Here is a 115747-nt window from a genome sequence, read left to right as displayed (position 1 = left end):
GAGGGGGATGTTAGCAGATCCCAGGAGAAAATAGCAGCACCAAGGAGGCAGAAGGCCTCAGAGTGGGCAAAAGTGCAGTTGCCAATAAAGTCCTCCAGCTCCACCCACCCCAACCCCACCCCCCGCGGCTCCCAGGTACCTGGGGGGAAGGGGGAGGCAGGGATGGAGGAATCCTCAGATCCCACGGTGGGGATTCAGAGTGCCAGCGAAATGCCCCTCCCAGGCCCCTGGGGCCCTGGGGGGAACTTACCCCTAAGAGCGAGCTGGTGCAAATTCTCATTCCCCAGCCAGAATTCGGACTCCAGCTCCCAAAACCGGCTTTGTAAGAGGACCAAGAGCAGAATAAACCCATAGAACCATCCTATTGCTTTTGGAACACTTGGGGAGGCAGAGAAGGCCAGCACAGGAGACAGGGAGAAGCAGAGGGCAGGTCAGCAGAGAGAGAGGGCGCACTGTGAGGGGTGGGCAGACACCTGCCCCCTCTTTGAATTGGGGGCTTGTTGATAACGTGTGAGTCCGAGTGATCTTTGCCTGTAAATAGTGATGAACTCCACATTCCCTTACTAACTTCTGCTGACCGTCCCCCTCCTGCCGAAGCCTGACAAGTCCCAGGGTGACTGAAATGAGAGAAACATGGGGCCTGCCCTTGGAGGATGGTCAGTCCTGCTGGGAGTCAGATCAAAACAACCTGCTCTAATTTACTAGAAGAATCAAGATATTAGAGCAGAGAGGTCACCTCCAGAGTCCCAGGCTCAAGTCCTGGCCTTACCCTGACGTCCCCCATCTCCCACAGCAAGCCAAGCAGTCCCCAGGTCCTACAGAGTTTCTCTCCTCAATATCCTTCAGTCTAAGGGCCTCTCCTTCCCTGGTGACCCGGACCCCTGCCGTCCTCCTAACCTGTGTCCCTGCCTCCATCCTATCCCCCACCGCAGTACACCTTCCATGGTGCAGCCCAAGTCTTTTTCCTAAAACATATGTCTGACCGGGCCCCTCCTCTGTTTACAATGTTCCATGGCTCTCCATAGCCTCCCATGCTCCTCAGTCAGCCATTCTGTGCCCTCCATGAACTGGCCTCTGCAGAGGCCCTTAATCCATGCTTGACCTACACCAGTCCATCACCAACACCCCTGACTTCTTTTTTTTTTTTAAAGGAAGTTTTTTGTTTTTTTTTTTTTAAGATTTTATTTATCTATTCGACAGAGAGAGAGACAGCGAGGGAGGGAACACAAGCAGGGGGAGTGGGAGAGGGAGAAGCAGGCTCCCTGCGGAGCAGGGAACCCGATGTGGGGCTCGATCCCAGGACCCCGGGATCATGACCTGAGCCGAAGGCAGACACTCAACGACTGAGCCACCCAGGCGCCCCCACCCCTGACCTCTTATCTTTCCTCAACTCATTCCCACGATCTCCTCAAACCCTCTCGTCCTCTCCTGCTTCCCTGTGATTGTCTTTCCAGCTACCTGGAATGCCCTTCAGCCCCCATCTATCTAGAGAACTTCTACACAGCCTTCAAGGCCCTTTCAAATGGCATCTCCTCTGTGAAGCCTTCACAGACTTCTTCAGGCCCTTTGGGAGCTCAGTAAACGTTTGCCGGCGAGGGGCTGGGAGAGAGGCCTTGGCTCCAGTGGGCTCTGGCTCCCCCTAGGGGCCAAGAGGAAAAGTGTCCGCTGGGCCTGGCCTCGGAGCCCTTGAGCCTCCCTGACACTCACCAGCCAGCCGACTTCTGTGGTGTCCTTGTCACAACAAGCCAGGAGGCTCTGCCCTCGAGTAGGCATAGACAGTACCAGCCACTCAACGTGGCACGCCGGCTCAGCAGCTCCTGGCAGCTTCTAGGGCCTACAGAAGGGGAGATGGGCTGAGGGGAGTTGCCAAGGGGGGTTGCCAACCCTCACCCTGCAGGCAATGGAACAGGCCAAGGGTGGGACCCCCAGGAGCCCTCTCAGCTCCATCAGGCCCCTGAAGAGAGGCTCTACGGAGGGCTGGGCCATGTCTGGCGGCCGATCGACACCCCAGCACCACCTGATGCCAAGTTCCTGGCTCCTGTGAAGGCTGCCTCCTGGAACCACAGTAGGGGCACTGGATCTCCTGACCCAGGAAAAGACAGAGTGTTGGCTCTGAGGTCTGAGTACTTCCAAGGCCCACAAACCAGAGGGGAGGTGCCCAGGCCCCTCTCCTAATCCCCCCCACTTCTCCCAACCTTCCATCCCCCCACGGTGGATTGCTCAACAGCAGCCGAGCAGAGACACCCCTCTCTAGTCCTGGGGACAGAAGCAAAGAAAGCAGAGGATACCCATGGTCCCACACACTCAGCAGGCTCACCCTTGGGGCCCATCTTGCCAGGTGGTCCAGGTTGCCCTGAAATCCCAGAGGCCAAGGTGCCTTAAGTCTCACCCCGTGCCCAGAGCAATGAGGGACTCGAAGCCAGAAGTCAGATCCCAGCTGCACTCTTTACTGGCTCTGTGATCGTGAGCACCCAGCTTATCATCCCTGGGCCTGACTTTCCCACTTAGCAAAATGGGATAGAACCAGCTACCTCACAGAGTCAACCTTAACACACACTAGGTTCCTTGCCCCTTGGTCATGGCCTCTCAGCTTAGACAGTAATCACTGCATCCCCAGCCTACCCACTTCACTCCAGGTCCCTGACCGCTTCCTGGCATCCCTGACTTTGAGGACCTGTAGCTCCTTTCTCTTCACAACTTCCTGGGGCTCCAGGACAACTGGGCAGGAGGACAATTTTGTGGCTTCTGGTTCCCTGGGTTCTGCAGGAAGATGCAGGGCTGGGTGGCCACAGGGTGGGCATGGGGGAGTGGGCATATCTCCTCCAGACCCCTTTGTGGTTCTCTTTCCATCTCCCAGATTCCAGCTGTCAGGACCCTTACCTCCAGAGCTGCCAAGGGTCAAGGGTTGGCACCATTTGCATCTATTTGCATAAATTTACAGTGCAGAGCCCAGATGATCAAACTCCCACCCCGCTCCTTGAGGCTAATGCGCCTGGGTGGGAGAAGGACACCCAGGGAAGGAGTGAGGGTTGGTGGGGAGGGCAACCTAGACCCTGGGCAGCTGGGGTGGCCCTGGGTCCTCAGGCAGGCCAGCTTCCCAAGGAAGAGGAGCAAAAAGGTAGAATGAGGGCGCCTGGGTGGCTCAGTTGGTTAAGCGACTGCCTTCGGCTCAGGTCATGATCATGGAGTCCCGGGATAGGGTCCCGCATCAGGCTCCCTGCTCAGCAGGGAGTCTGCTTCTCCCTCTGACCCTCCCCCCTCTCATGCTCTCTCTATCTCATTCTCTCTCTCAAATAAATAAATAAAATCTTTAAAAAAAAAAAAGGTAGAATGGGGTCCATAGTAGCCCCATCTTGCTGGTGTCCTGAGGGAAGATGCCAGTTTATAAAGGGGCCAGGCTGATGGGAGAACATGAAGCCTGACTCCCGAGGGACATCGCACCCAGGCTAGAATCAGCAGAGGGTAGAGGCATTTCCTCCCTCAGCCCTGGAGGCTGGGATGGAGTCCGACTTCTGATCCTGGTCTCTGGGGCTCTGCAGCCATCTCTCCAGACCTCTGGATTCGCATAGGGCTTTCCGCCTTTGCCCCTCTGCTTGTTCTGTGCCTTCCGTGTGGGATGCTCTCCTCTCCATCTCTCCCTGCGAAGCCCCACCTGTGTGTGGAGGTCCAGGCCTCCCGCCACCTCCTGCAGGGATCCCTCCCTGGTCCTTGTCAAGTGTTATGACCACGGCTACCATCCGTTGGGCACCTGCCGCACTCCACTAGTCCTGCTGGGTGTGGTTTGTGTGTGGCCTCTGGTCCTACGCAGCCCGGCTCGTAGGCATTATTGGCCCTGGGCTATGGGACTGGCACAAAGCGGGCACTCAATAAACTTTGGTTCAATGAATGAATAAACAAGAAGAAACCGAGGCCCAGAGACAGAACATGGCTTGTTCACTCTCTGGCACCTCTATGCCCAGAGCCACAGAGATTTTGCCCAAACTCCCCACCAGGGAGACACACTCTCGGCAAAGTGACTTCATGCCCACTCTCAAGTCTGTCGGGGAGACCCTGACAGCACCTAGGAAATAGTTGCTAATATAGGCAGGCCATTGAGTCGGCGACTGTGCCCGGCAGGCCTCGAGGCTAGGAGGCCCGGGAGGAGGCAACAGCCACAGTCCAGATGTGAGAGTTGAGGTCTGAGCTGGGGAGAATCCTCAGGGGATAGCAAAGGAGAGGGAAGGCTCATTTGCTTGTTTGTGCACTCATCCATTCACTTGGCCATTTGTTCATCAAGCCTTCCCTGAAGGCCTTCTCTATCCAGGCCCAGTGCTCATGGGGGCCCGGAGGGAGGCGGTAGCAGGGGGTGTCGGGAAGGCAGAGGCCGAGTGTGCCAGACAGGATGGATGCGTGAGATGGACTCTCTGAGATCGTGAAATTTCAATTCCAGGGATCTCTCCTCCCCAAACTCTCCCACAGGTGTGCCAAGATCTACAGACAAGCTTAGTTATCATGTGCTTTTTTTTTTTTTAAAGATTTATTTATTTGAGAGAGAGAGAGAGCATGAGCGGGAGGGGCAGAGGGAGAGGGAGAGAGAATCTCAAGCAGAATGAGTGTGCAGCCAGAGGTGGGGCTTAATCTCACGACCCTGAGATCACGACCTCAGCCAAAAGCAAGAGTTCGATGTTTAACCGACTGCGCCACCTAGACGCCCACCATGTGTTACTTATAATAAATTTTTTTTAATGGGGCACCTGGCGGGCTCAGTTGGTGCAACTCATGTGACTCTTGATCTTGGCCTCGTGAGTTTGAGCCCCACGTTGGGCATAGAGATTACTTAATTTAAAAAAAATTATGTGCTGTTTATAATAATCAACAAGGAGATGCCTGGGTGCCTCAGTCAGTTAAGTGTGTGACTTCGGCTCAGGTCACGATCTCAGGGTCCTGGGATCCCCACTCAATGGGGAGTCTGCTTATCCCTCTCCCTATGCCTCTCCCCCAGCTTGTGCTAATAAAGTCTTTAAAAAAAAAATCAACATGGAAGTGACCCAACTGAACATTGATAGGATACAGGCAAATAAAATATCACCATCTGGACAAGTCATAGGGCAAATCTGAGCTCTAATGAAAGGGACAAAGTTGCGGAACAATATGTATAGCCCAATCCCAACTTTGTATTTTAAGAACACTGAATGTGTGTATGTATGTTGTAAATTTACAAAAAGAGTCTGAAACATATTGTTAAGCATAGTTATTTCTGGGGAGTGGGGCCCAGGGAAAGTGTTCCTCACTCTTCATATCCATTTCTTTATAGACCTTGTGTTCCCTACAGGCATTTACTACTTTGGAAAAAGCAAACATCTGATAAAGAAAGGTCCTTAACTGAGTGGAAAACCAGAAGGAGGTGGGGGCATTTCTTCCCAGCAGTGCCCAGCAGTGGGAGGTGTTCTCAGTCAGGGAAGACTTCTGGGCGGGGGCGGGGGCAGGGGGAAGAGGTGGGCATGGGAGGGCAGGGGCTTTCCGGGAGGGCCTGAGTGAGGAAGGCCAGAAGTGCAGAAATGGCTGTGAGTCCTAGGGGCATATCCCCTTGGCATTGGGGTGGAGACCTAACTTTAGGAGCCGAGAGAGCCTGGAGATGCCTCTACAGGAGGATTCTGAACTTCTGCTTATTCTGGAGTCAGAAAAACCTGGATTCAAATCCTAGCCCTGCCCCGTCCCACTGGGTGATCTTGAGCAAGTGTACTTACCTTTCTGAGTCTCCACAGACTGATCTGTAAAGGGCTGGGGGGCAGGGGGATGGGGAGCGTTAAACACGTATAACAAACGAAAATATTTTAAAAGGTGATGGGGCGGCTCCGTCGTTTAAGTGGTTAAGCAGTTAAGCATCTGCCTTCCGCTCAGGCCATGATCCTGGGATCCTGGGATGAGTCCTGCATCAGGCTCCCTGCTGGGGGCGGGGGGAGCCTGCTTCTCCCTCTCCCTCCCCTGCTGCTCCCTCTGCTTGTGCTCTCTCTCTCTGTCAAATAAATAAATAAAATCTTTAAAAAAAAAAAAGTGATAGTAGCAGTCCAAGGCTGAGTTCCCATTAAGGAAAGGACGATGGCTATACCCCACCCCCCACAGATCCACACACAGCCCAAGACACAGGACATGAAGCACAGTGCTGGAAAGAGTTCTTTTATTTGGGGGCAGTGCCAGGTCAGGTGGGTGGGAAGGGGCAGGCACAGACCCCGTGCCAGGCAGGGGGCCTGCAGGCATGATGGATAAGACAGGAGGTGGTCGAAGAATGCTCTCAGTGCAGGTACCAGGCCCAGGACAGGAAGCACGAGCCTGCTTGATAGCCCACAGGGGCCAGACATTGGTGGCCAAAGTTTTTCCCACCCCCAGTGCCTACAAGGGGGCCAAGAGGGCAGCCTCTTCATCCTCCTTCCCCTGCGGAATCCAGGCCTGAAGGGGGGTCAGATTCTGCAGAGGCCAGACAGAGAGGGCACTCAGGGCAGTGGCCCTGCCTAGCTGGGCTCAGGACCCCCACCCCCAGACAGCAGGCAGTGGCCGGAAGCACACACTTTGAGGGAGGCTGCAGCGACCCGCCCCACCGCACACACGGCACACGGGGGCCTCAGGGCAGCTCCCCTTCCTAGAGGAAAACCAGCCACAGAGCCACAAAACGAAGGCTTGCCTGGGCTATTACCTACTGGCTCTCCTCCCTGCTGGCAGCATGAGGGACAAAGACAGGTGGGCTCAGCTGGGCTCTCAGACACGGGCCCAGGCTGAGTCCTGGCCCCAGCCAACAGGGGGCAGAGAGAACCCCACGCGTTGAGGAGGGAGAAGTGTGGCTCACATGGGTGACATCAGAAGGAAGACATTGCCCTTAGGGCCGCCCCATTGAGAAGACAGTGCACTGGCGCTAAAAGGGACCCAAAGGGCAAGAGTCGGGTGGGGAAAGTGAGCTGGGACTCCACTGGCTGGCCAGGTACTCACAGTGTCTGGTAGGTGCTGTCCTTGGCCTTGAGGAAGCGTAAGACGAAGAAGGCCGCTGCCTGCAGGCTCAGCACCAGCACAACGCCCCCAATGAAGCTGGCCCCATCAAAGCCAGGGCTGTGGGCTTCGGGAACTGGGGGGCTCCCTGCAGGGTGCAGGTCATAGCGGGTTGCTGTGGACCAGGATCCCAACCCCACCCCAATAACCAGCAGAGGTTACCTGGAGGCTCCAGTCCTCACAATGAGAGCCTTGACCAGCAGGCTCAGAAGTTCAGCCCAGATCCTGTGGGCAGTGGGAAGCGCCCGGTGGGACAGGGGTGGGCCTGGCTAGGGGGGTGGCGGGGTGGTGGGGCTAGGCTCCAGCCCTGGCTCTGCTCCCGGTTGCTCTGTGGCTTGATGTCTTTCACATCCTCTCTGGGCTCAGGACTGCATGGTCCTGAGAGCGATGAGCTCCCTTCTAGCCTCCCTATCCCACACTGGCCCACTAGGGTGAGGATGGACCCAGAAGTTGGGCCTCTGACCCCTTCGGCTCAGAGCTTCTTTTGGCCTTGGGTCTCAGGGTTCAAAGCCCAGATGCAGATGATATCGTCCCTTTTCAGGACTCCTAAGTCCCGAGACCCTGAAGTCACCCGATGTCAGAGCCCTTAGAGAAGGAAGAAGTGGAGGCTCACACCCTATCAAGTGGATGAATGGAGACTAGGTGATGTGTGTCAGAGGGAGAAGCTGGGTTCTGAGGACCAGACCTGTCCAAAGTCACCTCACAGTTAAGACAGAGCCAGTCACACAGCGCTCCCTGACTCTTTCCACCCTCCCACCCCCCATCTCAGGGCCCATGGTTGCCAGGCTGTCCGGGTGACTCCCAGCTGTGCCACGTTAGCCATCAACCCCCACTAGGGTTTCTATTTCAGGCCCTAGGCCAGGTGCCAGGGCAGGGCAGGGCTGGTGGCAGAAGATCATTCTGGGGCAGTGGAGAGGAGCCCAGCTGGGAGCCAGGTCTACTTCTCGGAGGGTATAGCTTGTGTAAGCGGGTCTGAGAATATGAAAGGCAAAGGGTGGTCCCAGCTACAGCTCAGGGAGCCCCAGAGAAGGACACTGGGGGAAAAGGAGGAGAGGGAAGAAATGAGCTACCCAAGACTGATCTGGGGCTCAGCCAGAAGGAGCTGAGCCATCAGTAATTCAGCCTCTAAGATCAAGTTTCTGGCTTTAATTAACCAAAGCCTCTGCAGCCATCCCTACCAAGCCTGGTGACCTCCAGGCCCTGAGAGGCAGTGGGAATCAAGGGGCAGAGTTCTTGCTTCTGCTCTGCCAGGAGCCTGCCTTGGTAGTCGCTGAGTACACCTCATTGGTGACCTGAGCCATCCATACACACTTCAGCACCAAGGGCAGGTCCTGAGAGGGTCAGCCTGAGCTCCCAGAACTGGTGTTGGGGACAAGGGACAGGAACCATCATTTCCTGATCACTTTCTATGCATCAGACACTGAACTAGGCTCTATACACCTGCTCATAAAATCCTCACAGCAACCCATTTTACAGGTGTGGGAACAGTCTCAGCAGGAGAGGTCACAGGGCTGAGGTCACAGGCAGGTCAGTGCCTGAGCCCAGCTGTCTTTGCTGGCACCTCTAGTCCTCCCACCACTCGGATTCCCCCGGGTAGCACCTACCTGTTGTGACTGGTTTTGGTTCATAGGTGGGGTAGTGGTGGGCAGCTGGAAAGACAGGGAACCCATGCTAAATCAGCCCTCCCACTCCCTGACTCCCACCAAGACCCCAGCCCAGGCCACCAGCTGGACTTCTGACTCAGATCAGGTCCCCTGTTCCAGGTCCAGCTTCAAGCCTTAGTTCATACGGTTCCTTCCACCAGATGTGCCCTCTCTCCATCTCTACCTTTAAGGGTCATCTCTGATGACACCTCCTCCAGGAAGCCCTCCCCCCATTCCCTTCTGAACTTCTGATTCGGAAGTCCTCACTGTGTTTTAAATTAGACGAGCCAACTCCTTCATGCCCTCCACACATCTGTCCTGGATCCTTTGGCTGTGCCAATTTTTAACTGGGGAAACAGGCCAGAGAGGGCGAGGGACTGCTGCTCAGTGAGCTAAAGGCAGAACTGAAACTGGACCCAGGTGTTCATGAGCACTGTCTGCTCCCCGAGAGAGGCCGATTCCTTCCTGGAGGGCAGGCTCTGGCTGGGGACACCTCAGTCCCCTCTCTCCAACTTGGCTTAGGCCAGCAGGAGTCCCCTTACCTGGACACGACTCTGAGCGATTGTAGACAGAACAACCTTCCTTGACCACCTCAGCTTGGGCCACACAGTGTCCTGGTGGGAGAAGGTGTAGGGGAGAGATATGGGGAGAGGTGCCAAGGCCCTGGGGTTCAGAACTAGGGGCACTCGATTTGGGGAGGGCCCAACTCCGTACCTGGCTCCTCTGGCCGACACTGCTCCCACACGCAGCCAGAGAGGTTGTGTGCTTTGTGCCCCTCCACACAATGCTCACAGAGCTCGAGCTGTTTGCAGGCCCCTCGGACAGCTGGCCAGATGTTCATGCGGAGCAGGGCTCCCCGCCCAAAGCCTCGAGCTCCTTTACCTGGGCGTAGGAGCAACTCCTTGAAACTGAACTGCACCCCCAATTCCCCACTACTGTGGCTCTCACCCCTTTGCACACATACACTCACCTGGATCCCCTAAGGCCCAATACACACCTGGAGTTTCCACAAACGCATGGTTACACACACCCCCAACCTCCCCCACATTCACCCAGAGTCCCTTCCCTTTGCATACACCTGGGGTTCCCTGATAGATGAGGAGCTGACACCTCCAGACACACCTGGGGTCCCCTCCAAACACCTGAAGCCTCTAATCCCCCACACCTGGAGCCTATTACATACGGATGCTTCACACATGGCGAGAACCCCCTTCACCCACCGCCGGAGCCCTGAACTCTCTGGAAAGTCCCCTCCAGCCCCCCGCCCCCCAGCCCAGACCGCTCCAGAAGAGGCGGCTGGATGAAGGTAGGCTCTGCCTGCCCCTGCCCGGGCTGGGCCTCCAAACCAGATCCTGGTCCGCGTTACCGGCGACAGCGAGCTGGGCACACAGGAGAAGGCAGCAGCAGCCGCCGCAGAGCGCGACCCGTAAGGCGCGGGGTCCCGGCGCGGCCATGGGCGGGGCGAGGCCCGGGGGTCGGCGGAGAGCTGGTGTAGTGCGTCCCTCCCCGACTCGGCTCCGCTGGGATGTGGGGAGCGAGACCCAGGCAACCTGGGCGTGGCCAGGTGGGCGTGGCCATTCTGGGGCGGGGCCAGAGGCTCAGCCGGGGTGGGGCCCTCGTCGGGGGCGTGGCTAGTGGGCGCGGCGGGGCGGAGCTCGGTTCGGCGATCTGGGGCGGGGCTCGGACAAAAGGGGGCGGGATCCAGGTGTAGTAGCACACCTGGTCCTGGGAGCACCCACCAGCAGCTTCACGAAAACTCCGCTCGGTAGTTAGTATCCCTACTTCACAGGTGAGGAAATTAAGGCTCAGAAAAGGTGAGTGAGTAGGTGGAGGTCACAGTGGCAAAATCTGGATTCCAAGCGACGTCACTTTCCCGCAGGCCGGGCCTTGTCGAGTGAACCCAACTAGGCCCCACGCCCTTTGGACTGGCTTCAGCTGGCCTCTAGACTGCCCACCTCGCTTCACCCTTTCACCTTACTCTCTTCTGCCCCTCAGCCTCCCACCACACCCTCCGACCAAGTTATTGGTCTCATTATTAGTAGGACAATTGGGGCTTTCCCCAGCCTTCCCTTCGGCCTCAACTGCCCTGGTACCGGCTTCTTCTGGTTCTTTCCCCTCTGGAGCTTCTTCTCGGGTTCCTTAGCACCTCCTCTTTCTCCCCCCCCCCTTCACTTCCACTTTCTTTCCCCTTCTCTGTTGCCCCTCCTTTTCCTCCTTCCCCCTCTTCTTCCCTGGTGGCACGATTCCCTCCTGAGACCTATTCCACCTCTCCTGGGGTCATTTTAGCCATTCCTCTGCCATCGGTTCCGATCTGAAAGCCATCAGGTCTCATATCTCCATCTCCTGCTCAGTGCTCCCTCCCCAGCTGCCACCTATAACTAATAATGCATAGTTCATACTATTGACCACTTACTCTTAGCAGAATATACATTCCACTAAGAGCTTTTACTTGCAGCTTCTCATCTAATGTCCACGACTACCCTCTAGGCATGGCTTTTGTTATCCCCAGTTTGTGGGCTTCAGAAGTAAAATTGGGCACCTGGCAGGCTCAGTCAGAAGAGCATGTGGTTCTTTTTTTTTTTTTTTTTGAGAGAGAGAGAGAGAGCCCATGAGAAGGGAGAGGGTCAGAGGGAGAAGCAGACTCCCCGCCAAGCAGGGAGCCCGACGCGGGACTCGATCCAGGGACTCCAGGATCATGACCTGAGCCAAAGGCAGTCGCTTAACCAACTGAGCCACCCAGGCGCCCCAAGCATGTGGTTCTTGATCTTGGGGTCGTGGGTGTAGAAATTACTAAAATAAATAAATAAATAAATAAATAAACTTAAAAAAAAAAAAAAGAAGTAAAATCACCTGCCCAGGGGCACACAGCTACAATGAGGGGGGCCAAGATGTGAACCCAGGATCCAATGGGTCCATCTGCTTCCTGGGCACCTCCACCTGAGTGTGTCTCAGGCCCCTAAAACCGACCCATTTCTTTTCCCCACTCATGATACTTCCTTTTTGCTTCAAAACATGTATCAAATGTATAATTAATTACTCTTTTGTATCCTAGGCTGTAATTTCTATGAAGGCAGGAACCATGTTTATCTTCTTCTGTAGTTAACTCCCTCTACACTTAAGTGCTAAGTAGGTGCGTATTAAATAACCAGATTGTATCATGTTGTGACCGTGTACATTTGTCTATTCTTCTGGTCTGTGAGATCCTCAAGGACCCCCTACTTAATATCATATTAAGTGTTTATTTGTAGATTGTCCATCTTTCCCCATCAGAATGGATGCTTTGTGAAGAAGCCAAGGATTTTTGTTCATTGCCTTGTCCTCTGTGCCTAGAACCATGCCTGGAAAGTAGCACATGCTCAATAAATATTTATTGAACGTTGAAAATGCAGGGATGTGGGGGCGCCAGGCTGGTTCAGTCTGTAGAGCATGCAACTCTTGATCTTGGAGTTGTGAGTTTGAGCCCCATGTGTGGCATGGAGTTTACTTAAAAAAAAAAAAAGAATTAAAAAAGAAAAAAAGAAAGAAAAGAAAATGCAGGGATGTGGCCAGATCATCTCTCTGTCCGTAGCACCCACTCAAAGCCCAGGGAATTGTCAGTGAATACTGGCTGAATGAACAAATGGGTCTGTGCTAAGAATGTGTGTACTGACGATGCCCAGATTCTTGGGGCTTGGACAGGGGGCCTGTGTGGGTATTATCTGTGCCTCAGACACACACCCATCTTCCATGAGAGCCTAGGCCCGTGAGATTCCCCAGACTGAAGAGAGAATGGTAAAGGAAGAAGTCTTACCTGGAATGGCGTGCTCACAGCCACCCGGTGGCCACGTGGGGGAACTGCAGGTATTGTCAGCCCCGGTCAAACTTCACTCGCAGCCCCTTCTGGGGAGATGGTGATGTTTAGGATAGAATGGAAGGCACACTGGATTTGGTTACAGGTAGACCAGCTTCACATCCCAGCTCTGCCATTTACTGTGTGATTGGGGGCAAGTCTTTCAGCTTCTCTAGGCTTCACCTATGAAATGGGGATGCGGAGTTGTCGTAAGCCCTGGGATCTGGTCTGGCACCTGGTAGGTGGGAAGGACTGGACAGGGTATCAGTGGTGGGGAGGAAGCAAGGAGGTAGGGCAGAGGGCATGAGGAGGAGAGAAGAGGAAGGGACAGCCCTTTCTCTAGATAGCAGATCTTTGGGGAAGAGAGACCCACTTGGCAGTGAAGGCCTCCATTGTCCCATTGGCATAGGGCAGTTTTGAAGCATGGAGGGAGTGCCCATGGGAAAATCCATAGCTTCACTTGAGTCTCTTGGGTGTCTGGGGTTTCTCATGGCTGGAAATATTACTGCACTCTTTTTCTCCCTGGCTGCCTCCTGATCAGCTTCCATCTTGAATGACACTGTGGCTGTCTGGATCAGGAAGTTTTAGCCAACCAACTACTTCAGTGGAAACATGGTCACTGATGTTCTTCACCCTGAGAAGGCAATAGTACCTAAGGCAGAACTTTGGGGAAAACTAGCCATAATGGACAAGACCACACCAGATGTCATCTTTATATCCGGAGTCAGAACCCCATGTTGGTGGTGGCACGGCAGCTGGCTTGGGCATGATTTACAATTCCTTGGATTATGAAAGAAAAATGAACCCAAAGACAGCCTTGCAAGACATGGTCTGCATGAGAAGAAAAAGACCTCAAGAAAACAGCAAGTGGGACATGAGAACAGAATGAAGAAAGTCAGGGCACCGCACAGGCCAAGGCTGGTGCAGGCCAAAAGGAGTAAAGATTCTGCAGTCACTTTATCTATGGTGATTGTGCAGACTTTTCATGAGAGGATTAATAAACTATGAACATTTGTAGAAAGAAAGAAACTATTACTGCCACTCAGAATAGCAGAAGATAGTCTCTCATACAGCTCTTCCCTGCCAACCTCCCAGCCACCTTCACCCATCCCAGAGACCTGCGGGGCAGTTGTTGGGACCCAGCTCTGATGGGGAAGAGAGCGGACACCTGAGTTCTGGGGGGTTGCTGCCCCTGTATGCTCTCTCTTTGGTGCCCCCACCTTTCTCCACACTGCGCATATCACTACTCTCCTCTTTCTCTAGATGCTGCTTTTTACTTTAAGCATCCCGTCAACGAGTATTTGTTGAACACCTACCACAATGCCAGGTCTTGTATGTAGTAGTACAGAACAGAACAGTCTCTCCCCTCATGGAGCTTCTATTCTGGCAGGGCCGGCACGTAGTAAAAAAGAGAATACATGGGGGCGCCTGGGTGGCTCAGTTGGTTAAGCGACTGCCTTCGGCTCAGGTCATGATCCTGGAGTCCCGGGATCGAGTCCCGCATCGGGCTCCCTGCTCGGCGAGGAGCCTGCTTCTCCCTCTGACCCTCCCCCCTCTCATGTACTCTCTCTCTCTCTCATTCTTGCTCTCTCAAATAAATAAATCTTTAAAAAAAAAGAGAGAATACATGAATAAACATAATTTTAGGAATGCTAAGCTCTGAGAAATAATAAAGCAAGGAAAGGGGGGAGAGAGGGATGGAGGGGAGGGGGTAATCTAGGATGGAGGTCAGGGAAGCCTGCTTCAGAAGTGACTTGAAAGGGGCGCCTGGGTGGCTCAGTCGTTGAGCGTCTGCCTTCGGCTCAGGTCGTGATCTCAGAGTCCTGGGATCGAGCCCCGCATTGCATCAGGCTCCCTGCTTGGCGGGAAGCCTGCTTCTCCCTCTCCCACTCCCCCTGCTTGTGTTCCCTCTCTCGCTGTGTCTCTCTCTGTCAAATAAATAAATAAAATCTTAAAAAAAAAAAAAAGTGACTTGAAGGCAAAGGCCTGAATGAAGTGAAGGGGTTCTAGACGGAGGGAAGCCCAGGACCCTTTGCAAGGACACACTCATCTGCAGTCTGTGCCCTCAATGGCAGCCTTCCCTGGGGCTTTTCTCCTCTCTCTGTGCTCCCTCCCCAGAGTGCTATCTTCTACCCCTAGAAACTCAATGCCTACTTGCACACCTGTGCCTCCCAGGCGTCCTCCTCCCGCCAGATATACTACTGGTAGCCAGCAAGCCAATGCCGAGAATGTGCCAGGCCCTCCCACCAGTCCTGAGATACGAACATTATCCTTCTCCTACAGATGAGAAAGCAGGCACAAAGAGCCTAAGAAATTCACCCAAAGTCACACCGCGAGGGAATGGAGGAACTAGGATTTGACCACCTCCACCCTCAACTCACCACATCCAAGCTGAAATGCATCATCTTCCCCAGTCCCTAGCCTCTCCTCTTCCCTTGTACCCTGCCACTGGCCTGTCACCTCCTTCCCGCTGCACCACACTGACTGAGGGAACTACAGTGGTGCCATGGTGGGGGGAGAAGTCAGTGGGGCCTGGGATCTGAGCCCCTCTGGTTTCCTTAAGCCCTAACCTGATCCCTGCCCTCCACCCCCATCCCACAGGCCTGGATGATTCCATTGAAGATCAAAGCTAGAGACAGAGGAAGGAGAAGCAGCCAGTTCCTCTCCCCCTGGGCATATCTGTCACCCCTGGAAAAGTCAGCTGGGGTGGTGTATGTCCCTGGGACAAAGGACAGGCAGGGCTGGGGAAGACGGAGCTCCTTCTCCATACCCTACCCTGCCAGGATGCCTAAGATGGGGGTTGTGAGAGGGGCCTGCCCTGGGGACTGCGCTGCCAGGTTTTCTGCTTCCAAGTTCTTCCCGGCTCCCCCTCTCCTGCTGCTTCGGGGAAGTGCCCCCCCCCAACCCTGCTGCCTTTCCAGATCCTTGAATAAATAATTCAGGTTTTGAAATCTTTCCAGGCCCACCCCTCCCGTGCTGGGAGGGCGCTATCGGGCTAACATGAGTGACGTCACCCAGCTCCTTATCCCAGCCCCAGCATCACGAGGACCTGCCCTGGCAGCACCTCACCTGCCTGGTCACCGTCAGTCCAGACCCTCTACCCTCTCCCTCTCACCCTGGGGCTCATTCACCACAGTCCCCCGGTATCTTCATGCCAGGACCTTACAACCCTCTTCACTTTGTTTTGTCTGCTCAGTACCTCAGCACTTGTGACAGGGTCATTGTGACCTGAAGTCCTATCATCTGGACACTCCATCTTCCCTTTCCCTTGCCACCGCCTCTGCCACCCTGGGATCCCTGAGCCCCATCACGTCACAGTCACCCTGACACTGCCAAAGTTGCCCTGGGGGCTTCCCTTTCTATGGCAGCGTCCCATGGCCACCATCCCCCAAGATCCTGTCACCATGCTCATACTGTCACTGCCACCCACTTCCCTGCTCCCTCGTGCTGCTGTCACCATCACCTCCGGGCCCCATCATCTTGGCAGCCCCCGTCATCCTCACCGAGGACGCCCATTCAGCCTCATCACTCGGTCTCCGTCACCCGAATTCCGTCCGTCTCTGCCACCTGAGGGTCCCATCACCCCCACAGCCTTTCCGGGGCCCCTTTCTGCTTGCCCTTACACATTCCCCGAAACCTCCCTAAGACTTCTCCAAGGCTCTCCCACCGGCGCCCCCCGAAACCCCGGCCCGCAGAGGGCGCCGCGTCAAGGACAGCGCGGGCCGAGTGAGGAGGGGGCGGGGCCGCGGCCACGGTCGCTTTTTATGAATGGGGGAGCGGGCGGTGCGAGGCCTCATTACTATGCCTCGCGACGCGCGCTGCGCCCCGGCGCGACGCACCCATTGGCCGGCCGGGCCGCTGACGTCACCGAACCGGGGGCCGGGGGCGGGGCGGGGTGACTCACGCTGCTGCTCCCGCGGCCGCGGGGGCTTCTCGGGGTCCGCGCAAACCCTGCGCTGCCCGGACCCGAGCAGAGCCTCCCCGCGGCCCGGCCGCACCAGGTCCCGAGAGGTGAGTAGTGGGCCCCGCCGCAGGCACCAGGCATCCGGAAGGGCACGCAGGATGCTGGGGCGCGGGGCCGGCGGACAGGCTCCCAGCGGCCGGCAGAGGTCGGAGGTCGAGACCCGGAACCCAGAATCTGGGTTAGCAGGCGGGGACCCAGGGTCCGGGTGCTGACAGTCGTCAGCTGGGTGACCCCGCGTGGGGTGCTCTCTCCTCCAAGGCCCAAGGCCCTCTGAGATTGGTCCTCTGAGATTGGGCTGGCAGGAGTCATCTGAGGCAGGGACCCAGGTGTCCGAGCAGGAGGAGGTGGCTGACTTAGGGATCCAGACATATGGGCAGGATGCGGAGGCAGGCCCAAGAGCCAGGTGTCCAAGCAGAAGGAGGGGTCGGACTCAGAGATCCAGGCCTCCAGCAGAGGGTGTCTGTTCCAAAGACCCAGAGGTTCAGGCCGAAAGAGGCGTCTGGCGAGGACAGAAGTCTGGGCCCGTGTGTGCTGGGGTGGGGCAGAGTTCCTAGGTGGTGTTACCCTGGGAGTGCAGGGTGGGGGCTGGCGGGAGCTTCACGCGCATTCTCTGGGGGCGGAGCCTCGGGCTGGCAATACGGAGAATCGTGAAGGGTCTGGCAAGCCTCAGAAACTGAGCGTCATCCTCCCTGATGGGGAGGGAGCAGAGCTACCCTCAGTCTAGAGATGTGTTTCCCTTCCCCAGTCCTGGGCCTACCCGGCTTCTCATGGATCCTAGGGACCCCCCATCCACTTATGGTAGTCCTTCATCTGGTTCTCCGCAGGTCACACACGTGGGAGAAAGAGCCCTGTGGGACCCAGGGTGTTGGAAGGGAGAGTGGAGAGACCCAGGACAGCTATAGGAAAATAGGCCCCTGCTGGCGTGGGGGTGTGGGGGGCAGGGGGAGACAAAGGTATCCTGGAAGGAGCCCTTGGAGCATGATTGGGAGACAAGGCACTGGGACCCAGCCAGGTATCACAAGGAGACACTCAGAGTGTATCCTGAGGGGCACCTCCTCCCATCCAGACCCCTTCACCCAGCACCCAGCCCTGCCAGCTTCTCACAGGGCTTTTCTCCTACAGGTACCATGATGTGGGGTGCAGGCAGCCCCCTGGCTTGGCTCTCCGCTGGCTCAGGCAACGTGAATGTGAGCGGCGCGGGCTCAGCAGAAGGGCCTACAGGCCCAGCCGCACCACTGCCCTCACCCAGGGCCTGGGATGTGGTGCTGTGCATCTCAGGCACTCTGGTGAGCTGTGAGAACGCGCTGGTGGTGGCCATCATCGTGGGCACTCCCACCTTCCGTGCCCCCATGTTCCTGCTGGTGGGCAGTCTGGCTGTGGCCGACCTGCTGGCAGGCCTGGGCCTGGTCCTGCACTTTGCTGCTGTGTTCTGCATCGGCTCGGCGGAGATGAGCCTGGTACTGGTTGGCGTGCTGGCCACGGCCTTTACTGCCAGTGTGGGCGGCCTACTGGCCATCACCGTCGATCGCTACCTGTCTCTGTACAATGCCCTCACCTACTATTCAGAGACAACAGTGACTCGGACCTATGTGATGCTGGCCCTAGTGTGGGGGGGCGCACTGGGCCTGGGGCTGCTGCCTGTGCTGGCCTGGAACTGTCTGGATGCCCGGGCCACATGCGGCGTGGTATATCCACTCTCCAAGAACCATCTGGTGGTCCTGGCCATTGCCTTCTTCATGGTGTTTGGCGTCATGTTGCAGCTCTATGCCCAGATCTGCCGCATCGTCTGCCGCCATGCCCAGCAGATTGCCCTCCAGCGGCATCTGCTGCCCGCCTCCCACTACGTGGCCACCCGAAAGGGCATTGCCACCCTGGCTGTGGTGCTTGGCGCCTTTGCCGCCTGTTGGCTGCCCTTCACTGTCTACTGCCTGCTGGGGGATGCCCACTCCCCACCCTTCTACACCTATCTCACCCTGCTCCCTGCGACCTATAACTCCATGATCAACCCCATCATCTACGCCTTCCGCAACCAGGACGTGCAGAAGGTGCTGTGGGCCATTTGCTGTTGTTGCTCCTCTTCCAAGATCCCCTTCCGGTCCCGTTCCCCCAGTGATGTCTAGTCATACGCTGGTGACCTTTCAGCCCTGATCACTACAGAATTCCAGAATGTTAGGTCCTCCAGGGCTTTGTCCCAACCCACCCCCCCAGCTCCACACCCCCCAAGACCCAGCTGGTTCTGGAGTTCTAGGACATTGGATATTTCACAGGATTCTGTCCAGATCCCTACAGGGCCCAGCTGGCTCCACGGTTCTAGAATGTTCAGGTGGCTGAGGTTCCACTCAGAAATGTCCCAGAGCCCAGCTGGCTTGGAGTTCCAGAATACTGCTGGGTGATTTACAGTGCCATTCCAAGTCCCTAATCTCCCCCTCCCCCTCGACCTTAATCATGTCACTGTACTTTTGGGTTTCTGAGCTAAAGAGTCAGAGAGGTTAGTCACTCAGTTGCCTAGATAGGAGAAAGAAAGAAAAATGTATCTATATATATGTGCACATAGAAAAAGAGTATCTATTTATAATTTATTTATTTACTTATTTATTTATGGGCGGTAAGGGGAAGAGACCCACACCTTGAAATCCAGGCCATACCAGGGTACCCCCAGTCCCCACACCCCCATTGCTGACCTCAGTTCTTAGAGGGGGGAAAGGGAGAAAGAGAAACCACGTATTTTGTTATTATTTTTGCTTATTTTTTATCGAAGAGATCATAGAAACCAGAGCCTTCTCCCCGGGCCCGCCCCTCTCGGGTTTGCTGGGAGAACACACCAGCCTCTGGTTTTTTATTTTTTTAAGAAGCCATCACCTGAGCAACCGAGAATTCCTCTGCGCTGGGGGCCGGCTGCCCTCTGGTGGCCGTTTGGGGGAAACTGCAGCCCGGCCAGGCAGCCGGGACCAGACGCTGCTCCACCCCAACTCCACTCCAGCCTGGCATCCAGCGCCACAGCCAGGACCTGGCGGCCAGGCCCCACCCTGCGGTGCCCTAGAGGAGGCAGGGTGTGAGCCATCACCTGACCCCTCTGCCAACCGGGGCATGGCCTCCAGTGCGTCCCTATTCCGATCCCTGACCCATCGCTCAATAAAAAAAAAAACGATTTTGTGATAAGTATGTTTCTGTCTTAATGTGTGGAGGGGGTGGAGGGGGCCTGATGTGGGGGGAGCCTGGAATGGGAGGGAATTAGGTCAGGCCTGGGAGCCTGTGAGGGATCTGGGAAAGCTAGAGACCCAGGGTGGAGTGTGGCTGGCAGGCCAATCTAATGGGCCCCTCTGCTCAGACCCGGGCACTTCCAGGCAAGGACCCCAACTTTTTTTTTTAAGATTTTATTTATTTACTTGTCAGAGAGGGAGAGAGAGAGCACAACCAGGGTGAGCGGGATGCAGAGGGAGAAGCAGGCTCCCCGCTGAGCAATGGGCCCTGATGTGGGACTCGATCCCAGGACCCTGGGATCAGGACCCGAGCTGAAGGCAGACTCTTAACTGACTGAGCCACCCAGGCGTCCCAAGGACCCCACGTTATCCTGAGGACAGAAATCAGGGTGCTAAGACCCTTCTCAGGTTGAGAATGTCCACGTGCGCTTTTGTCTGGAGCTTTGGCACGAAGTATATGCTCGAAGCATTTCCACTTCCTTAATAACAGCCCCTTCTTTTTTTTTTTTTTTTTAAGATTTTATTTATTTATTTGAGAGAGAGAGCATGAGAGAGAGCACATGAGAGGGGGGAAGATCAGAGGGAGAAGCAGACTCCCCGCCGAGCAGGGAGCCCGATGCGGGACTCGATCCAGGGACTCCAAGATCATGACCTGAGCCGATGGCAGTCGCTTAACCAACTGAGCCACCCAGGCGCCCTAATTTTTTTTTTTAAAGATTTTATTTATTTATTTGAGAGCAAGCACATGAGAGGGGGGAAGGTCAGAGGAAGAAGCAGACTCCCTGCTGAGCAGGGAGCCCGATGCGGGACTCGATCCAGGGACTCCAGGATCATGACCTGAGCCAAAGGCAGTCACTTAACCAACTGAGCCACCCAGGTGCCCAATAACAGCCCCTTCTAACTGTGGGTGTTTGCTGTGTACTACAGGTACTACGCCAGGGGGGCTGCATGCGTGACCTCGTTTAGGCTGCACTAGCGTCCCATGGCACAGATAGTACCCTCTCCATTTTATAGCTGAGAAAACTGAGGCCGAGGGAGGGTTAGTGACTGGCCCAAGGGAACATCCATTTCCACAACCTGTGCTCTATTAGCCAATGGCCTCTCCTCTCCTTCCTTCCCAAGTCTGGGGCTTAGGACATTCTGGTCCCTGATTTGTGTTGGGGTTCATTCTCAGAGCCAGAGGCCACATTTGGGAGGAGGTTGGATGAAGTATCGTCATTCTGAAGCTGGAAGAGCTTCTTTTCTATCCAAAGGTGAGTGATGGTAAGTGTGTGCATCTGAGGATGTAAGTGTGCAGGTCCCTGAGTGTGGGTGTTCTGGAACCAGAAGGAGTATGTTCACCAGGCAAGGGCAGGAGCAGGTTTGGAAGTGTGGCTAAAGAGGAAGCCGTTTCTTGACTAGCAAAGCCTCCCAGCCTCCCAAGCCTCCCAGGAAGGCAAAGCCTGGAGATGGGACCCTTAGAATACCCTTCCATTGTACAGACAGGGAGACTGAGGCCTGAAGAAGAACAGTCACTTGCTCAAGCCCACACAGCTGTGCCAGGCTAGGACTCCAGTCTTTCTCCATTTCCCTGGCTAGAGCTCTTTCACCTAGTGTTCAAGGCTCCTCCCCAACACTGGCCACAGGACTCCAAGGGGAGTGGAGCTGCCAACCGCGGCTGGGTCAGAGCTGGTGGAAGGCAGACCTGGGCTGAGCTACACACAGCTCCAGTCCAAATACAAAGCAGGGTGTGGCCCACCAGGTCAGGTGGGGCCTTCTTTCCCCGCCTTCCTGGAAGGTCCCTGGAAAAAGACACCCACTCAGCAAGCACCTCCCCCATGCCAAGTTTTGGCCCAAATATTTCACACATCAGCATGGCCCTTTGGGTGGTATTATTGTTCTCCCCATCTTACAGAAGAGGAAGTTGAGGCTCTGAGAGGCCCTCATTCATTCACTGCCATCCTTGTGGATGTAAATTTCATAGGGGAGACAGTAATAAAGAGACAAGTTTAAGATTTGGCAATGTCAGAGAGTTCAGAGTCCTGGGAGAGAAATAAAGTAGGGAAGGGGCACAGGGAGTACATGTAAGCCTTAAATGAGGGCTCCCAAGAAAGGCCTTACTGAAGGTGACAACTGATCTGCCTAGAGTCACATAGTAAAGGGCTGAACTGGGATTTGAATTCAGATCCATTTGACTCCAAATCTGTTTCTATCCTGGGTAAGGGAGTGAGTTTCAAGAGCAACTCAGAAACAGCAAGCAAGGAAACCCCGGGCAGGGAGCCCTGTTCCCAGGCTAGGGAGAAGTTGGGGGTCTCCAAGCTACCCACAGATCTCTGGGAGGGGCGGTGTGAAGAAGGGCCTCCTTGCTGCCTCACCCATGTTCCCAAGGAGCACTAGGGGGAACCAGAAGGAGAGGGTCCAGGTGCCCACACTATTCTGGGCAGGCTTGGCCCTTTGCCTCCCCCTCCCAGCTTCTGGCTTCAGAGCTCAGCAGAGCCTAATGCTTTTTGTCTGGGAGGGCCTGTGGTAGGCCTCCATGCTGCGGGCCCTCCTCTTTTTGCCTGGGTATGGTAGTATGGTGGATCTGGGGCGTTTCTGGGAGCCCGTATCTAGGGTCTCTCTGCCTTCGGTCCTGGGCCCAACCTGAGGGAGATCTCAATCTGTTCCTCGGGTTGAAGCCTATGTGTGTGGTGGGGTTGGCTGGCTTCTCCTTCCTCCAGGGATTCCGTAGCTACAGCTCAGGTCCTCCCTGCACCCCTACCCTGTGCTTCCTCCAGGAAGCCTCCTTAGCTAAGTCTTCCCATGGCCATGAAGATGTGGTTCATACAACACAGCTTGCTATACTTCTCGAGTAAATATTATAGAGAAGTCTTGCCCTTAGGAGCCCCTGAAGGCAAGGCTGTGTGTCCCCCTCCAACTGAGGGTCCCCGAGAGAAGGAACATGCCTGCCCTCTCAAACTGAAGACTTCTATGTCTCTTTCCGCCTCAGATTCATCTGGTACTCAGCCCGGAGCTACTCGGCACTGCATGCCTGGTGCGTGTGTGTGTGTGTGTGTGTGTATTTTGGGGTGGGGAGTGTCCAAGCCCCTGACACTTTTCCAACCCCACACCTGATCCCACCAGCTACAGAGGCTTGGGAGGTGAGCTGGGCAGTGCCTCGGGGGAGGCAAGGGCAGGGGCCCAGAGCCCTGCCTTCCTGCCTGGGTAGGCTCTAGGGCCCATCCTTCTTTCCCTTCTTCCCAGGTCCTGTGTGGGGGAGGGGAGGAGCCCCGAGTGCTGAGCCCCCGCTGGGGCCATGACCGCCTCTCCCTGCAATAAGTGAGGAGACAGCAGCTATTAATATAAGATGAGTTCACGGGCTCACAGCTTCCGCAGGCTGGAAAACAGGCTCCCGGGGCTGGGGGCTGCGGCAAGTCTGGTCGTCTGTCAGATTCTCTCCTGGAGCCCGGAGCCCGCCAGCCCCACATTCCCCAGCTCTTGACACGCTGAGACCTGTATGCGTGCAGACCTATGGGTACACACACATGGGCACACGCAGGCCGTTCAGAGAACACGCACACAAGCACATACATCCAGACCCAGGTGTATCTGCACACTGGTACACACACAGATATCATTGCACCCTTGTTAACAGACCGCGTCAACTTTATGTGCACGTTTGCATGCGGAAGCACATTCGTCAGTGTGTGTACACACGCTTGCACACACAGACTTACCCTTGTATACGTGTGTGCACATGGGTCCAGACATGCTTGCATACCCAGACCCATTTGCACACCATCACACACCCACATGTATTCAGACACAAAACTGCACACGTATGTACGGAGGGTACCCGGTCAGGTACACACCTTTGCATATAGGACCACGTTCAAGGACAGGAATGCATGTGTATATGCCCCTTTGCACGCACAGTCACACAGGCTCCCCGCCGCTATCAGTGCTCAGCAGTCAGGAATTCACAGGCAGACCCTCGGTTTCCAGCCACCAGGCTGGCTCAGCCTCCCCTCCCGTCTCTCCCCTCCCCCACCCCCATGACAGGCAGCAAGGGCTCCTGCCAACCTCAGCGCCTGCCTTCGGTTTCCCGCCCCCCAGGGGTCCCCAGATCCCTGATTAACCCCCTCGCTAATTGGCCACCAGCCCCTTGACTTTGCTGCAGGCCTTCTCGGGAGCTGGGAGCGAGAGGCTGCAAATTGGCCAAGCAGGATGGGTCTGGGGAATAGAGGGCGGGGGCGGGGTGGGGGTGCTGTAAGCCCCGGGCCTGGCGGGAGCCAGCACTGCAGGCCCGATGCCAGGGCTTAGGGGAACACTGACATCACAGTCTCTGCTGAGGGCACCCCTATGATTCGTGTGTACACAGTCATGTGAAGCCTTCCCGGCACACACACTTACACACACTCACCAGTCAGGTGCATGGACATGATTCACTCCACTTTTTTACACAAATGCATGTGAACATCTGCACATACCCAAGTACATTCGTGAACAAACCCAGTACGTGCACAACATCTGACACGTACATATTTTACCTGCTAGATACACAGGAACCACTTATACGCATACATCCAAACACACCTCGTCTGAACACACGAATGCAGTCATAGGCGTACAGGCTTGCAAGCACGCACACTTACGTGTTACCCAGACCTCTGAATATGTGCCTCAGTGTACTTGTAGGCATATAGGAACATGCATCTACATGTGAGTGCGCACCCGTGGAGTCCAGGCACGCATGCACACGCCACTCACGTGTGTGGTAACTTGATGAACAAGCTACCAGTGGCCACCGAGCAGGGAGAACCCTCCTTAGCCCGCCTCCGGTTCTGCAGAGGAAGCGCAAGGTGTGCACAGGCTGCTGGTCAGGGTGGGGAGTGGTGGAACCCACCAGGGTGCAAGTGGCTGTTTCCCAGCCTCCTGGGACCTCCGCTGGGTTCCCCTCAGCCTTCAGGGCTCCAAGCAGAGGGGCAGAGCTTCTGGGGCGTCTGGCTGGCTCAGTCAGTGGAGCATGAGACTCTTGATCTCGGGGTTGTGAGTTCAAGCCCCATGTTGGGTATAGAGATTACTAAACAAAACAGAACAAAACAAAAACCTTAAAAAAAAAAAAAAAAAAGGACGGGCGGAGCTTCTGGCTTTAGTCTCTGTTGTTCCTGTCTCCTTGGCTCTGGGCCTGAGCCCACAGGGAGAGTTCTACTCTCTTGTAGGCAGCTTGGGGCCCACAAGAAGAGGATTTCTAAGTCCATGCCTGCTGCCAACTTGCTGTGTGACCTTGGGTAAGTTGCTGTGCCTCTCTGTGCCTCATTTCCTCAGCTGTGAAGTAGCACTAAAAAGCTTTGGTTGGTAATCCTCCCAGGACTGGCCTGAAGCATGCATGGGGTCGTGTTTATGGATGTGCTTTACTCAGGCACATTGCGTTTGGGAGAGGTGTTATTTCCCAAGACGGTGCGACTCCAGGGTGGAGGGGTCACGTACATCACGGTCAACTGAACTCTTCATTGAATGGGTGAGGCAGCTGAAGCCCAGAGAGGGAGCAGCAACGTGCGAGCTGGAAGACCTGACCTCTGACCTCTTGGCCAGGAAGTCTGCTTCTCTTTAAATATGTATACAGTGGGAGCAGGTGCGTGCACAGTTCCCGAGGTAAGGGCGGGGTGGCTGCCTGCTGAAGGGGGAGCGGGGCTATGCAGGACTCCCGCCACCACGGTACTGAGGATTCTACCGCCAGAGATTCCTTTGGGTGTGAGAGCCTTTTTTCTTTTTCTTTTTCTTTTTCTTTTTGTCCTCCAGCTTCAGACCTCCCTCTAGACACCCTCATCTCCTGGGGCAGAGGGACTAGGAGGAGCACCTGAAACTGCTCCCAGCCTCGTTACGAAGGGAGCTAGCGGACAACCACCCCCGAGGCGAACTCGCAGGAAATGGTGCCAGGTTGCCCTGGTCCCTGGGCGGCCAGGAGGGGGCAGTGAGGAGCTGGCGGCGGCAGCGCGGAGGCGGGGGGCCGGCGAGGACCGAGTGAGGCTCGCCTGCGATGATGTGTTCCTGTAACTGTGTGCCGGTCTGTGTCCTTGTTTGCACAAGGGCAGGGCTCCGTGTACGGAGTGTGCACGTGTCCCTGGGCCCGGGATCCCGTGTGTGCCCGCTCACGTGTTAGGTGTCGCCTTGTGTGTGTCTCCGGGTCTTTGTGGCTGGATGTGCGCGCCGTGCCCTGAGCACCGTGTGTCTGTGGGAAGCCCCAGCCCGCACGTGGGAAACCCACTTTGTTCCCGGGCAGCTCAGGGTGCGAGGTCCTTCCAACTTCAGGGTCCGGGACAGTCGGGCCCTCAGGCCGGCCCCCTTGATTTCAAAGCGGGGGCACAAATAACGGTGCCCCGTAGAAGTGGGCGCCGGGGGGGGGGGGTAGAGCAGGACGGGAAAGCGTAACACGCCCCCTCGGACACCGAACCCCGTGGTGCCGGACGGCAGAGAACCCGAACGCCGTTGAGGCTGCATGGCGGACAGAGCACGATGCCGGGCTTGGGAGAGACCGGGCTTTGAGGTGTGGCTCTGCCCCCGGCCAGCTGCACGGTCTGCGGCCACTCGACCTCCGAACTTGTTTTTCTCCCGTGCACAATGAGACCCTTCCCTCCTAGGGCCGAAATGGAGCGCGTGCAGTCCTGGGCAGGTAGTAGGCACTCAGCACATGCTCATTCCTCTCAGGATTAGCCCTGGGAGGTGAAGCGCGGGGTCACAGCTCCCAAGCGGAGGAGCCGGAATTTAAGCCGCGGCCGCCTGCTTCCCAGAACCACATTCCTCCCCTCCACTTCCCCAGCAAGGGCGGCTCCCGACACCACCATTTTGTCTTCTCCCAGGGCGGGCGTCTGGCTGCCTGTCAGTCACCGGCCTCGGGAAGCCAAGTGCTGACTAAACACAGGCCTGAGCCGGAGGGTGGAGCGAGGGGCTCCGGCGGGGCGAGCCGGCTCCCGCGCCCCCTCCCCTGCACCCCCACCTCCAGCGATGAGCTCAGCGCGCCTGGCGCAGCAGTTGCTGACAATTCAAAACTTCTGCCCCCTCTCCTGGGACGCCAGTGGGTGCCTCTCTCCCCCCGAACAGCAGGCGTGACCAGCGGAGTCACCAACCTTGCTCCCCGCCCCTCTCCCGGGGCCACCCCACTGCGTCCGCTGGGCCCGGAACTGGAACTGGGTGTCTGCCCATAAATTACCCCCAGGGACAGTCACCCGCAGCAGCTGTGCTCGGAACAACCGTTGCTTCCTGGGTAGGTCATTTTTTTGGGTCAGAATAGAAACCCAGCCCCTTCGGCTTCCCAGGCAGGAGAGGGGGTGTACAGCAGCCTGAACTTTTTATCGGATTCCACTGAAAATCATTCTATTTAAGGTAAGTTGCTTGGGTCTGAGAGGCAGACAAGATGCCAGCCAGATGTTGGGAGGCAACATCAGCATTCTGCCAGTGCTGCTCTTCCGCCTGATGGAGGGGCCACCAGCGTGTCTCCCCTGGTCCCCACATACACCCTTCGCCAGCTGAGGAGGGCCTGGGGACTTGGGCTTCTGAGTCCCCCAACTTGGGTCTCCTCCTAAACCCAAACGGTTTCCAGCCTTCACCTCCACCTCCCACGCAGGATGCACCATCCAGACCCCGAGGCCTCCTGCTCCTCGAGCCCGCCCCCACAAGCCCTCCCTCCAGAGCTCAGGCCACCACCTGTGGCTATTGATGTTGTCCCCTTCCACTTTGTTGCGTGCGCGCGCGCGCGCACCCCCCCCCCCCAGAGGTGGCTGAGTAGCTACAAAGATTTATCAAATTATTTAAAATGTTGGCATTTACATATTTGCATGTACTACATAAAATCGTTACATGGAATCCTCAGGTCGTGGGGTGCTGACGTGGTCCACGCACGAGCCTGGCAGGGAAACGAAGGAGACCAGGCTTGGAGTCACAGGGCTTTACAAAACTGGACGTCCTCCGAGGGGCCTCAGAGGAGCAGCGCGAAGAGGAAGGGGTCACATCGGGGGTTTGGTTTAACCCCACCCTCCCAGATCTCTAACGGAATCTCCTTTCCCCACCCTCAGGGGAGAAGGACCCACTTCCAGACTGTATCCCTACTACATAGATGCCCACTCCCTCAAATCGATGTGGCAAACACACCCAAGAATCCACTGGAATAGGTCCTTATAAATATATTTATATCAGAGAAAACAAGGCACTTTGGGAGCATTACAGCTGACTCTCCTACATGTACATCATTCTAGACAGAAAGTAAAAATTGGTTAGTTTCTCAAGTGACTTAACTGAGTCAAGTTAATACAATAACAGAATTGTTCCCTAGCCCTCACTGAGGCACAGAATGAGGCATATCTCCTAGTGACACCTGGTCCCAGGTCTGCTGGACCCCAGCAGAGCTCAAAGCCTGATGCCCCCAGGAGGCCTGACATCACTCCTGAGCAAAAGCCCCTCGCCCTGGGGCGCTGGCCCCCTCCCCAGGCCCCGAAGTCAGGTGAGGGGGGCTGCGGAGGGAGGCAGGCGAGAGCAAAGCTGGGACACGGTGGGAATGCTTAAGCAGGGTCACCAAAGCCACAGAGACCTCAATCTGTCCAAGCTGGCGCTGCAGAGCCGGAGGACCGGCGCCACGGGAAGAGATTTCACATTAGCCCTGACAACACCGCCTCGGCTCTGCGGTGACATTGGCCAGGGTCGTTTCTGAGGGCGCTTGAGCTTCCGCTGGAGGCGAGCTGGAGCTTGGGCCAGCTGCTCTGACCTCCAAGGGATGGCAGAGCCTGCGCCTCCCCCTGCGGCCGCTCCTTTGGAATGTAGTCCTCACAAGCAGGGTGAGGCCGCAAGTCACTTCTGACATGCCGACTGGAAGCTGGGTCCCTGGGCCACAGGAATGGGGGCAGGTCCCCTGGGCTGGGCAGACTGGGGAAGGGAGGTGGCTCCTTGGCTTCAGCGCTTAAGAGTCCTTATGAGCCACTGTCCCACACTCTCATCAACCTCGGCCCAGTTTAAATCACTAAACTTTGCATTCTACAATTACAGGATTCCAAAGACACACAATTACCTGCAAAGGGTCCTTTATCATCTTAAAGGGCTCTGGGTTTAAAGAAGTGGGGTTTTTGTTGTTGTGGTGGTTTTATGTGGGTTTTGTTTTGTTTTTTTGTTTTTGGTGCGCATACACATAAATAGAGCCCAGAGGGCCTCTGGGCTGACTGGGTCCCCAGCCCCCCGAGCCGAGGAGGCTTCTCCTCGGCTTCGCAAGGCCGGCTGCTACAAAGCGCAGAGCTTGGCTGCATGGATTTTAATGAGGGCGCCAGGCAGAGCGGTGCTGTTGCTCTCCGGGACTTGCAGATCATTACCGAACCAGCTGTAGGATGAGAACACAGCACATCGAAACCCTAGGAGGTCACTGAGCTAATGATCTAATCCTACCTTCCGCAGGCAGCGCCCCCCCCCCCTTCTGCCCCCAGCCCTTTCCAGGGCGGACTGTGTCCATTCCAGAAGCCAGGCCAACACCGCCCCCTTCAAGGTCAGAGCAGAATGATAGCGAGTGGTGCTCGCTCCCCCTTTTCCGGAAAGGAGGGGGATGGGGGTAATTTAGTCAAAACCATTAGGCCCAAACCCTGGCCTGGCCAGGCCCCAGGACTTCTATTTGGGAGAACCACTGCCCTCCACCTGCCTCTCCAGCCACTGCTGGGCTGCAGCCAGGGACACCTTCAACAGCCATTTTAGGGTTCTAAGGAAAGCACCTTCAGCTTCCAAAGTGCAAGGCGGGAAGCAAGGTGGGGTCACACACCGCTTGGTATGCTCAGCACTGGAGCATGGTGCCAGCCCTGTGCCACAGACACCCGATTGGGGAGGGGGAGGAGCGTAAATTCTGCAGCGGCCCCAGCAGGAGGGCATGCTGGCCCCTAGAGGCTCAGTCCCCATGCCAGAGTTCAAGGAAAGAAGGCAGAGGGGGAGCATCCAGCCAGGGCACAGCGGTAGTACCCATGATTACACACTCTCCTCAAGCCGGAGGGGTTTATGAGGGCTTTGGCAATTACTACAACCATTTGCTGTGCTGGGTAGAGACAGATCCTGTTTCTCTTTGTTTCAGGGCTCTGAAAGCCAGAGAAGCCAGGAGAAGCCGGTTTCAGCATAAGAGGCTACACAATAGTTAGGGCAGAAGAGAAGAAACCTCACTGTTGGCCAAAGCTGACCAGTTTTTTTCTGAATAATAGCACCTGTGTATTAGCTCTGGGAACAGGGGGAGTGAGGGAGGGAACATCACTGCACGCAGTGAGGAAGGAGCTGGAAACAAGACCCAGAGCTCCTCTGCCTTTCAGCCCTCCTCACGGCTGCCAGGCCCCCCTAGGCAGCTACCTGAGGCAGCCACCAGCCTGAGGGACTGAAGTTTCTACAGTTGGCAGAATCTATGCTTAAATTGGGGAAATAAAAGGGGGACGAGTTGCAGAGGAATTGAAAACAGCACCTGTAAAAGCTGCGTACCCCCTTCCTTCTCTCACTACCTCTGGTCCCCCAGAAGGGCAGCTCCCGAGGCCATGTGGTTCAATGGTGATAGTAAAGGGGGAGCAGAGAATTGTAAGACAGGCTATAAGGGTCTGAGCAGCACAGATAGGCCTGGCACTGGCTCTGAGCCCTCCTACTGGGACTCCCACCTATGGTGAGGTCTGGAGTAGCACAGAGCCAAGACTGTTCTGCCTCATCTCCAGCAAGTGCCCACTATTTGGTCCCAGAAGGCATAGGTGACTTGGAATCAGGAATTCTGGGCTCTAGAGTTGTCACCATCCAATGTGTGACCCGGAGCAAGTCATTTCCCATTTCTAGATTTCAGCATCATTAGGAGCATAAGATCCAAGGAGTTCCACCATTCTTCCAGTTCTGCAGTTCCAAGTCTCTAAGCTTGGCTCCTGACAGTCGGCAGAGGTCCAGATCCCTGCGTGTCAGGGCTAGTTTGGTCATGGCTATTAGAGGTCTGAACTGGGCTGTGGTGCCTAGAGCACCTGGTAGTGAGGGAGGGGCATTTAAAGGACACTTGAACACCTAGAGAGGGAGACTGGGAAGGAGGCAACAACTTCAGCCTTCAGAAAGGCACCATTTCTGGGCAGAGGGGGAGACACTCTTTAGGGCCTGATGGCTCCTAGAATAAAGGGCATCCAGACATAGAGATGGCTTAGCAAAAGGAAGCTCCCCCTGCTGACCAGGGCAGAAAAGTGTGGCAGTCTGGCTGCTAGGGCATGTGGCCTGCTCAGCCCTCTCAGTGCATGGGAAAGGGGCCGGCCGTGCCCCTGCAGGCTTTAGGACCAGAAGATGGCTGGCATTATTTGAAGGGTAAGGATTTTGGAAGGAGACCACAGTTGAAGATGGCTCCCAGGGGAAGGTACCAACTCCAATCTAAACCCAATCAAAGGGATCTGCTTGGGAGTTTTTCCTTCTCTTCAATATGCAACAGTCACTTGAAGGGAAGAGGGAACATCTCAGCTACTGAATCTCAGGAGCCCATGGGGCCTGTCCATGGGGAGATGGGAAAATATATGTTGATTTAGAGGAAGCACTTGGATATATCTTTGGTTGCTTCAGGGAAGACTTTGGCCCCTTGAAATTCTTTTTTCCTCCCTTTTCCCCCCATTAGACTGTTCAGATATGCATCAAAGAAGGCAGCAGGAGGGAAGAAAAAGGAGGTGGGCAGCAGGCAGGAAAGAGTTAATCCGACCAGTCGTCCTCATCAAACTCAGAGGAATCATCCTCGGAGTCGCTATACTCCACGGCAATCCGACGGGACAAGATGGTGGCTACGTCGTTGCCCACAACATCACGCTTCTCTTGTTCCTGCTGCTCCTCAACCCTGCGCAGCTGAAAACCTGATATGAGAGAGAGAAAGAGAGAGAGAAGGGTTTAGAAGGCGAGTCAATCTCAAAAGGTCTCAGGATCCACACAGGACCGAGGAAGGGGGAGTGGCCAGGGTGGACGGAGTCAGGGAAAGGCGGTGGGGGGGAAGAAGGATCCTCTGAGAAAGCAAAGAGGGAAAGGGGGAAGCAAGAAAAGAAGGAAGGATGAGGCTTTATCCAATTCTGGCCCTGGTGCTGTAGGCGTGTTGGAAAGGAAGCCTGTCATTCTTTCCTTTTCCACATATCAGGCTGGTGAGGATGGTACTTCTCACTGAGGCTCTAGGTGGGGAGGGGTCACCGAATCATACCCACTGGGCACTCAGTCTGCCCAGTTCATTGCTTATCGCTGAGCTCAGCTGCCCCAACTCATCTCCCCCAGACGATCCTTTAGTTCCAGAAGGCTCACAAACAGAAGAAACCACTCTAACCCATTGGGACCAGACCTGACCTCTGACAGAAAGAGAATAAATGCTCCAAAGGGTGAGGTGATGAGGGAGGGCAGGAAGGTGGGAAAGAAGGGAGGGAAGGGGACAAAGAGGGAAGGGGAATAGGAGAAAAAGGGGAGGATGGGATGAGAAAGGGGAAAGAGAAAAGGGAGGAAGGATATGAAAGGCACAAAAGTGGAGGACAGGACATGACTGAGTGTGGCCAGAGAAGTACCTTCTAGGGTAGTGATGCTTGGTTTTCTCTGGGGCACAAAATGAATGCAAACACAGGCAAAACATTTCTTGTCAAGGAGTTCAAAGACCCAAGGTAAGAATCCCTTACTTTACTTTTACTTACTTATTTAAAGTAATCTCCACACCCAAGGTGGGGCTCGAACTCACGACCCCAAGATCAAGAGTCGCCTGCTCTTCTGACAGCCATCCAAGGCCCCAAGAATCCTTTACTTTAAACTAAGGTGGAAAGAAATCTACAATTCCCTATTTTTAGAGCGAAGGCTTTCTTTAGGCTGATCTGAGGCCTGAGGTCCCACCCAATCTCTCCCCACCCAATGAAGGCTATCCCCTAGGAAGGGCACAGAACCCCTAGCCCACCCTCCAACCAGTCATCCAGCTGCAGAAAGACAAGGCCTCATGGTCCAGGACCCAGCACTGGGAATTACCTTGACGTATGGCTGAAAGTAAGTCGCTGCGGGCATCGCTCACAGGAGGCAAGGAGGACTTAGACTTGGTGACATCAGAAAGTGGTGGTGGTGCGACAGACGGGCTTTCTGTACCACTGAAAGGGAGAGGAGGGGGCCCCGGAGGAGGGGGAGGAGGGGGAGGGGGAGGCGCGCCGCCTCCTCCTGGTTGGGACAGGGGAGGTGGTGGCAGAGTTGGGTAGTCAGCTGCGGGTGGTGGGGGAGGAGGCGGAGGGGCAGCAAAATCGGGGTGAGGTGGGAAAGATGGGGGTGAAGGTGGTGGTGGGGTCCCTGGAGACCCAAATCCTCCAGGCGGTGGGGGGGGTGGAATGCCCATCAGTGGAGGCGGAGGCGGAGGGGCAGGTGGTGGGGCAAACCCGGGTTTGGAGCCTGGTGGAGAGCCCAGAGGAGGAGCTGGTGGTGGATGGCTTGGGCTGACCACGCTGGATCTTTTGGGTCCGGCTAAGCCAGGCCCTCTTTGGTTGCTGTCTGCTGGGCAGCTAAAAGGACAAAGAAGAGACCCACCATCACGCTCCGCATGCAAACATACACCTCTAATTAAGCTTATCTACGAGCTTAGGTTCATTTTGGTTGACTACTATGATTTCATTTTAGCTCAAACAGAAAAAACCTGAGAATGGTCAGAACAGACCAAAAATGCAATGGGCAGCCTCATAATGCAGTAAGCTTCTCATCAGCAAAGGAATGTAAGCAGAAATTGAGAAAAGCTATTGAAAGAAGTGTAGACTGGGATTCCTCTATCAGGTAAGGGTTGGCCAAGGTTATCTCCTAGGTCCCCCTCAAACCTTCCAGCTTTCCAAGGGAAGGCACCCTCCTGAACCCTCCTCTAGGAGGGACAGTCAGTTTAATCCTGGAACCAGGACCAAGAAGGCATGCAAGAAGAACTGGAATAGGGGCGCCTGGGTGGCTCAGATGGTTAAGCGTCTGCCTTCGGCTCAGGTCATGATTCCAGGGTCCTGGGATCGAGCCCCGCATCGGGCTCCTGGCTCAGCAGGGAGCCTGCTTCTCCTTCTCCCTCTGCCTCTCTCCCTGCTCATGCTCTCTCTCTCTCTGTATCTCTGTGTCTCAAATGAATAAATAAAATCTTTAAAAAAAAAAAAAAGAAGAACTGGAATAAAAATCCAAACATCACCCACCCACTGGGCTCTATTCCTCAGGCTATTATCATTCACCAGATCTTGTGAGGGCAGGACACCCAAGCCAAGCTGACCAAACCTGAGCAGGGCACAGATCTAGGTAAATGCACCTCCAGTGTTCATGTGAAAAATCCTGAGAAGGGATGAGGATCTGAGGGTCAGCAGAGATGGGAAATGAATGTGCCACCAGACTTCACCCGGGCTGAGAGACGACTCAGGCGTGCCTCTCCCGGGTCAGGTATGCTTGGCTGCAGCTGCAGGGTCTCAGGCCATGTGTGACGCTGAAGGATTTCTTTTTCCACCTTTGTACCTGCCCTCCACTAATAGTTATTCCTTAGAAAAAAGCGTCCATCCTGGAATTTTCCACAGACCTTCAAGCCTGAGCTGCATCTGACAGGACAACCAGCAGGAAGTGATCTGGGATGAGTGGTTTTAAGAGCCAAGAAGAACGGGGCTGGGTTAGGGGGAGGGGTTACAACACCACTTTAGGCATCCCTCTGAGGGGTCCTCAACATACCCAATCTCTGGTGAAACAGTATCCAAGGAGAAAAGTGTACCTTTCAAAGCTCTCATTTGTCAGGCATCAGAAAGGGAAAAGTAACTGAGCAAACACTGAATCGGAACATTCCTCAGACAGACCCCCTTTCAGCCATTACTTTCTAACTTCCCTTGTACACCTCTGCCCCATATCAGTACGGACAGAGTCTAAGTTTCACCTCCCTTTTCCTTTGTTCCATTCTTTCCAGCAGTGAAATGAACCAGAACAGGGTAGAAAGGTGAATGACTGCTAGGTTTCTAGATAACTGGGCAAGATGTCTGTTAAATATTTTAAGGACAGCAGATTACACCACTTCATTTCATGCTGAGTTAAAGCTAAGTAAAAACAACAAGAGATAAGTTGATGATCTCTAGCTGTTCCAGTATAGCTACTAGTTAGGAATACGGGCACTGCAGACAGAATGACCTCTTTCCAGTCAGGGCTCTGCCTCTGACTGGCTGTGTGGCCTTAGGTAAATTCACTGACCTCTTTGTGCCTCACCATTTACTCATCTGTAAAATGGGTACCTATCTCAGGAGGGCTGTTGTGAGGATGAAGCAACATATTACAGTGTTTGGCATAATGTCTGGCACCTTACAGACACTTAATAAAATGTTAATTATTTCTATTCTCGAGACAGACTTGCCTCAAGTTATTTTACTGGTCCTGCCCTGAATTGGGAACACTTACTTTGTTCTATTTTTTTTCCTTAAGATTTTATTTTTTTAGGTAATCTCTACACCCAACACGGAGCTCGAACTCACAACCCTGAGATCAAGAGTCGCACGCTCCACTGATTGAGCCAGCCAGGCGTCCTGAAGAACACTTATTTTGTTCTTGAGTATGTAACCACCCAGAGTGACAGGAGAAAGAGTACCATTTACCTGAATTCTGCTGGTGGGGGAGGCAAGCTATCCTCAGAGAAGGAAGGAGAAGGTGGAGAAGTGGAGTCTGACAGCGGTGGCGGTGGGTAGCTGTTTCCGTCCACATTTTCAACAGGGCCAATACTGCCGTTCTGGTACACCAAGGTGGGTGGGTACCTGAAGATGAACCCCATGCCAAAACTGTCATTTAAAAAGTGTGAGTGGTACTCTCATGGTTTTTTTTAGAAGACCCTACAAAAATGCATTTGATACAAAAGCTTTTAGGAAGAAAGAAGTAAGAATATTCCCCACATATTTTCTGCTATTCTGAAATTTTATTTTAGGACTAAATTCAGGATTAAAATTTAGGACTAAATTCTATTAAATATCTCCCAGATATTCCTGCTGGATTCAGAGGAATGGGATTCAACACAGATAATCTAAACCATGCTGTTCCTTTCCCAGGGCTGGTTGGACTTGTCAAATCCAGCAGTTCTTTCAAATTCTCTCCCAAATGTTAAGAGCAGCCTATACCCAAATTCCAAAGTCTATCTTGTGGCAAAGGGCAAAGCCAAGCCCCAAGGCTAGTGAGCTGCAAACACGTGACCGGCACACAGCCTGGTTTGGAGGTCAGCAAGCCTCTGGAGTACTCAAAGGCCAAGGAGGCATTTGATTGCAAAACCAAGCTGAGGACAAATACAAGTTGCTGTGTGGTAGCTAGACTCGGTCTCCCTGCCAGCTCTCTTAGCCAACACGACGAGCTGCCAACTTAAGGAGGGTGCTAGGGCCTGTGCCTCGTGAAAACCTGCCCCTCAGACCACTGGGCCTTGGGTGAACAACAAACCTCCAAATGACACAAACACACCAAACAGCAGCTAGCAAAATATGGTTGGTTCTGCTCCATCTCCCCCTTCTCTCCACCACTGCTGCGTTCTAAAGAACTCATCTCAGACAGACCCTGGAGAGAAGAGAGTTGGAGGGAACTAACGAATCAAATGATACTCTGATACAGAAAATCCCCAAGGCCTGGAGCCCTGTAGGCTTGGTACAACTCTTTATAGGTTCACCAACAAGCATACCCAGGCAGACCTGCCATGTAGCCGAAACCCAAACTTCTTGGACAACAGGAAAATGGGAGGCAAAGTCCTCATTTTCACCAGCCCCATTCCACACACAAACACAACAGAAACCAAACACATAATATCTGGCATTCTGAACGTGCAAGATTCTGGCCTCACAGTCATAGAACCTAGGACAAAGCCTGTCTGAACAGGATGGGGCCATGGAACAAAATGGCCCCTTTTACTGGGAGGTGAAGGTAATGAAGGTACCCTCAGGGCTGATTTCCCTGTAGAGAGAAAGGTTCATTTTTTCTCTCACCATCTTCATCACTCTTTAAAACAAATCTCTTAATGCAGGAAGAACAAGTGTCAGAAGTGTCAAGATTTTTAAAAGTCAAGATTTTCATGGTAGAGTTATTCCTAAAAGCAAGAACAACTCAACTCTTTCCTTTTATCATTCCTAGACACCCGGCATAGGCTGGCATGGTTCTCTGACAGCCAGGATGCAATGTATTTAGAGAAAAAAACCAGGGCAACACTCATGCCAAGCAGTGGTGGTGACTTGGCTTTGAATGTCACACAGGTCAGACACCAGGATAAGCATCAAACCAAGCTCAAAACCAATTTTTTTTTTCCTTTTAAACCTCCAGTGTGATTTGGTATTGGGAAATGGGTCAGACTGACATCTACTGTTTCCCCATGGAGATATATAGCCTCAATAGTGGCCGAGCGACCTTTCCCACACTGTCTCTGAGGTCTGCTTTCAGTCCCTTGGCCAGCCTCTCTCCCGAGACTGACAAAGCCTGACTGAAAAGTTACTTTGGTGATGTGCACAAATTCTCTGCCTGGCCCTCTCCACTCCTGTGAAATGCCCAGCTCTTAGGCACGACCTTCAAATCAATGCTCTGGAGGCAAAGAGCTCCCAAGACCACTTTTCTTCTCTTTCCAGTTTTTCCTTTGAGGCCCACAGACATACGAGTGTCTGGCAGAGCAAGGGCATCCGAAGCCATGGGCTTTCTTTTCTAGACTACTACAGTCACCTCATTCAAACTGCCGAGTCTCTTGATTTATTTAGCAAATTTTAATCACCAGATGGATGCACATTCAGGTAGCTGATTCATAGTTGTATTGATCTTAGCCACACAGCCAGACTTCAGGGGGGTGTGAAAGGTGTCACACCAGAGCTGTCAGACTATCGCCCCCAGGGCCCCAGGCCCTTCGAAGAATGCTACCAATAAAACGAAGGCATCACCTACCCAGAAGGCCCCAGCTTTTCTTTGGATTCCACAAATTCTTGTCCCATCTTCATCTTCTCCCATTCTTCCTTCCGTGTCTTGATTTTACGTGGATTTACATTCCCTCGATTTGGATTATCTTTCTTTTCTTTCTATAATGAAAAGAAACAGGAAAGCCTTTGTAAAACATTATTCCAAAGCCCTTCATTAAAATTCCATCCACCTTCAGGGATGCACACCCAAGAAATGATTTGCCTAGGCAACATACAGTAACTAGAGAATTTACAGAATTACTGGTTTTGGAATGACCTAGAGGTCATCTAGTCCAAACTACCTCCCAAGGTCAAACATATTCACTCAATCCAACCCTCAGACACCTCTATAGATGGGAAACTCACTACCTCTTGGGGTAACTCATTCATGTTTCTGAGCAGCTCTAATTGTTAGGAAGTTAGTAAAAAGCTATTTGTCACTCGCTCTGCCACGAAGGTCAGTCACTGTCTCTGGGACAAATATAAGGAGATAGATAACAAAACAAAATCAAACTACCAATAAGGAGTTCTCAGCCTGTGCAGCTGCACTCGCCCCTGGTGCTCTCTTGGGCCTCCCGGCAGCCATGCTAATGGGATTGTGAGGTTGCAACTGGTAGGTCATATGCTTACACACATCACTGGAGGTCTAAGGGGAGAGGTGCGGCTCCCAAAACTAGGCCTATGCCCTCATCCCACCCCACCCCATCAGTAGTGAAGGTGTTAAACTGTTCCTGTTTGTAAATCAAACACTGTAGAGCCCTGTGCTGCTGAGAAATGAGCTGCAAAACTGGCGGGGAAGGGACTAGCCTAGCTTGAGTGTCCAGCAGAGTCAGGTGCAAATTGCAAGAGAAATAAATGGTGAATAGAAAAGTCAATTTCTAAAACTCAGCCTGAATATACTCAATTGTTAATAGCGCTAGGGGGAACAAACACATTTTTGGTGTGATTTATACTTTCATCTTGCTTGTGCTTGGAGTGGACACATTTTTTAAAGAGTTTCACCTGGCATCCAAGCAAGCAGCCACTCGGAATGATTACTTCATATAAGACTGGCTTCCTTTTTATCCCCCCTCCACAATCGTGCCTACTGATGTGCAGAACAGAGGCCCCTTTCCCCTCACCCTATGCTTTCTCTTCTCTTTCATGATATCCTTGGTGTCCTGCAGCATCTTCTCCTTCCAAAGATCAAAGAAGTACGAAGGGTCTGTGTAGAATTTGAGTGCCTCTTTCCCATCGTCCCTGGGATAGAAATGAAGACAAGTAGCTGTCAGTAGACAGATGAGCTCCCAACCAAATCCAATATTCCAAATACCTACCAGTTAGCAGTTTTTACACTGAGGAATCAAGAAGTCATTCAAATTGACTGCATATTTCCTCTTCCCCACCAACATTCCAATGCCCCCTGAATGGTACCTCTTTACTTATCTGGCTTTTTAAGAAACTTAGCCTTACTTTCAATTCCTGGTAGAGGAATTTGCATGGTCAGGGCAAAATAGGCTAGAGCAGCAGGGATCCTGATTATTTCTAATGATCTGCATGGCTACAGACATCTCCCTGAGGATGTCCTGATATCCTGGCACATCAGAGGGGATTTCTGCCATTGGTTCCCCTTCTCCCACCAATTCCCCAGGACTCTCTAGGAAGCATTAGTGGCTTCCCACTCACCTGAAACCTGTACACCAATGTGGAGGTGCACATATGTACATTATGTATAGATATATACCCATGAAACCATATATGTGTGCAGCCGTTATTCCTTGGTAAAAACAGGTAACCACAGCAATCCACCTTCTTGCTCCCTTCTAGAATAGCTCCACATCCCCTACCCCACCCCCCAACCACAAGGGGGCCCCAGTGAGAACAGATGGACAGCTGTTTGATGACGAGATTTAATTACCATCTTTTAGTGGCTGTGACAGAAGTACCGAGACAGCTACTGAGTATCCATGTAAGGGTTACCTGCCAACCTTGATGACTGGATGGAACCCTGCACTTTGGCATGACTAAGTCTCTCTCTCTTTCTAGAAAGCATGTGCTCGGGGTGGACATTTATTTTAGCACTATTCTAAACTAAAAAGAATTAGAAAGGCAATTCTAGGGGCGCCTGGGTGGCTCAGTTGGTTAAGCGACTGCCTTCGGCTCAGGTCATGATCCTGGAGTCCCGGGATCGAGTCCCACATCGGGCTCCCTGCTCAGCAGGGAGTCTGCTTCTCCCTCTGACCTTCCTCCTTCTCATGCTCTCTGTCTCATTCTCTCTCTCTCAAATAAATAAATAAAATCTTTAAAAAAAAAGAAAGGCAATTCTACTCCCTGGCCTGTCACAACACACAGAAAGCATTTCCAAATCAAACACTAATGATTTTTATATTAAATCTTGTTCTGAGTTAGCTACACCACTGCTCATTTCTGTTAGGCCAAATCCAGATAATTGAGAGAAGAATGATAAAAAGGAAAATACCATTAACTGAAAAATAAACTTGTCTTAGTATCATTTGTTTACCCTATCCTACTACACAAGCCCTATGTCATACATCACACTCCCTTCAGTATCAGGTGTACACTCTCTCCGTGCCCTGAAACTTCTCTGCCCAAATCCACCTCGCTAAATGACGGAAGCTACAGAGTCAAATCTCTGTCCTGCTCTGCTAGCTAGTCCCTTTGAAAGCAAAGGTACAAACATAATTTTACACAGTAGTAACAAAGGACAGACGCTATGGGATAGATGCTATGTACTTTTATCTGTGTGAATAGCTACCATGCTCCTATTTCCCAGCTCCCTGGATCAGGTGGGTGTCCTTGAGTTTCACACACACATTCTACTTTGCAGTACACCCATGTCTTGCAGAAGATATCTGCCTCCAGCTATCTGTAATTACTTTTTACCTGTTCCAAAGATATTTATGGATACAAGCAAGATAAATATTCACTTTCTGCCCCTGCTCAGTGGTTTTTTGCAGGATGATCACACTACAGACCACTGAAGGGAGAGGGGCTTTAAGTGGTCTATAAGGCTACCTGCTTTCTCAAGTTTAGCTGCAGGAGTACAGGTCCTTGCAGAGGGGAATGTCAAAAGGATGTTCTAAACAAAGTGAACGACACTCATTTGGAAGAATGCCAATTATTCCTTAAGCTTTGGAAGGACCCTGAGGGCCCAGAGCAGCCAGTCCACAAAGCTAGCCCCACTAACACACCCAAACATCTGGTAATCTAGTGGTTTCCGAGTAAGTGGGAGCCTTGCTAGAATGTTGCCCCTGGGATGCATGCTCTAGGACTGCTTTGTAACAAAGTCCTTTTGGTTCTATAATAACTAAATTCCTTGGATGGAATCCAAAATGGACCTGGCTTATACCAAATTAAACTCTGCCGCATGCAGTGCTATAGCAAACTTCCAATATGTATTATATTTACTATGAATTTCAGAAACCAAACAATAATAAGTGACAAGTGTTTATATGGTAAACATTAGCTGCTGCTGCCACAAACAACTCTGGGGTAGGTAGTAAGCTTTTGGATACAATCCTCTGATGTAAACATCTTTCAATAAAAAGTCAATCTAGTGCTGTTAACCACAGGTCAACAAAGGGAGGAACTAGCCAGGTTACCTGTAAGGGGTAAGATTGTTGAGAGGTGGAGGAGTATCACAGGTGTTATATGTTTCCAAGACAGGTACTGGGAGAGAGTTTCTGTCAAAAAGCTTCTGGTCTTGAATAGTAGAGCTTCTGAAGGCCTTCCGGGTGTTGATTCCTTGCAGTGACACTGAGAGAAGATGGAAGGCAGGAGAAAATGGACGACAGGCTATCTGAGCAAACACTGAGTCACACCAGTCTGAGAGGCCTCAGCTGCTGCGTTTCTTGGCTGCGCCTGTCTGCAGCCAGGCTTTTTTTTTCTCCCCCTCTGGGGAAGCCCCACAAGGCTGTCAGCAGCCCAGCCATTTCACGACTGAACAAAATGAGGCAACACAAAGGTTTACTATGTGGCCAGATCTAGCAGGCCTCTCCTTCGGAGGAATGAATCTTCCAAGTACTTTTATGGTAACAAAACACGATTGGGGGAGGGGGGATTTGAGCAAGAATTGGGGGAATGGGAGAAAGGGAGCGTGTGGGGGTGTGCTAGAGCTAAAAAGGTTTCTTTACACCACCCAGGCTTGTGTCATTTCAAAGCAGAACTCCACAGGTCTCTGTGATTTTTTCCCCTCACTTTTTTATAAATCAGGAGAAAAAAATCCTAAGAAACTGCTCAGCAAAGCCTACAAATGCTGAGCTCAGCTTCCTTACCTTCTTCTTCCTTGGGATCCAGCTGAGTGACTTTAACTTGTAGGCGGTCGACCCTCTCAGCGAGGGAGCTTACCCGAGAGGCAAAGGTATTTGCCTGAGTAAAGAGCTCTCCAACAATGTCCTCTGCATATTTACCTGAAAGAACAAAGAAACCAAGTCACTAGAGCATAAAAATGACATAAATGGTTAGAAAAACTTGCTACTAAAGATCTTATTCTCCCCTCCCCAACACACACAACCACCCAACCCCTAAGATGGTTTGGGTTACATGCAGATGCTTGCTCTTGGAGATAGAAACGCACCCTCCATAGCCTGAGCACTCTGCATTTGTTCTCTAACTCACAGTCTTCTTGGCAAACTGAATAATCATGAACTCAATGCAGGCTGAATAACATCAAAAGGTATAATACAAAAAATTAATCCTGCAAGAGTAGACAATGTGTCTACACATCTGCCTATAGCCCTTAGCCCCTTGCTGCTCTATAAAAGCACCTTGTAAAATGGTTCCGGAAAACAGACTGGGAGTTACAAGGACCTTGTAGATGTCTACAATTAACATGAAAAATAAGAAATTGCATCCTCAATGGAACCTCCAAAGTACATTCAACAACCATGATGAGTTGTGGTATCTTCGAGGGGCCCTGAACTTATCAACAACTCATAGCAGAGACGTATAACTTCTAAGGGGTGAAAAGTTATCTTATGTTCTATAACCTACAACTTTGGAAGTCTTTGCTTTAGGTTATAATCCTTCAAATCTACATCTCAGGGAACAAGTGAAAAGCTGAAATTTTCAAGCCCTCCCTGAAAACCAACATACCAATGTTCTCTTTCCACAGTATCTTATTTTTTAGAAAAAGAAGAGAGTTCCGTACTTTCAACCCTGGTATGCAAGGAGAATTTGCAGCCAAAGAAACCTACCAGCAATGTGACACTACTCCATATTGTCATTCCAAGCCGCAAAGCACATTCTCGCGAGGAATGAAAAGCGGCACACATGAATAAATATACCATCTGAGTTTCTTACGTGCAAGGTGAAGGTAGGCATAAGTGACAGTGCCCAACCAAAAAAAACTACTGAGAACTATTTTAAGTAGGCTCTGATTTTTAGCTTCTAAACTGTATTTGTGCTTAGTCCACACTTGAGGGGAAAAATATCAGTCAAAAGGCCAAAACTGCACCTTCACGGTGAACTGCAGCTCACCTTCCCAGTGTAACCTGGAGAGTAAGGACAAGACCAATCAACAGCATATTCTGAATTGCTGGTAAACTTAGTCAATAAGGAGTTTCTAATCAGGAAGGAACAAGTCTTTGCATACTGAACAATCTTGTGATTTAAACAACCATGGGAAGCTCTTGGGTTCAAAGAACACAAACTGGCTAACGAAGCTGCATTTATCTGTTCAGCAGGCTGAGGATCCTATCTGATCCCTGTCCATAACTCAGCGAAGTGCCTATAAAAACCATACTGCATCACGTTCACCCAGGTAATGGAAACCTGTGATTGGAAAGCTAAAGCAGATAAACATGCAACATTAAGTGTGAAAAATAAACCAGGCTCAAAAATATCTGTTAACCAGGGCACCTGGCTGGTTCAGTTGGTAGAGCATGTGACTTCTGATCTTGGGGTCGTGAAGTTGAGCCCACACTGGGTGTAGGGATTACTAATAAATAAATAAATAAATAAATAAATAAATCTGTTAGCCGACTAGCTATTCTGGAGGAAAAGAAAAACCTGAATCAACCCACCTTTAAGGCACCAAGAGACTACCCAGGATTTCCTGCTCCTCTGTGAAGGGAGTAGTGGTAGTGCAAGTAGTGGCTGAATGTGACACAGTGATTTTCAAGACAAAATCTTACCCCCAACATATAAACATGCAAACACTGAGAATGCTATCTGAAGAGGGACTGAGGTGGTGGTAAGGTTTCCCCATCGTCACATCATCACATCATCACATCAGGCCCTGGGTCTACGGAGAACTACAAGATGATACATGGAAGAAGCACCAGACTTCAATCAGAAAAATCTGGAGTTAATCTCAGTTCTTTCTATTTATATCTGTATACTCTTCAGCAAGTCACAATGTCTCAGCCTCAATTTCCTCATCTGTAAAATGGGGTAACTGTATCAACCTTACCAAACTGTCATAGGTTTAAATGGGCTAAAAATGTTAGGTTGTTACAACGAAATTCTTCCTTATATTGCTCAGCCACATCAGATGACTTTCAAGACTGTGAGTATCTAAATATGCTGTTTTTGGGACGCCTGGGTGGCTCAGATGGTTAAGCGTCTGCCTTCGGCTCAGGTCATGATCCCATGGGATCGAGCCCCACATCGGGCTCTGTGCTCAGCAGGGAGCCTGCTTCTCCCTCTGCCTGCCTGTCTGCCTACTTGTGATCTCTCAAATAAATAAATAAAATCTTTAAATAAATAAATAAATATGCTGTTTTACACTTACAGGAAATTTAAGATATAATTCCAGTCAGTAATATGATAGTTCCTATTCTTCAAGTACTAAATATTACTCCAATCTCTGAAAACAGAAGTGTGATACTTATATAGGAGAAAACCAAAGTACCTTGTTCAGAGTTAAATTTCGTTCATTCAGATTACCAAGACAGACCCACTATCACATCAGGACATTCATAATAGTTATCAACCACATTTTGCAAGAGATTCCAAAAGCAGTCTTCAAGTTTTTTTCACCCCTTAGCAGAACTGTTCAAATGAAATCTTATGCAGAAGTGAACAGGTAAGGCTGTATTTTACAAATGTGACGCTGCTCTTGCTTGAAGTCTAAGTGAGAGTCTTGGAGGCCCCCAGTGGCATGGCCCCACTACACTCAGAAAACCCAATATCATTGCATGATTTCTTAATTACCCAAGTGAGGGTTCCATTCTACCGGGTGGTCGGGATACTGATTCAAAAGTGCAGGCTGGCTGGCTGTGCCTGTATTTCCTAAGATATGGCAACCTAATATGTGAAATGCCAATCTCTCTGCACTGAGGGAAAATAAAAATTCTGGATATGCTATTATGGGGCAATCCAAGACTGTAGAATTTTTAGTTTTGTGCTTTATCCATTCCATAATCAGATTTTGTCTACTAGACCAAGCACTTTTGGCTGTAGTACATGAGGCCAAGGTCATGAATGTGAAGCACATATGAGCCTATTCTTGCCCCACTGTCTGCAAAATGAAATTCTAGTCATCTTTCAAGGCCTGGTTCAAATCTAACCTCCTCTATGAAGCATTCCCTAACTCTCCCTATACTCCCATACCATGCACTGACTCCCCACAGAAAGTATTACTTCCTTCCTTGTGTTCTCTACGTACCAACAGCAGGCAATGGTGGAGAGATTATAGGCATGAATCATTCAAAAAACATTTACTGAGCTTCTACTGGGTGCCAGATACTACACAAGATAAACACTGGGGTTTAAGAACAAACAAGACATGATTTCTGCCTTCAGAGAACTTTTAATTTAGTCTAAGAGATACAGATAATTTTCAATATAATGTGGTAGGTAGTAATTACAGGAACGTAATAGGAGCTCACAGAAGCACCTAGTCCAGCCTGGAGTAGGAGGTCCTTACGCTAGGCCTTGAAGATCAGCTACAAGGATGGTGAGAGTTCTCCAGGCAGGAGGATCAACTGCAAGGGCATGACATGCAAGTATGAGAGACTATGGTCTATCTCAGAAGTACTACGAGTAGTTGATCATTCATTCTTTCTTCCTTCCTTTTTTCCCCTTTTTCCTCCTTTCTCATTAAAAAAAAAAAAAAAAGGCCTTTTATTTATTTATTTATTTATTTATTTATTTATTTATTTATTTATTTGACAGAGACGCAGTGAGAGAGGGAACACAAGCAGGGGGAGTAGGAGAGGGAGAAGCAGGCCTCCCGCTGAGCAGAGAGCCTGACGCAGGGCTCGATCCCCAGATCCTGGAACCATGACCTGAGCCAAAGGCAGATGTCCAACGACTGAGCCACCCAGGCGCCCCAAAAGAAATTCTTTTAAAAAGATTGTAAAATGGGGGCGCCTGGGTGGCTCAGTTGGTTAAGCAACTGCCTTCGGCTCAGGTCATGATCCTGGAGTCCCGGGATCAAGTCCCGCATCGGGCTCCCTGCTCGGCGGGGAGTCTGCTTCTCCCTCTGACCCTCCCCCCTCTCATGTGCTCTCTCTCTCAAATAAATAAATAAAATCTTTAAAATAAAAAAAAAAAAAGATTGTAAAATGGGAGATGGACTGCAAAAAATGAGACTGGAAAGGAAGGCAGGTCTTGAAAAGTCTTGAATGCCAGACCAAGAAACTTAACACAATCCCACAGTGAGGAACAGGGGAGATTTTTAATATTTATACTCTTATTTAACAACACTTTTTAGGGGAACCTGGGTGGCTCAGTCGTTGGGCATCTGCCTTGGGCTCAGGTCATGATCCCAGGGTCCTGGGATTGAGCCCCGCATCAGGCTCCCTGCTCAGAGGGAAGCCTGCTTCTCCTTCTCCCACTCCCCCTGCTTGTGTTCCCTCTCTCACTGTGTCTCTCTCTGTCAAATAAATTTAAAAAAATCTTTAAAAAACAACAACAAAAAACACTTTTTAGGGACGCCTGGGTGGCTCAGTCGTTAAGCGTCTGCCTCTGGCTCAGGTATGATCCCAGGGTCCTGGGATGGAGCCCCACATCAGGCTCCTTGCTCAGCAGGGAGCCTGCTTCTCTGGCTGCCTGCCACTCCCCTTGTTGTGGCTCACAGAGCGCGCACTCTCTCTCCCTCTCTCTGACAAATAAATAAAATCTTTTAAAAAAAGTAAGTAAATAAATAAATAATAAAAACACTTTTGGGCTCCTGGGTGGCTCAGATGGTTAAGCGTCTGCCTTCGGCTCAGGTCATGATCCCAGGGTCCTGGGATCGAGTCCCGCATCGGGCTCCCTGCTCCTTGGGAGCCTGCTTCTCCCTCTGTTTCTCTTTCTCTCTCTCTCTCTGTCTATCATGAATAAATAAATAAAATCTTTAAAAATAAATAAATAAATAAAAAATAAAAACACTTTTTAGGGACACCTGGGTGGCTTAGTTGGTTGGGTGTTTGCCTTCAGCTCAGGTCATGATCTTAGGGTCCTGGGATGGAGCCCCATGTCGGGCTCCCTGCTCAGTGGGGAGCCTGCTTCTCCCTCTCCCTCTGTTCCTCCCCTCCTCCCTGCTTGTTCTCTCTCTACTCTCTCTCTCAAATTCTCTCAAATAAATAAATAAAATCTTTAAAAAAACTACACACACTTTTTAAATTGCAAAAGTTAATAGATTCAACTTTCAAAAAGTCAAACAATTCAGAATAACAAAAGTAAAAAGTGAGATTTGCGTTTTGAGCAGACCACTCTGGCAGGGATACAAGTTTAAGATTTACAAGATTTTTAGGTTTATAGATTTAAGAGGGTTGATCAGAGAAAGGGAAGCCAGAGGGAGGATAAGGCAATCGTTCAGGTGAAAATCAACGAAGGTCTGAACCAGGGCAGTGTTGGCAGAGACAGAGTACAGCATAGAGCTGAGAAATTTTTTGGAAGTCTGACTTTACCTCTTACTGGCTGTTGTCTCTCTAGGCAAGTTACCTTACTTTTCTGAGTCTTCATTTCTTCACCTGAAAAATGGGAATAGCACCACCTACCCTCAAAGGATCATCAAGGGGAATAAATGAGATCATCTATGACAAGATCCTATTAAAACCTGGTGTAAAGTAGGCAAGCAACAAATGTGAGACCCCCTCTCAACCTCTCCCCTTAAGAATTATTTATTTCTGTCTCCTCTGGTAGATTATGAGCTCCTGGAGGCAAAGACCATTTCTTATTATCGCTGTATTCCCTCATCATCTGGCACATAAAACATGTTCAGTACATGTTTATTGGATGAATAAAGGGTCAGTTAGCTCCACGACATGAGGAAATCTTGTTTCCATAGGTACAAACCAACCCTGGCCCTCCGATCTGCTTCCTCCAGACAGGAGTGGTCTGATCACAAGTGGGAGAGTGAGCAATGACATCCATCAACACCACCCTGGAAAAACACCTGAGAGAGAGCATAACTCCTGCTGAGTGAGAGTAAGAAGCAACATTAGCTAGATGTCTTTTGTCCTATGGAGAAGGAACCAGTGTGTGATTGACTTCTACCCATTTGGCCTTCTCAGGGTGACAGAAGCAGAAACGATGCTTTTAAGAAGCAGTGAGGCTCTCCACCGCCTTCACGCGCTTCCCTGTCAGCTGCACTGCTGTCAGTGCTCCTCTGTGTAAGACCAGCACAGGCAGCATTTCGTTTCTTCGTGACACCCCATCTAAGTTTCCCTAAGCCCTGGATCAACTGAGCTAGTAGGTAAAGGCTTAGGAATCTCAGACCCCATATGTCATTTGGTCACAGAGCTCTGTCTCCTCAGGGCCCTGTTTTAAAGGTAGGGCCTGTTACTACCTGGAGGAAGGCAGGCTTTCCTGATATCCCACTGCCTTCACTAAGGGCAGTGATGCGACAGGAGGGGTGAGTGTCTGAATTAATTCATACCAAGATGCCTTTGCTAAGGAAGATCACTAAAATGGCAATTTGATGGACGTTCTTATGGGAGCTGGAATGGCACTAGACAAATGCAGAGCCTATCCAAGCATCTGCCCTTCCCATACCTCAGCTTCAAACAAAATCAGATAGATTCAGAGGGAAATCCAAACCCATGCATGTACCCCACCCAAGGCAGTCTCATTCATTCTTGCCAACTAAAAAAACAAAAACAAGGATCCTCGAGCTGGCTTTCCCTCAGCTCCAAAACAGACTGAGCTAACCCCCATCTTCCTCCTAGAGAAGAATGGCTCCAGCTACACTTTGTGTCATTGTGTGTAAACGCAGCTTGCAAAACTCCCAATACCCTAGAGAGTGCAAAAGTAATCTGTACCCTGAACTTGGACCTGGGGGCTTGCAGCACAATTAAATGTCTACCAGGGTAGACAAGTCAGCTAGAATCGCTCTGAGTGCATGTTTGCTTTACTCCGCTTTGGGAAGAAAAGTTGGGGGGAGGGGGTAGATAAAGACTATTGGCACATTTGAGGCTTCAACAAAGTCAGCTACATCGAACAGCTCGTGCAATTACAGGCACATTCCCCAACCCAAGATACCGCTCTGTGAACCTCCCACTTTACACACAGAGAATTCTGCTCTGTCATTCCATCTGCAGTTTCTGCTGCAGCCCTTCCTGCTACCCTTCCCACAGATTTCTTTTGAAGCAGGTGGAGGGGGAGGTGGAGGGAACCTAGAGGGTAGTGGTAGATGAAGAAAGGGTTGAGGGGAAGAATCTGTACCAAAAAGGAACCTCTCTTTCGGGAAGGGGGGGTGGTTTACATTTTCAAATTACCTAGGGAAGGCAGATGGGGGAGAAATAGGAACACGGGAGGAGAAGGAAACTAAATAAAGAGCACCAACGACCCCTGAGGGCAAAGCACAGGCTCTTTGCGGCACTCACTCAGGCTGCCCAGCTGTCGGATGACATTTGCCAGGGTGATGTTGGTCACGCATTCCAGCTCGCTTCTAACGCTAGGCAACGTCTGACGGCACAGGTGCCTTGGCTCGATGTTCCTCGTTACTAACGGCATGGTGGACCTGCTTCAGGCAATGTTCTGAATGATGAAAAACAACCTAAAAAAGAAATAACAGGAAAGTATTACTCAACCACAAATTCCAGGCACTCTAGGGCTGTGTGAGTCCTTTTTTTCCCTTTTGTCTTGCTCTGATCTAAAACAGCTTTTAAAAAATCTTCTCTCCCCCATCATTTTTTTCTTTTTTAAGCGCCCCCCCCCCCCCACCCAATCTTTAAGGTTTGCTATTAGAAGGCTTGCTGGATAAGTTTAGAAATTCTGAACTGGTGACTGCTGGCTGACTTACACAGGCAGCATAAAAACCTAAAAACCTTAAAATAACAACTGTGCTCCATCCAACAAGAGTCTCTAGAGGCAAAGAGGCATGGTCAGAAAACAGTCCATTCAGCAGGCTCTGGATGGTCCAGACGGATCCTATCCTTGGTGTGTCCATAATCAGGACAGATCAGATTCCAGATGATCAATTATAAGGATCAAAAAAGAGCTACTGTCATCCGATAATCTCCACAATGAAATTAAGCTGCCAATAGTGATTCCACTGATCTACATCAGGACATAACTTCTCCAGTTCTTCCCTGATGGACGACTGTTAATGTACAACACTGGCTGCCTGTGTCTATTAACACTAAAGTTTCGTCTGTAAATTGACAGAATTAAAGAATATCAAGGAAAATTTTACATGTTCAATATGTCAAACACGATGCTGAGCAAACTGTGCTATAAGATTCCCTAGTCCTTTCTCTTCTACCCAACAGCTCCCTTTCTCTCTCGCATCCGCATCCGGTTCAACACACCTGGGCCAAAAGGCTCTTGAGACAGCAGGAAGTGTCTGGAGCAGATCTGGAAACCTTCCAGTTACCATTTCTTATCCTGTCAGCTGAGCCCCTTTCCCTAGGAAATCCCCACCACTTCAGGTTCATGCTGAGCTATTGTTTTAGAATTAGATTACCAAATTCCTAGCTTTACAAGGGTAGGAGGAGGTTTTAGTCTCAACAAAATGGGTAGGACTATAGCTGAAGGCACACTGGGCTGGTCCTGTTTCTGTATCCCGTGAAACGAAAGAAATTTCCAACAGCTTAATCGTTTTCATGCTAGGGAAAATGCAAATTCGCTTCAAATGAAAAGGTAAAGCATAAAGGTAACATACCCACATCCCCAATACTGCAAACTCCTCTTTATATATATATACAGTTTTAAAAAGCAAAGCAGAGGTTTACTTACATTAAATCTTAAAACACCAGCTCATCACCAAAAAAAGTTGACTGTGAATACAAAATGCTTAAACCAAGCTAAGTATCATAGATCTTAAAAGTGAACCAACATATTGTCTGACCAAAAGAAAAAAAAAAAGCTCTTCAGGCTCAAAGGGGGGAGTAGAACCCTTTGGAACAGACTGCTCCTTGTTATGGACATTCTGATCTACTAAGAGTAAAAATAAAACAGGAAGCCAGCAGCTTGGGGAACAAGATTTCCTGTCACCAACAGCAACAGCCCAAGAACCAAGAGAATCAGCTGTTTGCTCATAACTTTGAACCTCCCTTTAATAGTCACCGTGTGGCAGCTGTGCCTATCTTTGGGGTGCAGAGGTGTTTCCTGAATATTTGTCTACTGTCTAAGGAAATAATTTTCATTCCGTTCCTCTGCTAAGTTTCCCTTTGACTCAACAGGTTTTCTAATCCAAACTCTGGACCTTCCCTTCCAGTCTAACTCCTCTTTACATGATGTAGAGGGTTATCAGGTACTAAGACGCAGCAATCATTAGTAACTCACTGGTGAAGAGTTTATAACAAGAAAGGAGGCAGGAGGTTACAATTAAAGAACCTCACAGGGCTCTGTACACCATCCTCTGGATGCTCTCAGGCTCTCAAATTTCAAGCTTTCTGGAAGAACCAGCAATTCAATGGTGCAGCCAGAGATGATTGAAAACAGTCACTGTAGCTCCTCTATTAGCAATCATTTCAGTATTTGTTCCAGCTTCTCAGAGGAGCTAAAGAAGCCAGATCCCCTTGAAATTCTGTGTTGAATGTGACCACTGACAAGACATTCCAGACGTTCTCTCTGGACACCTAATGGAAACCGGATTCCAGATGGCCAGGTACATGTAGAACTGGGGGCCAGGGCGGGGACGCTTCTAACACCTTGGTACTTTAGCATTTATGCTTTCCCAAGGGCCTTGAGTAAGCAGACACAAATGGAGTCAACTCTATGTCATATGGGTGGGGAACCAAGTTTTTAATAGCAAGGTGGTTTCCTCTTAGCAAAAAAGCTAGCTGCCACAACCATCTAGAGAATAATCAAGAAATGACAATATGTAAATATCAAGACAAAACAATTAGAAAAGTAAATCTGCTACTAAACAAAGCCATTTAGGGGCGCCTGGGTGGCTCAGTCAATTAAGCGTCTGCCTTCATTCAGCTCAGGTCATGATCCCCGAAGATCCGGGATTGAGCCTAAGGGCTCCCTGCTCAGCAGGGAGTCTGCTTCTCCCTCTGCCCCTCACCCTACTCGTGCTCTCTCTAATAAGTAAATAAAATCTTTTAAAAAAATAAAAAATTTTAAAAAGCCATTTAGTATGTTTCAGAACCACCAAAGAGAGACAAGATTGCCTGTTATATGGAATTACCTGATTCACTGTTCATTTTCCTTTTGGATAATCAAAGTTAGTTATATTCAGCATAAGAAGTACAGAACTATGCATGATCTGAAACACAACAGTAACTTGACCAAGACAAAAAAAGCCTACATTCCAGTGAAGATAAACTTGGAAATGGGCAAAGACTTCCAAGGCTCTTGACTCAACTCAGCTTCAAGTTGTGGAGTTGAAACATACTTGGGTTAGTACCCGGACTCTGACACCTTACTAGCTATACGATCTTGGGGCAATTTTCCCAATTTAAAATATTTTAACATATATAAAACGTCTACTACAGGGCTAAGAGAAAAATATTTGTAGTTCCATGGACCCTAGGAAATATCTTCCTATAAAATTAATTTTATTCATTGATAAATATTTTTTAAACACTTTTAACTATGGACATATTATGTGGCAGAATGCAATATTCACACAAATTTAAAGATGAAACCCTAAGCTTTTATGACATTTAGTTGGTTTTTTTTTTTCCCCTGGAGGTTGCTCCTAGCCAGGCTTCTGGATCTCCTGAAGAACATACATTCTCTCTCCACTCTTTCACACTGAGTTCCTCATCTGATCCACAGAACAAAGAAAATGATTAGAGTGACTATTTTCTCAATTCTCCTCAAGACTGTACATAACTAGCACCATTCCAGATGCATTGGAGAAAAAGTTAATACATTACATACAATGGATGCCTAATGGCATTAGGGCTTAATTCTCTCATGGAAATCCAGTTGAGAAAGGCTCCTCTATCATCAGTAGTCATTTAGTGGAAAATTTGTGGAGTACTGGGTGTTTAGAAACCACTGAATTAAGGAAGTGACATGGTCAAATTTGCATTTTAGACAAATCATTCTAACAGAAGCAAAGATGTTATATTTGGGCAGGAGAAGGCTGGAGGTAAACAGATCAACTGGGACTCTTCACAGGCTAAGAAAAAGACAATAGAAACGGAGAGGCCCACTACAGCTAGCAAATATGAACTGAGAAGCCAGACAGGTTGCAGGGGTGAGTCCACCCCTTCAAGTCCTATTTGCTGCTTTCTCCTGATACTCTGGACTACAGCTATATTCACAAAGTGATAAAATGTATGTTTATTAAAAGTATCATGAAAAGAGGTAAATGCTAGTGCCAGTGACAGAAGAGAAAGTGAAGAAATCTAAGAAAGTAGTGGTTCTCAGCTGGAAAAAGAAGTTTTGGATCCACGAAAGAGTGAATGACCTCTCTTCATAGAATCAATCAAGTTCTTTTTCAGTTATATTTTACTCTGATTAGGGAAACTATATGCTAGAGTGATATCTGATAATTTGGAGATTTGAGGTCTTGTACCTTGGGAGATGTTACACAGGAAAGGAATTAGAACCACTGAGAAGATAAAAGTTACAGGGAAATAGATTTCAATTTAGTTAGTTCCTTTAATTAGAGCTGTCCTATATTAGAATGGGTTTTCTTCAGAGGTTATGAGTTCCTAGTACAATCCTCTGGATGACCAGCTATCAAGAATGTTGGGGGAGACATTCCCAGATTGTAAGATGTTGATGTTGAGAGGCCAGACTGGATGACTTCTACAATGCCTTCTAAATCAAAGATGATGTAATTCTCACTCTGGGCTTCAGTTTCCTCATCTGCAAAATAAAGGGGACTAAGCCAGATGATTTTTAAGAAGTTCTAAAATTCCTAGATTTGCTTCTACCTAAGTTGCCATAACCTCCTCACTGGCCAACACCCAATATCCAACATCCATTGCATTCTGAACACAAGGCCAGTGGCAGGTCTAAGAAATGTTGAGAGGGACGGATTATGGCTATGAATCAAACCCTTCTCCAGATCTAGATCCATCTAGTTACTAGGACCTGTAGGATACAGAATGGTCCAAAGGATGTTCCAGACAGAGTCCTGAGGTTAAGTATATACACCCTGGGAGGCTCCCAGACTGATCTGGGAGTTGGCTCCCCAAGTAAGTCCAAAGGAAAAACTGGCTTTCCAGACATGCAAGCCAGACTCAGCAGCAACCCCATCTTTACTCCTGGCTATTTTCAGCCTAAGGGACTTGAGAATGAGTCTGAGAACAAATAAAAGACTTTAGGCATCCCTCGATAGCCATGGCCTGGCAGTATATAGACCAGTCTAGACTGTCAGTACCACGGTGGGATTCATGCTTTGAACTGGAAACTAGATGAGGTATTCTCTCAGGTCCCTTGCACAGTAAGATTCTACAAGTCTGTAAATTAGAAGTTATCATGAAATATTTATATATCATATGTGGTCAGTGTGAAGTCAAAAGGAGACTTTGAGATCTGCCCTACTTTCTTACAACTCTGATCCCAACACCCTGAGGCAGAAGTGGGGTGAGGTGAGAAAGACTGAGAGGAAGGAAGAAGGTAATGAAGGAAGGCTACATTTGAGGAAAGGCAATATTCATCTGTATCCCACTCTGAATTCCTGTCATTACCAGGACAGAAGACAGATGACCGCTCATTCTGGCAGTAATATTTATTACTAGCTGTTTATTATAAATAAATATACAATAGTTCAGTTATAGCCAAGGTCACTGATAACACCTGCAGATTTCTATGGTTGCATCCAAAAGTAAGTATATCTGAGCTATAGCAATAACCATAACAACAGAAATGCTTCTCAAGGCAGTTCCTCTTTGAAACACCCCCCCAAAATGCTGATCAGCAGTAGCAGGGGATGAGAACATGTGGGGATGTTATATGTGTGGCAATTAGGACTTCTGCTTTCACTTCAGCATTTCCCACTGTTCTATAGTTAACAGCACTTTGGATGGGGGCATATGAGAAGAGCTTTACTTTGTAGACCAGTTTCCTCTATCAAGAGACAAATTTCTTTATGTTAAAGAATATGCATTCCACAGGGGTTTAAAAATTTCAATTGAAAAGTCAAATAATAATTTTATTTCAAAATAACAGACAATAGACAGGCTTACTGTAATCTAAATCTGTCTACTAAAATGTTTAAAGAAGTATGAATTTACTGTTGCATACAGCAGTCCTCACTACCTTGCAGCAACCACAAGGAAGAACGCCTCATTATAGACGTAAGCACCCACCCACTTCCTGTTGAAATACAGGGTGAGGCTGAACCTACAAATACAACTAGACTCCCTCCAAACACAAGGAATTACAAATCAGTTTAGGTCACTAGAGTAATGTCTAAAAGAGATAGCGAGACAGAAATGGAACTCCTACAGTGGACAAAGAAACAAAAAAAGCTTATTTGTGACCTAAAACCAGGAGAAATTTCCAATTTCCTAAAGTAATGACAATGGCTATGAACCTACATTCAATAAATCTAAGGCTCCTTCTTGTCTTGATTTGGTTTGGGGAAAGTGGCCCAGGAAACAGTACTACTGAATTCCAGGATCTTATTCCTTGAGCACACTGTACATCTATCAAGAACCACTCACACCTGGTAATTCCATAACATTCTATTACCTTTTGGGGGCAATACCACCTTTTGTTCTTACCTTTATTACTCTTTAGGCTCTAATCGTAGCTTTCTCTTAAAGCTAAAACTGGGGGATCACTTTAGCCTCTAAAGTTGGTTTTTTCTATATCAACTATTCCATAGAAGACCACCTCTTAAATGGCCAAAATGAGGTTCTTTTTCAGTGTGATCGTCTGGTTGTCCAAAGAAAATACATTTGAATAGCAGAGTTGGAAACCTGGATTCTAGTTCTTAATCTAATGATGACTGGCAAATGGGGAAAAAATTTCCATTCATTCTTCTAGTTCAGCTTTGGGCTGCACTAAAAAAATGCTCAAAAGATGTTTATTAAACTGAAATTCTGAAAATAAACTGTAATTCTGTTTGCAAAGTATTCTGATCTCTAAATAAAAGGTTTATTCACATAAAAAAATTTTTTTTCAATATTTTATTTATTTATTTGACAGAGAGAGACACAGCGAGAGAGGGAACACAAGCAGGGGGAGTGGGAGAGGGAGAAGCAGGCTTCCTGGCAAGCAGGGAGCCCGATGAGGGGCTCGATCCCAGGACCCTGGGATCATGACCTGAGCCGAAGGCAGACGCTTAACGACTGAGCCACCCAGGCGCCCCCACATAAAATATTTCTTATATCTCTACCCTGGCCCAAGTTCCCCGTTGTAACCACTTAAAATACACAGGATCTACAATGTTATCACTGATGACTTCCAGTCACAAACACAAAGTTCATTTCACATTCCCAATCTAATGCCAATTTCTAGCAATACCCAATTCATCAAAATGCAATGGCTTGAAATACTCCAAACTATCCATCTAAATGGGCTTACTTTTACGGACTGAATACATATAAATTTTGAATGATTTTACTCAGAAACGGAGAAGTCTTACCCCTGGTATTTGTGGGTACTCAAGTACCAGATTTCTTTCAGCTATAGTTATTAATTCAGCATTAAATTCACACAGGAGTTTAACTAGAATTTAAATAAAAAATTGGAAAGAAAAAAAAATCACACAAGTTTAACAAGAAAAACAACTAAGCTGCTCTGAAAAACAAACACGAACACACATAAGTATCAAACATCTACAAATCAATTCATTTAGAGCCAAGATTACTAGAAATATGCCAATACCTGACACAAGCCCTAATAAAGTATCCTTCATTTATAAAAGCTTCCTTTTTAATTTATCACCAAAGACAGAAAGAGTGATCTCCAAGGGTACTTGGTTAACAGTAGGTAGGTTAAGGGTCTGCCTTCGTCTCGGGTCATGGTCCCAGGGTCCTGGGGTCAAGCCCCACGTCGGGCTTCCTGCTCGGTGGGGAGCCTGCTTCTCCCTCTCCCTCTCCCTCTGCCTGCCCCTCACCCTGCTGGTGCATGCTCCCTCTCTCCCTCAAATAAAGAAAATCTTAAAAAACAAGAAAAAAACAAACAAAAAAAAAAAAAACCCATTCCTCTCCAAATACCTGTGCTTGTGCTACATATGGGAACCCACTGCTGGTTTTTACGGAAGAATATCTAATCCCACTTTACTACCTTACTCAAAGGCAAAGAGGATGGGGCTAAGTGGAACCTTTCTTTCCTGGTTCTTGCAAGTAGCAGTGAGTACTGTACTAGGTTAAGATCCCTACAGACAAGTCACTGGAGCAAGCACTGATTAGATACAGAGGCACGTTTGAACAAGAGGGAGGAAGGAGATATTCAGAGCTGAATCACGTATCAGACACTGAGTCTTTCATCCTGCCAGCTGTCTGACCATTCATTTATTTTTATTATTTTTTTTTATTTTATTTTTAAGTAATTTCTACACCCAGCGTGGGGCTCGAACTCACAACCCTGAGATCAAGAGTCGCATGTTCTTCCAACTAAGTCAGCCAGGCACCCCTAACTCTTCATTTTAATCTCTATGATGCCTCACTTCGTATTTCAAGCTTCTCTCTGGGGTAACTGCTCCCTCTCTGGGATGGAAAGGCCAAAAAAGAAACTGACTTTACACAACTGAGAAAGGCCAGGGGAAAAAAGGTTGCAGAGCAACAACAAAAAAGAAGATTCAGCAAAATGTTTTGCTGACAGCTCAGAGCAACATACAAACACACCGTGTGGTCATGGAGCAGGCAGAAGCAGCAGTCCTGGATGGGACTGTTAATACACCAGTGTAAGGAGAGAGACCTAGCAATCACAACCACATCTGAACACCAGGGAGTGGAATTATGGAGCAAACTGCCATGCAATTCCATATCAACTGTTCTATTCTGCCAGCTGTAACAGGAATTCATTCCTGAAAAAGTGTCACACACTCATCTGTCACTAAGGGTCAAGCCGCCAGCAACTGACTGAGAGTCAGGAGCAAAGGGCAGCTGTACATCTACTTCCTCTCACAAGGTCTATTCACCACTCAAAAGATGGGATTTATAAGGAAAAGTCCTTGAGCAGAGGGAAAGTAAGTACCCATTCTTTTCTTTCTACCCTCAGTTTACTAGGCAGTTACCAAAACCCTCAAAATCTAATTAGCAGTGGTTTAGAACAGCAAGAGCATGGACAGCACGACACAGAGGAATGGGTTTCAACTTACTACTGCCGATTTTAGCTTTGGGACCTTGGCAAGCCGTGAAATCTGTTTCCTAATCTGTTATAGTATAATGATGCCTAGTTTGTAAGATTGCTGAGAAGAAAAATGAAATAATGCATGTATGAAATGCTTAACACAGTGCATGGCACAAAAATAATTATAATAATAGTCATAGTGATGGGCGCCTGGCTGACTCGGTCGGTAGAGCATGTGACTCTTGATCCTGGGGCCATGAATTCAAACCCCACATTGGACATACAGCTTACTTAAAAAAAAAAAAAAAAAAAAAAAATTGTAGTGATTATTGTAGTAGTAGTTATAGTAGTAGTAGTGGAAGTACTAGTTCTACACATATCTAGCATTTAACTATGTGCAAGGCACTGTTCTAAATGTTTTTATATGTGGTTCTCCCAACCATTAAACAAAACTATTAATAAGTTTCAGGTTGTATTAATGGTTAATTATGGTACCCTTATCAATCAATGAATATTTATCAAGTAGACACTAAAAGACACAAAGAAGTATAAATCTGTCCCTTGACTCCAAGAGCTTATAATTTAATTGAGGAGACATAAAACCACAGTTAAGTAACAATACAGCAAATAAATAGAAGTTCCGTTATCAAATGAATGATGCAGTCAGTGATGACAACAGAAAGGATGAAAAGATCACTGTAAACCGAAGGGACTGAACAGACTTCCTGGAATAAAGATCTGGGCAGGATTTGGATATAACAAAGAGCGGTACACTTATCACGATGAATCCTGAGTAATGTACAGAATTGTTAAATTGCTATATTATACACCTGAAACTAATAAAACACTGTATGTTAACTATACTGGAATTAAAATTAAAAACTTAATTTAAAAAATACGTCTAGGGGCATCTGGCTGGCTCAGTTGGGAGAACATGCGACTCTTGATCTTGGGGTTGTGAGTTCTAGCATTGTTGTCTTGGTTTCAAAAGGGTTGGACTTTATCCTGGTAGGCAGTTAAATTACTTTTGGTTCAGTTTGGTACCTGTGAGGCTTGTTTTTAAGCTCTGTTACGGTGGCTCTAGAGTACCTATACTCTATGGATATTTCAGCCCCAGGGCAAAGATGTGGCCCCTCTGCGATCAATACTGGATGCTCTCGGTGAGCACCACAGGCTTTCCACTCTTGCTGGTAGGAACTCAAACACCTCCCTGATCTAGGAACCAGTTAGCTCACATCTTCCTGGTCACTCTTTCCCCAGTCGCCCTCAGTGTGACCCCAGTCATGTGTGTGGTCAGCAAAGATTCAAGGGGACTCTGAGATTTCTAGGCAGTTCTTCTTTATCTCTTCCCCCTTTCCAGAACTCACCCACAGAGCTTTCAGTTGCCTCAGCTTCCCTTGAACTATAATCTGTCTCTTCAGTTCAGCAAGACCAGTGTGCTCTGCTTGGAATCCCCCTCCCTGCTCCATGGTTAGAAGAGACATCTAGAGAGAAAGCCAGGGTAATCACAGGGCCCGCCTCCTTTATTTTCCTTCTCACAGGGATCACAGCCCTGTGCTTCCTGTTTAGGTCAGGGTTGATTTCCACTGTACTTTTGCAAGTCCCTCAATAATAAAGAAATATTATAAAATTCTTAAAGTCAGATTAATTTCAATTTATTTTCAAGTATATACTATGGAGTACTTTTAGGAACAACAGGAAAAAGTAGGTATCCTGAAATCAAACAAACAAAAAAGCACTGCGAACAGGTAGAATACCATCACTATAAGCATATAACATATTTGAATAACATATTTAATTAATTTTTTGAATGATCAGAATTGAGAACAATGACAGAAAGTTCTTCTTTTCTTAAAGCTACTACTCATATAAGTACCTACCACCTTCAAAAATCAATATATGTTGGTGAACCCAGGTGCATGTTCCGGCAAGGGATTCAAGATTTCCTGAGCCACTAGTTATATGATTTTGTGCTGATTAATCTCTCTGAGCCTCATCTGTACAATGGGAAAAATAAAACCTACCTCATACAATGGTCCTAAAGAGAAAATAAGATAATGTATGTATACCTTCTAGAGGGATGTCTAACACCCAATAGGTACTCAGTAACTGACAGCTCTCATTACTATTAATTCAAAGCAATGCTGAGTTTGTTTGGACTCACCTCCTAGTGGTAATGAAATAATTTAAGGACAGCAGGTCAGACTGAACAGCACTGAATACTACACAAAGGGCTCTCCTAATTGGTCCTCTTTTCTCCGGTCTCAGTGGAAGCCAAGTAGTAGGTGGGTCTCTTACCTTCTGAGACAGGTTCTCTGGGAGTGTGGAGACAAATGCTGGGAAAGAAATGGATGGCCTCTGCTTATATTATACCAATTTTAAAGATTAAGATATAGGGTATCAGTCTTCCAAATCGTAGTCAAGAATCAATTCAGTATTTTCACTTTACATACTTTGAAAGAAAAACAGTCTCAAAGGGACTATTATCTGGATTGTGGCATTTCTTTAAAAAAAAAAAATCCTTTCATCTTAAAGGCCCAAGGCAAATGTCACCACTTCTAAGAAGCCTTCCTTGACTCTTCTAGTCTGAAGTCATTTCACCCTTTCCAAAAGCGCCAAAGAGGTATTAGGAACCTCTTTCATGGCAGTCACTACATTCTATTTTGTAGTACTGATTTTTAGAGTATACAATTCTTTGAGTACAGGAATGGAAAAAAACAAAATATCTTGAAATCTAACAGAAGTAGTAGTAACAACAGCAGCTAAGGGTGGGATTCTTAAAACTTCTTTGTATGTGTCTGCTCAATAAATGTTTGCTGAATTCCTAAAACATGCCCAGTATTTATTCACATTTTCTTATATACCTCTAATCCTCAAAACAGTATTGTAAGGTAAGTATTAGTGTTCTGATTTTACAGGGGAGAGAACTAAAACTAAGAGCAGTTTTGTAACTTTATCAAAATCACACAGCTTTTCTTTTTTTTTTTCAAAAAATTTTAAAAGATTTTATTTATTTATTTGACAGAGATAGCGAGAGCAGGAACACAAGCAGGGGGAGTGGGAAAGGGAGAAGCAGGCCTCCCACCGAGCAGGGAGCCCGATGCGGGGGCTCGATCCCAGGACCCTGGGATCATGACCTGAGCCGAAGGCAGATGCCTAACGACTGAGCCACCCAGGCGCCCCACACAGTCAGCTTTTAAACCCAGGTCCATCCATGTCAAAAGTTTATGCCTTTGCCATGACACCACACTGACTCTTCACAAAACACCCAAATCAAGAAGTTAGATAAATATGCTCAGATTTCTCATTTTCATACACAAGTGCCACCAAACCCAGACTAGTTTCTTCTCCCTTGAAAAAAAGACTGCATGCTAACACAAGAAAGCCTTCCTGACATATTTACCCTAGAACTGAAATGGTGTTAATGAGGATAACACACTGCTTTCTCCCTCTCTAGACCCAATTTTAGCCAGCTGCTCAGGGGCTTCACATCTTTCACTTTAAACAACATAAACACTGGCTCATTTAAAGTGCCAGCCTCAGATAACACGCTTAGATGCTACTGCCTTTCAAACAAACTCCTGTTTTCAAACAGCCAGGCATTTGGGGTTCCGTCACTTCTGACGAGTTACTTTTATCTATGGGGTCCCTGAAAATCACTTTAAGTTTCATTCTCTGTGCACTGTTTGGCTCATCAACTCTTGTCATCAGGGACTTTTTTTTTTTTTTTTAAGCACCTAATCTTTTATCTTCTTTTACAAAATGAACCAAAACACATTCCTATGGGTAATTCCTAAACTGTGTATGTATACTTTAAAATAATATTCTTCTGACTCTTTTCCCAAAAAAACATAGTTGTTTTCCCTTTTTAGCCCAAGTAAAGATAATTATATCAGAAGTGAGTTTTCCCCATCTCTTTTTTTTTTTTTTTTTTTTTTAGATTTTATTTATTTATTTGACAGAGAGAGAGACAGCGAGAGCAGGAACACAAGCAGGGGGAATGGGAGGGAGAGAAGCAGGCTTCCTGCCGAGCGGGAAGCCCGATGTGGGACTCGATCCCAGGACCCTGGGATCATGACTTGAGCCGAAGACAGACGCTTAACGACTGAGCCACCCAGGCGCCCCTATAAATATACTTTTTTTAAAAAAAATATTTTATTTATCTATTTGACAGAGAGAGACACAGTGAGAGAGGGAACACAAGCAGGGGGAGCGGGAGAGGGAGAAGCAGGCCCCCCGCCGAGCAGAGAGCCCGACACGGGGCTCGATCCCAGGACCCTGGGATCATGACCTGAGCCGAAGGCAGACGCTTAACGACTGAGCCACCCAGGCGCCCCCCCATCTCTTTTTGCATATGGGCAATACTGAAAAGATAAGTCTTTTTTAATTATTAAATATAAATAGCTCATTAAATATAATCCAATTACTTTAATTGTAAAAAGGAAGTAATTATAATATGTACATGTATTCTTGCCTAGTAGATTTAATATCTTAAATTAATCTTTTCAGCATTAATATTTTAAATTAACCTTTGACATTAGAAAAATGCAAGAAACCGATGTCTCTTTTAAAAAGTATATTTAGAGGGGTGCCTGGGTGGCTCAGTCGTTGGACGTCTGCCCTCGGCTCGGGTCATGATCCCGGAGTCCTGGGATTGAGCCCCGCGTCGGGCTCTCTGCTCGGCGGGGGGCCTGCTTCTCCCTCTCCCGCTCCCCCTGCTTTGTTCCCTCTCTCGCTGTGTCTCTCTCTGTCAAATAGATAAATAAAATATTTTAAAAAATAAAAAGTATATTTATAGGGGCGCCTGGGTGGTTCAGTCGTTAAGCGTCTGCCTTCTGCTCAAGTCATGATCCCAGGGTCCTGGGATCAAGCCCCACATCGGGCTCCCTGCTCGGCGGGAAGGCTGCTTCTCCCTCTCCCACTCCCTCTGCTTGGGTTCCCTCTCTCGCTGTGTCTCTCTCTGTCAAATAAATAAATAAAATCTTTAAAATAAATAAAATAAATTTAAAATTATAAATATACTTATATAAAGCTGTACTTTATGGACCTTTGTTGTGATTTCACCTACAAACAATTTAAGTGAGAACAGCCCCACTCCACAGAGAGGGGTAATTAAATACCACCTGCCCTAACTGAACTGGTATTTCTTGTCTGTCATAAATCATGTTAAAGGGTCTGTTTCTAGTGCCTTCTGGGACAAAAAGCCAAGAGATGAATTCTGTGGCATTCCAATAATCACAGAAGCTTTACTTAGAAAGACAATTCCAAGCCAGAATTTGTCAGAAGTATGTCTTTGGGTATTGTAGCCTAAATTTTCCATTACCTAATTTATATTTTGTTACTACCATCTTAGCTCCCTAAGACCACCCCAAGCATTCTCCTTGCTCTCTGGTCTCTAGCCCTTCAAGTTTGCTGTTACATTTTCCCTCAGCAGCCATCTGGTTCTTTGGCTTTTACTCTTTTTTGGTGACCAAGGGCAAATAAATTGCAAAGCTAAATCTCTATGAACTGCTTTGAAAATGGGCTCTGCCACGGTCTGTGCACTGAAAAACTTCTATTAAAATGGAGAGAAAAGGCTTACACAGATGAGGAATTAAGAAGATTGTACTTTGGGGCGCCTGGGTGGCTCAGTTGGTTGAGCGACTGCCTTCGGCTCCGGTCATGATCCCAGGGTCCTGGGATCGAGTCCCACATCGGGCTCCCTGCTCGGCGGGAGGCCTGCTTCTCCCTCTCCCACTCCCCCTGCTTGTGTTCCTGCTCTCGCTGTCTCTGTCTCTGTCAAATAAATAAATAAAATCTTAAAAAAAAAAAAAGAAGATTGTACTTTGTTTTTCTACATCCTACCAAAATCTATCACTGAGTGTTGTTGTTGTTTTTTAGAGAGACAGAGAGAGGGCACGCACATGGGGTGTCGGAGGCAGAGGGAGAGGGAGAGAGAATCCCAAGCAGGCTCCACGCCCAGCACCGAGTCCAACGTGGGCTCAGTCTCACGATCCTGAGATTATGACCTGAGTTGCAATCAAGAGTCAGTTACCTAACCTACTGAGCCACTCAGGTGACCCTATATATTCATATCTTAAAACAACACTTATTGAGGGGCTCAATAAGTGCTCTCTCTCTCTCAAAAAAAATAAAATAAAATAAAAAGATATGTATATTTAGAAAAAATAAACTTTAGATTAACACAGAACTTTTCTAAACTTTAGAAACAGCAAGAACTATATATTTATGTTGTACAGGTTAACAACCAGGGCCGTGTTTGTACAGCACTTTCCCTCCAAAGGAAGAGCTCCATTTAAAGTACTAAGGAGGGGCGCCTGGGTGGCTCAGTTGGTTAAGCGACTGCCTTCGGCTCAGGTCATGATCCTGGAGTCCCGGGATCGAGTCCCGCATCGGTCTCCCTGCTCGGCAGGGAGTTTGCTTCTCCCTCTGACCCTCCTCCCTCTCATGCTCTCTGTCTCTCATTCTCTCTCTCTCAAATAAATAAATAAAATCTTTAAAAAAAAAATAATAAAGTACTAAGGAGCAGGGTGCCTGTTTGGCTCAGTCAGTAGAGCATGAGACTCTTGATCTCAGGCTGTAAGTTCAAGCCCCATGTTGGGCGTAGAGATTACTTTAAAAAAAAAAAAATCAAGTACTAAGAAGCATTATGTGTTTTCAGCAACTCTCAAGGATTTCACTGAAATAGATTTTCCTGGGGTGCCTGGGTGGCTCAGTCGTTAAGCGTCTGCCTTTGGCTCAGGTCATGATCCTAGGGTCCTGGGATCAAGTCCTGCATCAGGTTCCCTGCTCAGCGGGAAGCCTGCTTCTCCCTCTCCCACTCCCCCTGCTTGTCCCTCTCTCGATGTGTCTCTGTCAAATAAATAAATAAATAAATAAAAATCTAAAAAAAAAAGAGAGAGAGAGAAAGAAATAGATTTTCCTGTTCAGACCCTGTATTAATGAACGAAAAATGCAGCTCTGCCTCACGGATACCACTTCCCAAAACAAATTAATGAAATGGAGGAGGGTGACTATTACTAACTCCTTTGGTCATTCGGACTGTAGCCACGTTGGAGCAGTTCCTGACTACATAAGGCTGACTTCTGCTGTCATCCAGGCTAACTATGGAAAGCTACTTTACGGTCTGAAAGGAGAGTGACATGGGTCACTGTGGGTACCTTCATCTCCGAACACTGTAATGGATTCTGAACAGTTACCAAAGGTTAGCAGAAGGAATGGAGATGGTATCTGATGATGATCACAGTCCTCCAGAAGGACAGCACCATTAAAAGACAACAAGTAATTTCACAGGTAAAAGGTATACCAGCAGCTAAAACTTAGCCCCTTTCAGGATTTAATGATTCCAGTTTCATCTTGGTAACACTGGTATTTTTGTACAAAATATATCTTATTAGGCCAGCACTTCAAAGTTAAAAAGGTGTCTTTAAATGCCTGCTGACCTAAAATTGCCATGTTCCATGCTTTAAAGGGATTGATTTTCTGGAAAAGGACAATAAGATGCCAAATTCTGTTCAATGGAGATCAGAATACTATTTGGTAAACCTATTCTGCACCTGTGGAAGCAAAAGAATAAGACTGGCTCACACACCCGAGGGAGGATGGTATTTATCTGGGCTCTCCCTATGACCTCTTTGGCAGCAAATGTAAGAAAGTCCTTTTTTGAGGCTAAGGGGCGGGCCCAGGACTTTCAACTACCCATTCAAGCAGGGTTACGATTCCCCTCCTCCATAATTAAGTTCTCTTTCCTACTCTCCATGCATGCATGAATTGCAGTGACATTGACATGGGGGCCTGACATTAGTCTTTGAAGGTCATTTAAATCCTCCTACTTCCAAGCTGCCTTAAAAGGAATGCGTCATCTATTCCACAATGCCTGAGTGTGGGGTTTGACTAGATGGTACCTAAAATGAACTCATCTAAAGCATAAAAAGAAAGAGAGCTCCAAATTCAGGTATCATAAAAAGAACAAATCAAAGTAATAAAACATAATAAAACTCAGTTGCTCAAGAGACAACAGTAAGAGAAACACTAAACATTTAACACTGGATGAATGAAAACACTTCTACTGATAATTCCTTTTATTTAGGGAAGTAGAAAAGGTCAGTCACAATACGGTCCCTTTATATGGCTCCAGTCTCCTCTCCTATTACATCTTCATATATAATACCCTTCCCTGAAGTCCCACAGACCCTCCCATGACTCCCTACTGCATCATGTTCTCTCCCTTGCCTCCATACTTTTGCTCAAGTGTGACCACCCACCACGCCCTCAACAACTTCTAAGGTCTTCCAAAATGGAGTTCAAGTGAAATGTCTCTTGACATGCCTTGCCCCAAAGGAGCTTGATGCTTCTCCCCACATACTCTTTAAACTTCCATAACACCCTGTGCATGCCTATCCACACCAAACTGCACTAAAATGACTGATTTCCTTACTTGCTCTCCCACTAGATTGTGAATTCCTTAACGCTGGTGATCAATCATGTCTAATCCTAGTGCCCACCACCATGCTAGGCACAGAGAGAATGCTCAATAAATATTAACCAAATGAATGAAGTTAGCGGCTCTTGTGCTCTGGCCCTCATGAAGGTGAGGATAGGGAAGGTATCTGGACCTCCAGTCTTATAGTACTGCTTTCTGAGGGAAGAGAACCCAATTTGAATAGCCCAAGTTCAACCTCTGTTTTAGAATTAAGATTCCTGGTAGCTCACCAGAGATCACAAGACAGGATCTACATATACTCTTTTTTTTTTTTTTTTTAAGATTTTATTTATTTATTTGACAGAGAGAGACACAGCGAGAGAGGGAACACAAGCAGAGGGAGTGGGAGAGGGTGAAGCAGGCTTCCCGCCGAGCAGGGAGCCCGATGCGGGGCTCGATCCCAGGACCCTGGGATCATGACCTGAGCTGAAGGCAGACGCTTAACGACTGAGCCACCCAGGCGCCCCCTACATACACTCTTGTAGGAAATGACCTGTGGTCTAATCTGGTACAGAGCAGAGTGAGACATTAAAAATTAAAAACCGGGGCACCTGGGTGGCTCAAGTCAGTTGAGCGTCTGGCCTTCGGCTCAGGTCATGATTCCGGAGTCCTGGATGGAGACCTGAGTCATTGGGCTCCCTGCTCAGCGGGGAGTCTGCCTCTCCCTCTGCTCCTCCCCCCACTTGTGCATGCTCTCTTTCTCTCTCTCGAATAAATAAAATCTTAAAAAATTAAAATTAAAAACCAAGGAAAAAATAATAAAAATTTTTAAAAATTAAAAACAAGGTCACCCCAACCAACATGAGTTATCTGCCACCTCCCTTTTATTCATGTACCTCAAAGCTCTTACCTTCTAATGTAAAGAGAGAAAAATGATAAGAGTTATCAGCCAAAGGAGACACACTTCTAAAAAGGCTAAGGAAGGTCAAAATAGGTAAGTCATGAAAATCAGCACATATCCAGGCTTGAAAGAAATCCAGGCTGTCATTAAAATCTCCAGGCATGTGGCCTAAAACGTTAATAAGCCTCTGAAACTTTCCTTTCCCCACCAAATCAGCTTCTTGCTCCCCTCAATACTTTGTCCCCACCAACTTAACCCATCCACTAGCCTTCCTTTCTTTCTTTCCTCCCTTCCTGCCTTTATAAATACAGATAGAGCTGATGAGAATCTGGCAGACAAATGACAACTTCTAACTATATGTGAGATCTGTATAAAATGATATCCACTTATTTTTTCCTGCCTCCCTCCCTCCCCTCCCCTTCCTTCCTTCCATGAACCTTATACACCAGGCACTGTGCCACACACTGGGGATAAATTCAACAATGCCCCTGCCCTCATGAAGCTTGAAAGCTACTGAAGGGGACAAAAATATTCTGTGATAAGTGTGACTATAAACGTTAAGTTCAAGGTTTTAATGGAGGCATCCAGCTCAGACTGGGGGAGGCTGAGAGCAGAGAAAGAGTCATTAAGAAAGGGTATCTTTATTTAAAAAAAAAAGGGGGGGTGTCTTAAAGGACAAAAAATTTAGTTAAGAGAAGTTGCAGATGGAGGCAGCAGTGTGTGCAGAGGCAAACAATGTTCCAAGAACAGCAAATAGCTTAGTGTGGCTGAAGTACAAGGAATCATGAGTGATGAAGCTAATAAGGCAGACGGAAGCCGAGGCACAGAGAGCCTTGCATGCTGCATTAACAGCACTTGGGAGTGTGCTGAAGGCTACTGGGAACTATTTAAGATTGAGGCCAGAGAGTGACATGATCGGATTTGCATTTAGAAAGCTCTCTCTGGCAGCAGTGTGGAGAACATACTGCATGAAGGGGTGAAAGACTGAGGCAGTAATCCAAGTGGAAGCACTTCTAATTGATCGACAGAATCTACATAATGGGAGAGTTGCAACATAAAGTGACAGAGAGTGCTCTGTACACAGTTTGAGACCAGGATGTCACTGATAAGCTTTCCCTCTTGAACAATTAAATTACTTAATCTCTCTGGGCCTCAGTCTTTACATTCTGAAAAATTTGTTTGTGAAAGTATTACTAGGGGGAATACCAGACTAGGTCCAATATCAACAACCTTACCTTAATGCTTTAAAATTTACAGACACAAAAATTAAAAAACAAAAACAAAAACACATGTAAGGTATAAAGAATCACGATGGGGCGCTTGGTTGGCTCAGTGTGAAGAGCATGTAACTTGATCTCAGGGTCGCGGAGTTCAAGCCCCACGTTGGGTACAGAGATTACTTAAATAAACAAGCAAACAAAAAAAAATCATAATATAGCAAATATCAGTGTACCTACCGCCTAGTTTAAGAATGTCATCATTAGCTTTAAAGTCCCCTGCATGACTCTCCCCAAACCTATATCCTTCCCTTTCACTCTGATAACACTATCCAGAAATGAGGACCACTCCCTCATTTTTCTTTATAGTTTTATCATATCTGTATCTCTAAACATAGTTTAGTTTCCCATGTTTCTGAACTTTACGTGAATCTAACGTACATTCTTCTATAATCTTTCAGTCTATCTGTTGAAATTCATTCATGCTGCTATGGCTGCAATTTAGTCATTTCCACTGTTATATGGTATTCTATTGTATGGCTATACCATGATTTATTTATCCAATCTAAACATGATAGATAGCATTTTTGCTATCACCAACAGTGTTGCTATGGACATTTTTGTACATGTCTCCAGGTACATATGTGTAAGAGTTCTTTTTTTTTTTTTTTTTAAGATTTTATTTATTTATTTATCAGAGAGAAAGAGCACAAGCAGGGGGAGCGGGGGAACAGCAGGCAGAGGGAGAAGCAGGCTCCTTGCTGAGCAGGGAGCCTGATGTGGGACTAGATCCCAGGATCTCTGGATCATGGCCCGAGCCAAAGGCATCAGATGCCCAATCGAATGAGCCACCCAGGCATCCCTGTGTAAGAGTTCTTAAGGGTAGACACCTAGGAGTGGAATTGCTGGGTCATGGGGTATGTAAGTCTTCAATTCTTGAGATAATGCCAAATTGTTTTCCAAAATGGTTTACACTTCTGCTTGCCAGGTTCTGGTTGCTTCATATCCTTGCCAACATCTTTTGTCAGACTTTAATTTTTGCCAGTCCGATGGACATAAAAGAGTGCATCATTGTAGTTTTATTTTTGAAGATTTTATTTATTTGACAGAGAGAGCGAGAGAGCACAAGCAAGGGGGACAGTAGAGGGAGAGGGAGAAACAGGCTCCCTCCCAAGGGAGCCCGATGCGGGGCTCGATCCCAGGGCCCTGGGATCATGACCTGAGCTGAAGGCAGACGCCCAATGACTGAGCCACCCAGGTGCCCCCCGAATTCAGATGCTTAACCATCTGAGCCACCCAGGCGCCCCTGTATCATTGTAGTTTTAATTTGCATTTCCCTGATGACTGCTAATGAAGCTGAGCATTCCTGACCCTTTTGGTAGGAAGGAGCTACTTTTTATTTTTCCAAAACACCGAGCTCAAATACCATCTCTGAAAGCCTAGAACAGCTACAGGTCATTCAGAATGCTGCCTCCCAGTAATTAAACCAGATAAAGACTGGTCTCCTTCAGCACTAAGGTAAAACTGTATAACCAAATCTCAGCCTTACTGACTGACACCTGACACAGAGAAAAACCTGGAATTTTTCCTCTGAGAATTGAAGGTGAGTTAAGGATTTTAGAAGGACTGAGACTAATGGGTTGCCTGGGTGGCTCAGTTAGTTAAGCGGCTGCCTTCAGCTCAGTTCATGGTCCCAGGGTCCTGGGATCGAGCCCCACGTTGTACTCCCTGCTCAACGGAGAGTCTGCTTCTCCCTCTCCCTCTGTCCCTGCCCTGCTCATGCTCTCTCTTTCTCTCAAATAAAAATCTTAAAAAAAGAAGAAGAAGGACTGAGACAGAAACCCTTCAGTATCTGACATCAACATACTTCTTTAGCCTCCTTTATGGCCACAGCTTTCCAGTGCACTTACACTTCATTCAGCCATTGCTCACCACGGAGTCCCTCCTGTACTCTCATGCCTCTGTGATCATTCAAGACATTTCCTGCTTCCTGGAATACCCACCTTTTATCTGTTTTGGGTTTTTTTTCCCTCTGCTTCTTGAAATGTTATTAATCCTTCCCTATCCAGTTCAAATGAATTGCTTCCACAAAGCCACTGTGACCCTGTTCCCTAGAAAGAATTAATCAAGCCCTCATCTGCTTGACAGCACTCTATTACTCTATTGCAGCATCCAGCCCACATTACAGTTTTAACAGGGATGGACTGTGAGCTCTCTGAGGGAAGGTACCATCTTTTAAATCCCAAGGTGCTGAGCAGCACTCCTGTCCCCCATCAATCCCTCACAAAATACTGGATTAGTGGATAGAAAGATGAGCAGAATCTGCAGAGGAAATAAGTCTCTCAACAATGGGAAAGTCCTTTCTGACTCTTGCTGACTATGAAGAAGAAATGAGAGAAAAGGCAAGAGAGAAGAAAAGAAGTGGGAGCTAATGAAGAGTAACTTGGACAACTAGGTCCCTTTAATGAAGATCCATGTCAGGAAGGCCAAGAAATGAAAATGTAAACTATGCAATCACCTTCTTAATGGGGGTTTCCAATAGCATGGAAAAGTGGAATTTATAACTGATTCTAAAACCTTAGGCTGGAAACACTCTTTTTTTTAAAAAAAAAGATTTATTTATTTGACAGAGAGAGACACAGCTAGAGAGGGAACACAAGCAGGGGGAGTGGGAGAGGGAGAAGCAGGCTTCCCGCTGAGCAGGGAGCCCGATGTGGGGCTTGATCCCAGGACCCTGAGATCATGACCTGAGCCAAAGGCAGACGCTTAACGACTGAGCCACCCAGGCACCCCAGTTTTCCATTTTTTCTTGAGTCATCTTGGTAAGTTATCTTTTGCTAGGAGTTTGTCCATCTTATCTAAATTTCAAAATAAACCAAGATAATATTCATAGTATTCCTTAAACTGAGTGGCAAACATTGTTATTAGGATAAAATGGCTAGAATGGAATAATGGCAGAGATAAGGATCCAAGACATAAAGATCTGAGATTCCAAAATATTGCAACATTTTCACGCATCTCTGTGTTCCCAGATATAGGCTTCTTTTGGATCTTGTTGGGATCATTACCTTTCATATACAACGTATTCTCAAAAGTATTTGCTGATTTCCTATATCAAATAAAAAATAGAAAATTGAGGGGTGCCTGGGTGGCTCAGTCGTTAAGCATCTGCCTTCGGCTCAGGTCATGATCCCAGGGTCCTGGGATTGAGCCCTGCATCGGGCTCTCAGCTCGGCGGGAAGCCTGTTTCTCCCTCTGCCTGTGTTCCCTCTCTGTCAAATAAATAAATAAAATCTTAAAAAAATATATATATATATATACAAAATTGCTAATTCAAGTCAGTATTATTTTAATAAATTGATTTTGATTAATGAATGGTTGACCAGAGTGACACTTGCAGTTGTCTTTAAAATAAAGGCTCTTTTAAATTAAGTAAAAACTGGTTTCAGAGGCCACTCATTCATTAAATTAGATGTAAAAAAAATCTATCCCTTTAAATATAGCAATTCACTAAATTTAATGAAAGAATCAGAAGAAATTTAACAGCTCTGAACTATACAATACACGTTATTTTTAAAAATAAAAATGTAGGGCGCCTGGGTGGCTCGGATGGTTGAGTGTCTGCCTTCGGCTCGGGTCGTGATCTCAGGGTCCTGGGATCGAGTCCCGCATCGGGCTCCCTGCTCCTTGGGAGCCTGCTTCTCCCTCTGCCTCTCTCTCTCTCTCTCTCTCTGTCTCTAATGAATAAATAAATAAGATTTTTAAAAAATAAATAAAATTTAAAAAATGTATTAAGACTACTGCTACTATAAAAGTACATCTCACAATATAAGAAAAAAAGTCATTTAAGTGGCTTAAAAAAATTATGCAAGTCATTTGTTTTACCTACTCCTTCCCCAAACCTTATGCTACAGTAGCTAACTGGAAGGAAAACTACCTGATTTAAATTTTAGTGTCCTCGCCGTCTTTCCCTCTCCTGCTTTAGTGGAGGTATACTTGGTTAAATACATTCTATTTGAGGAAAAAGAAGCAAAGAGATAGTCTGATCTTTAAAATCCAGAGCAGACTGTAGTAGAGTAATTTGGAAAGCCTGTTTAGAGATTGACCAAAAAATACTAGTCCCCTATTAGTGAAGGTCAACATCTTTAATTGGACAGAGCTCCAGGACAATGAAACTGAAAAATAAGTATGATTAGAAAAATGGGAATGGACACTACCTAGGAAACAGATCAATGAGACAGCACATCCACCTCTGATTCTACACTGGTATAATCCTTTTTAACTAACATTAACACAGCCTCCAGCACCATACAATAAGGTTTTTCCACGTATCTATGGGAAGTTGACAACAGTAATACTTCTCTGCCAATCTTGTAACATAGATGCATTTTACCAGCACCCCTCCTTGTAGAAATCACGTTAATAAAGATGTTTGGAGATTTATGGTTTTAAATGCCAATATTTTAAAAAACTGGACAAGTGTTACAGAAATTCTTATTGGTATTTTTTCAGTCTTGGAGGAAACGGGGTTTGACAAGTGTATTTCCCAAGTGGTCTGGAAGGAAGCAAAAGAATTAGCAAAATTGAGAGGAGAAAATATGAAAATGCATCAGGTGAAGGCCTGAGGTTAGTTGGCAGAGAAAAAAGTGTCTGTATTGTGTGAACTAGAATCCATGGTAAACAAAATTCAATTATAATGAAGCAATTATCATATCTTGTCACATTTGTTAAAACTGGAATCTGCTAAGCAGTATCCTTTTAGGGTGTCCATTCTTCTTGGTTTGCATCAATTGTCCCACAGTAATTATTAATAGTATTCCCTTTTACTCTTAAAAGTGAACTGGTTTATACAATAAATTATATAATCATCCTATCCTTGAAGAACCAGGAGGCAGGGCTGCTAAAACAGATCAAAGTTGAGGATCCAATCAATCATAGTCCCAACTAAAATTCAGTACAGATTTACTTCTTTCATGTAGCACCATGAACAGAACAGCAGAATAGCATTGTGATTAAAAACACAGTGGGACTGGAATCAAATGGCTTGAGTTCAAATCTCATCCCTCCTAACATAAACTCTTTAGCTGTGTGACCTCAAGAAGTTTTTTTGCTTACTCTTTATTTTGAAATAATTTCAATCTTGGAGAAAAGTTGTAGGAGATTATGAAGGACTCCCTCAAGTTCTCCATCTAAGTTCACCAATTATTAACATTTTACCACATTTATTCCCCCCTTTCTATTATTACTAATTTTTAAAATCATTTGACAATAGGTGCAGACATGGTGCCCCTATCTCTAAATACTTCAGAGAGTCATCTCCTAAGAAAAAACTACAGTACAAGTATCAGCCAATATTTTTTTTTTTTTAAGATTTTATTTATTTGAGGGAGAGAGTGAGCAGGGGCAGAGGGAGAGAGAGAAGCAGATAAGCAGGGAGCCCAACAACTCAACTCAGGGCTTAATCCTAGGACCCTGGGATCATGACCTGAGCCAAAGGGCGAAGGCAGACATTTAACCGACTGCGCCACCCAGGCGCCCCAATGATACAATATTATTATCTAACATAAAGTCCATATCTAAATTCTATTTTTTAAAGATATTTTTTATTTTTATGTAATCTCTACACCCAATGTGGGGATCGAACTCACAACCCTGAGATTAAGAGCCACATACTGGACCAAGTGAGCCAGCCAGCAGCCCCATATCTAAATTTTAGATAATGTTGTCCCAATAAGCTCTTTTTAAATTTAAATTCACCTAATTAACATATACTGTATTATTGGTTTCAGAGATAGAGGTTAGTGATTCATCAGTCTTATGTTATACCCAGTGCTCATTACATCACGTGCCCTTTCCCCCCCTCAACCCAGGATCTCCATCCAAAATCCTAGGCAGGTTTCTTAATCTCTTTGTATAACAGTTTCCCCATCTGTAAAATGGTAGATAATACTATCTACTCACGGGAGTATTGGGAGAAATAAAGGAGTAAATATACACAAAGACTTTAGAACAGTTGCTGACATTCCTAAAAGCACCGTTAGCTGCTTTTAGGAAACGACAGACTCTATGTAAGGTAGAATTGTGTCAGATAATGGAAACAACTCTTTAGACATTATACTTTCTGAAGCCATTTTAATGAAAATTTCTGTAAAATACACTGCTTATTTCCTAAACAGAATATACTAAATATAATTTAACCTTTTCTTGGTAACTCAGGGCCTTCACATCAGCAGTGGTATTATGCTATGAAACCATGATGCTGTCAGAGGCTCCTGAGGTGTGAGGGCTATATGCCTCTGTAGTAAAATGGCTGTAAAGTTCTGGACAGACATCTTGAATCTCCTCCTTCTGCTGTCATGCTTCTGATCATTTGTATGTATTAATGCCTCTATACTATTCCCTTTTTTAAGGTTCTATTTTTATTTATTTATTTGGGGAGAGCGAGAGCAGGGGGAGGGGCAGAGGGAAAGGGAGAGAGAGAATCTTTCTTTTTTAAAAGATTTTATTTATTTATTTGATAGAGAGAGGGAGAGAGAGAGAACACAAGTAGGGGGAGTGCAGAGGGAGAGGGAGAGGCAGACGCCCTGCTGAGCAGGGAGCCGGAAGAGGGGCTCAATCCCAGGACCCTGGGATCATGACCTGAGCAAAAGGCAGACACTTAACTGACTGAACCACCCAGGCACCAAGAGAGAGAGAGAGAGAGAGAGAGAGAGAATCTCAAGCAGGCTCCACGCCCAGTGCAGTTCCCATGACCCTGAGACCATGACCTGAGCTGAAATCAAGAGTCAGATGCTTAACTCAAGGAGCCACCTGACACCCCTAATCTATATTATTCTAATAATGTTTATGGTCATACAAAGCTTCTGGTTAATAAAGCACTTTCATATCATCTCTCATTAATTCAATAAATATCTACTATGTCATTTGATTAGCTGATTTGAATCTCACAAGAAGTCTGTGATACAAAAAGAACATGTATTACCACTCCCAATTTTAATTATCTCATTATAGAGGAATAAATTAAGGCTCAGAGAGGTCAAGTGACTTACTCTGGGCCACAGAGCCAACAGGCAACACCACCAACCCTCACACACCTGGATCCTCTGTCCCTCAACATACACAATTATCTCTGAATGAGGCCCTAGGATGATGCTACTTTTGAGGTAAAATGAACAAGATTTCTGAAAGCTCTCAGCCACTCAAAAGCACTTCTAGCTTACTTTTAAATGCAAGGAGTTAACGTTCTGGTTGGCTGAAACTGCTGGATGTCTGACTTTTAGATGCTCTTCCTCTGTACTTTCTCAATATTCTTTCTAAAATTCTCTGAACTTTATGGCAACCCTTTATTAATATAGGCTCCATACATTTGCAACTTGAGACAAATTCAGACCTGAAATAAAGTTTACCTCTATACTCTGATAAATAAAAGACTGGCTAAGAAAACAGTATAAATAAGATTGCAGGAAGAAATGTTTAATGAGCTGTTTTTAAGCATTTCAGGGGTCTAATTTACATACAATTAACATTAAATTGCACATCATTCTCAGCTATTCATTAAACCAGGTACAAGGACCTCTACCTAACAAAATAACCTGGTAACACTATTAGCCTAGTTTCAGCTTCTGTATGACTCAAAGTAACAGCTGCACCTAAAGAAAAATGACAACACTCTCACTAGGACTTACCCCAATTAGCCCAAATTAATGAGGTTCGATTATACCTCCAATGATGACCCACAAAACCTATCTTCCCCTGACAAGCTAGAGTAGAAGCTCAGATGCAGTTAAACCATCAGTCGTAGAAACTAGGTAGAGGAAACAAGACAAAATGGCCATGGTATAGAGCTAAGAGTCAGAAGGCTAGGGTGCTAGGCCAGATTACGCTGCTGAATCTGTGTGACCCTGGTTCAATCACTCTACTTCTCTAGCCTTCAGTTTCCTCATCTACCAAATGAAGGAGCCAATAATGTGGTCACTAAAAGAATCCAGAGCTCTTTGGCTAAAGGGCAGGAAATATGCAAGACAAGTCTAGAGCATCTTATACTAGAAAGCAAGAAACACTGATCAAAGACTACTACAGTTATGTCAAAAGAAATCAGGAGCTGGGGGACGCTGGGTGGCTCAGTCAGTTAAGCATCTGCCTTCAGCTCAGGTCATGATCCCAGGGTCCTGGGATCGAGCCCCGTATCAGGCTCCCTGCTTGGCGGGAAGCCTGCCTCTCCCTCTCCCATTCCCCCTGCTTGTCTTCCCTCTCTCGCTCTCTGTCAAAATAAATAAAATCTTTAAAAAAAAAAAGGAAAAAGAAATCAGGAGCTGGGGCGCCTGGGTGGCTCAGTTGGTTGAGCATCCAACTCCTGATTTCGGCTCAGGTCAGGATATCAGGGTCACGGGACTGAGCCCCGTGTCAGGCTCTGTGCTGACCGTGGAGCCTGCTTGAGATTCTCTCTCCCTCTCCCTCTGCCGCCCCCCACACCCTTCCCCCATCCCAGCTTGCACTCATGCGCTCTCTCTCTCTCTCTCTCTCAAACAAAAAAAAGAAATCAGCAGCCAATGTGAAGAGGTCCCCACTGATCTAAAATGGAACAAACTGAACATCAATAAGAATAACTACAATGGATTAAAACATATCAAATATGTTAAAACCCATAAATTCATAATGCTCCTTTAAAAAAAAAAAAAACAACACAAACAACTCACCGATCCCCTTTGGAGTACGTAAAGGAACCAACTCATTATTTTGAAAACTTGTAAATAAAGGAATAAAGGGAAAGAATCAAGTATTTATCCTGCCTTTCCTGTACAAACCAAACCTCAGGGTAACCAGAGTTGATAAATGAGTTTTTCTTTTTTGAAGTATTCCAGCCAATAAATAAATAAATAATGATAAAATATCATCATTTTGCAAACATCTAATGAAATAAAAGATCTAGGTAATCATTATCCATGACCACTTATAGCACAAAAAGAGACATCTGAACATTATAAGCCTCCTGATGGAAGACTACTACACCACTTATGAAGCATTACTGCCAAAGCAGGAAACCTGATCCGCCAAGCCTCTAGAGCTGTGCTGTCCAACAAGTAGCCACTACACACATGTAGTTATTGAGCACCTGAAATGTGGCTCATCTAAATTAATATGTGTTATAGGTGTAAAAGACACCAAATCACAAAGATTCAGTATTAAAAATAATGTAAAATTTCTCATTAATACTTCTTATATTAATTACATGTTGAAATGACAATAGTTTACAACAATTAGGTTAATAAAAAAAATTATTTAAAATGAATTTCACTTGGGGCGCCTCGGTGGCTCAGTTGGTTAAGCATCTGCATCTGGCTCAAGTCATGATCCCAGGGTCCTGGGATCGAGCCCCACCCCCACCCCCACGGGGCTCCCTGCTCAGACACCCTCCTTCTCCCTCTCCCTCTGCCCAGCCCCCCCACCGCTTGTGTGCTCTCTCTAACCAAAATTTAAAAAAAAAAAAAGAAAGAAAGAAAGAAAGAAAGAAAAAGAAAAGAAATCCAAAGAGGGTGAGGGAGAAGGCAATGGAAGTGGTACACATGAAACAAGATTGACCATGGGTTGATCATTGTTGAAGCTGAGCAATAAGCATATAGAGGTTCATTACATCATTCTCTCCAAATTTATATATGTTTGAAATTTTTCAAAACAATTTTTTCTTTTTACTGAAAGTTTATATATAAGTTTATCGAAAAGTTTTTCAATCTACCGGGGTGCCTGGGTAGCTCAGTTGGTTAAGTGTCCAACTCTTGATTTTGGCTCAGGTCATGATCTCGGGGTCCTGGGATCAAGCCCCTGCAGTGGGCTCCATATGGCAGGGAGTATGCTTGAGGATTTCTCTCCCTCTCCCTCTGCCTGCCCGTGTTCTCTCTCTCTCTAAAACAAATAGATAAATCTTTATTTTTTTTTTTAAGATTTTATTTATTTGTCAGGGGAGGGGGGAAGGGGGGAGAGAGAGAGAGAGAGAGAGAGAGAGAGTCTGTGTGTGTATGTGTGCGCGTGCACGCACAAACAGGGGGAGCAGCAGGCAGAGGGAGAAGCAGGGAGCCCGATGTGGGACTCAATCCCAGGACCCTGGGATCATGACCTGAGCTGAAGGCAGGTGCTTAACCAACTGAGCCACCCAGGGGTCCCAAAAGATAAATCTTAAAAACAAAACAAAACAAAAAAACTCTTAAAAAACTGAATTAATATGTGTTATAGGTGTAAAGACACCAAATCACAAAGATTCAGTATTTAAAAATGTAAAATTTCTCATTAATACTCCTTCTATAAGTTTTTCAATTTACAAAATCTATGAAAATCACAAGGTTGGCTAGTACCTCAAGAGGTAATATATCTAGTTTTCTGCCTCCAGGAACATGATCCTCAATGTTACCCCACTCAACACATATTTACTGAGTTACTACTAAACAAAGGCCCAAGCCCTGTAGATGTATAGAGATACAAGAAATAGTTTCTATTTAAGGAGTTCAGTCATATAGGAGAAATGAGAAAAGTGCACAAATATAAAACAAAATAAAAAGTGATGAAGTTACGGTTTACTTCTGGTTAAGTGAATCACAGAAGCATCACAGAGGAGTGTCATGTAACTGGACATTAAAAATAGGCAGGGATTTGGATATACAAAGACAAGGAGTATTGTATCTGAGGTGGACAGACAATGTGAGCAGAGGCACATAAGCAGAAAATAATGAGACATCTCTGGGGAATGAAGATGAGTACATTATTGCAAAAGTAATGAGAAGCAAGGCTGGAAAGACAAGTAAAGCTAGATCACAGAATCTTAAACAGGCTGAGTTTATACTTTAGTCAGTAAGTGATGAGAGTCACACAACTGGAGTTACAGATTACAGAATATTTAGGAAGATGCTACACATCTCACTTAAGCAGAGTAGAAGAGAATAGAGCTGGAGAGGGAGACAAGGATTAGGGACAAGAGTCACGGCAAAGGTAACAACGTATCTGAACTTGAGTAGTGGGAGAAAAAGACATGGAGGGACCTAAGAGTCTTGGCATGAAAAGAGATAGGGAGTTCAGTAAAGTCAGTAATAACTAAAGCCTTACATCTGGATGAACTGGGAAAATAGTGGAGCCAATGCTTGGTATGTTGGCAGACCTATAACCCAGCCCTAAAATGTGCTGAGGGGCATCTGTGTGGCTCAGTTGGTTCAACGTCCAACTCTTGGTTTTGGCTTGGGTCATGATCTCAGGGTTGTGGGATGGAGCCTCATGTTAGGCTCTGTGCTCAGAGCAGTCTGCTGGTCTCTCTCCCTCTGCTCCTACCCCACCCTGCTCTCTCTCTCTCTCTCAAAAATAATAAATAAAATCTTTAAAAAAAAATAAAATGTGCTGAATAATTGAGTGAATGAATAAATAGAAATATTCAAGTCAGAATAAAGGGCAGCAAGTCAAGGGATTTGGAGGCGACGAATGAACAGAAGGTAAGCTTAGCCTTCTCATTTTAACCTATGAGGAAGTCAAGGTCCTGAATGAAAATGCTGCCCAGGGGGCGCCTGGGTGGCTCATTCATTGAGCGTCTGCCTTCGGCTCAGGTCATGATCCCAGGGTCCTGGGATCGAGCCCCACATCAGGCTCTCCGCTCAGCGGGAAGCCTGCTTCTCGCACTCCCCCTGCTTATGTTCCCTCTCGCTGTGTCTCTCTCTGTCAAATAGATAAATAAAATCTTTTTAAAAAAAAAAAAAAAGAAAGAAAATGCTGCCCAGGTGTGCTAAGTATTTTTCCTAGAGAAGCAAAGCTTCCATCATTAAAACATGTATAAAAAGTATAAAATCCATCCTTAAAACCTGTAAGCATGTCTCCCAAGCAAGAAAGAGACAAGCTGTACCAATCTGACTACAGGTTCCCAAAAGCAAACAAAGGAAAGCTGGAGGTACAGAATGGATACCCAGGTAGAGTGATCCGACAGAAATTCTGGGACTGAGGTTCAGAAGTGAAAATACAGATTTGGGAGTTTTACTACATGTAGGTTGTAGTTAAAGACATGAGAGAGTAGATGACCTCCCAATACAAAAGCGTAAACAGAGCGGCAAGGTCAGAGGACAACTTAGAGACTGAGAAAGAAGAAGTCATCAAAGAAGGCAGGAGAACCAGAACAATGCTTTGTCATAAAAGCTAAGAGAAGAGTTTCCAGAAGGAAGGCATGCTCAATCCTTCTCTTCTTCCTTGACCCACATATCTAAACCATCAAGTCCTATCCGCTCTACCTCCAAAATATATACTAACTACATACATCTACTTCTCTCCATTTCTTTTTTCACCAACCTATTTCAAGTCTCTATCATTACTCAGACATCTGCAATAGCCTTCTATTACTCACTGCAATCAGTTCCTGCCTCCAGATAATTCATTTTCTTTGCAGCAACTGGATTAATCTTTTAAAAATGGAAATCATATGGGGCACCTGGGTGGCTCAGTCAGTTAAGTGTCCAACTGTTGGTTTCAGCTCAGGTCTTGATCTCAGGGTCATGAGACTGAGCCCCGAGTCAGGCTCCAGGCTGAACGTGGAGGCTGCTTAGGATTTTCTCTCTCCCTCTCCCTCTACCCCCCCTCCACCCCCTGCTCACACACACTCCCCCCACCTCCAAAAAATAACAAAATAAAATAAATGGAAATCATATCATATATACGTACCCCCTGCTTAAAACTCTTTAAGTGACTGGATATTTAAAGATATTATGGTGTGACAATGCTAACTTAATTATGTTCCAGGGGCACCTGGATGACTCAGTCGGTAGAGCATGCAACTCTCGATCTTGGGGTTGTAAGTTTGAGTCCCTAGTTGGGTGTAGAGATTACTTAAAAATAAAATCTTAAAAAAAAAACTATGTTCCAATGGGGGAATACTTGTATTTTAGAGATATATGCTGAAATATTTACAAATGAAATGAAGTCTGAGATCTGCTTCAAAAGTAATAAGGGCAATTACATCTGAACTTATTCTATGAAGCTAGTATTACTCTGATATCAAAACCAGACAGCTTTGGGGGCGCCTGGGTGGCTCAGTCGTTAAGCATCTGCCTTTGGCTCATGTCATGATGGTGGGGTCCTGGGATTGAGTCCCGCATCGGGCTCCCTGCTCTGTGGGGAGCCTGCTTCTCCCTCTCCCAGTCCCCCTGCTTGTGTTCCCTCTCTCGCTGTGTCTCTGTCAAATAAATAAATAAAATCTTAAAAACAAAACAAAACAAAACAAAAACCAGACAGATTTTCCCCTCTAAGATCAGGAACAAGACTATGATGTCCAGTCTTTTTTTTTTTTTTTTAACATTTAACACATTTTTTTTTAAGATTCTCTCTCTCGCTCTGTCAAATAAATAAATAAATAAATAATTTTTTTAAAGATTTTATTTATTTGACAGAGAGAGACACAGAGAGAGAGGGAACACAAGCGGGGGAGTGGGAGAGGGAGAAGCAGGCTCCCCACCAAGCAGGGAGCCCAATACGGAGCTTGATCCCAGGACCCTGGGATCATGACCTGAGCCGAAGGCAGACGCTGAACGACTGAGCCACCCAGGCGCCCAATAAATTTTTTTTAAAAATTAAATTAAAAAAGTGCTGCGGAATCCACAAAAAAAAAAAAACAACCTGCTAGAACCAAGGTAGCAGAATATAAGATCAATATACAAAATCAACTGTATTTCCTATGCACTAGCAATGAACAATACAAAAATGAAATTAAGAAAACAACTTCATTTACAATAGCATCAAAAAGAATAAAATACTGGTGGGCCTAGGTGGCTCAACACGTTGAGTGTCCGACTCCTGATTTCAGCTCAGGTCATGATCTCAAGGTTGTGAGATAAGCCCGGGGTCCAGCTCTATGCTGGGCGTGGAGGCTGCTTAAGATTCTCTCTCCGGGGTGCCTGGGTGACTCAGTCTTTAGGCTAAGCATCTGCCTTCGGCTCAGGTCATGATCCCAGGGTCCTGGGATCAAATCCCGCATCGGGCTCCCAGCTCAGCGGGGAGTCTACTTCTCCCTCTGCCCCTCACCCTGCTCATGCTCTCTGGCACTCTCTAATAAATAAAATCGTTAACAACAACAACAAAAATGGAACGCCTGGGTGGCTCAGTCGGTTAAGTGTCTTCCTTTGGCTCAGGTCATGATCCCAGGGTCCTGGGACTGAGTCCCACATCGGGCTCCTTGCTCAGCAGGGAGCCTGCTTCTCCCTCTGCCTGCTTTGCCTGCCACTCGCCCTGCTTATGTTCGCGCTCTCTCTTTCTCTAACAAATAAATAAAATCTTAAAAAAAAAAATTCTCTCTCTCCCCCTCTGCCCAGGCCCCACTCATGCACTCTCTCTTAAAAAAAAAAAAAGAACAGAATACTTAGGTATAAAATACAAACAATACTTTCAAATGCACTCATAATATACTGTTTGTCATTAGAATCAAGCTTTAAACAAACAGGTGATTGAGGGTGTGGCCAAACATTGCTTAAGGATTAGCCTAGAAATACACAAATATGTTGATATAAGTACCAAGTTTTTAGAAATTTATCTTTTTTGGGGTGCCTGGGTAGCTCAGTCAGTTGAGCACCTGACTTTGGCTCAAGTCATGATTGCAGGGTCCTAGGACTGAGACTGACGTCAGGCTCCCTATTCAGCAGAGAGTCTGCTTGTCCCTCTGCCCCTCCCCCCACTCATGCTTACACTCTCTTTCAAATAAATAAAATTTTTTTAAAAATGTCTTTTTCAGGGGCGCCTGGGTGGCTCAGTTGTTAAGCGTCTGCCTTCGGCTCAGGTCATGATCCCAGGGTCCTGGGATCGGCCCCACATAGGGCTCCCTGCTCAGCGGAAGCCTGCTTCTCCCTCTCCCTGTTTGTGTTCCCTCTCTCGCTATATCTCTGCCAAATAAATAAATAAAATCTAAAAAAAAAAAATAATTTCTTTTTCAGGGGTGCCTGGGTGGCTCAGATGGTTGAGCATCTGCCTTCGGCTCAGGTTATGATCCCAGGGTCCTGGGATTGAGCCCCACGTCTGGCTCCTGGCTCGGCAGGGAGCCTGCTTCTCCCTCTCCCTCTGCCTCTCTCCCTGCTCATGCTCTCTCTCTGTGTGTCTCGAATGAATAAATAAAATCTTTAAAAAAAAAAATTCTTTTTCAGGAATCCTGTTAAAATATTCAATATAAATATAGAGATACAGATTTGAGAATTACTCAGAACACCAAGAACTAAGAACGACAAAACAATGACTCCCACCCGTTTAATGCTCACAAATCACCATACCTGAGGTAGTTCTGAGATTAAAAAAAGAAAATACGAATAAATTTAACAGAAGAAGGATAAGACTTGTATGCTAAAAACTATAAAACATAAAAAAAAAAATTTAAAGACTTAAATAAATGAACAGACATCCCATTTTTTTTTTTAAACATTTTATTTATTTATTTGAGAGCGAGAACGAGAGACAGAGAGCAGGAGAGGGAGGAGGGTCAGAGGGAGGAGAAGCAGACTCCCCGCCGAGCAGGGAGCCCGATGCGGGACTCGATCCCGGGACTCCAGGATCATGACCTGAGCCGAAGGCAGACGCTTAACCATCTAAGCCACCCAGGCGCCCCCAGACATCCCATATTAATGTATTGGAAGATTTAATGTTAAGATGGCAATACCCCCCAAATTAATTTGCAGATTCAATGAAATCCTTATCAAAATCCCAGCTGGCTTTTTTTGCAGAAGTTGACAAGCTGGGCCTAAATTCAGGTGGAAGTGCAAGGGATTCAGCATAGTCAAAACAATATTGAAAAAGAAGACCAGGGATGCCTGGCTACCTCGGTCAGTGGAGCACGGAACTCTTGATCTCAGGGTTGTGAGTTAGAGCCCCATGTTGGGTGTAGAGATTACTTAAAAAAGTACAATCCAGGGGCGCCTGGGTGGCTGAGTCGTTAAGCGTCTGCCTTCGGCTCAGGTCATGATCCCAGGGTCCTGGGATCGAGCCCCGCATCGGGCTCCCTGCTCCGCAGGGAAGCCTGCTTCTCCCTCTCCCACTCCTCCTGCTTGTGTTCCCTCTCTCGCTGTCTCTCTCTCTGTCAAATAAATAAATAAAATCTTTTAAAAAAAAAAAGTACAATCCAGGGTACCTGGGTGGCTCAGTTGGTTAAGCATCCACCTCTTGATTTCAGCTGAGGTCATGATCTCAGGGTCCTGGGATCAAGCCCCATTTCTGGCTCTGCTCTGACCATGGAGCCTGCTTAAGATTCTCTCTCCCTCTGCCTCTGCCCTAACCAACCCCCCAAAATAAATAAGTAAAAAAAAAATTTTTTTTTTTAACAAGGCTGGGCTTAAACTCATGACCCTGAGATCAAGACCTGAGCTGAAATCAAGAGTTGGATACTTAGGGGCGTCTGGGTGGCTCAGTCGTTGGGCATCTGCCTTCGGCTCAGGTCATGATCCCAGGGTCCTGGGATCGAGGCCCGCATCGGGCTCCCTGCTCGGCGGAAAGCCTGCTTCTCCCTCTCCCACTCCCCCTGCTTGTGTTCCCTCTCTCGCTGTCTCTCTGTCAAATAAATAAAATCTTAAAAAAAAAAAAAAAAAGAGTTGGATACTTAACTGACTGAGCCACCCAGGTGCTCTGATCATGCCCTTAAGCACAAAAGTGGGGCACCTGGGTGGCTCAGTAGTTAAGCGGCTGCCTTTGGCTCAGGTCATGATCCCCGGGTCGTGGGATCGAGCCCCGCATAGGGCTCCCTACTCAGCAGAGAGCCTGCTTCTCCCTTTCCCTCTGCCTGCCGCTCTGCCTACTTGTGCTATCTCTCTGTCAAATAAATAAATTTAAAAAAATCTTTAGGGCGCCTGGGTGGCTCAGATGGTTAAGCGTCTGCCTTCGGCTCAGGTCATGATCCCAGGGTCCTGGGATCGAGTCCCACATCGGGCTCCCGGCTCAGCGGGGAGCCTGCTTCTCCCTCTGACCCTCTCCCCTCTCATGCTGTTTCTCTCTCGCTCGCTCTCTAAAAAATAAATAAATAAAATCTTAAAAAAAAAAAGCACAAAAGTTTTTAATTTTGATGAAGTGCAATTTATCTATTTTTTCTTAGTTTGTGCTTTTAGGTGTCATAACTAAAACTACTGCCTAATCTAAGATTGTAAAGATTTACACCTATGTTTTCTTCTAAGATTTTTGTATTTTTAGACTGTATATTTAGGCCTTTGATCCATTTTGAGTTAATTTTTATGTATGGCGTTAGGTAGGGTTCCAACTTTATTCTTTTGCATGTTGAGTATCCATCTGGGGCAGGGGGCAAGCAGTGAGGTAGGAGGAAGTTATTACAAAGGGGCAAGAGGAAACATTTAGGGGTGATGGATATGTTCATTTTCTTGACTATGGTGGTGGTTTCACTGGTACATACATAAGTCAAAACTTATTAATTTCACATTCTAAATAGTTGTACTTTATTGTATGTCAATATTTCTTTTTTTTTGTTTTTTCATTTTAAGTAGGCTCCACAACCAATGCAGGGCTTGAATTCACGACCCTGTGATTAAGAGTCACATGTTCTATGACTGAGCCAGCCAGGTGTCCCTTAATAACATTCCAATAAAGGTTATAAAAATAAAATAACAGCACCATTAACTCAAGTATTTAAACTGCTGGAGTTCTATCAGCCAGACAGTAATTTTTCTTTTAAAGATTTCTTTTGCGGGGCGCCTGGGTGGCTCAGATGGTTAAGCGTCTGCCTTCAGCTCAGGTCATGATCTCAGGGTCCTGGGATCAAGTCCCACATCGGGCTCCTGGCTCAGTGGGGAGCCTGCTTCTCCCTCTCCCTCTGCCTCTCTCCCTGCTCATGTTCCCTCTCTGTATCTCTGTGTCTCAAATGAATAAAGAAAAAAGAAAAAAGAAAATTAAAAAATAAAGATTTCTTTTGGGGCGCCTAGGTGGCTCAGTCATTAAGCGTCTGCCTTCGGCTCAAATCACGATCCTGGGGTCCTGGGATTGAGCCCCACATTGGGTTCGCTGCTCAGCAGAAAGCCTGCTTCTCCCTCTCCCACTCCCCCTGCTTGTGCTCTCTCTCTCGCTGTGTCTCTCTCTGTCAAATAAATAAAATAAGGAAGGAAAGGAAGGAAAGGAAGGAAAGGAAGGAAAGGAAGGAAGGAAGGAAGGAAGGCCAGCCAGCTAGCCTGGGTGGCTCAGTGGGTTAAGTGTCTGCCTTTGGCTCAGGTCATGATCTCCGGGTCCTGGGATCAAGCCCCACCCCGGGCTCCCTGCTCAGTGGGAAGCCTGCTTCTCCCTCTCCTGCTCCCCTGCTTGTCCTCTCTGTCAAATAAATGAATAAAATCTTAAAAAAAAAAAAAAAAAGATTTTTAAGTAATCTCTACACCCAACATGGGGCTTGAACTCACAACCCCAAGATCAAGAGTCACATGCTCTACCAACTGAGCCAGCCAGCAGCCCCAATAATTTTATTGTTTATCTTTTATTTGTTTAAAGATTTTATTTACTTATTTGAGAGAGAGAAAAAGAGCAAGCACAAGAGGGGGGCGGGGGCAGAGGGAGAAGCAGACTCCCTGCTGAGCAGGGAGCCCATGCTTGGGCTCCATCCTAGGACCCTGAGATTATGACCTGAACCAAAGGCAGATGCTTAACCAACTGAGCCACCCAGGCACCCCCATGTTTTATATTTTTAAGTAAACTCTACCCCCAACATGGAGCTCAAACTCAGGACCCCAAGATCAAGAACAGCATGCTCAAAAACAACAAAAAAGAGTACCATGCTCTGGCAGCTGGCTCAGTTGGAAGAGCATGCAACTCTTTATCTTCGGGTTGTGCGTTTGAGCCCCAGTGTGTGGAGATTACTTAAGGAAATTAACAACAAAAAAACCCAATCAATTTTTCCCCAGAGAATTCATTTAGAAACAGAAATAAGAGAGTTATGATATAGGCCCCTTTTATTTATTTTTATTTTATTTTATTTATTTATTTGAGAGAGAGAGAGGAGAGCACAAGCAGGGGGAGCAGCAGAGGGAGAGGGAGAAGCAGGCTCCCCGCAGAACAGGGAGCCGGATGTGGGGCTCCATCCCAGGACCCTGGGATCACGACCCGAGCCAAAGGCAGTCACTTAACCAACTAAGCCACCCAGGTGCCCTGATATAGGCCCCTTTTAGATAAAGATGTATAAACAAAGGGGTCCCCCAGGGATGCTGAAACGTAGCCCAAGTAACATTTTTAGAAATTATCTAGAAAAACTACCTAGTGAAATCTTCTCTGTTGGCAGATGACTCTATAGCAGTAGCTAGAAGTATGATGGTACAAAGTTGTGTTGAGAAATGTGGAAAATAGCTTCCATGTATATAAAAAGAAGGTAATGCAGTAATGGAAAAATAGTCCAAACCATAACTATCAGATGATGAGCTCTAAGCTACCTGTTACAATATAAGAAAAGGGTTTCAGAGTCCCTAGACTTATCCTGAATACAGCTACAAAACGCAACAAAATGCTGGCTGTTATTATGAAAGCTCTGGAAACATTGAACACATTATCCTGCCCTTGTACAAACCAAAGTGTATCTGTACCTAGAATAGAATGTGCAGTTGTGGTCATCACTGCAGAAAAAAGGTAAAATAGAGAAGGCCTATAAAGGTATCCAAAAAGACCAGAGGAGCTTCTGTATGCTTACAGATTTAAGAAAAAATAATACACAGGGGGGCGCCTGGGTGGTTCAATCAGTTGGGCATCTGCCTTCGACTCAGGTTGTGATCCCAGGATCCTGGGATGGAGCCCCACATCGGGATCCTTGCCCCAGCAGGGAGCCTGCTTTTCCCTCTCCCTCTGCCTGCTGCTCCCTCTGCTTTTGCTCTCTATCTCTCTGTTAAATGAATAAATTTTTAAAAATCTTAAAAAAATAATAATAATAGGGGCGCCTGAGTGGCTCAGTCGTTAAGCATCTGCCTTCGGCTCAGGTCATGATCCCAGGGTCCTGGTATCGAGCCCCGCATCGGGCTCCTTGCTCAGCAGGAAGCCTGCTTCTCCTTCTCCCACTCCCTCTGCTTGTGTTCCCTCTCTCGCTGTGTCTCTCTCTGTCAAATAAATAAATAAAAAATCTTAAAAAAAAAAAAATAATAATATATAGGGACACCAGGGTGGCTCAGTCAGTTAAGCGTCTGCCTTCAGCTCAGGTCATGATCCCAGGGTCCGGTGATCGAGTCCAGCGTCAGGCTCCCTGCTCTGTGGGGAGCCTGCTTTCCCTCTCCTTCTGCTGCTCCCCCTGCTTGTGCACACGCTCTCCCTGTCTCTCTCTGGCAAATAAAGAAATAAAATCTTTAAAAAAAAATTATGGGGTGCCTGGGTGGCTCAGTTGGTTAAGCGACTGCCTTTGGCTCAGGTCATGATCCTGGAGTTCCAGGATCGAGTCCCGCATCGGGCTCCCTGCTCAGCGGGGAGTCTGCTTCTCTCTCTCCCACTACCCCCTCTTGTGCTCTCTCTCTCTCATTCTCTCTCTCAAATAAATAAATAAATAATCAATTAATTAAAAAAAATTATAGATAGATAGGACACTTTAATATACAACAAAGAAGATGTGAAATGGTAAACACAGATTCTGCATCAAACCTTAGAAATTATAAAGCAATTAGAAGGGGCGCATAGGTGGCTCAGCTGTTAAGCGTCTGCCTTTGGCTCAGGTCATGATCCCAGGATCCTGGGATTGAGCCCCGTATAGGGCTCCCTGCTCAGCGAGAAGCCTGCTTCTCCCTCTCCCAATCCCCCTGCTTGTGTTCCCTCTTTCACTGTGTCTCTCTCTGTCAAATAAATAAATAAAATCTTTTTAAAAAAGCAGTTAGAAGTATAAAGAAACAATAAAGTATATTATTTTTTAAGCCCAGATTTTAGACTCAGACAGGAGTTTTATGTCAAAAAAAAGGGGGGGGGAGGAAGGGAGGGAGGAAGGCTTTGAATTCTAGTACCAATAGGCTTAGCTGTGACCAAGGGCATGTTACTTAATTTCTTCAGGCCTCACTTTTCCCATCTGTAAATAACTAATTTGAAGGACACTGTGAGGAGGAATGTGCACACTGCCTGGCACATAGTATACACTTGCTACCAAGCAGCTACTGCTTTTATTAGGACCAATAAAAAGTAATAGTTTACTACCCAATCCAGCATATAAAGTAATAAAACTCACTACTCAGATGAGGTGTACAGAATATAAGAAAAAATAATGTATATAGTCTAGATAAATGCACAGGTAACATTTCCATAAGAAATTCCTAAGAGAAATTATGAATTTTGGGCAACACAGTCCTAAATTTTGAAGCTGACATTTTCATCCCTTTCCCACAAGCAGAATTCAGGGCTAGATAGATGATGTATCCAACCAAATATGCCATTTCCTAATTTACAACAACTGTTAACATTTATTGAGCACTGGACTAATGATAATGATGTCATTTAATTCTTCTAATACCCTTTGAGATATGCTCTGTATTTTACACAAAAATTACACAGGCCTCCATTTTACACATGAGAAAACTGAGGTTGAGTCATTGCCCAAGATTACATACAGAGCCAGTAAGTGTAAAGAGGCTACATTTGAACTCAGATGGACTGACTCCAGAATCTACACTCATAACCACAGAACTATACTGTCTCCTACTATGCAAGAAATGTTGGGTGTTGGATATTCAAGAATGAGGTGAATGATGAAAGAGTGCACAGGAAGGAAATATTAAAAAATGATGCCCAGGGGTGCCTAGGTGGTTCACAGTTAGGTGTCTACCTTCAGCTCAGGTCATGATCTCGGGGTCCTGGGATCGAGCCCCACATCGGGCTTCCTGTTCAGCGGGGAGTCAGCTTCCCCCTCTCCCTCTGCCCCTCCCCCCCTGGCTTGTTCTCTCTCTTTCTCTCTCACAAATAAATAAAAATCTTTTTAAAAAATAAATAAACAGGGGCGTCTCGGTGGCTCAGTCCCTTTGGCTCAGGTCACGATCCTGGCGACCTGGGATCTAGCCCCGCACTGGGGCTCCCTGCTCAGTGGAGAGCCTGCCTCTCCTTCTTCTCCTCCTTGCTTGTGCGCGCTCTCTCTCAAATAAATAAATAAAATCTTAAATAAAGATGCCCAATGAGGCCAACCCAGCCAAGATCACTGCCAGCTACTTAAATTTAGGATGGCCAAAAGCATGAATACTGAAACAACAAAAACTGATTAATGTGGATGTGACAAACCTAATGGAAGAAGGGAAACCTAAAAATCCCTAAACTATGGTCTCAGCGATGGTAAACAAAATGCAGAGAAAGAGGAAAATAAGTCAAAATGCTAACTGGTAGTGGGGCACCTGGGTGGCTCAGTCAGTTAAACGTCTCAATCTTGGTTTTGGCTCAGGTCATGATCTCAAGCTCCTGGGATCACGCAGCAAGGAGTCTGCTTCTCCCCCTCTCCCCCTCCCCCCCACTCTCCTGTGCAAGCACACACTCTCTCTCTCTGTCAAATAAATAAATATTTTGAAAATAAATAAATAAATAAATGCTAACTGGTAGGATCATGGATGATTCTTATTCTCTGCTTCATACTTTTTGAATTTGGCCAATTTAAAAAACAATTTTTACAAAGAGCACTCATTATTTTCGTAATTGGAAAAAGGCAGAAATAAAAATAAATCTGAGGTAACTTTCACTCTTTATTCATTTCTGATTGTGTAATTTGTTGCAATGAGCATGTATTACTTTTGTAATTTCAAAGAGATTTTAAAAACAAATAAATCTAATGTATTAGAAAAGGGAAGTAAATTACATGCAAATACCAAAGCAAAAAAAAAAAAGATGTGATATAAGATTAAGCAAATTAAAGGAGCTATAGTTTGTTGGAAAGAATCCTGGAAATACACATCAAAAGACTTGGGTTCATACTGATATACACATCAATGTGGATGAATTCCAAAAATTTTATATAGAACAGGAGAATTCAGACACAAAAGAGCGCATATGGTAGGAGTCACGAACAGGCAAAATTAATTTGTAAGGACAGAAATCAGAACAGTGGTTGCCTCTAAGACAGTGGGGACTGACTGGGTGTGTGAGGGAACACTGTAAGGTTATGGAAATGTTCTATCTCTTGACTGGGGTGTTGGCTACACATGTGTTTACACTTGTCAAAACTCATCTGATTATATACTTGCATTTCTGTCCATTTCACAGTATGTAAACTGTACCATTAAAAAATCTGATTAGGGCACCTGGGTGGCTCAGCCAGCTAAGCAATTGCCTTGAACTCAGGTCATGATCCCAGGGTCCTGAGATCGAGTCCCACATCAGGATCCCCTGCTCTGCGGGAAGTCTGCATCTCCCTCTCCCTCTGCCTGCCACTCCCCCTGCTCGTACTCTCTCTGTCAAATAAATAACAAATAAAATCTTTTTAAAAAAATTAAATTAAATTAAAAATCTGATTAAATTTAAAAAAAGGAAAAAACCTCACTAAAAAAAATAAAGGACAGGGGCCCCTGAGTGGCTCAGTTGGTTAAGCATATGACTCTTATTTCAGCTCAGGTCATGATCTCAGAGTCCTGGGATCAAGCCCTGTTGGGGCTCTGTGCTCACTGCGGAGCCTGCTTCTCCCTCTGCCCCTCCCCCACTTTGTGTGCACTCTCTCTCTCTGCTCTCTCTCAAATAAATAAATACAATCTTTCAGGGGTGCCTGGGTGGCTCAGTTGTTAAGCGTCTGCCTTCGGCTCAGGTCATGATCTCAGGGTCCTGGGATGGAACCCCGCATTGGGCTCCCTGCTCAGCAGGAGTCGGCTTCTCCCTCTCCCAGTCCCCCAGTTGTGTTCCTGCTCTCTCTCTCTGTCAAATAAATAAATAAAATCTTTAAAAAAAATTAAAAAGGGGTGCCCGGGTGGCTCAGTCGTTAACCGCTCAGGTCACGATCCCAGGGTCCTGGGATCGAGCCCCACCATCGGGCTCCCTGCTCAGCGGGAAGCCTGCTTCTCCCTCTCCCACTCCCCCTGCTTGTGTTCCCTCTCTCGCTGTGTCTCTCCCTGTCAAATGAATAAATAAAAATCTTTTAAATAAATAAATAAATACATAAATACATAAAATCTTTCAAAAAAATTAAAAATACAGACGCCTGGGTGGCTCAGTGGGTTAAACGTCTGCCTTTGGCTCAGGTCATGATCCTGGGGTCCTGGGACCAAGTCCCGCATGGGGCTCGGGGAGCCTGCTTCTCCCTCTGCCTGCCGCTCCCCCTACTTGTATGCTTTCCCTGCTTGTGTGCACTCTCTCTGACAAATAAATAAATACATAAATACATAAAAATAATTAACTAATTAAAAAAGTAAAAATAAAGGACAGTGGGCTGGGAGCATGAGCAAAATGGGTGAAGGGGAGTGAGAGGTACAGGCTTCTAGTTATGGAATGTATAAGTCACACGGATGAAAAAAAAGAACAGAAGTCACAGGGATGAAAGGTACAACGTAGGTAATATAGTCAAAGGTATTACAATAGGCCTGTTATGATACTTGTAGTGAGCATTAAGTTATCAAATCATTACGTTGTACACTTGAAACTAATGTAATATTGTGTGTCAACTATACTTCAGATAGATGATAGATAGCTAGAGGCTGTAGAGTACAATGAAGGGGGAAAAAAGACAGTGTTCAACTCAAATCTGCAATTATTAGTTGAGTGACTCTAAGGAAGTTACTTAACCTCTCCGAGCTTGTTTACCTATAAAATGTAGCTACTAACATAATATAACTTATCTCAAGTGCTGGGGAGTGACTATAATGGCATATGCCAAAGCGGGAGGACTGTGGTTTGCGATTTTTCACTGCAAATGAATGCTAAAGAGTTTTAAAAGTAAAAAGGGGCAAAGTTGTTCTTCTACTTTTCACAATTCCACAAATGACTTTGGTATCAGGAATACTATTCTTTAAAGACTATCAATATTCTACAAAGGGAAATTTAGAGTTCCCAATTGTGAATGGCAAGGAACATCAATGGGCATGGCCTAAGACCTCCTTCTACACAGTTAAACACAATTTCTCAAGATATGATTTAAGAGAAAGGTTTTTAGGGCACCTGGGTGGCTCAGTTGGTTAAGTGTCTGCCTTTGGCTCAGGTCATGATTCCAGAGTCTTGGGATCAAGTCCCATCGGGCTCCTCAGCGGGGAGTCTGCTTCTCCCTCTGCCCCTCCTCCCGCTTGTGCTCACTCTCTCTCAAAAATAAATAAATAAATATTTTTTTAAAAAGAGAAAGCTTTTTTAAATTTTTTGTTTATTTTTAAAGATTGTATTTATTTATCTGACAGTAAAGAGCACAAGCAGGGGGAATGGCAGGCAGAGGGAGAGAGAAGCAGGCTCCCCAATGAGCAGGGAGCCCGATGTGGGACTCGATCCCAGGACCCCAGGATCATGACCCGAGCCGAAGGCAGTTGCTTAACCAACTGAGCCACCCAGGAGCCCAAGAGAAAGCTTTTTAGACTGCTTTTTAATACTCAGGGGAGAAGAAGGTCTCACTTTTGAATATTTGAGAGTAAAAGAATTGTTATTTTACTATGTCAATTACATAATTTAAGTATCACTGTAAGCCACATCATATGTATGTGTTTATATATGTATGTGTGCATATACACACACATATTCACTCAAATTGGAACTAAGCTGAACCACTGCTTCTTTTCAAAAGGGCTTCTATATTCTAAAAATAAGAACCATACTTCTATTCAACTGGAATTAATCTTAAAACTAAGAGAGTATGCCTCAGACTCCCATATTTTACCAGAAAAGAAAAACAGCTTGAAAAGTAATATTACAGGCAAAGTTTAATAGCCTCTCCCATCAATCTCAAATTATTTTTCTTTATTGGTGTGTAGAAATCATGAAGAGCAAATTTTTCTGAGATATTTCTATATCTGAACATTATTTCCTCTGCAAGCATTCAACAATTCTTGTTTCTATTCTTCTCTTTTCTAATTCAATTCTGTTTGGTTTCTAAGTTAAGAAGTGTGTTTCATTTGCATAAATGGTAACTATTCTGAGATACCATTCATAACTATACATTTGAATTCTCCAGAGTACCATTCACAACTTCAAATGGAACAGGAAAAAACGCATTCAACATCACTTTAATGGTGACTAAGACATGAATGATTATGTTATATTGTGGAGGATTGGTCAAAGGAGAGTAAAGTCCCCAAATGTTACTACTAACTTGTAATCACTTTATGAATGCCCCAAGGGACCAAGAACCATTGCCTTGACCGATATACCTATGACAAAAAAATACTGAGCTCAGAAAAAATGCCCATTAGCTTAACATAATTTTTTTAATTTTTTTTTTTTGCGAGAGAGAGAATGAGAGAGAGCACGAGAGGGAGGAGGGTCAGAGGGAGAAGCAGACTCCCTGCTGAGCAGGGAACCCGATGTGGGACTCGATCCCGGGACTCCAGGATCATGACGTGAGCCGAAGGCAGTCGCTTAACCAACTGAGCCACCCAGGCGCCCAACATAATTTTTTTTAGAGTTATAAAGTATCTATGTAGGGCCATCAAAAATTATCGAAGAAGAATCCTGACAAGTCCTGGCAAGTCTTCTATAAAACCAATGCTGATTTTTCTCTAGGTGTTAAACTTTCCAGCTGTGAGCTTTTCTGAGAAAATCTTTTATGCAAGGTAGTAATAGTCTAGTTCTTTACTCCACTAATCAGCAGTAAAAACTAAATTTACATAGATCTGTATAAATAATTCAGCTATCTATCTGTACTGCTCTAATATATTTATAATTTTTATTAAGATTTTATTTATTTATTTGACAGAAAGAGGGAGACATCAAGAGGGAACACAAGCAGAGGGAGTGGGAGAGGGAGATTCCCACTGAGCAGGGAGCCCGATACGGGGCTTGATCCCAGAACCCTGGGATCACAACCCAAGCCAAAGGCAGATGCTTAACAACTAAGCCACCCATGCTCCCCTGCTCTAACATATTTAAACCAAATAAAATAAAATTTAAACAGAAAATGAAAATAATGGGGCTATTTTAAGGCTGTCACTTCCTGGTTTCCCTCATTTTTCTTTTTTTTTTTAAGATTTTATTTATTTATTTGAGAGAGAGTGAGTGAGCTACCTAGGTGCCTCTAAAGATTTTATTTATTTGTTTTGTTTTTTTTTTAAAGATTTTATTTATTATTTGACAGAGAGAATGAGAGAGAGAGAGCACATGAGAGGGGGGAGGATCAGAGGGAGAAGCAGACTCCCCGCGGAGCAGGGAGCCCGATGCGGGACTCGATCCTGGGACTCCGGGATCATGACCTGAGCCGAAGGCAGTCGCTCAACCGACTGAGCCACCCAGGCGCCCAAGATTTTATTTATTTGTTTGTCAGAGAGAAAGAGAGATAGAGAGAGCACAAGCAGGGGGAGCAGCAGGCAAAGGGAGAAGAAGCAGGCTTCCCGCTGAGCAAGGAGCCCCATGAGGATGCTGGACTCAATCCCAGGACCCTGGGATCACGACCTGAGCCAAAGGCAGACGCTTAACTGACTGAGCCACCCAGGCATACCCTCATTTTTCTTTCTTATCCAAAAGTCATAAACAAGAGATTGTATAACTAGAAAGAAGGAATAAAAGGAGAGTGCATACCTAAGAACATCTACATTTACTTCCCTCTATGATTCTACCACCCCTATCTTCCATATAGTTCTCAACAGGGGGAAACTGTGCCCCCTGGGAGATGTTTCACAGTATCTGGAGACATTTTTGGTTGTCAGAGCTACTGAGAAGAGGGTACTAATAGGTAGTGAGTAAAGACCAGAGATGCTGCTAAACATCCCACAACGCACAAGACAGCCCTCCATAATAACAGATTATCCCGCCAAAATGTCAATAGTGTCAAGGTTGGGAAACCCTACCCCAAGGCCTAAGAAAGACCTACCTCTCAGAAGACACTCAATAAATGTTTGCTGATCTGAACTGTAAAGCCATGAATTGGAAGAAAAGCAAAACCTACAAGAATGAAGTAGAAGACAGAGGTCATGGTTTAAGCATTATTAGCATCTACTAAGCCTTTATCATGTGTTGAGCACCAGTCATAACAAAAATGAACAATTCAGTTCTGCTCGTAAGGAGCTCATGGTCAGGCAGGGAGAAGAATTTTGCAATTTGTCTAATATCAGATTTGACAATCTGATAAATATTTTAACAAAGGAGAAAACAGGGGCGCCTGGGTGGCTCAGTCGGTTAAATGTCTGCCTTTGACTCAGGTCACGATCCAGGATCCTGGGATCAAGCCTGGAGGGAGTCGGAGTCAGGCTCCCTGCTCAGTGGGGAGTCTGCTTCTCCCTCTTGCGCCCCCTCCCCCCCCGCTCAAGCTCGGTCTCTCAAATAAATAAAATCTTAAAAAAAAAAGAGAGAGAGAGAGAGAAAACATACAAAGGAGTCACTCAATTTTTCCTGGGAAGGCTTCATGGAAGAGATGACATCTTAGCTCAGTTCAGAAGGAGTAGGAAGTGTCTTATTTCATAGCTTATAAGCCTCTTTCCAAAACAAAGAACCATTCATTTCTTCAGTCAACAAAAAGTTACAGAACACCAATTATGTTCCATACATTGTGTTGTGTGTTGGAGACCCAGTCAAACTAAACCTTCCATTTTATCCCTTGGCATCACTGGTGCCCAGCAGCCCCCCTCTCTCTCCCAAATATCAAACAATTATTACATTTTGTACCTATTCCCAATTTAGCAACTGTCACCCTAATCAGTCTTACTAAGTAAAACCACTACCCCAGAAATAAAACTTACAGTTGCCTGTAGACACAGACTCTGTCTAATCCTGCCTAAGTCACAAAATCATGGCAGAGTAACTAACTAGCAATGAACTGCCTATGGGTCCAGATCTGCCAACTGTGTTGGTATCTGGGAAAGCCCTTTTGCTGGGGGCGCTTGGGTAGCTCAGTTGGTTAAATATCCGACTACTGATTTCAGCTCAGGTCATGGTATCAGGGTTGTGAGATCAAGCCCTGCACTGGGCTCTCCACTGGGCATGGAGCCTGCTTAAGATTCTCTCTCTCTCCCTCTGCCCCTTCCCGCCCCCACCATCTCTTAAAAAAAAAAAGAAAGAAAGAAAAAAGCTATTTACTTTGTGAAAAACTCTGGGTCCTCTTCCACCCTACCCAACGCATGCCAGGACCAGCAGCAAAGTAACCAATATATAGGGGCACCTGGGTGGTTCAGTTGGTTAAAGCGTCTGAGTCTCGGTTTTGGCTCAGGTCACGATCTCAGGGCTGTGGGATCAAGCCCTGTGTGCCAGGCTCCACACTCAGTGTGGGGTCTGCTTGTTTCTCTCCCTCTGCTCCTTCCCCTCCCCCACTCTCTCTCTAAAATAATAAAATCTAAAAAGAAAAAAGTAACCAATGTATATTTATTGAGCACCTACAATACGCTTATGTCTATGGTTCTCAACCTGAGCTGTGTACTGACATCAGAGCTCCCAACCCAGATATGAATTTTTTTTTTAATTTTATTTATTTATTTGACAGAGAGAGACACAGCGAGAGAGGGAACACAAGCAGGGGGAGAGGGAGAAGCAGGCTTCCCACAGAGCTGGGAGCCCGATCCCAGGCCCCTGGGATCATGACCTGAGCTGAAGGCAGACGCTTAACGACTGAGCCACCAAGGCGCCCCCAGATATGAGTATGTCTTAAGGGTAAATTCTAATGCAAGACAAGTTTGATGCATTACAGAATACAAAAGAAGTACAAGACACAGTTCCTGTCTTGAAGAGCTTATCCACAGTCACAACAGAGTACCTTGGAAAAGGATGTTAGTCCACCAATTGTAGTTCTTTTGCAATTCTATCAGTGCTTATAAAATAGAAGAAACTGGGGTAGTCTGGATAAGAATTGCTCCTATTGCCTAGTCCAGTCGTACACCGAATCCACCTGCAACTCCTGATATGCTGTTCTATACCCTTTCTATCTCCCAGACAGTAAAAGTACCATTCGCAGGAACCATGGAGACACCCCAAGTAGGAGGATGAATTTGAGGCCCACAAATCAGGAGGTTACGGGGTATCCTGAAGGCCAGAATCTTTCAAATTCATGCTGTCATGAGGCTTCTTTTTTTTAAAAGATTTTTATTTACTTATTTGTCAGAGAGAGAGAGTGAGCGAGCACAAGCAGAGGGAGGGGCAGAGGGAGAAGCAGGCTCCCCCCTGAGCAAGGAGCCCAATGTGGGACTCGATCCCAGGACCCTGGGATCATGACCCAAGCTGAAGGCAGACGCTCAACCGAGGTTTCCCATGGGGCCTCTTTTAAAGAGAAGAAGTAATTCTTTCACCTCCAACACCACCAGTCTACCTCACTCTATAGCTGAACTGCCCAAGAAGAGTAAAGAATAGAGTTTTTTTTTAATTTACTCCTAGAGGACCTGGCCATTTAAAGAAATCACCCAAATTCATAAGGCTGGTAAATGCAAATTTCTCATATAGCATACACTTAAAATAAAAATACTCTAAATTAAATATATTTTATTAAACTCCTTACCAAGATACTCAAACTGTGGAAGCTTCAAAAATTAGAAATAAAAAATATTGTTAAGTAAACTCTACCCCCAAAGTGGGGCTTGAACTCACACTCTCAAGATCAAGCATCACATGCTCTACTGACTGAGCCAGCTAGACATCCCAAAATTAAAAACTTTTCAGTCGGTAGAGGATGCAACTCTTGATCTTGGGGTTGTGAATTCAAGCTCCACACTGGGCACAGAGCTTACTTTAAAAAATAAAATAAAATAAAAAATTATTTTTTCAACCTAAATCCTATCCAGCAGTGATGACCTCATACTAAAGACCACCCTGAAGAGAGAATGAGCTTTAAATTCTGCAAACATAAATCTACAGATCCTCACCTGATTAGTCTTTCTCTGAATTATACAGAAAAAGGTATAATTCTTTTTTTTTTTAAGATTTTATTTACTTATTTGACAGAGAGAGACACAGAGAGAGAGGGAACACAAGCAGGGGGAGTGGGAGAGGGAGAAGCAGGCTTCCCGCCGAGCAGGGAGCCCGATGGGGGGCTCAATCCCAGGACCCGGGGATCATGACCCAAGCCGAAGGCAGAGGCTTAACGACTGAGCCACCCAGGCGCCCCAAAGGTATAATTCTCTTAACTGTTACACAAAAACCGGTGAGCACAAGACCCTATAAATTACTTTTTTAAAAAGAGGTGTAGGGGAAAAAAAATAATAAAAATACATTAAAATTAAAAAGAAGGTTAGGGTGCCATTCAAAGATCTAAAAAAGGGAACAAGGAGGGTATTAAAAGATAAATTTGAGGGGCGCCTGGGTGGCTCAGTTGTTAGGTGTCTGCCTTCGGCTCAGGTCATGATCCCAGGGTTCTGGGATGGAGCCCCGCACTGGGCTTCCTGTTCAGCGGGAAGCCTGCTTCTCCTCTCCCCCTGCTTGTGTTCCCTCTCTCTGTGAAATAAATAAATAAAATCTTTAAAAAAAAAAAAAAAGTAAATTTGGGTACTTAAGGAAAAATGTACATTGGCACGTATTAATTATAATAAGACAATTACATGAAAGAAGCACATGAACAAAAACTGTCTTCCATGTACTACTGTTTTTAGGACCCACAGCTTTGAAATTAGTTTGGCTTACAATATTTTTCCTTGTAATTGTCCTTGTCATCATATAACTTTTATCCAAACTTATATTGACCCATAATTTTTACCCATTTATCCACAATCCCTTAACTTCAATTCCAAAATCTAAAAGGCTGTAAAAATAAGTTTTTCATTATTCATTTGGTAGCAAAACCCAACATGAAATGACATGAGGCTATTTATAGTATTTATTTATACCAGTTGGAATGAACATTTACTACAGAAATGGTAATGTGTTTGATTACAAGGTGCTGCCCCTCACCTCTCTGGGATGTTACGTAACACACAGTACATGTACCATATTCCTTTTCTAAAATCCCAAAAGTTCTATATTCAAAAAACATATGGTCCCAAGAACTGATGTGGTGTGGTTGTTGTTTTTGGGTTTTTTTTGGCCCCAAGGTACTATGGACTGGTATGCTAATTAAGTCTGTCTTATACAGAAAATATAACTAATATAGAGAATGAAGGTAGATCTTCAGATAAAATAAATTCGATGCCTTAACAACTATTCACACATACACAATCCTGTAAAACGAAGCATTAAAAAGACTTTTAACAAATGTCAAAACTCAAACACACCCTTATGTGTTTTTTCAAGTGACGGCGGTATCTGCATCATCCAGTATCTAGATCAATTCTTCTTAGGTTGAAATTCACTAATTTAAATCACAGTTAAGACAGGCCAAAGACTGCAACTGGCAATTTAAGTTGAGAAAAAGAATCATCCACTGGTAAACAACAAACTCAGTAAAATGTTCTGACTTTTAAGAAATTTATCTCAGAGGGTTGCATATCTAAAATTATCATTCTAGGGACGCCTGGGTGGCTCAGTCGGTAAGCCTCTGCCTTCGGCTCAGGTCATGATCTCAGGGTCCTGGAGTGGAGTCCCGAGTCCTGAATCAGGCTCCTTGCTCAGCAGGGAGCCTGCTGCTCCCTCTGCTTGTGCTCTATCTTAAATAAATAAAAATTAAAAATAAATAAAAAATAAAGGTATCATTCTAGAATACAATTTCTCAACTTTGAACAAATTACAATTGACTTTTTCTGTGAAAGCGGGACAGGGACAGCAACAGGAACAGCTCTTAAAGATAGCTGACGTGGAAGAAGAGTTTCACAGTTCTTTCCTTCCTTCCTCCTTCAGTTGCTGCTTTTCTGGTTTTAGAATTTCAAACAAAGAAATACATATTGGCTCCACTGCTAAGAAACGCCCTCTTTCTCAGCAACTTCCTCTTCCCAATTTTCTTCCCTACCATTGACATATGGGAACAATACACTGCCGGTCCTACCATTTTGATTAACCAAAAGCTGAGGCTTGGAAAAATTAAGGGCTACAATTTATCGTATCCAACTACTAGTCTCTGACTCCAGGTCCACAATCTTCACTCATCTACAAGTCAGATAACAGGGAACACAAAGAAAAGAAGGAACATTACACTTCATCAGAGGCAGGATACTGAAACTTTCGTTCCAGGAATCCAAAGAAATTTGAACAAGTGGGAAATTTCTCTCGTCCCAAGAAAATTTAGCCTTCTTAGGGAAGAGAAAAGGTAACTGGCCTGGCACCTCTGAACTAAGAGTCAAGTCACCAACAGTTGGTGAACTTCTACAAGTCACCCAGTCAGGATTCAAACTGAGTTCTTTGAGGTTCTGACATACTTCAAAGTAACTTTTACAATTTACAAATGGTCCTTTCCAAGTCACAGACTGAAGAAAGGGAATGCACTTATAATTAGCCATCCAGAGATCAAGGTCCAGCCTGTCTCCATGCCAGAGGTCAATTCAAGTGTCTGGGACCAGACCCCTCCCCCCATTTGTGACAAAGCAAACTTCTTTTAAGTCGACAATGACTTCCCCCCTGTCTGGTGATTCTCAAAGGAAACCACGTTATGGTTGATAAGTGCTGTACCTCACTGTGTGACCGTGGACAAGTTACTTAATTTCTCTGAAACTCAGTTTCCCTATGTGTAAATTCTCAACAGCAGCTGTAAAAATTAAGTAAAAACATAAGCCTAAACAAGGGCTGGTACATAGTAGGAGCACCATAAATGCTCCCCCTCCTACTCCTAACCCTCCTGAATTCTTTCGGGCCTAAATTTCAATCACTGCCCCAAGAGGTTCCAAGGATGCTTTCCTCTCCTCTGATGCTATGGAGCACCAGTGTATAAAACTTTGCCATCTCAGAGGCTCTAGGATCCTGGAGGACCGAGACACCTGGGATCCATCCAGCCTTCATGCAAGAGCCCCTTTAGCCAACTCTCCTCCTTACCCTGCAGAACCATCCTGTACATATACATACATACATACATACACACACACACACACACGTACGTGCACACAGTCCTCTCCGCCACTCCTCAACTTAGCAGGCCAGGGATCTCAAAGAGCACTACAATTCCTTCGTGGCCCAGAGATGGAAACTGAAGCTCCGCCTGGAGAAGAACCTGCCCAAGATCTCCAAGAATATCTGAGATCCAACTCATGTACAACTGCCTGCAAAGCCTTCGTTTTACAAAGAGGGAAACTGAGGCCCAGAGAGGGAAGTGACTTGCCCAAGGTCACACAGCGAGTGAGTGGCAGCGCCAGGTCAGGCTGGGGGCACTTTCGCAGCCTCACAGATTCGCCGGCCCCTCCAAGTCTCCGAGGGGATCTCCAGGACACCTCCTCCCTGGGGAGGCGAGTGTAGAGTTCTAGGCCACCCCGCGCTGACCGCTCGACCGGGCACTCCCCATCCGCGGCAGGAGGCGCGCCACCCACTCCCCCGGGACCCCGCGAGGCTCGGGGCAGGGGGTGGGGGGTGGCGGCGCGGCCGGGCCGGCGCCTCACGGTGGGGCCCGCCCGCGGGGACTTGTTGCTCACCTGGTCTCGCGCGGTCGCCCTCAGCGACAGATGGGCCGGCCAGCCGCCCTTCCCCGCACGGGGTCTGTTCCCGCGGGCCGCCTCCGGGGATGCCACACAGTCAGACCCCCCTCAGCGCGCTACGCCCCCAGCCGCGTTCACCCGGCCCGCGTCCGCCATTACGCCATTCCCCTCCCTGGGACGCAGCCACACCCCGCCAACGGCCCTGATTGGCTCTCTGCCCCACCCTCCTGGGGCTTTCGGGCATCCCATTGGCCTGAGTGGAGTGCCAGTTAAATAGCTACGCAAAAGACGTACTCAAGGATACCGACTGGGGAGCTCCACCCGAGCTACTTCCGCAATCGGAGTAAACAGCGGGAGGGCAAACCAAGTGAAGTGGGGGTGGAGATTAAACTGAGTCAACTCCTAAATTCAAGGTAGGAAAATCCCACCTAAGAAAGCGTAAAACCTCGTACAAAGTGTATTGAAAGATGGATTCTTCTTGTTAGAGTTCAAAGAACCAGGATTTTTGGTGGAAGGAAGGGGCCAAAACCATGAACTTTCTCTGGACACCCCTCAAGTTGCAGATAGTTTTGCCTCTCCTCTCGGGGTCTCGGGCCCGACCGAAAGTAGGGTGGGGAGAGTGAGTCATAGGCTCCAGTGAGCCGCTGAATGGGTCTTCCGGGGCGAGGTCTGGGGTCCTGGGACTGGGAGCTGGTTCTGACAGGCAAGGGTCAGGTGAGCCGAGACCGTGGTCAGCCGCCGCCTCATTCTGCGACCTCAGACGACTTCCTGAACTTATCTGGGTCTCAGTTTTGTCCTTCTGCAAAATAGGAGCAGTCATGTCTGCCTCATGTCCGGGCGCGTTTGTTGAGGCTGCACGCCTGAGTTGGGTATATGTGCGTCTTGTTGATTATAAAAGGCTGCAGCTGGATACCATATGACAGATTCACAAGTTAGCGAAAATCCCCTCATTTAGTTCTCTAGATCAACTCTGTAAGGCGGATATTGTCCTCGTTTTGCAGGAGAGAAAATGGAAAACTCCAGGACTTACCCTGGGTCACCCAGGGAATTTGAAACAACCCTAGGACTCAAACTTGTACCTTTTGTCTTCCATTTCTGTATTTCTCCTTTCAGGCCTGGTGTCCCCTGAGAAAGACGTTCCTCCACCAACCCTTTAGCATTCCAGGGAGTGTCTCGAGAGTGCCAGGCCAGTTCCCCTCCTTCTGGTCACCATAGGCCCCAGATGTTTCTAGGGCCCTAGGAATCAGGAGGTGAGTAGAGGATGACAGGTGGTCAGCAACCCAGACAGAATCCCAAACAAGGACAGAGAGGGGCAGTGACACCATTGTGGGCCCTCAGCAGGGCAGCCTCCATGCCAAGACTTAAATCCAGGTCTGTCTGCTCTCAGAACAGGGCTCTTTTCATTGCAGGATTGTTTTTCCCAGAAGGGCTGCCTTGGCTGTAATTCCTAGTCCTTTTCCTTCTCTGGAAAGGAAGGAGGCCAAGAGGGGAGCGGGAGGCGGAGCAGCAGAAAAGACTTCAGAAGGGCAGAGACCACCAAGTGCGTGGTGCTGAAAGAGCCTCAGTGCTGGCTGAGTCCGTGACCTCCAGGCTCAAACTGGGACGTGTGGTCTGACAACCAGTGACTATTTAAATCGTGACTGTGGCCATTGGGTGCTGGGAGGCAGCAGGTGCTGTGCAGAAGTCAGTGGCTTTGGGTCAGCCTGACCTGAAATTGAATCCAACCTCCACCACTTTCTAGCTCTCTGAGCCTCACCTATGTCTTCTCTAAAATGGGGACAGGGGCTCCTGGGTGGCTCAGTCATTAAGCGTCTGCCTTCAGCTCAGGTCATGATCCCCGGGTCCTGGGATCAAGCTCCCATCCAGCTCCTTGCTCAGCGGAGAGGTTGCCTCTCCCTCTGCCTGAGGCTCCCCCTGCTTGTGCTCTCTCTCTCTCTGTCAAATAAATAAAATCTTAAGATATATATACATCCACATCAGTGCTAAAAAAATAAAAATTAAAAAATTAAAAATAGGAGCACCTGTGTGGCTCAGTCGTTAAGCGTCTGCCTTCAGCTCAGGTCATGATCCCAGAGTCCTGGGATAGAGCCCCGCATCGGGCTCCCTGCACAGTGGGAAGCCTGCTTCTCCCTCTCCTACTCCCTCTGCTTGTGTCCCCTCTCTCTCTCTGTCTCTGTCAAATAAATAAATAAATAAAATCTTTTTTAAAAATTTAAAAATAAAATGGGGACAACAGGGCAGCTGGGAGGATTCAATGAGTTAATTGTGGAATTAATGAGTCATGTGTGTAAAGTACCTGGTAGCTATCTATTCATTCATGGATTCATCTATTCAATAAAAAATTATTAAGCACCAGGGCACCTGGCTGGCTCAGTCAGTAGAACATACGACTCGATCTCAGAGTCAGTGAGTTCAAAACCCATGTTGGGTGTAGGGTTTACTTAAAAAAAAAAAAAAAAAATTAAGCACTGACTATGGATAGGCAGGCTGCCAGTGGTGCAGTACAATGGTGGGCAAAACAGACCCTCATGGAGCTTAGAGTTTAGCGAGGAAGTAAGTCATAAAACAAATAACCAGACAAAATAGAGTTAGAAACTATGATAGCGAACAAGAAGGCAAAGTACAAGGTGTTTATTATGAGAGTGAATGTCAGGATGGGGTGCGGCCAGAGGAGGCTCCCTGAAGAGGTGATATCTCAGGGTGAGTTGGTGAATGGGGGTTAACTAGGCAACAGGTGTTTGGAAGAAATGTTGCAGGCCAAGAGAAAGGGTGTGGAAGGCATTCAGGCCAATTGGGATAAGTGGCAATGGGGAGGGAGGGCAGAGCTCATGCGGGGGTGCCTAAACAAATGAGGTGTTAACAGGGGAGGGAACCTGGCTTTGAAAGTGAGGCTCATTTCCAAGGGTCTGTGTACTTTTCTGGTAGGCCCTGAATGCAAGCTTTGAGGCCAACCCAGGGTTTGAATCCTCACTCTGCCATCTCACCTCAGACTGTTGTGACCTTGACCCGTCACCACACCTCTCTATGCCTCATCTCCTTTTCTAAGAAATGGGGATAATGATAAAGTGTCATAGGGTGAGGGTGAGGATTCAATGTGGAACATGTCTAAAGTGTTCTGGCACATGGAAGGCACTCCATAAAAGGTGCTCGGTCTTCCCAGCATGGAGGGAGGTGAGCCTGAGGCAGCAGATCCATCAGATAAGTTTGGGAGAGAGCTGATGCGAGCGTCTGTACACTGGGCAAGTTGTCATCTGACCTTAATTGTTTTGGACGACTTTGAAGCCAGGCAAGCCTGGATTCAGATCACAGCTATAGCACTTCTAGCAGTGTGACCTTGAGCAAGTGACTTCACCTCTCTTAGCCTCAGTTTCCTTATCCGTAAAATGGGAATCATAATTGTTTTTATCTCCCAGAACTGTGAAAGTTAAATGAGATAATAGATGCAAAGCACTTAGCACGGGTGATTGGCACATAGTAAGCAGCTGTTGAATGTTAACTTTAATAGTATTGTCATTGACTCTAACAGTAACTTTACTAGTAATTTAATAATAATTATTATTGTCGATATACGCATTACCACCTGTCCTAGGTACGACTCTGGAGCTTTGCTTGAAGGTTGTCTGGCAACAGGAGCCATAGTTTCTCCTTTTACGGACATCGACAAGATGCTTTCTGAGGGGATGGTGCCGAACACTTTAATAGTGATATTAATAAGCGCTAACACTGAGCATTTCCTATGTGTCAAACACATGCTAAGTGCTGTCCATACATTAACTCATAAATCCTCCGAGTAGTCCTATGAGTGAGGTCCTGTCATTACCATCATTTTACAAATGAGACAAAGGAAGCACGAAGAGGTTAAATGACTTGCCTAAGGCCACCCAGTCAGCAAGCAGCACAGCTGGAATTCGAACCCAGCCTCTGAGCACGAGTGGACTTAATGCTCTTGAGGGTAAGCCCTCCCTCTTCTACCCAAGCAGTCAGAGTTATCACCTGGTGGGATGAAATTATCCACTGCCAGTAGCCGAGTCCCAGGCTCTGAAGACCAAACCCGTCTCTTTCCCACCAATTCTGAAAAGTAACCCTTGCCTGTTTGTTCCCTGCCCTAAGGGGCAGATTAGAGCAGGGAACAGACCCTCTTCCTCTGCAAGGGAAAGGAAAAAGACATTTAGAGTCACCAGAACTGGGTTTGAGTCCCAACAGTCTTGGCCAAGTCACACCCCCCCGTCTGAGCCTCAGTTTCCTTATCTATGAAATAGGGATGATAGCAGCTCTGCCTACAGGGCTGTTGTGAGGAGCCGAAAAAATAAGGCCTGCATAAACTATGAAGTGCTGTCAGCACAGGAGGGCCTCTCATTGTTGCCATGGGGATGGCAAACACCCTGGGGAAAGCAGCCTGAACCAGTATAGCCGGCAAAATTGCCATCTGCAGAAAAAGTCTTGGGTTTGAGTCCAGGATCTGCCTGTTACCCTCTGTGTGACCTTAAGCAAGTTATAAAACCTGGCTGAGCCTCAGTTTTCTCCTCTATAAAATGGAGTGAATAATACTGATCTTGAGCTGGGGAGAAAAACACATTGAGGGAATGCATAAAAAGCCATGAACCAATTCCCGGTACAGAGTTGGCAGAGCCCAGTGTGTTAAGGGATTCTAGGGGAAGAAACAAAGCACAGGGACCATGAAGAATCACAGTGACCCCTCTTCACCAGCCCTGGTTGAGGGGAAGAGGATGGAGACCACTGTGTTCAGAGCCCAGAATAGTCTGCAGCCACTACCCTACCTCTAGCATCCTCAGCTCTTGCTGGGTCCACTGCGTATCTCTCTCTCTCTCTCTCTCTCTCTCCCTCCCTCCCTCTCGTCAAACAAGTTCTTCTCCACTGAGCAATCCCAGGGGGCCCTGAACCTCAGTTCCAGCCAAGCTCGCAGGCTTTCCCCGCCTCCACATCCTTAATCCACAGCCTTTGCATTTGCCATTCCTTCCACCTGGAATGCTCTCTCCTCCCGGAGCGCCTGTGATGGGGAAAGGGGGGTGCCGGAGGGAAAGGATCTGGAATGATGCTCCCCTACCTCCTCACTCCCCTCCCCTGCATCTCCCACGCTGCATGCCTGACCTCCCCCCTCCCAGCGTGGGGGGATGAGGCAGCATCAGGAGGGGGAGGACAAGGGGGAGCACTCCGTGAAGGGCCCTCTATGGGGTTTTTCACCTGCTCAGAAGAGGGAGACAGAAATGAAAGCTCTAGAAAAACGCCTGCCGCTCTGCTCCGGAGGCCCCATCTCCGGAAAGCCTCCCTGCCTTCCCACTGGGGCATCTTCTCTTCCTCCCCCTCATCCTGCAGGCAGGTGCTACAGTCAAGGAACATGGGTGGGCGGCAGGCCAGAGAGACGTGGGTTCAAATCCCATTCCTGTCCCCTATCCAGTGAATGGCATTAGCAAGAACCTTTGGCCCCCACACACCTCATTTCTTGGTAAAAGGACACAACAGCCCTGCCTCTCAGGCTGCTGTGAGGGCTAAGTGGGGTGCCAGATGGAAGTGCCTGGCACACCCAAGGTGCTTGGCGATGGAGCAAACACAAGCGCCCGTGCGTGCCCAACACAGCTCTCAGCACCTTGCAGATATTAGCCCATTGAGTTCCCGGTAAGGTGGGTACCTTTACTCTCCCCTTTTGACAAATGAGGAAACTGAGGCACAGAGCGATGATATACCTTGTCCAAGGTCACACAACCAGTAAGAGGCAGAGCTTCATCTCCATTCTTACCCACCATACTACGCTGTGCTCAGTACTAGTTGTCAGGAGTATTGTTGCTGTGATTTGTTTTTATGTGCACTGACTCTATGCCCCCAGTGAGTACATGTTATTCTTCTCCCACATGCAAAATCTTGCCTGAATTTTCCCTCCTTTGTGACATCTTCCAGGCTGTTCATTTAAAGACCATATACTGCTCTCTCCTCTGGCCAGGCCAATGCAGGGCACTACATCCACTGAGTCTCTGTTTTTCAGCAGCTCCCAATCTGGTGAGGGAGAAAATACATACATAAAAAAAATTTTAAGGTTTTTAAAAATTTATTTATTTGAGAGAGAGAGAGAGAGCACAAGCAGGGGGAGTGGCAGAGGGAGAGGGAGAAGCAGGCTCCTCGCTGAGCAGGGAGCAGATGTGGGGCTCGATCCCAGGACCCTGGGATCACGACCTGAGCCGAAGGCAGACGCTTTACCGACTGAGCCACCCAGGCGCCCCTACATACATAAAAATTACAATAAAAGAGGGAGACACCAATTGCAGCAGGAGCTGTGAGCTCACAAAAGCTTACACTCAACCTGATGCAACTGAGGGACTGGGCAGGTTCATAGAGGATGGGTCATTTGAGTGGGGCCTTGAAGGGTGAGTATGAGTTTCTCAGATAGGGTTATAAAATAAGAACATAGACTATGACATGTAAGAGGCACCTGGGTGGCTCAGTCGTTAAGCGTCTGCCTTCAGCTCAGGCCATGATCCCAGGGTCCGGGGATGGAGCCCTGTATTGGGCTCCTTGCTCAGCGGGGAGCCTGCTTCTCCCTGTCCCTCTGCCTGCCACTCCCCCTGCTTTTGCACTCTCTCTGTCAAATAAATAAATAAAATCTTAAAAAAAAAAAAAAAAAGAATATGACGTATAGTGCAGACCCTGCAAAGGGGACTGGATAAAAGCTAGAGAATAACATAGCTGGGGTCAGTTCTATGCCAGGACCTGTATGTATATGCTGCAGGTATAGAGGTGGAAAGATTCTAACTGGGCCCTGAAGATGCTTCCATACTTGGTGTGGGGGGATAGAAAGCAACAAGTAAGGCAAAAATATCCATATTAAGAAAATTCCAGAAGGCCTTTGAGACTACCAAAAAGAGACCTAACCCTGTCAAGGGGTCAGTGAAGTCTTCCTGGGGGGATAGCTGATGTCTAGGCTGAGCCTCAAAGAGCAGAGCCAGATGATGTCACCTACTGCCACTCCAGCCCATGTATGAATTCAACACAAAAACAATGCTAACTCTAAAATAAGAGGAACCCCAATAAAGTTCTAATTTTTCTCATGAGTACTATTTCAATGTTTTTTTAAATTATCAAACATCAAATTAGTTTTTTATTTTATTTTAAAGATTTTATTTATTCATTTGAGAGAGAGACAGAGACAGAACACAAGCAGGGGGAGAGGCAGAGGGAGAGGGAGAAGCAGACTCCCTGCTGAGCTGGGAGCCTGACATGGGGCTCAATCCCAGGACCTGGAGATCATGACCTGAGCCGAAGGCAGACGCTTAACCCTCTGAGCCACCCAGGTGCCCCTCAAATTAGTTTTTTTTTTTTTTTAAAGATTTTATTTATTTATTTGAGACAGAGAGAATGAGAGGGAGGAGGGTCAGAGGGAGAAGCAGACTCCCTGCAGAGCAGGGAGCCCGATGCGGGACTTGATCCCGGGACTCCAGGATCATGACCTGAGCCGAAGGCAGTCGCTTAACCAACTGAGCCACCCAGGCGCCCCTCAGATTAGTTTTTTAAAATAATATTTTGGGGCACCTGGGTGGCTCAGTCGGTTAAACATCTGCCTTTGGCTTAGGTCATGATCTCAGGGTCCTGGGATCGAGCCCCACATAGCAGGGGCGGGGCTCCCTGCTCAGCGGAGAGTCTGCTTGTCCCCCTGCCCCTTCCCCTCCTCATACTCTTTCTCTGATAAATAAATAAATAAAATAATATTTTAAAAAATTATATATATATATATTTTTTAGTATCCCTGCTTTGCTGGTGCCCTAAACACGTGGTCGCTCTGCTGGCTGGGTAATCTGACAGGGTGACAGGCCAGAGGGAGTCATCCAGGTGAGAGGTGGAGAAGGGTGTGGAAAGCAGAGGGAATTTCACATGCAAAGGCCCAGAGGCAAGAGAAAAGATGGCACTTTGGGGAAAAAGGAAATCCTCTGATGAGAGCGGCAAGTGGGAAGAGGTGGCAATAGAGAATCGGACTGGATTCTCAGGGAGCCAGGGAGGCAGTGTTGGGCTTTAACTGGGATGCACCATAATCCAATGTCCCTCTTGCGAGCTCACTCTGAATGTTTCTAGAGACCTATTTCTGGTTTGAATCCATTCATTCCAGAGACACTATGTACCTACTACGTTTCAAGCACTGACCCAGGTGCTGGGGCTGCAACAGATAATTAAGGGCTCGGTGGGCAGAGCAAGACGTGGCAGGGACACCGAGCGCCACCTGACAGTGGGACGGTGGGGTCCGGCTGGACAAAGGCTCGGAGTGTGGAAGCGTGAGCCCCGCAGGAAGAGCCAAGCCCGGTGCTGGACAATGAAGCACTGCGGTGGGAGATGGCATTCAGGCTCCTTGCCGTCAAGAGGCCAGTGATTCCTGGAACAGAAGAAGAAAGGAATGAAAACGGGCGTAGAGGCAATGGGTGAGGGGTGAAAAATCCTCCTCTTGTAACCTCCTGAGAAGGCGGCCAAGTGGGCAGAGGGGCAGAGACCCAGCCAATCCCTTCAGCGCCCCCCATGCTTTCCCAGCCCTGCTGAACCCTGCAGCCTATCTCCTCGGGGCTCCAGAAGTCAGGCCAAACCCTGAAAGAGAGCTGAGACGGGTGAGGAGGGGGTGAGAAGGGGGTAGGGGACAAGCGTCAGCCTCTGCCCAGCGGGGCCTTCCTTCCCAGCTGAGGAGCCAGAGGTTACAGGGAAGGATTAAGGAGTTGGTTGCTTTTTTACCCAAACTGTGGCTGCATCTCTCTTTCTCTTTTTTTTTTTTAAAGAAGAATGTTCCTGTACACGCACCCGGAGGCTTTTGCAGGAGGCGGTTGTTGGAGAACCGGGAAAACAAGCCAAGAAACAAGAGAGAGGAAGAAGACCACGCCTCGCCTGGCAGATTCCTAATGGCCCAGGAGACCTGAGGCTTTACTGTGGGAGGCTGGGGGGGGGGGACGGGGGGGGCAGTGCTGGCTCGGGTGGGAGGGAAGGGCAGGCCGAAGGACAGCCACTTGCTGGTCGGTGACCTTGGGCGGGATGCTGCCTGCTTCCCTCTGGTGAGAATGGGGAGGAGGGGGGCAGGGGCAGGGCTGGCCGGCTGAGGTCACAGGAAGGCCCCTTCCAGCCTGAAACGCGATCTCGGGATGTGGGGCCTGCCAACCTGCAGCGACCCTGGGCCAGCAGAGATGAAAGGCTGCCTGTCCCCAGCTTCCGGACCCCCGAGGCCCCAGTGCCTCAGACTTGAAGGGCAGCAAAGCTGCTGCAGCTGGCTGGAGCCGGTTGCTGGACTCCCCACCCCACCTGATGTCATCCAACCCTCCCTTCCCTGTTTGGCTGGGGACACTCAGGCCCAGAGAGGGCTGCTGACCTACCCGAGGTCACACAGCAAGCTGGAGGCTGAGCCAGGGCTCACCACAAAGTCTTTGGACTCCAAGTCCAGGCCTCATTCCCTTTCCCAGAAACTTGGCTGCCTGGGGGCTTACCCCAGGGAGTTGGAGAGACCCAGGGTTAGGGGAGAGAGTTGGGAGCTATGTCCTTTGAAGTCAAGACTTAATGTTGACTAAAGTGCTTTTCTTTTTTTTTTTTTTTTTAAGACAAAAAAGAACGTTCGGGCCCCTGCCATGAGCCTGGACTTGCTCTGCCGGCAGGGGAAGGAATGCAGCTCTGGCCGCTGCAGCCTCAGCCCCTGCTGCTGCCACCCCAGTGGGCACGGGGACAAAGGCCTCTTCTCAGGCCTGTCCTCTCCAGCTCCCTGGATCAGTGGGGGCAGAGCATCAACCAGGAGGCTTGGTTACTGACCAGCCGAGTCGCCGTTCCTCTCTGGACCTTTGTGCCCTTTCTAGAAAATGGGAGCAGAGCATCCGCCCGACCTACTTCTCAGCATCGTGTGGGGGTTCCAAAGAGGTAAAGTCACAGAAACACGGACCTCTCCGCACCTCCTTCAGCCTGAGGCTCTGCCTAATCAGACACCCCTGTGCCTCCCCTGTGCCTCCCCTGACCCTCCCTCCTTCCCTCGTGCTTCACCTGGCCGGCCCCAACTCACTCAGTTTCGCTCAGCAGGACCGTCCCTCGCTCAAGGGAGCCTTCCCTCACCTCCAGACTGCACTGCTCCTTCAGGTTATTTATCACTGTTGTAATCAAATAATTAATTGTGTGATTGGACCTGTCTCCGCTAAAATGTGAACTCCAGGAATAGCTGTCACCGAATGCTTACCCAGTACCAGAGACTCTACATGTACCCACTGAGTCCCTGTGGCAGATACTGTCAGTTCCCCCATCTTACAGATGAGCAAACTGAGACAACGAGAGGTTCAGTGACTTACCTGAGGTCACAGCCAGCTGGAGGCTTGGCCAGGACTGAGCACCAAGGAATTGCAGAACCAGGATTCAAATCCAGACCCCAGGCTGTAACCATTTCTCCACGAATAAGGCAGGTTTAGCCTATTCCCTGCTTATCCCCAGCTCCCAGAACATCCGGCATACAGTAGGTGCTCCATGTATCCTGGGTGAATGAATACACAAACAGGTGATGAATACGCATTTTGGAGAAGAATAAAGCACCTTCCAGAAGTGAGTGCTAAGTGTGGAGCTGAGCCATGGTTGGCGGACGGGGTGCCCAATAAATTGTGAAAGACCAAGTATTGGACTTCCCTCTGGAGTGCACACATGGGCCTGAAACCCCGGATGTCATCTTTGACTAATCCTTCCATTTCATCCCCAAGTTCTGCTTGGTTTCTCCCCAGTGCACCTCCTCTTCTCCATCCCTCAACCCTCATCTCTTTCTTGGATTTTTTTATTTTTATTTTTTAAAATATTTTATTTATTTATTTGACAGAGAGAGAGAGACAGTGAGAGAGGGAACACAAGGGAGTGGGAGAGGGAGAAGCAGGCTTCCCGCTGAGCAAGGAGCCCGATGTGGGGCTCGATCCCAGGACCCCGGGATCATGACTGGAGCTGAAGGCAGACGCCCAATGACTCAGCCGCCCAGGTGCCCCTTGGATTTTTTTAAAGTAAGCTCTATACCCAATGTGGAGATTGAACTCATGACCCCGAGAACAAGAGTCACCTGCGCTACTGACTGAGCCAGCCAGCCGCCCATTTCTTGGATTTTTGTAGCAACTTTTGCACAGGTTTCTCTGTCTCTAACTCCTTCAATGTGGGCCCTCTGTATAGAAGGCTGAGTGTGAGTGTTATCCCTCTTTACTCCCTCCTTGACTAATGAAACTTCCATGGCCCCACGGCTCTCTGGATAAAGCCCATACTCCTCATCAAGGCTTCTGCCATTAAGCCCTGCCTCCACCCCTCCAGTCTCACCCCCTGCCCCCCTCCTCCACGTGTCCTTTGCCCAAGCCGCTCTATGTAGTAGAAGTTAGGAGCATGGAAGCAGAGAGACCTAGGTTCAAGTCTTGGTTCTGCCACGTGCAGCCGTGAAAGTTTGTAAACAAATCAGTTCCCCTCTCTAGCCCTTGAGTTACTGCATCCAGAAAATGGGCATAATTCTAATACCTACTACACAGAGTCATTGTAAGGAGTAAATGAATACAGAAGGTGCTGAGCACAGTATCTGACATCCCCAGTGGTCACTATAATTCTTATACTCTCCACTGTCACGAAGAGCATTTCTTACTGTCGGTTTTACTTATTCTTTAGGACCCAGCTCAAATGTCACCTCTTAGAGGAAATTTTCCTTGTTATTCACACCCTGTTCCGCAGGTGAAGTCAGTCTCACTTTCTATACGCACTTGCACTTTGCTCCTCTATAAGGCACTTGTATATTTTGCTCTCTCTTTCTCCCATCACCCCAAGAATTCCTGGAGAGGAGGAATAATACCCTCTTACTCAAGCACCTGCCTGGCTCGCAGCAGGTGCTCAGTAAATGTTGGTTGAATTGAATGGAGTCACCACTTTCAGCGCCTCAGTGAGCACTTTGCAAGGAGAAGGCCTGAGTGGTGAGACAGCTGGACTCTGCTGGGCCCTGGTGCTGGGTATACTGGTGTGTGTGGGAGTGGGAGGGGATGAAGGAAACTCCCGACCTCTGGGCTCTTCCTGGTGAGACCTTTTAGTCTCCTCTCCAAGGGAGGAGAGAAGGGAGAGGAGGTGAGTAGGTCCAGGTGCTGAGCAGGGGTGAGATGGGGCTATAGCAAGAGCTGGGGCGTGGGTGGGAGCTGGCTGACTCCAGCTCCTCTAAGACCAGGGATGGGCCTGGCACGACAGGACCTCGCAGCCCAAGTGTCCGCCTGCAACACCTGGATTAAGTGACTTTTCAAGTTGTAAAGCTACATCTTGATTTGCAAGGAAGCAAAAATCCAAGCCTGGCTTTGTCTGGTTGCTGAGCAGAGAGAAGGGGGGGTGTGTCCTTTTATTCGTGGTTGTGCACAGGCCATGCCTTGCAGTCCTGGGCACATCAAAGAAAGTAGTACTTGATTTTGCTAACCCAGGTGAAGGTCACATTATCCCTAACTTTGCTTCAATTGCTGCTCCTGCCAAAACCCTTCTCTTGGGACGCCCCGGGCTGGCTTAGTCGAAAGAACATGAGACTCTGGATCTCGGGGTCGTGAGTTTGAGCCCCACATTGGGTGTAGAGATGACTTGAATTTAAAAAGAAAAATGAAGCTTAAAAACCGGGCGCCTGAGTGGCTCAGTCGGTTAAGCGACTGCCTTCAGCTCGGGTCGTGATCCTGGAGTCCCGGGATCGAGTCCCGCATCGGGCTCCCTGCTCG

The 115747-nt window shown here is 47.2% G+C and overlaps 4 protein-coding genes across 6 annotated transcripts in view; 1 reads left to right on the top strand and 3 right to left on the bottom strand.

Annotated features, from left to right (window-relative positions):
* Window positions 1–1986, bottom strand: part of MAP3K6 (mitogen-activated protein kinase kinase kinase 6) — a 15153-nt gene extending 13167 nt beyond the window's left edge. The window contains exon 1 of the mRNA XM_035019006.1: window positions 1891–1986. Within this exon, the coding sequence (XP_034874897.1) occupies window positions 1891–1986 (96 nt within the window). The remainder of the gene's footprint in view (window positions 1–1890) is intronic.
* Window positions 1987–6140: 4154 nt separating this feature from the next.
* CD164L2 (CD164 molecule like 2) lies at window positions 6141–10179 on the bottom strand. 2 transcript variants are annotated; one of them, XM_035020206.1, is made up of 6 exons: window positions 10027–10179; window positions 9375–9542; window positions 9203–9274; window positions 8622–8666; window positions 6961–7105; window positions 6141–6444 (listed from the first exon to the last, which is right to left on the bottom strand). In XM_035020206.1, the coding sequence occupies exons 1-6, from the start codon at window positions 10112–10114 to the stop codon at window positions 6438–6440; spliced, it is 525 nt and encodes a 174-aa protein (XP_034876097.1). In that variant the 5' UTR covers window positions 10115–10179; the 3' UTR covers window positions 6141–6437. The 2 variants fall into 2 exon arrangements, with proteins under 2 accessions (XP_034876097.1, XP_034876098.1); XM_035020207.1 differs by lacking the exon at window positions 6141–6444 and having other exon boundaries at window positions 6957–7105.
* A 7333-nt stretch (window positions 10180–17512) lies between these two features.
* GPR3 (G protein-coupled receptor 3) lies at window positions 17513–18573 on the top strand. The gene has a single exon (XM_035020205.1). It carries the CDS (start codon window positions 17581–17583, stop codon window positions 18571–18573), a length of 993 nt encoding a protein of 330 aa, XP_034876096.1. The 5' UTR covers window positions 17513–17580.
* Window positions 18574–27776: 9203 nt separating this feature from the next.
* WASF2 (WASP family member 2) lies at window positions 27777–103250 on the bottom strand. Of its 2 annotated transcripts, none has more exons than XM_035019374.1 (9): window positions 103050–103250; window positions 49262–49434; window positions 41780–41914; window positions 41108–41261; window positions 38627–38744; window positions 37495–37625; window positions 35199–35354; window positions 32602–33119; window positions 27777–31469 (listed from the first exon to the last, which is right to left on the bottom strand). In XM_035019374.1, exons 2-9 carry the CDS (start codon window positions 49389–49391, stop codon window positions 31312–31314), a joined length of 1500 nt encoding a protein of 499 aa, XP_034875265.1. In that variant the 5' UTR covers window positions 49392–49434; window positions 103050–103250; the 3' UTR covers window positions 27777–31311. The 2 variants fall into 2 exon arrangements, with proteins under 2 accessions (XP_034875265.1, XP_034875266.1); XM_035019375.1 differs by lacking the exon at window positions 103050–103250 and adding an exon at window positions 50616–51552.
* Between the last annotated feature and the right edge of the window lie 12497 nt (window positions 103251–115747).

Source organism: Mirounga leonina, unplaced genomic scaffold (assembly GCF_011800145.1).
Source record: "Mirounga leonina isolate KUSES-001 unplaced genomic scaffold, KU_Mleo_1.0 Mir_173, whole genome shotgun sequence".
In the NCBI taxonomy this organism is placed as follows: Eukaryota; Metazoa; Chordata; class Mammalia; order Carnivora; family Phocidae; genus Mirounga; species Mirounga leonina.
Note: the sequence above shows the minus strand (reverse complement) of the source record. Positions and strands in the feature narration are given on the sequence as shown.

Excerpts from the sequence above, each read along its gene's own strand:
- CD164L2 (XM_035020206.1), bottom strand. The coding sequence starts at position 10,114 with ATGGCCGCGCCGGGACCCCGCGCCTTACGGGTCGCGCTCTGCGGCGGC. Across the intron at positions 9,275-9,374 it reads GTGTCGGCCAGAGGAGCCAG|GACACTGTGTGGCCCAAGCT; the intron begins GTACGGAGTTGG and ends TTCTCCCACCAG. Across the intron at positions 8,667-9,202 it reads TCGCTCAGAGTCGTGTCCAG|CTGCCCACCACTACCCCACC; the intron begins GTAAGGGGACTC and ends CTGTCTTTCCAG.
- GPR3 (XM_035020205.1), top strand. The coding sequence starts at position 17,581 with ATGATGTGGGGTGCAGGCAGCCCCCTGGCTTGGCTCTCCGCTGGCTCA.
- WASF2 (XM_035019374.1), bottom strand. The coding sequence starts at position 49,391 with ATGCCGTTAGTAACGAGGAACATCGAGCCAAGGCACCTGTGCCGTCAG. Across the intron at positions 41,915-49,261 it reads CCGACAGCTGGGCAGCCTGA|GTAAATATGCAGAGGACATT; the intron begins GTGAGTGCCGCA and ends TTGTTCTTTCAG. Across the intron at positions 37,626-38,626 it reads AAGAGAAGAGAAAGCATAGG|AAAGAAAAGAAAGATAATCC; the intron begins GTGAGGGGAAAG and ends TTTTCATTATAG.